Source organism: Lygodium microphyllum, chromosome 7 (genome assembly GCF_053477565.2).
Source record: "Lygodium microphyllum isolate KBCC chromosome 7, Lygodium_microphyllum_v1.1.10, whole genome shotgun sequence".
NCBI lineage: Eukaryota > Viridiplantae > Streptophyta > Polypodiopsida > Schizaeales > Lygodiaceae > Lygodium > Lygodium microphyllum.
Window position 1 is genome coordinate 95,922,118 of NC_141141.1, and position 144,179 is coordinate 96,066,296.

General features: G+C 39.9%; 1 protein-coding gene across 1 annotated transcript; it reads right to left on the bottom strand.

The window, feature by feature from the left end:
• Positions 1–62,173: 62,173 nt before the first annotated feature.
• On the bottom strand, positions 62,174–112,171 carry LOC148033724 (beta-adaptin-like protein C). The gene is made up of 16 exons (XM_087681703.1): positions 111,925–112,171; positions 101,957–102,075; positions 100,814–101,011; positions 95,223–95,336; positions 94,867–95,117; positions 94,477–94,612; positions 94,204–94,383; positions 93,993–94,085; positions 65,228–65,439; positions 65,082–65,145; positions 64,821–65,000; positions 64,545–64,637; positions 64,005–64,411; positions 63,473–63,662; positions 63,187–63,390; positions 62,174–63,101 (listed from the first exon to the last, which is right to left on the bottom strand). The coding sequence occupies exons 2-16, from the start codon at positions 102,041–102,043 to the stop codon at positions 62,787–62,789; spliced, it is 2,724 nt and encodes a 907-aa protein (XP_087537829.1). The 5' UTR covers positions 102,044–102,075; positions 111,925–112,171; the 3' UTR covers positions 62,174–62,786.
• Positions 112,172–144,179: the final 32,008 nt, after the last annotated feature.

Here is a 144,179-nt window from a genome sequence, read left to right on the forward strand (position 1 = left end):
GAAGAGAAGCAAAGATCAGTGAAGGAGAAGATCTTTGCTAAAAACTCCATGGAAGCTTGTAATAGCTTGAGGAAAGGGCAAAGAGAAGCCTTTCTTGAAAAGTAGCCATAGTTTGTTCCCCTTCCAAGTCCGGTTAACTCCTATTTGACCATATTACCTTAAAAATTGAATAAAAATTTGATGATGACCTGCTATTCTGTCCTTCCACCACCATATCTGTCCCAAAGATCTCCAAATATAGTATTCTTCCAACTATAGATGTCCTGTAAGCCATTGCTAGACACTCGCCATGTCTTATACCTATAGTACTTGTTTGAAATTGGTTTTTATGATGAAAAATTGGATTGAATATGAATAAAAGAGGAGAAAAATGAATCAAAGACCAAAGCTCTGATACCACTTGTCAAGAAGTGGACTAGAGAGAGAGAAAGAGGAGAGAGAAGATTGCTAAAGAGAGAGAAGAAGGAATGCAGAGAGAGAAGGAGAGTGACAATGAAAGAGAAAGACTAGGAATGGTGAGAGAAAGACAGAAAGAGGTAAGAAGCCATAGAAGCAGTGAGCAAGGTGTGAGGAAAGAGACAGTAATATATTATGTTTCAAAAGATGTGAAACTTTACATGTCTCTCCCTTTTATACCTATGTTAGTGTGACATGGTATTACTATTATTTCTACACTAGACATCTCTTCTTCCTAGCTTCTTATAGAGACACAAAATCCGTCATGTACTCCACCCCACCTTTTCTCCAAAAGTTGCCAACACCCTTCATATTTTTCTTTTTCCTTTAAATTTTTTATGCATCTAAAATTTTTAAGGCTTTGGCCTTTATGTTGTTATCTTTTCTAACTCTTTGTAAATGCAAACATGTATAATTTTGTGCATACCATTTATTAATAAATGTGGGCCTCTCATGTGGGATTTCTTTTAAATGAATTTGCAACAATGTGAGTATTATTTACTTTGAAAAATATGGAAATGTGATGTATATATAGGTATTTGTGTCTTTTCAGGTATCATTCATATACATGCATCGACTTTGTTTCTAAGGCACTCTCAAGGCTATTGAGTATTGGTATCCATACCAGGGTAGTTGGCTTGCTATGTTGTGCTTGTTCTCAAGGGTCATTTTTTTAGCTTTCTACTGATTTGATATATCTTAGAGAAGAGGGTGGCTTGTTTCTTGATAGTTCCTAACCATCTTGCTCCAGCATAGAATCTCTTATGTGGCCTTGGGACTCTTCCACCTAGCCTCTCACCTTCTTGAATATTTTCAATTGATGTTTGGAGTCGGCATACTCTCCTACCCTAGCGGTCCCCTTTACCTCAATTTTTTGTACTAAGATTTTAGGTTTTGCATCATGCACTTTTTTCCCTAAGGTTAATGTGTAGCACTCTTGCTCTTTAAATTGATCATTTCCTCTATTCTTTTATTTTTCTTCTTTCTATTCTTCTTCCCTACTATTGAGAACACACACATTTATGGGTCCTAATATTGATATTCTAGCTTGTTTGGCATGTGCCCTAGTTATCACATTGACTGGAATGGGTTTGGATTTGTTATCCAGAGATTCAACTCCAAAGAGCATTGAGGGCACTAATGGGATGCCCTTGTTACTAGTAGATGCCTTTCTTATTGGATAGTTTGGATATAGATGTGTGACACCACACTTAGGACATTTGAGTTTGACTTTGTCCTTATTTTCCTATTTCTTTTTAGGGCATTAGGGGGAGATGCCTCTAGGGTGGGCACAATTCCAATAGGTCATAGGTTCTTGAGGTAGCAATCTTTTTGACCCCTGGCCCCTTCCTCTACTTGATCTCATAATTGGAATTGGTCTATAGTACATAAGAATTGGGTTGCCTTCTTCATCATATGAGATGTAAGGGTTTAGATATGGCTCCTCCTATAATGGCTCTTTTTTGTGATGTATTGGAGCATCCCTTTATGGAAGAATTATGATCAATGCATGGGTTCTATGTAAACCAATCAGATTGATGTGTGCTCTAAGTGCAGTTGATCTCTAGTCATTGGGTGCTAGAAAGGCTAATTGAGCTTCTTGTCCATAATGAAACTTTTTTTTTATTGGATAGTGATTTTGGTGAGGATATGATAAGGAAACCTTTGAGGCAATCAATAGTGGGTAGCTTCATGCTCAAATCTCCCAGAATTAGTGCAAGATCTCGATCGTGGTTCAAGGCACTTTGTTGGAAGGTGATTTCCCTTGCAGTGTACATATTGAACATTTGGTCTTATGTGCCATCTCAAGGCTTCTTGAACTTGTCAGACATATCTTGTCACTGCAAATAGTCGACCATTCGCTGTCAATTGTGATAATGGTTTGTTGGTTGGATTGTCTTGTCATTCCTTTCATGTAGCAAGTCATAAACTCGTATGGCTTCATAAAAAATATTAGCCATACACATCTCTATAAGTTTGAATTTCTCAATAAGGCTTTATATGACTCTTCATTTTTTATACCATTAATGAAGATTATGGAGATAACTTTTTTCGTGGCTCTTTCAGCAAGCATGGATTCTTTTGTAGAAACCTCACATGTGCATCACATAGTCCCAGATTCCTTCCTTGTCCTTTTGGCTCACATTCATGATCTTGACAATGAGATTCTTAACATATGCTTCTTCCAAAAACTGCTTGATAAATAAGCTCTGGAGCACATTGAAATTATTATTCTTGGTGTTGTCAAGAATAGTAAATCAAGTTTGACCTTTTTCACCCAAACATAACCCAAAAGCTTGTGCTCTCTTGCTAGTATCCATGTTATTCACCTCATTGACATGTTCAAACTAATTGAAAAAGCTATATGGGTCATCACACATCCTATTTGTCCACTCGCTTTGTTAGACGATTGGTATCTTTGCTTATCTTCTAGTTGAGGTGCCATTCCTAACCCTATCAAAAGCAAGGTGTCTAAGGTAGTATTGCCCTTCTCTATTGAAGTTTTGTCTAGCAGTTGCTTGAGAAGAAGTTTAGAAGGGGTAAGGTTTGCATTGGATAGTTTGGCCTCTTCTTCTTCCATGGATGCTACACCCCCAATCAAATCTAAGATTCATTTGACTTGTGTCAAGAATCGCATGGTGGGGGAATTTGCTTGGGTTGCTATGCCAAACACACACTATATATACAAGAGGAAGCTCACTTAAGAACAAAAGAAGAGAGATGGACTAAAACATTTTTTTTCTAGTTTCTTCTTCTTCTTTTTCACACAATACAATATATACAAATTATAGATAAGATACAACATAAAGAAGAGTGGCCTACTAAGTCAAATAGTGCATAACTGAATATACTAATATACCGATGCTATAACTATGCCATCTATAGGTAGGTGCAACAAACTAAATATAATAAGTGATAAGTTAGTGGACATGTGAGGATCATAATGACTACCAACCTGCTAAGTGTAGATGTGCCGACATATCTAACCACATGGTCCATCATCAATGTCCGCATGTGTTGAGCTTGCCATCTCAACACTCCCCCTCAAGCTCAATTGTATCGCTACAACTCCAAGTAAGCTTTGAAAATTTCAAAGATTCTCTGCATGCAATGCCCTCATGAAAGTGTTATCTATTTGATCATGTAACTCCAAGTAAGCTTTAAAATTTTCAAAGTTTCTTTGTATCTAATGCCCTTGTGAAAATGTTAACTATTTGATCAAGTATGCTGACATATACCAATTCAACCTTTCCTCTGTAAGTACCTTTTCTCTCATAAAGTGGTAATGCACCTCAATGTGTTTTGTCCTAGTATGTAACAATGAGTTCCTAGCTAAGTGTATGTTGCTCATGTTGTCACAGTGAATGACAATTGGACCATCTCTTGTATATCATAATCACACTAACTTTTATAGCCATACCACCTCACATACTACTATAGAAGCACCTTTGTATTCAGCCTTTGTAATCGATAAAGAAACGTAGGTTTCTTTTTGCTATTCCTCATAACTACTACACTACCAAGGAAAAACATGAATCTTCTATTAGATTTTTTGCCTCCGAGCCCAATTTGCATTTGTGTATCCAAATAGCTGTATATCCTTACTTGCATCATAAAAAGGTCCATAATGTAAAGTGGACTTCACTTATCTCAATATGCATCTAATTGCATCCAAATGAGGCATTTGGATAGATTAATTGAAAAGGCCAATATCATAACTTAATTCTGGCCTTGTGATAGCATGTAAATCAGACTCCCTACTATCCTTCTAAACATTTTTCTCCAATGGCACTGAAAGACGCTTACATGATGTCATATCATACTTGGACAACATATCCAAGCCATATTGCCTTTGGGATAGCCATATACCATCATCACATTTGATCATCTCAATACCAAGAAAGTACCTTAGCTCACTCAAAATTCTTCATCTCAAACTTTTTCTTCAAATGGTTCTTGACTTTTGCGATCCCACTGTCACTGTCACCTATAATTATCAAGTCATCCACATAGATGACTATGATAACCAAAGCTACATCTCCCTTTCTCACATAAAGTGAGTGATCAACATTAGAAACATAAAATCCAATGTTGATAAGATACTCTCTAATCTTATCAGACCATGCTCTAGGTGCATGCTTCATTCCATAGAGCACCTTCTTTAACCTTCACACATATATGGGATACTCTAAATCCTCATAACCTATTGGTTGCTCCATATACAACTCTTCTTGCAATTCACAATGCAAGAATTATTATTTATACTCCAAACTCCAACCTTTGGCTATTGTCAAAGCAATCATACATCTAATAGTTGCCATCCTAGCAACTGGACTAAATGTCTCTTCATAATCTATGCCACATGTTTGAGCATAGTCTTTTGCAACAAAAACCAGCCTAGCCTTATACATGCTAATAGAATTATCTGTATTATATTTAATTTTGTAGATTCACTTATGGCCAATAACTTTCTTGCCCTTAGACAATGGTACTAGATCCCAAGTGTTATTGGCTTCTATTGCAGCCACCTCCTTATCCATTGTTGCATCCCAATGAGCATGATCAACAATATCCTCAAAACAAGTGGTCTTAAGATCCTCAACCACATTTACCATATAGGCATAATGGTGAGATGCATAATCTTCAAAACCAAATCTTCTAATAGGATATATGAAACTAATAGACATGTGTACCATTGGATCACTTAGTGGAGCCTTTACATTACCATGTGCTCTGTGCACAACCAGTGTCCTGACTGAAGGAATACCAAGCTCATCATCCAAAATCTCTAAACCATTGGAATCTCCATAAAACCCCAAATGACTAGCAGATGCATCATTACCATTTGACACTTTCTTTTTTCCTTTATCTTTACTTGCAACACTAGTAAATGCACCAGAAGATGTGGGACTACTCCTTAGTCTCCTAGATCAATGTCTAACTATAGATATAGAATCAAATGATGTTTTTGGTCCACTAAGGCTTCATGATTCTTGCTTTTCTTTCTACACATAACTATCATGATCATGGTCCTGATCATTTACCAACTTCTCATCTCATTAAAAATAGCATCCTTGCCTACTCTAAACTCACTTATGATAGGATTATAACAATGATACACTTTCTATAAAGAGCATCCAATAAAAATACATTTTTTAGCCTTTGGATCAAGCTTATTTTGCAACTCATTTGGTGCATGAACATATACAATACAATTAAACACTTTTAAATGTGACACATCAGGCTTCTTGCTTGTAAAGAATTCTTTGGGGGACATCCCATTAACTATAGCTATGGGAGTTCTATTCATAATATAGACAACAATATGAATAGCTTTAGACCAAAAATATTTTGGCACATTCTTTTCAACCAGCATCTATGCCTGTTCTACATTTACAATATATCTATTTTTTCTTTTTGCAGCCCCATTTTGCTATGGGGTATACAAGCAAAATATATATTTATCCCATGAGGCCTCAAGAAGTCATTGAACTTATTAGAGAGGTTCTCTCTCTCTCTCTCTCTCTCTCTCTCTCTCTCTCTCTCTCTCTCTCTCTCTCTCTCTCTCTCTCTCTCTCTATTTGACCTCAAACACTTAATTTTCAAGCCTATTTTTGTTTCAACTGTAGCCTCGAAGGTTTTTAAGTGCTCAAATGCATCATTCTTTTTCTTCATGAAATATACCCACAACTTTCTTGAATAGTAATCAATAAGCATGACAAAATATCTATTATCACCAAGAGATATGTTTTGTATAGGCCCACAAACATCTATATGCATAACATCACGTACATTCTTTGTGATATCCCAACTTTATTTTCAATCTTTTTGACTTCTCAAACATTGGACTTGAAGAATTCTAAACCATTAAATAGAGGAAGTCTTGAGCAAAATAGTATGAGGATCGTAACCCAACATTTTTCCAGATTGATAGGGATTGTAGCCATCCGTCATGGAAGTTATCACACGAACGCGAGTCAAGGGCCATAAGTCAAAATTGATCAAACACATTTAAAACTTGGGAAAGCAAGACAAATCACAAAGCTTTAAGCATTAAAGCTTAAAAATGCTCATGAAGAAAAAAAAAAGAGGAGGATAACGACGATGACAGGCCGTTGCCCCCCACCCCTCCTTTTTTTATTTAAAAAAAAGACACCTTAAACTCATAAATTTGGAGTTCCTATTTACTGATGAAAAAGCCTAAATTCTCCTTCTGTATTCCAGTAGTTAGCTCTAACAATCTCCCTCTCTTCTCAACTCAACGAGAGGCTTAGATTGAAGCCAGATCATTTGAGAGCGGTGGATTAGTCATGGCATCTCTGGCAGCCTCTTTGGACCTCAAAGATTAAATCACCCTGGATCAGATTGCATCTTGAAAGCTTCTAGATTACTGATTTGCCAAGATACCCTTCGTAAAGAGCTCTTCTTCTTGGCCACAACCCTTCTTCTTCAATTGACATATAAATATAAGGCATGCGGAGCCATTGGGGAGGAGTCCAAGCAAGATAGGAGAGGCTCTTCTTAGAAGTATAGAGCAAGAGGGAGTGGGGCAAGGGAAGCGCAAGGATGGGAATTCTCATCACGAACACAAGGAGGATACTCCGCGAGCTCTTGGAATTGAATCCTCCATCCCTTCTACCCTACTTCCCTATGGAATCAAGAATCTTCTCGATTTTCCTAAAATCCTAGTGATCGCCAACCCCCATCAATCCAATTGTGACAACCTCAAGCTCTCTTGCCAAAACTCTCCTCTACGATCTCACGATTAAAGATCATGGCCCAAAGAAGAAAGTTATGAAGGTCGTGGAGGCAGGAGCTGCCAATAATGATGCAGACACAATTACTACAAATGGAATAGCGAGTACTAGGATTACAAATGAAGCTACAAATACCATCAACCAAGCACCTGTCATGGATCCCCATGTACTATATTTTTATAATAAAGGCGCTGGCATGCCATCATCCAATGAATTGGCAACAAAAGCTGCATGTGTAAAATAGGATTTCTTTTCATCTTTGAAAGGAATTCTTAATTGCAAATTCCAAGGGGTAACTTGGGTTTGTACAAGATGAACCTAAGCGAGGACAAGGAAGATACTATGTCCCTAAGAGACTTAATATTTTTAATTTGTATTGATCTAATGAAACTTCTGATGGATAATCACAGACACTAATTCTCCATATATAAAAGACATTGAGATGGAATTGTCGAAGAATATTATTCGTAATTAAACTAACAAAGTTTTTCTTTTATTGCGGTGTCGAAGGGGTTTTAGTCGAAAGGTCGTATCCACTGGGGATCAGAGATGGAAGGAAGTAGAGGATTGGAGATGGAAAAGAAGAAAAATAATAGACAAGATGTAAACATGATAAAACAAAAGCATAATGAATCAAATCACTATGTATTGATAGAACTTGAAGTTCCTTGTCTGGCACTACTTAGAAACAATCTCCAAGCATTAGATCTCCTAGAGCTCCCTCATAGACCCAAAAATGTATCCAACATTAACTTCTACTCTGCTGCTCGGAACCCAAATCTGATGGTTTCGTTGGCTCCAAAAGGGGGTTTAAACCCCAAGATGCTTGATCAGAAACCTCCATGATCACTCCTTCTTCTTCTCTTAGTTCAAAGTGTTATTTGCTACCTATTAACTACAATCGCAACGTACGCGATTTTGCCCGTCTTTCATTTTTCATGAAAAATCTAAAACTGGCCGAAAAAACAACTTGCTTTTTGCATGCCACCATAATTTAGAAGTTTTCCTAGATTTTTAGGATATTTACTATAAATAATATCCAAAATATAAAAAATATGCTAAAATTATCTAAAAATCTAGTATTTTTGGACCATCCATGCCACGGACACTAGCACTAATGAGTCAGATGACATTGACTCTCTAGATTAATAAGAAAGTTGGATAATGATGCACTCTAGAGTTTTTCACATTGTGTTTATGCAGTGGCACAACATCCACCCCCTCTGAACCTACACAACCTCTGGTATGTGCAAAAATCCTAGTTGTCACCAGATTTTGAGTCCTCCTCATCCTCTATAACCATATCCTTTGCTTCTTCATCTTCCTAGCTAGCCCTTGTATCATGGCCACTATTTTCTTCCAATTCTGGTAACTCATAGGTAATAGATTCATGCCTCTTGAATAATTTGATTCTTTTCCATGCTACTGAAAGTTCTATGGCTGTCCCATCCAACTCATTTAATGCATAAGTAGCATGATCAAACACCTATCTTACCACATAGGGTCCAAACCATCTTTTGGAAACTTTACGCATGGCACTATACTGGTTGTCTAAATTGCTATCATAAACCAATACCCAATCCCCATCTTGTATGATTCTTGGCCTCAATTTATGTCTTTGTCAAACCATTTCTTGTTTTGTACCCTTGTTACCCTTAACTTTGCAACTGCTGCCTCTATGTCTTCTGACTTTCTTTCCAACTATCTAATGCGTAAGGCCAACAACTCCTCTCAATTCAACTCCTATTCTCAAGGTAGCACACTCCATGTGGGTGTCATCCCTTCTATTGACATGATAGGTTTTTGACCATACATTAATTTAGCAGGCATATATCCTGTAACGGCACTATGAGCTGTTCTATCATCCCACAAAGCATAAGGGAGTAATCGTGACCACTCTTTTACCTTCTCTCCACATGCTTTTGCCAATGCCTTCACAATAGGTGGATGACCTCTTTCACTTTTTCCATTTCCTTCAAGGTTATAAGCTGAATTTAAAGTAAGCTTTATCCCCAACCGTGCAAAGAAATCATGAGCTTCATCTGCATCCAGCTGACCCTTATCTGCCATAATTTTTCCCACACAGCCATACCAACAAAAGATATCTTCTAAGAGAAAAGTACACACTACATTTGTTGTCTTAGTACGTAGAGCTCTCCCTTCCACTTGATTAGTCATGTCTTTATGGGCAAGTACAAGTTATCCCATTTGCCAAAGACCTATAAGCATCGTGACTAAATCCACCACTCACTTAAAATGAAGAGACAAGGGATATGTGGGCTGCAATCCATTGATGACCAATAAATATGTGCAAATAAAAGCACCAAAATGTGCTCACATGGAAACAATTTTTTGTAAAATGGCTAATTGCAAATGTACCTCTTGTTAAAAAAATCAAATATGAAGCAATGTAAAATGTGTAGTCCAAAAGGCTCACATCTTAAAATATGGAAAGGAAAAGGGAAGGTCAAACACCTTTTGTCTCATTTCAAAAATTGAAGGGTCTTTAGACCTTAACCAAAATGTATGCAACCCAATTTTTATAATATCAAGAAAAGGAAAATGAAGAGGCTTGTTGGGTGATTTGAGGAGGTGGGAGGTTGAGGTGGTTACACCCTCTCTCTTCCTTTATCTTCTCCTCTCACTCTTCATTTTTCCTCTCTCCCATTTTGGCACAACTCTCATCTTTCTTGTTCTTGCTCCTTTCTCTTGTGCTTCATTGCCAAATCTAATGGAGAGTGAGGAAGAGGAAGAGGGTGAGGATGGAAGAATTTTCTAATTTCTTGTGTGCCTCTCTCTTGTGTGTTTGGAGAGCATGGTTCTTGATGAGAAGAATGAGAGTTTTCTTGCAGGTTTTTCATGGCCAGCAAGTGTGCTTGTACCCTCTCTTGGCCGGTTTGTGGTTCTCATGGTGCCATGGCAGGGTGCTCTTCATTTGGTGCACTGGCCGAGAAAGGGGTGGCTATGGAGCTTGCAAGGAAGAGGGGTTTCGAAGCCATGGCCATGACAAGGTTTGAGGGTTTCAAGCTCATGCTTCATCATTTTCATGATAGAGAATCAATGACTATCTCAAGAGTACAAGGCAAAGAAGGTCTGATGAGAAGATAAAGTAGACAGAGTTTTAGAGATCTTGTGGTTTTTTTGAAGGAGCTATTTGTTCAATGAAGGCCATCTGTACCTATGCTCCATGACATTCTCACCATCTTACTTCACGACATACACAGTAGATTTTCCTCCAGTCATCTTTTCCCTCAATAAGTGGTGGTGGGCAGACTAGCAACGCACATGTATATCCCTTTCCACTTCTGTCTCTCTTATCATAGCACTCATTCAAGCCCCCCAATCTCCACTCATCAATAGCCCTGCTTAACGTCTGTTTCCCTCCCTTCTCTCATCCCCGTCTACCCAATCCTCGCTAGTCACTCTACTTCGCCTCCTCATTTCTCCATTGCCCTGTTCCTTTCCCTCGATTACCATCAATTTTGACTCTGTTCGTGAGCTTGCAGTATGCCTACACTTTTTGCCTCTTGCCCAATGATGGCCATGCCCTACTAACTTTTTATTATCCTTCCTCTACACAACCCTCGTCCCACACAACAACTGCGCCCCTTCACCACATGGCTCTAGCTCTGCCAATCCTCCACGAGACTGCAAAATTTGCGGACGAATGTCAATGCTTTCTCACGACACACATGGCCTTCTTATCCTCAACTATAACAGAAAAAGAAAAACATCATATTTCAAAAAATAATTTAATAGAATACTCCATCCTTATAAAACCTTATTCATATGCTTGACTTCAACCCTCCTTGTACCCCCTTTCCTCATTATCAAGAATTCCCATGCTTCTCAAGTTTTTTTTTGTTGTTTTTTAAATTTTCATTTAATTTTTCTTTTTAATAAAACCTACCTCTTTTCCCTTTTCAAAACTATCGGGTGGGAGAACTCCAATTTAATATCCTTCGTAAGGGTGTGCTTAAAGTTTATATTTTTCTTGGATCTTATTTATGTGCTTCATAGTGCAGTTTTCTTTCCCCTATTAAGTGTGATGATGTTCTTGTGTTCAATTTGTTGAAGAGCCCTATCTTTCGGGTTTTGTTTGTGGTTTCATTTGGTGTGCTTATAACCTAGGCTATACGACCTAGTTGTGCAATTTCTCTCTATGTGATGTATGTCCCATTTCTTTTCCCTTCAAGGAAAGCAAAAGGCAATTAGGAAAACAAAGATTGAAGACCAATGATGAAGATGAAGATTTGTTCAAGTGCTGATCATGGTTCTTCTTCAAGTTTCTTCACAGGGATGTTCACACTTAAGCGAGGGAGGAATAATGACCAAGAAATATGTGCAAATAGAGGCAACAAAATGTGCTCACATGGAAACATTTTTTTGTAAAATGACTAATTGAAAATGTACCTCTTGTTAAAAAAATCAAATATGAAGCAATGTAAAATGTGTAGTCCAAAAGGCTCACATCTTAAAATATGGAACGGAAAAGGGAAGGTCAAACACCTTTTGTCACATTTCAAAAATTGAAGGTTCTTTAGACCTTAACCGAAATGTATGCAACCCAATTCTTATAATATCAAGAAAAGGAAAAGGAAGAGGCTTGTTGGGTGATTTGAGGAGGTGGGAGGTTGAGGTGGTTACACCCTCTCTCTTCCTTTATCTTCTCCTCTCATGCTTCATTTTTCCTCTCTCCCATTTTGGCACAACTCTCATCTTTCTTGTTCTTGCTCCTTTCTCTTGTGCTTCATTACCAAATATAATGGAGAGTGAGAAAGATGAAGAGGGTGAGGATGGAAGAATTTTCTAATTTCTTGTGTGCCTCTCTCTTGTGTGTTTGGAGAGCATGGTTCTTGGTGAGAAGAAGGAGAGTTTTCTTGCAGGTTTTTCATGGCCAGTAAGTATGCTTGTAACCTCTCTTGGCCGGTTCGTGGTTCTCATGGTGCCGTGGCAGGGTGCTTGTCTCACAAATGAATATGTTTGACATGTCATACATGTTTCCACAAAGTGAGCAACATCCTTATACATACCCTTCCACCAATATCTTTCTTTGATCTTTGCAAAAGTACCCCAAACACCTCTATCGCCAGCCCATAAGCTTTCATGAAATTCTTGGATAACATTTACTTGTGAAGCTCTGTCACCCAAAATTCACAATGGCATACCTTGTTTCTTTTTAGCATGTTTCCATAAGTATCCATATTTTAAGAAAAATCCATAGGCTTTCCTCTTGATCTGATTAAACACCTCATCTGACCATTCATCTCTCTTTGTTAATGTACTGAGGTGTTGACCAATTCTCAACCACTCTCTTGCATATTTGTCTTCCATAAACACTTCTACACAAGATAGATAACATCTAAAGTGTCTTCTCTTTTCTGTCCAAGCTTCTGTTAATGTTGTAGCAACTCCTTGCATTGCTAAATTCACTCTTATAACATCATTTTCAGCATCAAGAAAGTCATCTTCTTCCTCCTCATCCATCATCCCATCTTCATTCTCATAGAGTGCTTGAGATAACATGTCTGCCAACTGGGTTATCTCTTCCTACAATATGTTGAAATTAAGGGTTCAAAGATTTGATGTATGCAATCCACCGAAGCATAGCAATGTCCGAGGTAGCACAACTAGCAATCATACCCAATACCGATCTCAATGACTACACGAGCACCCATAAAATACTTCTTATCACATTTAAGGGCTCTCACAATTCCCCATAATTCTCTTTTTACCTATAGATACCTTCTTTGTCGTTCAGTCAATACTTTAGCACCAAAGCAAATTGCATATCTTTTTCCTTCCTCATCATCTTGCCCAATCATCCATCCAATCCCAATTGGGCTTGTATCAACAGTAATAATGATAGGATTTCCATGTGAATAATTGGTCTTTCCAATGTAGGAGCTAATTTCAAGAGCTGTTTCAATTTCTTCATTGCTTTCTAATGCTTCCTTTCACTATGAAATCTCTGACCTTTCCTTAGGAGCTGATATAGAGCATCAACTACATGTGCAAAGTGAGGAATCCATATCAAATAGAACACACATGCACCCAAGAATCTATGCACCTCTGAGACATTCATGCATACATCTTGCATTCTATCAATCCCATCTATTTTTGCTGGTGATGGTCTTCGCCCATATGGCCCACACATATGCCCAACAATCAAAACCTCTTCAACTCCAAAGATAGAATTTTGTCTAGAAAGAGTTAAATGCATCTCTTCAAGGACGTGTTAAAATCCTTTCACAATCCACAATATGGTCTGCAACAAAGTGTCTGCACCCATGAGCATCCATCTCTTCATTCTTATCATCCATTGCATACCCTTTTATTGGAGCATCATCTAAGAAGGGCATTTTCAATTGTGGTATAAAATCCTTGAGTACTCTATTCATAGCATTTGTCATGTGTACCATTGAGTTTGTTGCACCCTGTGGGAGAGTACACATACGTACTAATCCCAAGGGAGTTTTAATAGTTGTGATATCCCTATTTTCAAGTGCAAGCTGAAACTGATCATACCCCAAGTAAAGATCACCCAAAGAAGAGATTCCTTTGCTTGCAAAAGCCTCCGCAAATTCATCAACCACAAAACCTACATCCACATTTCTTATGGTCACTTTATTGACCATAAGCCTAGTTGCATGTCTTGAATAAATCTCAAAGCCTCATTCTTTTTGGGCACATTAAACCAAAAATTTGAGTACGAGGCTAAAGAGGGCTCCAAGATCTTCATGTGAATCTTTTCATTTAGAAAATCCATTAGTTTTGGCAAGTAAGCTTTAAGCACTGGAATAGGCCTCAAGTTCCATGGTACATGTGGCACAGTAAATATTACCATAGGAGAGACAACATTGGGATCCACACAACCTATTTCAATTGGTTGATGGCTACTTGCCCTTCTTTTTTCCCTCTTGTTTGCTATCCTGTTTTTGCTCCTGACTGACCTCTTTCATAACATGATCAGGAGGTGGCTAATTTGTAGCTTTAGGTTGATCCACACTTCTTCTTGTCACTCTTTTAGATGTCCCTGCATTATCTTCATCTCTCTTTTGTTTCTCTTCCATAAGTACATCCGTGTTTTGCACCTTTGCTAAATATGCATACACTGAATATACATCTACTAGTGATTCCCAACCAATTATGTCACGAATGCCTTGCCCTGCATGAGACATTTCACTATTAGTAACTTTTCTCTTTTTCGTTACATGCAAAGCATGTGTCCATATTGTAGCCTTTGGACTTGGTCATGCATTCTATCCAACTGTAGACCAAAAGTAAAAGCATGTATAGCCGCATAAGCATTTTGGATAGCCAAGTCTTCCAACAACTTCTGCATAGTACCTCCCTTTTCAAAATTCAAAGCAAGATGCAATCCCATTTCTTGTACATGAATCTTGCTATCTTTCCAAAAGATGAGATGTCATGCCAAGGCCTCTTGATAAGTAGCACAATCTTTTCTCTTATGCTGCAAACTATCACATCACATACATCTTTTCCTTAGTTTAGGGGTTGCTGCTTGTCCTCTTTCCTCTTGTCCTTTCTCATCCAATTTTGCAACCTTTAACTGAAGATCTTGCATGCCTTTGACCAATTCATCTAATACATCTTCCATAATAGTAGGAACAATAGTAGGTACAACCACAAGGTTAGACACAGAAGTGGGTGGCTTACGGGATACATCAATTGTTTTGCCTGTAATAATGATCAAGCTAGACACATGCAATCTTTCTCTTCTTCTATGCTTTTTCGCAAGCGTAGTAACAAATTTCTTGACATGCCTCCACTCTATTTTAAGACCTATCTCTGTCATATCTGATCCTCTAGCAAATCATCAAACTTCTCTTGAAGCTCAAGATCTTCTGCTTATAGAAACAATTCAAATTTCTAACTTGCAAGAGCTTGTTGCTATACAAGATTTAACTGCTCAAACTGACTTTTGAATTTTCTTAATAATTATCTAGCCACACGACCCTTACTCGATTGTAAAACCCACTCATGAAAAGTCTTGCGCATAATCAAACTGGTGTCTTCAATGTAAAATTCTTCCCTGAGTGTCTTCTTGAAAGCTAGCTAGTCAGCATCCTACATGTACAATTCAGTAATTCAAGCTTTTAATTCATGTACAATAATCCATATAAAATACTGGCTCCATGCAAGTTGGGACACTCCAAAGAATTCCATCTTTTGAGCATAGGTATGTACATATGCAGATACATTCTTGCCATTAAATAACTTCATCTCACGCTCAGCTACTTGTAGACCATTCATCACAACAGTTTCTGTTTGAGCAAAAGCCTGCATCACCTATTGTTATTGTACCTTCATAAGCACACTCATATTATATACTAACTACTGCAAAACATCACTGGAAATTGTGCTCGAATGTTCTCCCATCTTGTCTTTCCTTTTGATAACCTTTCACGTTGTGTTCACCAATGTCGGAGGGGTTTTAGTCGAAAGGTTATACCCATCGAGGATCAAAGATGGAAGAGAAGAAAAAGAATAGACAAGATTTAAACACGATAAACCACAAAGCACAATGAATCAAATCACTATGTATTAATAGAACTTGAAGTTCCATGTCTGGCACTACTCAAAAATAATCTCCAAGCATTAGATCTCCTATAGCTTCCTCGTAGACCCAAAAACGTGCATCCAACACTAACTTCCTCTCTGTTACTCGAAACCCAAATCTGATGGTTCCGTTGGCTTCGAAAGGGGAGTAAAACTTGAAGACACTAAATCAAAAACCTCCTTGATCACTCCTTCTTCTCTTAGTTCAAAGTGTTGTTTGGTGCCTGTTAACTGCGATTGCGATGAGCGTGATTTCGCCCATCTTTCCTTTTTCATGAAAAATAACAACTTGCTTTTTGCATGCCACCCTAATCTAGAAGTTTCCCTAGATTTTTAGGATATCTACAATAAATAATATCCAAAATATCAAAAATAGAATAAAATTATCAAAAAATCTAGTTTTTTGGACCATCCATGCCACAGACACTAGCATTAATGACTCAGATGACATTGACTCTCTAGATCAATAAGAAAGTTGGATGATGATGCACTCCAGAGTTTTTCGCATTGGGTCTGTGTAGTGGACGATAACGGGTAAGGATCCACAAAAATCTAGGGAGTTATTCTCAAGAATAGAATTGTTGTTAAGTCCAAACTAGATCTTGAGGAAGGGGAAATCCAAAAAGACTATTGTAAGGTATCCCCACTTACGCTAAGTTTTGTCTTGATGCTATTATTTTTGGAATGAAAAGATTTATCTTGGAAATAAATTTGTTAAAAGTTTATGTATAATGTATTTGAAATAAGATGTTTGTGATTGTAAGTTAGGTTCTGATCTTTCCTAAAATCATCAAACTAAAAGATGGATAATCGAGTACAGATCGCCGAGGACTAAAGCAGTATTTCGGTTAGCAAAGAATGCTGATTGAGGCAATGTTCTTGATGGCGCTAGACCTCCCCAAGGCTAGCATGAATAAAACCTACTCTAAGGGGTTTTCGTTTTTTGTTTCACATTAGTGAGTATAGATCAATCATGATGCAAAAGGTCTTGTCGTATAGGGAAATCTAGTTGGCAGGAGGAGATGAGGATACCAGGGGTTTGTGGTCATAAACTGCTTAGGCCCTTATGAACTGCCAACTACCCTCCAATTTCTAGACAATATTCTGGAAGTTCCAATACTAGTTAAGGAATTGAACTTGGAAAGAATAATACCTTTGGGTTGACATCACTCTAGTCAGAACAGAAAACATTGTAAACAGTTATTTTTCTTAAAGAAACCTATTGAGAAAGGGTTGCTTTACTTTGTTTTTGTGTCATGAATTAAAGGCATGTAACGAATTTGTATCAGGAGATAATTCAAAGCAGCTGTTTTTATATGTTGAACCTAAGGTGGTAGGTAATTAGGTAATTAAAAATACTCTCTTGAGGGAAGTGGGAGGATGGACCCCCAATGGATCCAGACCTATGGTTGGGTGGTCTTGGTAAGCTGAGAGCTTTCATAAGAAGGAATAAAAACTGCATCTTTGATGGACCATTAGAGATCAGAAAGCCTGACTCGCATCACTTTAGAACCTTGGGTAGAAGGGATTAAAGTTTCATACTTCCCTTCATTTTATATTCTCTTTGAACCCAGCACAATGTAAGCCCAATTCAATCAGCAATTTCTATAAGGGATGAAATCTCAAACTGTTAATACTAGTCAATTGTTAGTAGTAGATTTGACCAAAAAGACTCAGGTCAATCCTCATGGGAATGGCCGAAACTTCCACTGTGGGGTAGACTCAAGTGAGCCTAGTTAGCAAACTCCGAGGGTTTTCATCAAAATCTCAGACGGTGCTTTTTAGGACATCTCTTGATGGGCTACTAAGAATGTACCACCAAGGAAAGGACGGGCACGTTACATTCTTGCTCACATCTCTTCATGTGAAAAAGGTTGTCTTGCATGTTTACCAAACTAACATGCTTCACATGCTTTATGAAATTCTATAACTCTAAAAACAAGAAACCTTGCAACCAACCCTTTGGATTGCATTCATTTTACTCCTTGCACATTTGCATGTCTAATACATTTGTGTCATATTTCAATGTCTGTAAACTACTCCTTTGCCTTTAGTATACATAGTAGTATTCATAGTAAAAATTTCACAATCTAAAGTAAACATGCGAGAAAATCTACTTCCTTTTGTGACCAACTTATACTTATCATTAAAATCTTTCACAAGGTGGTCTTTTGCATTAAATCAAACATGCAACCCTTGCTCTACCACCTAACCAATAAACACTAAACTCTTTGTGATGGATGGCACATGTAATACATCTAATAAATTCATTGTCTAACCATCATCCAAGGACAAGGGAATCTTTCCAAGGTGTGAAATTGGATGAGTCATCACCCGTCGTTTGCACATAACTTAGATTTTGTATGTCTTACACCTCTCTAAATCATTTGCCATACTTGATTATATGATTAGATGCACTTGAATCAACATACCATACATTATCTCAATCCCCCTTTTTATAACAACATTCATCACATGTTTTATAAAAAACATATGCTTTTCTTTATTCTGTCATGAAGACGATGCATAGTTTTCTTGCTATAATTTACCACTATACATATCATTCTTCTTAGCATACCAATGGATTGTAATATAACCTGTTTTGCGACAATAATGATAAACAATACTAGAATTATTAGAACCACTATTTTTCCATCCATCTCTTCCTCTAGAGCTCCCTTACCTCAAAAGTTTCCATGATCTCTTGAAACTTGCATTTTACCGAATTGCTAATTTCAATTGTTTTGTTGGTTATCACCAGCACATCCCATAGCATAGCCTCTTAAAGAGGATATGCCAAGTCCTCTTTCTAAACTTGAGTAAAATTCTTGGACCTGTTCACCACTTCTTTTAGATGATTCACCCTACATGTTGATCTCTTTAGCGATCATGAGAGAGATTAACTCATCAAAAATTGAAAATGGGCTCTATACATGTATAAAAGTGACAAATGATTTCCAAGCCTTTTCATTATTGAGGCCACCCAAAGTAGATGAAACCAAATCATCATCATCAATTATTATATCAATAATTGCTAAGGCATTTGCAATGCTTCTCACTTTCAAAACATACTCATTTATAGACGTATTCCTTTTCTTCAAAGTATTCAACTCTTGCTTAAGTTGAATATTTTGTGTCTTTGTATTTACTAAAAATATATTCTCAAAGATTGTCCAAGCTGCATGTGAAGTTTTTATATTTATGATATGCCACAACATAGTGTTTTCAATGACTATAGATAGCCAATACATCACTTTTTTGTCTTTTGCATTCCATACTTTCTATGTCTTTAATTCTTTTGCAGTCATAGGATTGCTTAGCTCTGGCTTCTTTTTTTCAATTGAAACAAACTCATAAAGGCATTTTCCAATAAGGAAGTTTGTCACATAAAGCTTCCATGATGGATAATTATTCTTGTTTAGCTTCTTAATGATGGAGTTTCCATTGTTCTCTACCATCTACCATTTCCACAAAATTGATATAAAACAACAAAGCAAGTCTTATGCAATCTTAATTACAAGTATATAGTAACACACCAAAGAGCCTCTTTCATTGACTGCTCAATAACACATGTAATCTGCAACCTATTTATAGATAAAAATTGTATTTACTTCCTATTAAACATATCAGAACTTACAGATTTGAAATCTATAACCTATGTATCCACTTCTAGTTGATATAACTAAAATTGCACTATATCATAAAACTGTTGTTCATAACCTTATGGGTCTAAAATGGGGCCGAAAATGGTCTCAGATGGTCAAAAAAGCAGCGAGAGATCCGTAAAGGGCATATTTGTAGAATATACCATGCTCTCCTCGCACACCAAATCTCACAATAATTTGAGATTTTTACTCTACCTTCTTGCTTTCGGTGCCTCCATAGGCTCTATCTAAGAGAAAGAGTGGAAGAATTGGAGAGCTTTATATCTTTTGTTTGCTTGCTCGAATCTTTTTTTCTTCTCCTTCACTTCAGCCTTTAAAACGAGGCTCTCTCACTGGTGCCGCTCTGATATCATGTTAAGAATCGTGTGGTGGACAGACTTGCTTGAACTTCTATGCCAAACACACACCATACATATAAAAGGAATCTCACACAAGAACATAAGAAGAGAGATGGAGGCCAAAATGTTTTTTTGTTGGTTTCTTCTTCTTCCTTTCCACACAATACAATGTACACAAAGAATAGATAAGTTACAACATAAAGAAAAATGGCCTACTAAGTCAAACAATATATACCTAGCTATACTAATCAACTAGCACTAAAAGTATGCTAGTTGTACTACGTAGGTGCAACAAACTAAATATAATAAGTGATAAGTCAATGGCTATATGAGGATCATAATGACCACTAACCTGCTAAGTATAGATGTGTAGACCCATCTAACCAAGCGGTCCATCATCAATGACTACATGTGTTGAGCTTGCCATCTCAACAACTTGATCCAATTTTGCTTTCTTCTTATGGCTTTCCATCCTTTGAGCTTGAGTAAACCTAGCCGCTTGCCTTATAAGATCCTTTCCCAGTCTTTTTTTGGCTACCAATTCCACCGACATGTTCTCTACTAGTCTCCTTGTATGATCTATCCTAGTGTATCGGTTGTAGTGTGAAATCGATTGTTGGATGTCTGATGAAAATTCACTTGGCTTAAGCTCCTAACCCATCGAGGTTTGAGCTTGATCCTAACATGGTTTTGGGATCTTCTTGATTGTCTAATGCTTCAATAAAACTGACGAGTTTTGATAAAGAAGTGGAAATTTTTGTTTATCCCTCCTTGGAAAGCATGTTTTAGTGAGTGGTTGCCTTAGAAGTTCATGGGTATGTAGCACTTACAATGCTAAGATTTGGTTGCCTTAATAGCCCTCCTTGGCTAGTTGGGCACATAAAACTCCATTTCTTTGTTTGCACGTGTTTGTTGTGTTCTCCCTTAGCCCAACATTTTGTTGTGGTTTTATGTGTCCTTTTTGGTTTCTTTCTCCCTTCCCCTTGTCCTTTTTTGTCAATGTATTGGCTACTATCTTTATGGAGTGGTTGTGCTAGATGTTTCATACTTGGTAAAGTCTCAAGGCTGTGGTTCTTAGTTAAGGTTGACTCTTCATCTGTGTTCCTTTGCTTGTTTCACCCTTTCTCAATTCTTCTAATTATTTACTTTCCTTATGTGTATTATGATTGATTATTTGATCCAACTTGTCAATACAAGGGCCTCTCTTACAAATCTTAATAAACTTTTCTTTGCAACTCTTCTTTGAGACAATAGCTCGAACTCTTATCTCAACCCAAAAGGAGCTTACGCTAGCAATAGAAAGTACAATGCTCAAAATAATGCTTTTGGCTCACTCTAAACAGCCTAAATGATGCATATGGCCACCCAGATACTATTCAGCCTGAAAACTCTTGCATTCCTTGATAAAAACCTTGCTTTTCACTATCAAGGCTCTCCTACAATAGTAGGTATTCAGAAATACAAATCTATCTTGGATTTCTGTTTGCACGAGAAAGCCTTTTAGGAAAAAAGATACCCGAATCCAAGCCAAATCACTTGATCAATGGGAAGAATTTAATTCAACCCAATTTAAGCTATTATAGTAGTAATATCTTTGTTTTGAACCCTTTTCTCAGCCTTGTGAATGCTCTCCTAATAGAGAAAAGGACAATCAAATGTATGGCTTGCTTTCTCTCCTTCAAAACACTAAGTTTTCCCTTTCAAGATTGAAGTAGAATTTGCTCTCCCTTATAGTTCTTGATTTTCCTTAAGATTTGATGCAATAAAAACACAACAATATGGCACCCTCCACAACCATAAAGAGCCCATGTTTTCAACATAGCCTATCCTTATCTTCTCACGACTTCCCCCAATCTTAATATTGGGCACTGTCTCTTTTCAATTGGTCCCTTGGTCACTTCTTTGGACTTCTAAAATTTAATGAACCCCTTTCCCACTTGGTTCTCATCATTTTAGGCGGCATGAGAACTAACTTAAGAATCTCATGAAATACACTAAATTACTCTTACTTAAGTCTTGACATACCTTGTCATACTCCTCTCAAGTCACATAAATACTCATATGGGCTCTTGGGACAATGATTCTCCATTATTTTGGTCTTCTTGAATTCGATATACACTTGCATTCTTGCTTGGACATGTAAAGTGACTCTAATTTACCCAACATATAATGGATAGGATATTGAAAGATCTCATTATCACTAACACACACATCTCATGATATACATATGAAATATCGGCATTTGATTGAAACCTGTAAGTTTTTTTTTGAATGGACATGTTGCAACACTATACCACAATTTTTATCTCATCCCAAGTGCTTGATCCTTTTGATAGTATATTATCAACAGAACCATTGTTCCACCACCATTTGACCTCACCAATTAGATGTAAATGTGCTATCATAGATCTATTTGGCTTCACCAATTAGATGTAAATGTGTATTAATTCACTAGCTGTGGTAGCTGAGAAATAATCATCCATACTATCAATCCAAACTTTTACATCTACCTCGACTTTACCCTCACCATTGAAGTCTAGTGCTTTTATTTGCTTAAGAAGAAATTTCTTCTCATGGTGTTTTGTTATGGTTATATCCATACATTCTTAAGGTTATAAAAATAATTTATCTTAGATTCTCAAGTCACCAGGTCATCAACTTAATAAACTAATTTAGTTACCCACAACCCTCTCAATCCAAATACTTGGATTTACTCTACCAACTCATTTTGAATCAATGCATCACTTTTTTCCCCTTAGTCATCACAGAAATCCCTTTCTCATAGGAAGTCATATCAATATCACTTTCTCAATTAAACCCCCATGGAAATAACTTGGACTAAGTTTCCCCAAGAAATTTGAATGCATATTATATTACGTTAAGAAAAAGACAATTATCTCTCATGTTCTCACAATTTTATTTTTGTAAAATCTTACAATTCGATAAACTTTTTCTCTGATACCATGTGTAATGTATCGGTCCCTACCTAGGGTAGGGGAGGCATTGTTTAGTAGTCATTGGGACACCTCTCCATGAACAACACCATCCACACCCAATTTGGATATACGAACTTAGTTGCTCATGTAGTCTCTGAGTCTATCTCACAATGAAGACTTGAGAATTTCTAAACTACAAAGGTCTCCTAAATAACAATCTAATGCCCCCCTAAGAAGGGTTACTTCATAACCGATTAAACATGGCACTGGGCTAATACCGTACTTATTTAAAAAAGAGTGGAGTTGCCTTTGGACTTCATAACCATTAGGACCTATTCTCAACTAGATTTCGATGTCCTAAGATGATATTAAGTTGATTAACTATCCTATCAAATTGGGGGTCATGTTTAGCACATCTCTATCTAGTGTTTAGGATAGTTACCCAATTGATTGGGTCCTCCCAACCATAGGCTCTTAGTCTTCAAGTCTGAGGCTTCTCGCTTTCCTCGATGGGTTTGTTTTAGTTATCTAATTACCAAACCATGCTACCACATTGTGAGAATATAGAAAAACATCATCCTTTCATTATTCCATTACACATAGTTTAGGCACAAGAATAAACAATCAATCATCAAAGTTATTTCTTTTATTTATCATTCCATTCATTCATTACAATCCCACAAAAGGATCTTGACTTTTGTGAAGTTGTATCAATCTCCCATGAGGACTCCTGACCCCTCAAGATCATTCCACCTCTTAACTAGTATTTGAGGTCATCCACCCCTGACTTGTGATAGGGTTCACAAAGCTCTACATCCCAATCATAGGCTATCAAGGGATTTATTGGCTCAAAGTCCCTTTAAGCTCCTCCACCTAAGGTGATCTAGCAAAAAAAAATTACCACTTAAATCTTAGTTTATCTCAATCATTTTGGCCTTTCCATTGGACCTTGGGGTAAGCCCAACTGCTAATGGGTTTGTCATTCCCATGGATCCAACATCTACATATCCTATTATTGTTGATGCCATAGATCCAACAACCACATATCTTCTTATTAATTCACAAGAAAATTCATAAAATAGACATATCAAAGCTCCAAATCAATACAAGTAAGAAAATATAAAATAAACAACTCAAATTTGATTATGGCAACATGATATAATATGGTTTATATCCTCGATGCCATCTTTCTACCTTATTCACTAGGGTGTCTTCCTTAAGTTCTTAAGAAACACCTTCTTAAACAATCTCCTTTCCCTCACAATATCTCTTAGAGGCCATCATTTAAAGTAACTTTGATAGAGCTTTCACATAGTTGTAGAAAATGAGAAAAAAGCTAGATAAATTTTAGTAGAGCTTCAATCCACATGTGGAGAAGAGGAGAGAAGCTCAGTGGGTTTCGATAGAGCTTCTGCACATGTGTGGAGAAGAGGGAATAAGCTCAGTGGATTTCAACAAAGGTTCCATGTATGTGTGGAAAATATTAGAGTGATGGCAAAGCTTCTACATACATGTAGAGAAGAGGGGAGAAGTTACCTATTTTTCAATAGAGCTCATTAGATTTTGGTGGAGAAGCGGGGAGAAGCTCATTAGATTTTGGTGGAGCTCGCGCACAATTGTAGAAGAGAGAGAGAAAAGGCCAAGAGAGAGATCTTCCCTCTAACTTCCCTTGCACTCAAAGTGGTGTATCCTCCAAGAGAGTTGTATCTCTATGTGGTACTCTCCCCCCCTTTATATACTAGTTGGGGAAAGGGGGCTGTGGGGAGGGGGTTTTTCTTTTAGAGTTTGCAACTTATATAATCGATGACCAATGAAAAAGCTATGTAATTTGAGTGTTTTTTACTTAAATTTGAAAGTATCAACAATTTTACAAAATTTAGGAGTCCATAAAAATTCCAAAACATATCCCTTTTGTCTCTCGTGCAACTGCATGCAACTCGCATATAAAAATTAGTACACATTGGACAAAACTTAAAACTGCTATAGCTTTTGACTCAAAACTTGAAATTTGGATATGCTTAAACTCTTGCAATTGTGACAATAAGATCAACAACTGTATCACTTCATTTAATATTTTTGAGAAATCATTTTAAAATATCAAAATTCAAATTTCATAATTTTCCATTATAAACATCTACCAATGTCTCAAAAAAATCAATAGAGGCAAGGACTTTGATACTCCCAAATGTTATTACTCTTGAAGTTATCGATATGCAACAAATATTAATATCATTGATTACTTTTATTACTAAATATTGCAAAATACCTTAAGGTAACAAGGTGCCTACCTTACAAAATAAAACAATCAAAGGTGCCAAGAACCACTTAAATATTGAAAGATAAGATTCAATGCTTGCTATTACTTGGTTCTTGGGCTATCCATAAACTTGCTCATCTATAAGGCTATAAATTAAATGCCTTGCCTCATCATGCATACATAAATCAAGTATCTAGCAATCTATTCATAGAGAAAGACCTCAAAGCAATCTCTAGCATCATGAAAGCTCAACTTCAAACTGATCTCCATAGGAGTAGAAATCAGCTTATAGTCCTCAATACCAAATTTTTGCAATAATGTCTCAATATACTTTGTTTGACACAAAGTGACTCCTCCATCAAATAGCTTGGATTGAATGCCCAAATAATGATGCAATATTCCTAAATCTAACATGTATAAACCTAAATTCAAATTATCCTTAAAACTAGGAATTTGTGTCTCATTAGGAACAATGAGAAGCAAGATGTCATTGATATAAGCCACAATGATTAGAGACACATTACCCTCATATTTGGCATATAGGGTGCTCTTAGTTGGACTATTTTGAAATCCATATATAGTCACATATACATATATCTTCTCATACAAAGCCCAAGGTAACTACTTTAGACCATACAATACACTTTTCATTTTTTACTTTGTTTTCTTGCCCCTTCTAAACAAAACCACAAGACTAAAAAATACATGTATCCACACTTTGTTTTCTTGCCCCTTTTGAACAAAACCATGAGACTAAAAAACATATACTTATTTATGTAAATCACCATTTAGAAATGTATTTTTATCACCCAAGTAATGTACATTCCAACCATTGTGAGCTATAATGCAAAAATGATATGAAATTTTCTATACAATAAGAGGGAGAAAATGTCTCACTCAAAGTCAATGCTTTTCTAGTAAGCATAAATCTTTGCCACAAGTCTAGCCTTATAGCAATCAAGTCTACAATTTGACTTATGCTTCAGCTTGATTGGCTTGTAGCAATCAAGAATTCCATGTGGCTTATACTTCAACTTGTTATCCCACTTAGTACTAACACCTTTTTTCCTTGAGGTAAGTCACATAAGAACCAAGTATCATTTTAAACAATAGCATCATATTTAATTGCATAGAAGCCATTCAATTTGTAAATTTTGTGCCTCTTTAATAGAAAGAGGCTAATCCTTATGACATAGACTAGAACCAATGCATAACAATCTAATGTATAAGATGTACTATAGGAGCTAGAATGATTGTGACTAGATAAAGATGCATCAATTTACTATCATGCAATGTTTGCACTAGTGATTTTAGTAGAGACCTATACTTCTCAATCTCTACTCTCTCATAAATGAGTGCATCATTCATATTTTCATTAAAAATATGCTAATCTATGGAATTATGAGAAACCTACATGGGCTTAAAAACTACCTTATTTGGTGCTATATTGGACTACCCACCACTAAAAAGTGGAAATACATTGTCATAAATGTCATGTGACATACATTTGTCTCTTTGGTACATGAAAATAAAGGCATTTACATAGTTATTGAGCTTGTATATCCCATGATACAATAAACCAAATATGATAATCATATCACCACAAGAGAGATTTTGAACCATACCTCTATCATCCAAAAAAGTTTACAACCAAGCCAATCTTGGCAAATGCAGCAACTAATAGCAAAATCTTCTTGACCTCTGGTATATACAAGATATCTATAAGTATAAAAGCACTATAGCTAATAGCAATCAACACAACTTTTCTAACTCTTTTAACAAGATAAGAGGAGTTATTAGCACATGTGACAATGCTACCTTTAGGGGGAAACTCAAGAGAAGTGTACAAACTGCATTGACAAGTAATATGCTTATTGGCACTATTATCGAAGTACCATACACCTAAATCCATAATGAACATGTAAGAATCATATAAAGAAGGGTCATAATTATGTTAGCACTAAATTTTCACTCTATATCTTGTATAACATTTGCAAATGTTGATTTAGAAGAAGAGGCATTTGCAATAGCCACACTAGCCTATTTCATAGCTAGTTTAGGGTAGTCCTTAATGACATGATCTTTAGTCTTACAATAATTGCAAAGATTTTAGTCACATTATTCTTCTCTTCCTTAGTATCCTTCTTTGTCTAAATAGAATTTGTAGATTTCTAGCTATCAACAAAAAAGCTAGTTGTTCCTTTACTTTTTTGACTAGCCACAAAAGCTTGATCTATAATATACATAATATACTTGTTCTATTAAGATTGTTGTCCTTACAATGAGACAAAAACCACCTCATCAAATGGCAAAAGATTTAGATTTCCTTATATCATCAAACCAAGAGTAGATGCTAAGAATCAAGGATTTTATTGAGAACAATCTCTCCATAACTAAACTATCTAGTAAAATCTCATATGTAGTAATCAATTGATCCTTGAGATCTTTGATCTTTGTCAAAAATATATCCATGGAGTCATCTTCATTTATATGTTCACTCTCTGCTTGCTTACATAACCAAGCAAGATAGACCTTGTTCCTTCCTTAGTGCAAATATGCAAGTATATCTTAAGCATATTTACTTGTCTTACATGAGTGAATGTGTGGGTTAACACATGATGTAATCGAGGCATGAGCCTCTCCATCTCTACCATCCCAACAAATTTGTTCAAGAGTAGGTAGTGCTGGTGCTACTCTAGCATTCACTAGAGTAAATCTAGTACCTACACTAGTAGAATGGGCCAAGTAGACATTATTTCAAAGTTATTATTCACATCTCACTCTTAATTAGTGCTCCACACATACTGGATGTATATGGTAACCTTGAATATAATCCAAAATTCTATGAGTGACCAATTCCTTAACTATATATACAAAACCCATTCTTTTTAGACACATAAAAACCATTCTTTTAGCTTGAATATAAATAAATTCATAACTAAAAATCCATCACACACAATAAAATTTACATAACATTCATGGTGCCTTGTAGGACAAGGAAACATTATAGCTTTGTTGGTCAGAGGAGTTGCAATAGAGGATACACTAAACTAGAGCCACAATCTTTGTAAAATTCTTTATAGGCTAAATCATTAATAGTACAAGAAAATACCTTACGAACATAATTGTGCATTTTGCAATAATCACAAGCCAATATGAAATCACCAATGAGACAAAAGGAACTGTCTAGTCTCCCATTATTCATGAGGAGTAAGCAACATTCATACTCAATCCCTTGATCTTCAAATATAAGAAACTTAAGTTTAGATAGTTTGAGAAATCTAGAGCAAGGGATGATCATCGACAATAACCTAGCAATTAGACAACTCATTGCAATGTGCAAACTATACCAATATGTATGCCTCTTGGGGGAAACATTGACCATTAAATGTGTATAGAGTCCATCAAACCTTATAAGATAGCTACTAATATTGTGATTGTAAATGTAGAGAACTATAGGGACTAATAGAGCACCTAGTTACCTTAAAAAGATGTACTTTAGATGAGACACTTAGCATAAAGCACAATAATAGACCCTATGAAACAAATTACAATGCATAGAAGCTACCTTGAGGTAGGGATGTGCACGTATGCTTAATCAAGATGGCGAATGAAGTTAAAATCCTAGTTGTCCCATACCATGTTCTCTAGAATGCAATGGAATAGTCACATCACTAGGATTTCTAAAAGCCTCATGGAGGAAATACTAACTAGAATGCTAATGGATGAAAACCTAAAAAACTATTGGCTAGACATATTATATGAGGTGATTGCACAGGCTACAATGATAGTTACATAGAGTGCATCCCATAGAAAGAGGTGTACACCAGAGTTACCATGATAGGCTTTGGTAGCATTTTAATGTAAACAATTTATGAGGCTCTTAACAATCCTCACAATATGTCCCTTATACAAAAAAGACATTACCCTAGAGAGGAACAAATGACAATCCCTTCGAGAAAACACAAAATAAAGAGAAGGGACAAGTTACATAGGAATCAAATGGAGGATGAACAATGGGAGAAAGCAATTGAGGCCATAAGAAATTAGGAATAACTAAGAAAAAGGAACAAGACAAGACAAAGACCATAATAAAGAAGCAAGACAACACAAATAATTAAAACAAAGAGGAACTAATGGTAACACTAGAGTAGTCAAAGAATAAGAAGCTAACAAAGCTCAAAAATAAAAAGAATATGAGGACTATGAGAGGGGTATTACACTATCCTTTAAAAACAGATGAAAAGAGGAAATCTTCCTTGGAGCGACAATATGAAGAATGGCTACAAAAGGTCCAAGAAAAGTGACAACTAGCAAAGGAATAGGAAAAGAAAATATTCCTAATATAATTTCATCCACTACACATAATCTACCTCAAGATATCTGGCTGTCAAGAAGCTAACTAAAAATGTTGAAAGATTAAGAAATAAATTCTCTTAAAGATACCTTAAAGGAGAAAGATCACACAATCAAAAGCTAGCAAGAAGAAATTAATTATCTAAAGGAAGAATTAGAAAAGTAGTTATAACTCTTGGTAGACAAGGGACAATGAGCTTAGGAGAAAGTCAAGACTATTAGAGTTCCACAAGGCAAAAGATTTTGAAGTTCTAATTGAGGAATTTAAATATGCACAAGCTAAGGATGATATTTATATCACCTTTGACTTTATGATGCCACAAAACACCAAAAGAGTGATTTCTCATTTCCATAATTGACAGGATCAATAATACAACTTTTTTTATAGCTACGAGGTTGTTCAATCGAATTGATAAAGAAGCATTTGTCAAAGAAACCAAGCATAAAAAAGCTTAGAGAATCAAATATATGCTTAGGCCAAAGGAATCCTATAGAGTTCAATTACCATAGAGAATGAATATTATTGACACTAATTGCTTTGCATTTTTTAGCTTTTGCAAGACCACCACAGCAAAGGAGAGAGGATCTAATGTATTGTCCTTACCCAAGGTGCAATGGCACTTCATTCAATCTTCAAAGGCACAGGTTCAACCTCTCAAAAATTCCAAATATCAATACTAAGGACCCTAACTCAAATCACTTATTCCAATGAAGGGACCTGGTACCATAAATTTTTGCATTTGTCAAAACTTTCACAAACTACCAAGATCTATCTTTCTTGGCGACTTGCAAGTACCTTTCCCTACTCATAATTCTATGCTGACAAAAGAAAACTATGTATGAGGATCAGCTCACCATTGTTCTTTGATGCAAATGCTAGACTTGACCAAAATGTTGTGGTTAGACTCATTCTCTGTGTAATATTTTTACCAACATACTACTTCAAGCTACTAGAGGACATGCTCTTACCCCTTCCTTCCATAATCTCCTAACTGAATGTAATCAGCCGCCAACAATTTACTTAATGACCATGACTTGCCTTGCTCGAATCTTATAACCACTTCCTAAGGAGTAAACCATGTCAAAATAAAAAATAGAAGAAATAAGAAAGAAACAAGGAAGACAAAAGAGAGCACAAGATTGGCCCTTAACTAAATGCATGTAATTAGCACTACACTTATAGGGCTCCTCAAGTTATGGGTGTCTTATGGCCTTGGTTGATTGGTTCCATCTCTCACCAATTAGCCTATCTTCCCCATGTCACAAATTTATGCAATTTTAAGGGTAGGACATAAGCTTGATCAAAATACATGTCACCTTGAATTTCATGGCATGAACCATCATTGCACTAACAGGGTCCTCAAGTGTAGGACACACACACCTTGGAGGAGGTCACGGCCTACCTAGTGTTAGACCCAAGTCCCAATCCCACACTGTGCACATGTACCACTAGCATTTTTATGGTATATACTAGCCTCAAGAAGACAGCACAAGGATTTTCTTTTAGGTACACCTTAAAGACACCTCAACACCATCAACATTCACCTCTATGCTTAGCAATTCTCATCCCAACCCATTACTTCTTGATCTTTTGCATCCCTAGTGTTAAAATTACTTAATGTTCTACCATTGGCTACTTAAATTTGATGTGCCAAGGGACCAATACTGATCTAGAGAGTAGGATGTATTAATCCCAAATAGAAGAGAAGATTGCAAAAATGGCACGAATTTTCATAAAAGTTATTCAAAGAGGCCAAAATGGAAGATTGGATAAAGAGATCAAAGATTGATCATAAGAGTCAAAGAAGACTAGTCAATGGATCAGAAGAAGAAACCCAAGGTTGATTGCATACAAATGGAGTGTCAGATATACAAACTAAATATAATGTGTGCTTGAGAGAGAGGCTCTCTCTCTCTCTCTCTCTCTCTCTCTCTCTCTCTCTCTCTCTCTCTCTCTCTCTCTCTCTCTCTCTCTCTCTCTCTCTCTCTCTCTCTCTCTCTCTCTCTCTCTCTCTCTCTCTCTCTCTCTCTCTCTCTCTCTCTCTCTCTCTCTTTGTGTGACTATAGTGGTGAGGGAGATTTTTTATCCATTCTTTGCAATTAACAAAGGAGCTTTCCCATAGTTTTGCTTGAGGTGGGAGCTTTTGCTATATTGCAAAAGGCCCCTTGAGATAATGCATGATGTCAAACATTACTATGGCAAGTGTTGCATGAGGTGAGTCCTTTACCATGCTTCCATTTACCCTCAATGTGTCCATGATAGGGATAGAGTGGCTATTTTTCGATACTGCATGGGTTATTTTTTACCTACCCATTAAGAGTAGAGAACAAGAGAGTGAGGGGAATGTGAAGAAGAAGCCTTCTCCTCGTCTATTGTTTTGTTGTCTTTTCTTGGTGGCATGGAGTAGAGTGAATCGAATCAAGGACCTGGGGCACATGAGGAATTCACTTGGATTGTGTGGCCATCTACTCCTTCAAGCTATAGACTACTACAATGAAGAAGGTGATATAGATAAATCAACTAAAAACTTTGAGTTTTCTATGTTTTTGGCTGTTTTGGGGATATATATATATATACATATTGGGGACACACACACACACACACATATATATATAGAGAGAGAGAGAGAAGCTTGGCAACTTGAAGCTAGAGTATGAGTTGACTAAGTTGTTCGGGGTAAAGGTGCCTTCGCCTAGCCACTCATGTATTACTACTGACAATACCCGCGCCTACACACTGCGGGTGATGGGCGCCCATCACCTCACTTTATTCTTTATTCTTTTAGTGACAGATGAATACAGGGAAGGCCGGTCACACATTATGATTGTTGGAGTTCCCACATTGTGAGTCTCTCTCTCTCTTGCTCTTGCTCTCCCACCATAGCTCTCTTGTGCAAGCTTCGAGCCCTCTCACCTTTCATAAATGAGAGTTAGTATTGTCTCACACATAGAGGACACTCTTGAAAGAATAAGAATCCCAACCATTGGAGATTCACCAGGTAGGGCTTTATATTGAACAACATTAATAAATTTTTAGTCAAGGAAAGAATGTTCCTTTTTTAACAGTATGAAACACATGTACTATGAAACACAATGTAAAAGGGATATAGCTAAATTTACAAAGCACAACAGTATGCAAATAATTCAAAATCATATATAGTACTTAGTGTAATCAACATTATGTTCTAGTACTTATGTAGCTCAAGGTTATATGTACATTGATGTTGGTCACTAATGTTAAGCCACTTCATAGGTCCAAAAACATGAAAAATCTAATCCTCTAATTGAGAATTCAATATCCTTATATGGTATATGATATCATTCATATAGGTTTGCCATCTATATATAGTCAAACTTCAATACCACTTCTCTATCTTACCTTATTACAAAGACTTCTAGGGATCCAAGATTTGTATAGTTTTCTTTATTTACTTTTTTTTTTTTCTCATACTAAGTTCGCAAAGCATGACATAGAGAGGCCAAGAGCAAAAAAGTATATCCTCTATCAAAAGGTGCCTTGTGGGGGGAAGGCTTGAAACTTGATGATGGTTTTTGGTTGCCAATATTTGGAGCTAAAACGCATGTGCTTTTCTTGTTAGGTAGAATCTTTATTATTCAATAAAGGAAAAAAAAATATTTCAGCCCATATTATCATTTTTAGTTTATAGAATTTGTTCTTAGAATGGTGGGCCTCAAATCCTAGTGGTTGAGCCATGTAAACCTCCTTCTTGAGGTCACCATTCAACAATGCCAATTTAACATCCATTTTGGTAAACTAGTCACTTCTTATAAGTGGCCATTGCAAGTAATGTGCAAATAATGGTTATTCTAGTCATTAAAACAAATTATTCTTTGAAAATCGAACCCTTCAATCTATGAAAATCTTTTGCAACTAGTCTCGCTTTGTACTTATAAGTTGCCACATCAGTCTTATAATTTACCTTGTAGACCCACTTGGTGCCTATAATCTCCCTCTTTTGTGGCCAATCCACTACCTCCCAAGTCTTATTCTTCATTATGTTATCATACTCAACTTGCATAGCTACTCTCCCCGTTAGATCAACAAGTGTTTCTACCAAGTTGATTGGCTCATTTACTTCTCTCATAATCTTAGCCATCAAGACTATATTGACTATGTGACCAAAAGCCTTTCTTTACTCCTCTACTCTAAGACCTCCTTGGTCCATCTACCTTTTCCTCAACAATTATAGGCATAGGATTATGGAAATCATAAAGCTGCTTCACCCATCATGGCATTAGATTTTCTAATGGTGTGATTATAGGTTGCTAAACTTCCTCATCATCTGAAGATGATGCTTCCTTCTCCTTAAGATAGGGTCTTGCGATTGGTTCATAGTGGACTACATTTTTTCTTGATGATAAAGTGGAAGAATTGGCCTTTTTCATCATTTGTGTCTTCTCCTTGAACACCACATTACAACTTGCTATGTAAGCCTTTTGCTCTCATCACTATAACCCAAGAAGATACATTTAGTGCTTTATGGTTTTGTATTGTTTTAATTATCCTTTGGAACATATAGCATTCACATCCAAAAATTCTAAAGTGTGAGATAGATGGTTTCTTACCACTATAGGCATCATGATGATTTTTCTGCTTGAAAGCCTTTATAAAGCTCCTGATGAGAATGTAGATTGTAGTATTAATAGCTTCTGCCTAAAACTAGTTTAGGTTATCTCTTGTACTTAAGCATGAACCTTGTCATTTCCACAAGGATGTGATTTCAATGTTCATCAATGGCATTCTATTGAGATAAATGAGGTGTTGTTAATTGATGCTTAATCCCCTTGCTCTTGCAAAAGCCTTCAAAATCAGTTGAGTTGAACTCATCACCACCATTTGTTCTAAACTTTTTTACAATTTTCCATGTTTCATTCTCAACAAGTTTCAGTCATTCTTTGAACTTACCAAAAGATTGATTCTTATCACAAAGAATGTAGTAATAGTCATAGGAACTTAGGTGACATCGGTTGTTCATGCTTTCTCCCTTGCCAATAACTTTGCCAACCTTGTTGATCATTTTTGTCCCTATCTTGGTGAACCTCACTTCATGGCCAAGTTTAGTTATGGAAACAACTAATAATAGATTTCTCCTAATCTTTGTAGCATAGAACACACTTGAAAGATTTTTTACTTCACCATTTTCAACAATAAAGAAAATAGTACATGTATCCTCAATAGGGCATTTTGCATCATTCCCAATCGTCATAGTAATGGATTCTTGTGGAGGTTGCATAGAACTATATAGATCTTTATTGCTGGTCGCATGATGGGAGACGCTGCTATCCAATACCCATGAGTAAGTGATAGACACTTCTTGCACCAAGGAATACAATTCCTCAATGGTCACTATAAACAACTCTAGCTCTACTCCAATCATATTGATTGCCTCCTTTCCTTTACTTTTCAGGGTGCCATTCTTCTCATTTGCCGTCTTCACATGATAGTCTACAATTTGACATCCTTTTTTCTTGTAGTAAAATCTATCCTCGTGAATTTTTTTATTACTACACTTTTACTTTTTGTCACCATTGGTGGAGACACCACCTTTGCCTTTCGCATTGTTAGAGACAAGAGCATCTCCACTACCGTTGCCTTCTCAAGCTTTAAGCTACAACTCCTCGTCTATTAATAGTGTACAAAATTTCTCAAATATCAAAGCTTGGAATCTCACCTAAGTGTTTAGGGAAATTACCAATCCACCAAATGTTGGTGGATAAATTTGAAGACATCTCCAAGTTAGCTTATCAATAGTCTTTTGTATCCCATTTGTAGACCAATACCAGCTATTCGGTCATATAGATTCTTGATTTCTATGATGAATGGTTTAATCATCTCTTCTTCAACAAACTTCTCCATCGTTGGTTGTTCATTCTCTAGATTTTGAATCCTTATTTTATATTTGTTTTGTATTGAGTTCTCAATACATTCCAAGCCTCTAATGCCTTGCTTATATACTGAATCATGGTCAAAATACTATTAGAACAACTTGTAATTAAGGTATAGAATGCATCTACATTCATTTATATCTAAGCCCATAGAAGATCTCCATTTGGAGGAATGATAATACTCAAATTTTATGGATTAGAGATAGATTATGATTCTTTCTTAGTCCCCATTACTGTCTCTAGGAGCTACAAGAATAAATGATAGTTGTAATTTAAAATTCCACAAATTGTATGTAGTTTGTACCATCTAACTTGCTAGTTGGTGGCCAAATCCTTAGTGGTTGAATTATTGGTATAGCAACACCACTTTCTGATGCACCAAGACTCCTTCCACATGATGGCATTGGTCCTCTTCATTGTTGAAGCCCTTGCCTCTCACATACTCTTCACTCCTTAGAGCCCCTTGGGCTCTAATATCATGTAAAAATTAGATGTTGCAGCATAACAAAACTAAGCAAGAACTAGAGAGTATAAAGCAAATAAAAGAAGAAAAGCAACTTCTTGATTCTAAAAAAACTAGTATAAAGATGGCTTTGTCCACTCATGCACTTCCATTGTGAAGCTTAGATGGCGATCTAGATAAATGATAGATAAAGAGCTTGAAGCTAGTTGGAAGATCTTGTCAAGAAACGCGTGATGGGGGGATGTGCTTGAGCTGCTACGCCAAATACACATTGTATACACAAGAGGAAGCTCACTCAAGAACACAAGAAGAGAGATGGAGGCCAAAACGTTTTCTTGCTGATTTTTCTTCTTCTTCCACACACTATACAATGTACATAGAGTATAGATAAGATACAACATAAAGGAAAGTGGCCTTCTAAGTCAAACAATGCATAACCGACTACATTAATCGACTGGCGTTATATCTTTGACAGCTGTAGGTAGGTGTAACAAACTAAATATAATAAGTGATAAGTCAGTGGCCATGTGAGTATCATAATGACCACCAACGTGCTAAGTGTAGACATGCGGACTCATCTAGCCAAGCGGTCCATCATCAATGTCCGCACGTGTTGAGCTTGCCATCTCAACAGAACTTTGACTAGCTAAAAGATAGATTGATGATGGCTTTGGAGGATTTTTCCGTTTAAATCTTGGGAAGGTTGTCAAGTTAGTTGATCCATCCTACCATATTATGAACCTTTCCTAGTCAAAAAATAAATATTTTGAGAAATATTTCATTTACCATGGGAAAAAGGGTGCTCCCCTCAAAAGACTCATCAAGGGGGTTGCTGGCTTGCTTGAGAATAACCCCCCCCCCCCCCCCCCCCCCAAAACCAACAACCACTTCCACAACCCTCGAACTCTAAAATAGGGGTCCATGATAAGTCCCACACCTTGCAACTCCAAATGGCGTGTATCAAATTGCTACCAACTCAACAACTCTATCTAACCCAAAGGCTTGATCCATAAAGATTACATTTTTTCCATCCAATTATATAGACCTTATTTGACATATAAGTCTGGATCCACTAGTCTCACACATGGCTTCTACTCATAACGGAGGCCTTATAACATTGAGTATTATGGATCATTGGTGGTATCTTACGAGGGTGGGGGTATTGAGCATATCTAACAAGGAGTAATCATAGTAGTCATGGTCTCAAAGGCCTTCATTTAGTATCCTCATATTTATACCTAAAGAATTTGCATTTGCAAACATCAAGGGATCCACAACATAGACCTTTTTCAACTTTTCTAGTGGTAATGAAAGCAAATTACACCTACTAAAAAATTGACATAAGGATTATCATCAAATAGTGCTCAAAAATACCAAACAAGGATCAGGATCCTATAGTATGCAAATAGGCCTTCGGACACTATCAAAATGCTTATTTGCATGCCATTGGTTCTTATACTAACAAAAGAAAAATCATACATTTATAGGCTTTGGGTTTACATAAGGTAAACTTTACTTTATATCGCTAAATACTCTCTTAGAGCTCAATACTATCGGAAAACCAAAATAGTTGTGTCATTGATCTCCTTGTTCTTCTTATGGAAAATGATGTCATTTAGAGAACTGGTGATGTATTGTGACTAGCCATTAGCAAACATCCACCACCACCTGCCAAGAGTCCGATTAAGCATCACTTTATTGTCCTTATCTAGGTCTTTAAGCTTTGTGATAAATCTTCCTTCTTAGGCTTTTTCCCGTGCATGATTTGAGGTCCCTTCCTTTGCACATCCCTTTATCATTCCTTGTCTCCTTTCTCTCTACATCGTCTTCTTTTCCTTTTCCCTTCTTTTTTTTCCGTTTTAGATTTTTTTGCTCTCCTTGAGATGTACATTGCATCTAATATATTTAATGTGTATACATGTGTCTTGACTCTTGGAATAACTACTCTACTTGGAATATTGAGAATCTAATAGGCCTTCACATCATCAACTAAGTGACTTGGGAGTAGTAGCTTGGCAAATCTATACCTAAAAAGTTTAGTAGTGTAAATTTCCTTATCCATCTTAGTTACTTGTCGAGCATGTGCATCACTCACATTGTTATCTTGTACAAAATCTCTCAAGAAGTCCTCTATAGCACACATATAGCAAGGGTACTTGTTTGTCTTCTTACATTCATATCATACATGTGATTTATACACCTCAAAATTGAAACTTTGGAAATTAGAAGATGGAACTCTTTCTATGCTTTTTTGATCTCTTTGAGAGTATTATACTACTAAACTCACTCTCTTCTCTATAGAATCTTGAGCCTTGGATTCTCAACCAAACATGGCATGTGTAAATGCCCCTTGCTTACCCTTTTCAAAATTTCCAATGTCAATTTCTCTCCTTTAGTAGCCTTGTCCTCTATCTTTTGTTAGGTCTCTCTATTTTCCTTAGCATTCATGTGTTCGTCAACACCTCCTTTAGAGTGTTATTCTTGCTGAGTCTCCTTTTCTATTAGTTGCTAAGTCATAAGCACTATAACACAAGAAGTATTTACTCCTTGAACCTTTGTATCCTAGAGCATAGCTAAAAAATTTGATTGCAACATGTTTTTCAATGAATATGACTTTGTCTCTATTTAAGTGTATGTGGAAATACCCTAAATATCTGGACAAAGTATTGGGAGTTGGCATGGCTAGCTTCCCAAAATACTTTGTATGATAGATATTTACAATCTCTAGATTAAGTTGGGGGATGATAATGGACACACAAAAACTTGGTTCATGTCCCACTAGTACGAGCTAGAAATCCACCATTATCATCAAGTAATATATAAAGAATAAGTGAAATGTCAAGAAAACTAAGTTATACTAATTAAAAAAGTTGAACAAAATAGTATAAAACAAGTTAAAACTCAACATTTTATTTTTATCCACAAGTCAATTGAACCTTGCTACGAACTCGATACCCAATCTTCATTGTATCTCTAGAAAGTCCTTTGCAACATGAGGTTTTGTTTGAGTGCTCTACTAATTTTTGCAATCATAGCCTAAGAGTTTTGTTGGTCTTCCCAAGAGTTTTGCAAGCATAGCCTAAGAGTTTTGTTGTCATCCACAAAAGTAGTGGTGTTGGTTTCAAGGATGGAGAATTCCTCATTGGTGTCATTCACTATATCTCTCTCATCCTGACAATGCTTTGTAATGAGTCCAATGCAAAAGTCCTCCTCAAGCCTTGTGAACTTCTAGGTATCATAAAGTATAAGGAATTCCTTCAGTAGAATGGGAATGAAGGGGAGATTTGTGAAAGTGAGGGACTCAATAGCCATTGTGATTTATTGCTATTTCTCTTGTTCTTGTAGATGATCCATTTTCAAGCTTTCGAAGTCAAGCTTCCTTAATAACATCCCCTCCTTCTTCTAAATACCCAAGACCTCCAACATGTCCATGTTAGCTTCCTCAACATCTCTCAATATTTTGTGAGTGGAAGCATTTTGTTGAAGTTTTATTGGATTTTAAGGCTTTTTTAATAAGTCACAAGGCTGACAAATGCAGAGTAAAATTCAAAAAGCTCACACATCTTTTTGTGGTATGGACAATGTAATTCTTTCTTACAATCACCAGGAAGTTGTTGTAGTTTGATTATCCTATCTGGACCCTACAATACACAAAATGGCATTCCAAAGGTATGCAAATGTCCTTTTGTGCACGATAGGGATCGTGGACCTCACAAAGAGGAGTGTTTTTGGCCACCTTTTACTTCAAATATATGCCAATCATTTGAAAGGAATGAAGAAGACGAAGTAGTAAGAACTTAAGCGTGAGGGCCAATACCTTAGATGAAATTGCTTTAGAAAATGTCAATAATATTGTTACATGCCTTGAGTCATGCGATAGCCTCCTTTCGAGAGAGACTAACAGATGAGCATGATGAAACCCCAATCAAGCTCTTGAAGGGCGGGGCTTCTAGTTCTATCAGTTTGCATAAGGTGAAAGGCCACATCAAGAGAATTTGGTGCAAGAATATGAAGCAGCGCAGAGGAAAGTGCATCGTAGGTGGAGGCGATGAGTGCCATGATACGACAAGACGAAAGAAGTTTAGCAAAGGACTGCAGTGCAGTCATGTAGGCATGCAGTGCAGGCAGGAAAGAGCGCATCGTGATGCAGTCCAAACCCCCCACGTAAAGAGCTGGACAGTCGCCTTCACGTAAAGGCCATGGCCATGCAGTGGGAAGACGTCGGCGCACGAGACTGCTCAAAACCACCCCCCCCCCCCCCCCCCAATCATGTGGATTTAGATGGGCCGCTTGTTGGCTGCGGGTGACGGATGAGGATATCTTGCATGCAAGGCGGCGGACTTGAGCCGTCAGACGTTGGCAGATACGCCTCGTGTGTGTATGGGTCCATCGTCCATGTGAGGATTACTCACGGACTGCACCTTCCAACACTCTATTAGGGAATTCCGGAGTTTTCATATACTTTGGGAATTGTCAACAAGTAGGTAACATATCTAACCACATGGAGTTTACCTTAGTATTATATAGATATTAGGTTGCCTTCCCAAGTCTTCCTTTTTCACACGTAAGTTTCTTTACCTTTTATTTGAAAGTGAGACTTGGAAAATTTCCAAATTCCCTGATATGGTAAATTTCCATTCTCACGACTTACATTTCTCTCATTTTGGATTCTTTCATCTACAGTTCTGCACATGCATTTCCTATATTTACCTGCATCACACTTGTGTTCACTATGTTGTACATATTTTTGGATAGGTATAGAACTGTGTACTTCTTATGGCTTGTGTTGATGGATGGTTTTGTATCGTTTCCTAGTGATTTCGGATCGATAAATGATGCATGTAGGAGTATTCCAGCCATGCCCGAATTCCCCTATGTACGACATGCAATCTGGCTTCACATACAATTGTCAGTTGTAATTTCTTTTCATTGGAAGTCATTTCTTGGAGATAAGTGTACCAATCCGAATATCCTAAGGCTATTTTTGTGACAATAAGTGTGCCATTTCTAATGATAGGACAATTTTTTAAATCTTAGACCCCATCCCACACTAAGGGGCATTCTAGCATCATCTGAGGTCTCAAATGCACTCTGTGGGGTCTAGACTGTCAACTTTCATGATACTTCCCGATCATTTTTTATGTAGATCCCATTGCATGTGAAGGGTCCTTTCAACACTATCCAAGGTCTCAAATGCGCTTTGTGGGGTTTGGCCTCTCAACTTTCTTGATACTTCCCAATTATTTTTACCCAGACCCCATTGCATACTAAGTGGCCATTTGGCACTAACCAAGTACTCAAATGTGCTCCATAAGTTCTCAATTCTCATATTTTCCCAATACATTATGTTTGCTTAGATATCAATTGGGAAGGTTTGTTAAAATACATTGCCACACCTTTGCAAACATGTTGTCATATTTAATCAATGTGTCTTGTTGTAGATCCAAAGCCTTGCTTCATCCGATGTGGCAAGGGTAAAGAACACAACAAAGAAGGTTTAATACCTCTTCCGTAACAAAAGGAGTGCACTCTTACTTAGGAGAAGAGAAGGATGAGGAAGTAGAAAGTCACAAAAGAAAGAGGCTTTTTTAATTAACCTCTGAAAAATAATAAAAGTTATTGCTTGTAATAGTTAACCTTAAGGTTTTGTATAGAGGGTTACATGAGTGACTTCTACGTGAAACAAGGTGATGAAAATCACATCTTGTATATACACTCTCATTATACTAATGATACTCTCTATTTTGAGTTGAATTTGCAGATTCCTGCACATTTTCTTTGATTGGTTATCTATTGTTCGATTCTTTTAAACATTAGAGCTATTTTTCATAAAAAGCCTTGAACATTTTGTAGAGGAATTTTGCCTTTACTTTTCCCACCACCACCTCTTGTGGTTTTAAAGGATAATATTCTTGCTTGGCGATGGGATTTCTCCAAGCCTTATGTGCTCCATACTGACAATGGTCTATAATTCTCAATAAACTATGTTCCTTGCCTTAACAAAATGTGTTGCACGAGGAAAAACTCATCAAAGCCATAAAGAAGTGAGGTTATGAATGAAAGTGAAAAACATTATACTTACTAAATGAAATATAATGTCATTTTCTTTGCCCAATCTTTTACCATTTCTTTCACTCATCTTTTTATTGCTATCTTGCATTGTTCGTATTCTACTTCAATAGTCATATGGGATTATCTTGCTCTATCCATACCTTCATACGATCATTGCTTTCCTTGCATACTAGCCACAATTGTTAAGCATCCACATAATTCTTTCCAATATTTCTATATTGCAATTACCTAGATTTTATCAAAATTGGAGAGAGATATTTTAGCCTTTTCCCCTCCCATTGATATAACACCCACTACAACACCTAATTTTCCAAATTGCTAAATAAGTATTATATTGAAGTTGCACATGACCCTTCAAAAGCCCATTCTTGAAAGAATTTCTTCACATACTTTAATACAAGTGTCCGAAAAGAATACAAGCTTAGTAGACAGGCATAACCCAAATGCAAACTTAATAGCTTATCAAGAATCTGAATCTCTGCATGTAATGTACAGATATGTACTATTTTCAATGGAATTTATAGAATGGCATCCCAATATGGATCTTGCAATTTTAGTACTACACCTCTCTATGTTTGGCTTCATCCATTATTCAGTGTCATAACTCAACTATTCACTTTGTCTTATAATGGTGCAGCTCCTAGGTTCCTTGTGTCAGACCGACCTTGTAGTCACCCAAAACCTTCGTGATTTCCAAATACTACTTGTAACGATATACTAGCTACATGTTAACTAGCTTGTTAGATGCCAACAAACTACCTAGCTAGTTTTCAACTACCCATAGTACTCTCTTTCTCTCTAACACCTAGACTAATCATGAACTACCATATTAGCTTGTAATCACTAACTAAATACCTAGCTATATAGTTAATGACCATAATATTTGTGTATGTATGTTTAATCACTAGTTACCTAGTCATTAACTAACAACATATCTATCTTGTCAGTAACTAGCTATGTAGTAAGAGGTTCTCTTATTGGCTACATGGTATGGTTAGCCTCATGCTAGTTGTTTTCCTTGTTCACCACATTCTAACTACCTATAGCTAGAAGTCATTTTCCTACTAGCTAGTTCCCTAACTAGTAAAGCCAATGAATTGCATACTTCCTACTCAAAATTTTTGCTACAATCTAGCTACGAAGCTAATTTGTTGCATATGGGCTATGTAACTAGTTAACTTCATTCTAGCTATACAACTACTTTGTTGGATATGGATAATTAGTTAGTTAGCTACATATTGCTATCACTCTTGTTAATTGCATTTTGACTATGTACTTATGTAGCTAGTTTGTTATATGATACTAGCCATTTAACTAGTTTGTGGTATAATGGATATCTAGCTTATTAGCTATAAATATTAGCTACCAACCTTGTTTATTACATTCTAGCTATGTAGTTGTGTAGGCACTTAGTTGCATACTAGCTTCCAACTAGTTTGTTGCATGGTAATTATCTAGCTACTGCACAATAGGAACTAGCATAAAACTCCATCTTCCTTCTTGCCTCATGCTTTCAAAAATGGATGCACTTTGCTATAGCACTGGAGAGGTGTAATATACCCACCCCTAGCTAAGCCAAGGGAGTCACTCATATGCCCTTCCCAAGCAGTACCTCTAAATCCCACAGGATTCACGGCCTTAGGTAGATAGGTGACTTTTGTGTCTACCTTACAATAGGACATCAATGTCTCAATCCACTAGGGTTCACATGAGGTTCCTATACTACTACATTCACCTGACAACAATCTAGCATCCACCAAGAAGGGTCACTTCACAACCAATCAAGGATGAGAGTAGACTAACACCACACTTGGTTCAAAGAGAGTGTAAAATGAGGGGGAGTTGTAAGCATCGGCCCCTCTACCGCCATAGCATAGTCAAACATCTAGCCCTCTAAAATGGTGTTAACTAGGGTTCTAAGACTCAAGCCTAGGCACTCATAGAAGGGTCACTTCATAACCAATCAAGGATGAGAGTAGACTAACACCACACTTGGTTCAAAGAGAGTGTAAAATGAGGGGGAGTTGTAAGCATCGGCCCCTCTACCGCCATAGCATAGTCAAACATCTGGCCCTCTAAAATGGTGTTAACTAGGGTTCTAAGACTCAACCCTAGGCACTCATAGTATTTTAGCCTTAACCCTATTTTCCCTTTCAATAAGCGCTTGACTAATTGAGTCTAATCATCTATAGGATAGCATTTTTGGGACCATATCCACATGCTTTTCACCCAATGTACCCCTCATCCTTAGTTTGTTAATTCTCTTTCACATGGTTCATTAAACGTCCTTTAAGCACATACATAAAAACAACTGAAAACAATATTTTCCAAGTAATAACTTGAGCATGATACTATATAATTTGTATAATTATCTTCTTTAAAATCAAGATCCCATTGTTGGATATTACAACCTTGTTCTAGGTTCCCACCTTCCCTTGTCTAAAATAAGGGTCTATATGGTGCCCATACACCATGCTCATTGTGGCAATCTCTTCTCCATCTTAGGATTGTACATGGGTTTATCGTAGCACGACCAAAGCGCCTTTGGCCCCATACTACTAAGGAGGGAACCCTCCTCTGACAATCAATCTTATCATCCTAAGTGCCAATCCCCACACTCTAGGTGGTTATACTTCTTGCTCGAGTGATATAGCAAACCTTGGTAAAGACTCAAGGGAGATACAGTACCTAAAATTGAGTGCTATTATTTAGCAAGCTCTTCATTTGTAGCTTTTTAAGTGCTTCTTGAAGCTTTTTGGTCATCACTTGGATTTTTTTGGTTATTTTATGGAGCTTTTTGTTTGATTATGTTATCGCTTTGAATTTAATTATTTTGCTGTTGCAAACTAATTAGATCAATTATATTAGGATGTTGAATTGCAAACTAATCGCAAACTATTGAATGCTTTGATCTCTAACAAAAAATAGGTATGCAACTACTTCTAAAGCATGAAGTTTTAGCATAATTTTATAAGTTTATGAAGTAATCCCAATTTAAGTGAGATCCAAAATCCATAGAGTCATACATAATTCCCAAGCATCATCAAGCCCCATGGCATGCACTACCAATACAAGGCATCATATTAAAAATAATGCAACTACAAATCATGTGAAATCATCATCGTCACTAGGATGAACAAATGGCGGTCCGCATGCCACATCAACCAAGCACTGGTTGTAGAGGCTAAAATCACCCTCAAGGCACATACAAAAACGATGCATCTCTGTGCATGCTCTACCAAGGCCGCCACAACCTGAAAAAATATCCAGCACATAGTTGAGATCCTCTGTGAACGTAGCAAGGAGCCACCTACAAAAGAAACCATTTAGTAACATCCATAACAAAAGCATGACATATCTCAATGCAAAGTATAAACCAGTCTAAGAGTGTATAACGCACCTATAAAAAGCTAGTGATCTTTTTGCACCCCCTCGAACCTCTACACCCTCCACATAAGTGTGCTCAAATGATGTGCTTGGAGGTCTGTCTCGAAGAGGAAGCTACGAGAGGCAGGAAACCTGTATGGGCTAACCCTCTCGCTAGCCTCTCTATCATATGAAGGGACATGCATCCCTCGATAAAACAAGCCAATAGTAAGGTCCATGACCTAGCAATGCAGAATCATCTTGTTAGCTACTTAAACTTTTATTTTAAAAAGTTACAAGTTTGTCTTCAACAACTTACCTCCTCTCGAGTATCAGGGTGTCTATATCCACCCTCACACACGAGAGTCCATTTGCAATGGAGCTTCAATCCAATGGCATGAGCTCCTCTAAGCACTTTTCCAAAGTGTTGTGCAAGTCCCAAAGTCACCAAGAACCCCTCATCTGCCAAGAATCTATGGGCTAGGTCCATGACACCTTTGACAAGTGCACTAGAAAATGTATTCCATTCGGGAATCCCTTTCAAATGTAAAGATGTATAAGACCATGCAATATCACATGAGTTCATAAACTAAACTAATGCAAGCACATATACCTTCTGCCTCAAGGCCAACAACAAGCAAAGATGTAGGAAAATCTGCAAACAACAACATAGCAACCTCATATGATGGGACACCATTACACTAGTAAGAGTTGATGGTATTTCCCTCCATGAAGCGCTTAATGCTAAAATTGAAAACACAATAACAAAGCATAAGTAACCATTACAATAGATGTGTATATAGAGAATGGTGATAAAATATACCCATCCAATGCAAAATCGTGATCGATGTCACGTCTACCAACAGAGCATCTACGATAGTTTGGTATTGAAATTCTATCATCAAAATAAAGTTTACTTACAAATTTTGATGTTGGCTAAATGTTAAGACTCAGAATGTAAAGCTAGAAATCTACATACCTGTCTTGCGTATAGCGGGAGGTCTACAAGACTCTTGTATAGGCTCTGATGACTAAGTCATGAACGACATAGCCCGAGAAGGTGTAGTATGTTGCAAAGATCCCTCAAAGTGACCCTTACTTTTTTCCTTTTCTTTCCAAATGCTATGCATGTCAAAACCATCTTTTTTGCCTAAAGTTGTAAAGAAAAATAGAAAGGAAAGCAAATTATTTAGTGTTTAATGTTTAGATTTTATATTATCTTCAAAAAAATATAAAAATGTACTTTTAACATGACTCCAATAATCCAAAAAATGATACTTGATTCACCTTCTAATTCTTCATCCAATGAAACAACTTTCTCTTTGTGTTTAGACCTTTGCTTTGTTGTACCAACCTCATTTGATTCACTTATATTACCTACACAATATAAAGACAACAAAATAATACTTTAATAAATTGACTCATCAAATGAAAATCTTCAACTCTATCATTCATGCAAATTGGCTTACCCTTGCTATGCTTCAACGCATCATCTATCGTGGGGATATTCTTTCGTTTTCCCATGGACTTTTTCTTCATTGTAGTATCAACAGTTGCATCACTAATGGCACCTAAGTAGTGTGAAGTCAACACGATATAATATCATATTCATGAAAATTAGAAACAAGGCTACTTGGATCAAACTAAAAATGTGCATTCCATCCAATATACCCTTTGCCATGCTACCACCACAAGTCGCCTTTATCCCCACAACATGAGGGACCATGTCTATTGTATTGGACATTTCTAATTTGCAAAAACAACAAAGTTAAGAAAACACAAAAGTCTAAAAAGTTATGATAAGTTTCATGTTAAACAAATACATTTTTAGAAAGTACCATTTCCTTCATCCTCTTCTTTGTGCATAGAAATTACTCTATTTTGTTCCAAAAATCCTGCATATAAGGCAAGTATTAGTAAAACAAATAGCTAAGAGCAAGAGTTACCACATATTTACTATGTTTGGCTCTCAAAGTACTTACTCTCTCTTAATTCAATCTCTTGCCGTAGAATGTCATCCAATGGATAGTCTATCCACCATGGACAAATATGCATTTCCCATTCAGACAGACCCCTCTCAAGCAGTGCTTTTGAGAACATACAATTTTCACATCCCAAGTCCATCCACTCCTCCACTAGAGGAGGAAGGCTTTCTAGCACTCCACTTTCATGTAGACTACGCAACCATCTTTTCCAAAAACATAAGAACAAACAACAAAAGCACTCTTAAGTTAGAATACATTTGTACATATGGTATTTAGAAAATATGGTTTCTTTATACTAGAAATACCTATATACCACCCTCTTGCTTGATTGTGTGAGCTCTGGAACCTTCTCAGAGTCTCCAACATTCTTCATTTCACCAAAAATATTTGCAAATGCCTTTAAAATATGTAAACGTCTTTGGCCTTTAAAAAAAACATCAAAGCCTCCTGGAATCTCAGTGCCATCAACTTGTAAGCTCCTAATCAATAAGGAGCATTCTCCAATCATATGAAACCGATACACCTCTTGCTTCATGTAGCTACAAAATCTCCTTACGTCCGCAAAGTGTGACATAGTGGAGTCCTTTGCCTTTGTGACAGTCATGAGAAGTAAAATCTCCCTTTTTCTAATATATTGGTTATTGAACAAAACATAACTTCAATATTGTTGAACCAAATTATGTTCAATTCCAAAAAATAAGAGAACATTAGTCCATGAGGAAAACATACCTCTCCGAAGCAATATTAGCACTACAAATGGCATACAATTTGTCCTTGGTAATAGCCATCATGTTCTTTTCATCCCAATTCAATGCAAACAAAACAGAAAAGAAATCCTTTCCATGTGCAGTATTAGCTATTCCAAGGTACTTGTATCCTTTGTCCCTCAATTTATCTTGCTCTTTGTTTATGAATTGTTTTCTTTTTGCATTATAATTTGCCTCTGGCAATGCCTCCTCTTTGAGTATGGCAGAGTTATAGTCATTCTAAATAGAAAAACCAATACACTATTCATAGTTATGGTTAAATTCAAGGTACAACAATTTGTTATGCTGAAAACTAAAATACTATACCAAACTTTTTACCTTCCACACCAAAAGTGATATTAGCAAACATGGGTTCTTGTACCATGGATCATTGCCATGGTTACTTTTTCCCTCAATTTCATACTCTATTTCAGCCCACCGTCTTTGAGAAGGGCTCATCCTTTCCAAAATGCTTTGTTTATCAGCGATGCCAAACTTTTGGAACATGAAAATTTCATGACCTAGGTTGGGTTTGACATGTGCTCTTGTTACACTACAACATTGAAAATTGTCTTTAAATTTTAAGATTCACACATAAATAAAACTTATTCACATTCACATAACTAATAAATGAAACCTATTGGCATTCACACGTAAATGAAACCTATTGGTATAAATAAAATATCTTGACATTCACACATAAATTATCTTTATATTTTGAGATTCACACATAAATAAAAACTATTGGCAATATTCACACACAATTGATGATCTATTAACCCATTTGAAAAAGTTAATAGTGATAAGTATACTTACGCATTTGATGTATCCAATGCTAACAATAGTTCTCCTTCTTTCTTCTTCTCCACTTGAATGAATTGAAATAGAACTCTAACATGTCACGAAATATCTTCATTATAAACTACATACATCAAATAATAAAATAAATAATTAGTCAAAGAAGGAAGTATCATCACAATAAACAAGAAAAAGCAAGACAATGCATAGTTACCTTCCTTTATCATCTTCATCCATGTCTTCAACCTATGATTACCATCCCATACTAAAAACTTGCGCCCTCTTAAATCAGCCCATTCATCAGTCAATTCATCTTCAAACCTTTGGTTAACTTCTCTCTAAAGAGGGCCCCACTCTTCCAAATTTTGGGGAGATACATCCATTAGCTCACCAGTGGGCCTTCTCAAAGAAACCAAAAATTTCCCCATTGTTTCCATATACGAAGCATTATCGAAAGATGAAATCAACCATGTAGCATAACTAGATGCAAGCCTTATAGCCTCATAGGGCACAAGTCTACACAAAGGGATAGGAGGAGGAGAAGTAGACCTCGTTACAAAAAATGAGGCCAACACATCTGACATAAGCCGAAACTTGACATTCTCTCCAATGTGTCTATCATGTTCACTGACCTCTTTCTTTTCTTCATTAGCAACATCCTCATTCACCTCTTCATTTTCCTCATGTACAGTTTGCAAATCTAAAGACCTCCCCTGTGTTGTTTCACCACACTCCGTGGTGGTAGTGTGGGTGCTCATAGGATCAGCATGAATGTCATTGCTTGCTTCATCCATGCTATCCTCAAGCACTTCATCATCAATGAAAGGAAATTTTTTCCTTGGTTTTCCACCCTTGTTATTTGGAGATTTAGAGAATGCACGGGAGGATGCTTCTTGATCGATACTTACTAGTCTATTGCATAGACTAGATCTTAACCTTGTAATTGGAGTATCTACAAAAATAATTTGAAAATAGAATATAACATTTATATGGAACTTTAAAAGAGTTGCTTAACCATTAAGAATAGAATATGTAAATTTAAAAGAGTGATTGAATGACTTACTTGGATGGCCCCTTTTGCTTTGACCTCTCCTATCACCACCATGCTGACCTCTAGCCATGCTCAGAAGCACTAAAACAAACCACAAATCATTTTAAAAATGAAGACAACTCAACTAAATCACATGTTCTATTAATTAATCTCCACCAAAATATGACCATTTGACGCAAACAACACACTTTAATATCATTTGTTATTTGGTTTTAATAAATGTATTAAATTTTCTTAATCATTTGAACCTCCTGACCACATTTTCACCCCCGCACCCCCAAAGGGGGGATACTTCCAACCCCTTGTTCCTGTCTGCGTTGACGCAGACAATGCTGAGTGTTTGACAATTCCCAATCCAAAAAAATCAAATCATGTCACACTTATTTCTTTAGGATGATTTGCATACGATTTAAAAATGGTTTAATTTTTCATGCCTTGGACTCGCGCGGTTTACACCCACTCTATATGGAGGGGGTGTAGGGGGGCCATCAGCCCCCCCTACTACTATCGTTGGGGGGTTCCAAGGGGGGCCGGCGACAACCATGATACCCCCCTTGGCGGGGTTCGGGGGCAGCACCCCCGAAGCCAAAATTTTGTAGGTAACTTGGCTATAGAAGAGGTTTAAGGGGCGGTTTAGGGAGGAGCAGTGGTTTAAGGATGAGGGGATGAGAGGGGAGTGGTTTAGGGAGTAGGGACTGAGAGGGGAGTGGTTTAAGGAGGGACTAAGAGGGGGGCGGCTGTGCACTACCCGCCCCATTTCATAAAGTACCCCGCCCCCCCACCAGGTCGTCTGCGTTGACGCAGACAGCGGGCGGGTACTGAGGGTTCCCCCTCCTCGCCTTCTCCCTCTCCTCCTCCTCCCTTCAGAGGGGGCTGCGCCCAACCCCCAAGAGTTGTCTGCGTTGACGCAGTCAGCCCCGAGTATCCCAAAGGTCTCCTCCTCTCCCATTTTTTCAGTTTACTGTCTCCTTCTCTACCTCCCCTTTCCTTCTCTCCCCTCCCATTGTTATTCTCTCATTGTCTACCTGCTCTTCCATTTCTTTTAGCCATAGAGGAAAAATGAAACTTGAAATATAGATTTTCAGCCATAAGGATGGAGTGTAGAGCTTACCCTGTGAGTTTGATGGAGAATGTTGATCTTGTTTGAGCTTGTTGCGGGGGCTACTCTCCTTCTTGCTTCTTCTTTATGCCTTCCGACTTGCAATGGGAGAGAAGAAGAGGGAAACAAAGGAGAAAAGGAAGAAGAAGAAAAAGAAGAAGAAGAAGAAGAAAAAGAAGAAGGACAAATAAGAAGATATGTCTAAACCATTATACACAACTTTCAATGGCAAGCGGTACGTGCATATTGAACATCCATCATGAGAGAATGTTTCTCTCGAACACTGAAATTTTATTTACTAAAAAATGTAAATACTGACGACGCCTGACATCTAACAATATAAAACGTGCTTATAAAAATATGTGCTACAACACGACATGATTTTCGAAAAGACATGATTTATTTTCGAAAAGACATGTTTTTTTAAAAAAATTATTTAACTAAATCTTGTGATTTTTCAATATGTAGACTTTTTTTAATGATTTGGTTCATTAATGGATTGATTCGCAACTTCAACCGTCACTAAGAACTTGCCCATGGAGTAAGAGCTCATTTAATCCATATTTGGTGAGGGTAACGGACTATTATTTCTATGTTCAAAGAAATTGATAAACAATAGGTATGCTATTAGATATAATATTTCGCCTTCATAGCTCCATTGTTTGCTGAGTTTCAAACCCGCTTTTGTGAGAGACGATGGCAGACGTTACTCTTCAATGGTCAATCGACTCCGAATCACTGGAACGTATTGTGTCCCTGAGGGATGGAAAGATTCTTGTGAGCTCTTATTTTCTTCAATCACTTCTACCCCCTGACCGGAAGCTGGTAGGTTTGTATGCTATTTTCCAACTTGATGCTTACAGTGAAGAGATCGCGGTTCATGGCCAACCGGATATCAATGGTGCGGAGCAATTTTTGCTAGATTCTTCTCTTTCATGTCAGTATAAAATAGTACATTGTGATACCACTTTCACCATGGACCAAGATGAAGGACTACACACTGTAGAAAATAGCAAACAAGCTCATTTACTTTCAGGACCTGTTGTAGACATTACATCTGATTCCTTCGCAGAGACGTCATCTCAAACTTCTTCGCCACTTATAACAAATTCTTTTTGTGCACCCGTCTCAACTCCGACTATTGACTTAGAGTCAGATGATGAACTTGATAGTCCTCATTCATTTCCACAAATAAAGAAAGAGATTTTACCTTGGATTGCTAATAGTCCCAGAGGAAAGAAGTTGAAGGCTTTATTGCAGATGAGTGAATGCCCTTTTTATGTTAGTGAGATTCCAAGAGAGTACAATGGTTCTGTTGCTTTCGTTCTTTTGCCAACATATGGCACATCTTCAAACATGGATGGGATGCAGCAACAATATGATGGTCATGTCTGGACAAGATCCCATCCAACTAATATCTTCCCTGATGCTACTTTGAGAATTAGCCATTGCCTTGGAGACTTACAATGGCATCGAGTCAATTGTCCTTACTATGAGAGCAACAATCAACATAATAAAATGTATTTTCATGGTTACCTCAATAGCACAGTGAGCAAGGGGCTACTTGCAAGTGAAGAAAAGCATTCAATCACGTGTCACTATTGTAGTAAAGTTGTCACTTGTTATGCAACTTGTGATTGCAAAGTTTATTACATTTTGCTAAAGGACACAAGCATGGAGAGATTGATGCTTCATGTAGGTACTCACACACACAATGTGCAACCAAGGACTTCAATGGCTGCAATTAAAAATTTTAGATCTCTAGTTCACTCAGTTTTGCAAATGAATCGACATTGTGGTGCTAGGAAGATTCAAATGATTGTAGCAAAACAAATTATCACTGAATCTTTGACAAGTAATGGTTCAATGGTGGAGGGAGAACAAGAGATTACAAACTTTTTGGAGGAGTTAATGCCATTGGTTCAAAATCAGAGGTTAGTTTCGATTATTCAAGTCTGCAAACTATGGCTTGTAGCATTGTTATTAGTTTAACAAACTTTCGTTTGTTGAGGTTGCAGGTTCAATAGTATCATGACATGCCAGAAAAAAAAAAACATGTGTTATTGGAGATGGCTTTGATAACATTTTGGAGTTGAAAAAGAGATGCATGTTTCCTTTTTCTCATGGCAGTAGATTTCCAGGGCAAGGAGGGGTGGGTGAAAAAAGTTACATTTTCAAGATGTCTACTAAAGGACCCGGCTCTGGAGTGGAATTGGTTAATCAAATGCGACGCTTAGGAAATGGAGACCTTTGCAAGTCTTGGGTTCACTTTGACTTTACACACAGAATAGATGACTGGGCAACAATGTCTTGTTCTATGTACGATCCATGGTTTGTTCGGGGACCTTACTTGTTATCAATTTTCGTTAACATATTCTAGTTGCTAATCACTGTATTTCTTATTGCAGCTTGAAGGGGATCTGGTGATTGCTATTTATGATACAAAGGAAGAGGATAGAGAAACACAAATTCTTTTTTGGAGATGCCTTAATAATGTGATGCTCGAGTGTGGACACCCTCTTGCAGACTTTGCAGGTTTTATGGCGGATGAAGCCGGTGCAAATTGGATGGCGATCCGCACTGTTTTCAATGCGGGACCTAACAATGTTTTGGAAGGAAGAGAGCGATCGTGTTTGTTTCACTGGGAACAAAGCTTACAAAAGCACACAACAAAATACGTGCCTTCAAACCTTCAGAAGCATCACTTGAATTTATGTGAGAGGTAGCGCCTTTCAAAATCCATTGAAGAAGGCAAGAGGAATGCCACAGCTATACAAAATTGGTGGCAGCAAGTAGGACTACCTCGCAATAGTACCGTACCATTGAAGAGATGGATCAAATGGTGGGAGAATAGGATAGACCATTGGGGTAGTACTACACGTGTAAATGTTTTTTTTTTGTTTCTATTTGTTACATACACATGTACTAATATCATTGGGGTGGGAATACCCAAGTATGAGAACAAAATAGACATGTAAGAGGAATTGCTGAGTTTTTTATTGGGTTGCAGGCTTCCTTGAGTCCTTGGGAGAGGGCTTGTATTCCCAACACAAATCTTTCTGAGAGCATGCATGCAAGTTGGTTGGCAGGGGAAGATGGAAAGAAGAAAATTGGTTTGTATGATGCATGCGTCACTAACTTGATCAACTCATATATTCAATGTTCAAGGCAACTGCCCTTCACAACTGGAAGATACTCTGGAAGTGGTCCCGACATGGATGCTCTTATTAATAGGGTGGTTGCAAGAAATACCCCTTCACCTGCATTCATAGCTCGAACAGTTCAAGGACCAGTTCTTGGCACCCCCATGTATGGAGAGCCTTTCATTTCTGGAAACAAAGAAACAGTTCAAAGGAAAAGAAGAACTCTAGATGGTTGTAGCTCTCATAAACATGGCTATGTAATGGAGTCAAGGGATAGAAAACAAAAAGGACGACCACACAAGATAAATTTTCAAAATAGAAATGACCAACCTACAGAAGTGGGCTTGGACCATGAGGTGCATGCAGTGCTGATTGAAATGGATCTCCCAACTAATATTGTCTCAGAGGAGGAAATGCATAGAAGTTTGTGGGCCATCCGGAGAATGCATGTTCATTGCAAACGAAAATGTTTTGGTATTATAAATAGAAAGAAGTGCTGCAACGTGATAGAAAGTAGATCACCTGGGTTACTATGCCCTTCATTTTGGTCAGAGAGGGAATTTCAAGGTAAGCCTATTGCACAATGGTTCTGGTTTTGCAGTCATGATGTGGAGCATACATGGGATGTTGATAAACAAGTTAAGCATGTGCCCTTGCGACCAAGGATTTGGACTATTGACAAGGGCACCAATGCTTCTGTAGAGGAGATTTCAATTCTTATAAAAGGAGGTTTTGTATTCAAGCATGATGGCATTCCACCTACCCCCAAAAATACTACGACCCATGGGACAGAACCACTTACCTCTTCAAGTGGCAAGCAAAGAAAAAAATGGAGACATGGTATTTCTAAGGATGCAGAAAGAAAAATTGCATTGGCTGAGGCATTGGATGTAGTTTTCATGGTAGAGAAAGTAGTGGTGGCAAATGAGAAAGTCATATTTTATGTTATGTCAGAGCATTTGTATGAGGTGCATGTCAATCCCGAGCCCTTCTACACGTGTCCTGACTTTCAAAAGAGAGAGTTGGAAAGTAAACCCTTCCTGGCTTGCAAGCACATGTATTATGTCTACATTCGTGTGCTTGGGATGGACAAAAATCAACATATGATGATGCATCAACCTTCCCTAAGCAAACTGATTTAAATTTTATGCTTGCCCTTCCGCAACACATAAAATGCAAATCAAAGACTTGAGAGTTTTATGTTGGCTATTGTTCAATGAGATGGGGACCATGCAGTATTGAATGAAAGATTTAAAGGGCATATGAAGAAGTGGAGGTGGACGTTTATTTTGGATACATGATGTGAAGGGACCACATATTTGGTATTTTTCTTTTTGAGCATAATGAAAACTCTAGTAAAAGTAGACATTATTAATCATGGACCAGTTATCCATTTGTGGACATGATTAGACGAGGATCTAAAAGTGGAATTATTGATCATGCTTTTTTGATTCATTGAGGGGACCATCTATTTATAGGTTAGGGATCTCTTTATAAACTATGCTTATTTAGTATGCCAAGTAATTTCATTTTTCCTGATTTGATGCTCCAACTTCATTTTTGTTGAGCCAATTTTTTTTCAAGGTAATCTAGATCTTGCTCCTCTTCTCCTATTATGAAAAGTATGCAAGTTTATTGTTTGCCTTTTGCTATGATGAATACATCCATAAACCTTGGTATTCACTGAGGGGGGTACCTATTTGTAGGTGATGGATCTCATTATAAATCATGCTTATTTTGTGTGCAAAGAAATTTCATTTTCTTAATTTTAATGCTCCAAGTTCATTTTTGCTAGTTGTGACATATTTTTTCTCAATGTAATCTCGATTTTGTTTCATAAAGCTTGTTGATCACTTCATTTTAATTCCTCTCAGAGGATTGTCTATTTATATGTGAAATATCTCTTTATAAATCATTCTTGTTTTGTGTGCAAAGCATTTTCATTTTTCCTAGTATTGATGTTCCAAGTTCGTTTTTGTTGATTGTGATACTTTTTTCTTAAGGTAATCTTGATCTTTGTCCTTTATTCCTATTACGGAAAGCATGGTTACATAGAATCTAATCATGTATCATCTACTCTAGTCACATTTCTAATATATATTATGGTTGCTTCTCCTTCCCATGTTACACCTTCTCAATTGTTTGCTTCCCCTTATCACGTTATCAAGGTGTTTTTTTATCTAAACCATGTTCTAATTTCTAATTTTCATTTGTTAATTGGGTATTTTTTATCTAAACCATGTTTCATCAAACCTTTGATTGGCAAGTTTGCTATTGATATAAACCATGGCCAAGTTTGATGTTAAACCAAACCATGATATGGTTGCTTCCCGTCCTTATGCAACAACTCTACTCTTTGCTTCTCTTTTGCATATTGCTCTTCCTTCCACTTTCCATAGTCAATTCTACTAATTTTTATTTTTAGCACAAGGTTTTCTTTAAATTCTACATGAGTCAAATCATGCCTGAACCTACACAAGAGGAGCTAGACATGAGAAAGACCTTCAGAACCGCAAATGGTAAACTAGATTCGTTGTCAAAAGCTACAAACTATGATGAGAAGTGGTCAATAAATGATGCAACCTTTGCCATTGGAAAGGTTGAACAAATAATTGGCCAAATTTTTCAACAAGAGAATGAAAATGATATATCCCTTGTAGATATGTTAGAGTTAAAGCTCCCTACAACCATTGCATATATGAGACGCTTTGGAGTGATTAGTAAAAAAGATGAGGAGGATATTGACATTTGTTGCTATCAAGTCCACATATCGATACTATATAATAGCTATATATAAGTGGCTTTCATAATTTTCCTAAATAGTTGCAAGAGAAATAATTATATTTTCCTATATTGAGTTCTTTTTGTGTTTTGTTTAGATTGACTCATAATTTTAGAGATTAGTCTGATTGATAAGGGTACTTTTTGAGATGTGTGGTAGAAACCCAATTTTGTTCATTTTTCTCTCTTCGGTATATTTTGAGAGTTTGAAAAAAATGGTCCCTTGAATAGCTTGTTTAATACAAATTTTCAATATGGGTAACAAGATTATCCCTCATAAAGTTACAAATTTTGTGAAAAAACTCCAAGTTTTGGCAAATACATTGAAAGACTCTAAGTTTTGGAAAATTTTGCGAAAAAACTTCAAATTGGGGGCTTGCTTTTTTAAATCCCCCCCTAAAATTCTTGTTTGATTCACATATGCAAAATGCATGGTAGCTCTTTTTTTTCACAACAAAAAGCAACCATACCAAGACACAAAGATTTCTTCTAAGCATTAAATTCACTTCAAGCAATCCACTTGCATGATCTCAAACATTTTTAAGCTGATACCACCACATAATGTTGCTAGCATCAGTATTTCTAATAATAACACTTAGGCCTCTATTACAACTAGCAGTTACTACTAAATATATTTCCAAACTACTAACATTATATGCCTAAGTTCTAACATTGGGCTACCATTCTAACATGTGGTAATAGGAAGAAGATTCACAATTGCAAGGTCATCTTGCTTTAATATGATAAGACATTTTTCTATTTTTATGTGAGCAGGGACTTGGTTACATCACAATAGATATTTGGAAGCCAAAGCGATTGTACATTTGCTAACATTTTCATGTTCCATCTTCAAGTGGCTCCATTATAATGTAATCTCATCCATAGTTGTGATTGGAATTAGGTGTGTAGTCTTCACACCCTAGCTCATACATATACTTGTTCTTCTTACACTTGTGATTTCCAATAGCTAGTACAAACTCGAGAGAGTTTGTGCAAATGAGAGAGGGGTAGAGATGGAGTTGAATCAATGCCCTTTTAGACGCCTCAAACATAGTTATCAACCCACATTTAGCAAGATTAAAGTGGGGCTAATCTAATCACCTTAGTATCATTACAAAATAAAGTTCAAACTATCTTTTCCAAGTAGCATTAGCTATATCTTAGACATACGAGTTTTTGTGCACCATGTATCTTTTAATCATCCTACCATGTCAAACCTCATCAAGGCTGTCTCATTATCCTCCATTTTCATACATTAGCCATATCAATCTTCCTCAAATCCCTTCTTTACAACCTTCAAGTAACTATCAAGCAATCAAACCTCAAAATGAACAACTTACGTACCCTGCTCTATCATGTCCCCATCTATTCTCCATGGAATACCTATATTATTAACATGCATAACATATATTTCATGTATAAACTTTGTCCTTGACAACCTTCCTAAAACCCCAAGTCCAAAACGACCATGATCAACTGGTAACCTAATTCACCTTGTGAATTAGATGAATCAACTCCTTCACCTTATCTAATTATTTTGGCCTCATTGGTGCGCGAATCGGATACTAGATGCATACGTAGAGAGCGCAGGAAGGTCCCCAAGGATAAAAGAGCTCTACTTAAGCTCAAAAAGTAAGAAAATAGATTTGCACAACATGAAGAAAAGAGACCAATTGGATACAATCTCCCCCCATGCCTTGTGTGAGCGCTTCACAAAGCATGTATTTATAAATTTATTCATCTCAAAGCTCAAAAATAACCCAATTTTACAATTAGCATGATTTGGCTGTTGTGTTTGCTTTTGTTCAAATAAATAATAAAGTGGTTGGGCAGCCCAAAAGTCGAACTATGCCCAAATACAATGTCCAATAATGAAATATTTAAACCGTGCGTCCATGCGCATACAAAATAATAAATATTTGTCAAGCGCTTCAATAAATAAGCGCACCTAAATAAATATTAACGCCACGCTTTAATGATAAGGCGTACGCCCATCAAAAGTGATAATTTCTTCTAGGTAATTTGAATACACACTATTGCCCAGTGCTTCCCAACTCCACTCCTGCCTGCTCTACTCATTAAATAAATAGATAGGTTGGAACTCTGTCCTAACCTTAATTTAATACAAGTGCACTCTAAACTCAAAAACATCCATTAATTTAAATATGTATTTTGTGGAATCGCCCGCTATGAAATCACCCATGTGCACATTAAATTAATATGATGCCCAAAAAGGACAGGTGTCCCCGTCAGCTTCTCGCACAAGGAATCCACCTTGTATACGAGCCCCGGTAAATAAATATAGTTTTATAGAATCCACTGTGGAATAAAAAACTCACGGAATCCACAGTGGTCTCACAGAATCCACCGTGGAATATGCCTCCTTGCACCACTAATTGCCTAACTAACATCTCGAGGAGATTATGTGACTAATACATCACAAACTTCCACAAGGGAATCCAATAATGACCCAAAGAATTATAGCAAAGTCCTCCAACCAATGAGTTTGTTGCATTCATACTAATGATAGGATGGGTAATGTAATTAATGAGATGAGTTGTTCATGGGAAAAATCTAATTACTTTTGGTGCCCATTAACCCTAATGTGATGGGAAATATTTACATTGATAGCGAGCATTTAAAGTGTTTCGCAATACCCTAGAGTTTGCAAGTTTTATCATGAAGATATTTAAACATAAAAGTTTTAGACCGATGATTAAGTCAAAAGGATGACATCTATATTAAGGCCCTTAAGAAATTGTTCCATTAGGCTAATGTTTAGTTTAACCAATTTCTCTGTGCACATGAGATTGGCAAAGCCTGTTTGCACTTGAGCATATATGAATATCCTGAAAAATAGTAGCATTTCTAGTGAAGAGATATTAGCATTCACTATTTATCACTACACTCTCTCTACTTTTTTACTAGTAGCCTCACTCCATAAAGGTCTAGAGGTTTTATATTACAAACTTATTTGAACATTTTGACATCTAGTTTCAATTGCCATGCTTTACCTCTCATCTTTATGGTCACTCCCCCCACTCTCTCCTTGAATATGCTTTTATATATACTCGTGATCTTCTTTGTTTTAGGCATTTACATTTTGTGTTCAAATAGTTATTGCTTTCATGTATAGGTTTAACATATGATCTAAGGAGATTAGTGCAAAGTTTGAGCACAAATCTTTTGCAAGGATATGGTTTGTAGTGAAAAGCTTTTAGCCCTCATTGATTTAACATTGTTGAGTGCTCAGAATGTTTCTAGTAGTTGCCCCATTGTAAAAGCATCTAAAGCTCATATCATGTCATATTTTGACCTTTTTGGCATCTAATTCCTACTTGCTCTATTTTGTCATTCTTGTTTCTCTCCTTGTATTTGAATTTGTGTATCAAAATTGGTGTTTATATATATTTATATACATACATTCTAAAACTACATTTCATAAATGGGTAGTCCATTATGTGCATACATTCTAAGATTGATGTAGTGAATGGGCAATCCCTTCTATGTTAAAGATAGCACGTATCTAGATATTAATCAAATCTCTTCCTATGTATACTCATGCAAGTTGCATAGATAGTACATACGAGGATATTAAAAGAATATCTTCCTACATATATTCATGCAAGTAGCTTCTCATTCCCCTCTCATGGCCCCCCTCCAATTGAGCTCATCCTCCTCTATCATTTCATCATCAATGTGCATGCATTTACACACATGCATGCATTCATGTGTGCACACTATATATATCTACTAGTATAAATGCACATCATCTTATAGGCATGAATACAGAGGTAGAGATTTTAAAAATGTGTATGCACATTGCTTAGCCAATATGTTAGTGCTTCTAAATATGAGCTTAAAAAGGGTTCACTATCCAAAGTTAATAAAGCCATCTTTGAAGCCCTTTAGAAAACGTATTTAACCCCTACAAGTACAACACCCTTACAAATACTTGAGCAATCCTTTCACTAGCAATGACTCAAATGACTTCTCATAGAAATGGGCAATTGAGTTGCAAAAATTGACTTTAACAATTGCAAACAATTCTCTAAATTTTCTCTAAAAAGATTAAACTAACCCTTACAAATACTTGAGTAATCCTTTCACTAGCAATTACTCAAATGATTTCTCATAAAAATGGGCAATTGGGTTGCAAAGATTAACTTTCACAATTACAAACAATTCTCTAAATCTTCTCTAAAAATATTAAAATAGCCTAGTAAGCAAGATTAATTTGAGGGAAACATGTAAAAGAGTGATGCAAAAAGAAGGCTCTGAGTAGAATTTAATCCCACACTAGCACACTAGCTTAATAGCCACTGTAATTTGAATGCTACAAACACGAAGCCTCCATGTGATAAGAAGAGGCATCATTAGCATTTACAATAGAGAGGGCCTTTATTTGTCCAAGTTGTGGTAATAAAATGGGATGCACCTTTTGATTGTAAATGAGGTGGTGGTAGTTCAAGCATTAAAAGCTCATGAGCAAGTGTATGACAATGTGAGAGAGAGAGAGAGAGAGAGAGAGAGAGAACCAAAAAACATGGAGTGAATTCTGCTTTTTAAAGTGTCAATCAAGCTAGTCACTCTAGAGTTCATTTGGCATACTAGAAACAACTAGATCTTTCAAGGTACAAGCATCCCAACTAGATGGAGACAATGTCCAAAGCTAGCCATATTTGGGCAATGGCTGGCAAGTGAGGAGCCTTGAGTTGCCCCGGACCTGGCCACAAAATTGTCTTTTGTAAGGTCATGAGCTTCATGAAACCCAAGGTCTTCCTTATTAAAACATCTTATCTTTACGCATGTTTTAAAAAAAGTCAAGTGAGCTGAAAGTTATTGAGCTAGTTGCCATAATATGCAATTTAAATTTATAAAATGTTATTACTTTATGCAGAGCCAAAACTCATCGCCCAAACTCTACACACTGACTTGCTACAGGCAGGCCATGGAAAGAAACAATATGATGGTGATGGAATATAAGTCTACTATCCAAATGGAAGCAAAGTTGGCATAAGCTTCCCCATACACCACAAATACCACACCTCATGTAAATCGCATCAAAGCCATTCTTCAGCTGGATACTTCCAAGCAACACAAACCACCAGGACGGCCCCTTCAACAGGCATATTCCAGCGTCCACATGGTTCCATCTCACATATCATAATAAGACCTTCATTAACGATTGCATTATGTAAGATTCCTCTATGTATCTCTCTCTTTCATTACCCATCTTGCATGATGATTTTAGTGCTTTTAAATTTGCATGTCAGAAAGATAACTTTGGTGAAAATAAGTGCAAGTAGGGTAAGTTTAGACGCAGCATCTCATATTTGTAAGTTTAGAAGGTTCAAATACAGTGAAATGTGAGAAACAACCAGAGCAATGGACAAATTAGAGCTGTAGACTATTGAAATCAAAACAGGAGTTTACTCCATCCAATCTTATCCAAACCTTCTAAAACATCAAATAAGCATTAATCAGATTACAAATGCCCTATCTGCAATGCCGAAATACAGTAAATACAGAACAGCAATTTCCAAATTATTACACAATCGCAAGTCTGATTGTCATCCTCTCAGACTCCGTGGATCTCCCTGGAAGACAGCAATACAACCCTTTCCCTCGTTCTACCTTACAGTCGGTCTTCTACAAGTGTGTGCCGTTGTGCAGTTGCTCCAGACAGAAGAACGATTATTAACCTCAAAATTAACAGATGAACAACATGTCTATCCCTGCAACATCCTGAGTAGCTCTTGGTTACCACAGCACCATCCTGAAGCCCAAAGCATCATAGCCATACATATCCAGGAAAAAAAAACCCTTCCCTCAGTAGTGGCCTAAATTTAGCAAAATCAAGTGCCACCATCAGAAAAACTGCCCTAGTATACAAAATTCTCCTGAGCATCTTCAGAGCCCCACTCCATATGTGAGTATCCCTCCAGCCAAGTCGTAGATGTCTTCAGAGCATCAGAAGTGACAATACAGGTATTACATGCAGTACCTTCTTGACAGCTTCCAACTCACTGCAGTAAGCTCTCAATAGCTTCAAAAAACAATGATGCCAATTCTGGGCTGGGCGTCTTTACTGCACACTTGACACCCAGAGAACCTGCTTGAAAGGTGAGCTCAACCAAGAGAGGAATCACCTTCCCTGAAGTATATGGAACTTTCCCAGATAAGTACAAGACTTCTTGATTTGTATCCTTGAGAGAACGCCTGGCAATGTAAAACAGATTAGAGGCTGACAGCTTCTCTAATGCCACATCAAGGTTGCTAATCATGGCATTTGGCAAATCCCGTGAAACTTCATGTGAATCAGGGAGAGCTTTCCATGTCTGCACATGCCATCATAAAGGTTACAAGTCAATAACTCGTAGTATTAGGAATGCAAGTAGAAAAGGCTGAAGGGTTCAATCTAACCTCCAGAAATGTGTTGCGCTCCAATTTGCCTTCCTCTAAAAATAGTGCTTGAAGAGGAATTTTGTCTGTGAAATACCAGACTGGCTGTTGGTTATTTTTTACAGCCACCTGTAGCACAGAATTAGGTGGCCCTACAGACATGTTCTGGAAGAGCACCATGGGAAGGAGAGTGTTTGCTGAGGCACCTGGAACCAATGGAGGAACCTGCATGATAATATGCATAGGTTCAGCTCATCACATTACAAAACTTTCCAGTAGCAACTTAACAAACACGTCAATTAACTACCTGGAGAGGTCCAGCAGCAGCAAGCCCAAAGGTATTCTTGTTGAATTGTATCATGAAACCATCAAGCAAGGCCGGTGAGTTATTCTCAAATGTAAGATTGTAGAAGACCTGTCCATCACGTCGAATTATTTTCCCATTTATTTGCAGCCCTTGTCCAGCCGATGCAGGGAAGATAACAGGCAAGGGAGGACTGCAGGCAAAAAACAAAAGGATTCGCCTGGTCATGTACTGCATGCAAGATAAACATTATGCTTTGCATGTATAATATAGATGAGATCTATTGAATGATGCCTTATATAAATCATCCATAGCACACTCACATAATGGGCACACAAAGTAACTCCAGGTTTCACCAGAAACTGCAATATTTACAGGTCTACAATCTACTCAATAAACTACACAAGTACACACTTTGAAAGCACAGATACCTGCACGACAGGGAACTGCCCCATCACAAGTGACTTTGAGAAATGCTGGTCAGATCTACCACATTGAAGCTTAATTTTTCGAGCAATATGGAATGCCAACTCACCCCGAAGGAGCTGTTGCAGTAGGCTGACTAACAGGTACAAGGGCATTATCTAAACCAATTAGATCACCCAGCAAGTCAGGCATAGGAGCTGCTGATGGTGGAGCAGCACCTTGAACAGGTGCTGCAGTGGGGCGAGAACCACCTGGGGCAGCTGAAGTTGAAGCCATCTCAGGAACAGGAGCAGAAGATTCATTCTGACCGGAGTCTTGTCCTTCCAGATATTCTTCATCCTCTTCAGGCCGCTGAATGGCTGTCTTGACACGACTAACAAATGACTCTGGGGGCTTATGATAAACTGAAGCCAGCGTAGCAATATTTGCAAGCAACTCATCAAGCAAAGAAGGATCTAACAGGTTTGAGTCATCACTTATAGTTGGCTTCTCTGCAAGTACAACGTCTTTGGCTGCCTGCAACACCCATGTATGGGAAGACAACTGAAATGTTTAATCACAGAAAACTACTTATGGATGTGAGATTTCCTTGCAAAGTGTCAAATTAGGCTTGAAGAAATATAAATCTTTTAATCCATATATATCAAACCTCAGGATCTGTCGACAACAGACGCCAGTATATATACGCTCGATCTCGAAGGTCTGGGTTGTCTGTCTCTTGTGTGGCATTGTTGAGAACAATCTGTATGTCATAGTGTTGAATTGGTGAGTAAGATTGTCAGTTGAAACTCGCATCATGTAAAGTTAAGTATATCCTTATCCAAGCACCTTAATTCTCAGAGTCAAACATTTCCTCAAAGCACCCTGCTGGTGAAGAGAGGTAGAACTTAGGTTCAAAGAGAATGAAGATATAACAATGCTGTACCTGTATCATCTCTTGAGGGCGCTCGGTTGGCTTCTTAAGAAAGAGCTTTACAGCAGCAGTGAGTAATTGCAGCTGTACTTGAGCTGGCTCTTCTGGAAAAGTTTCCAAAAAACTTTCAAGTAGCTCATCAGCATTATCTATACGCTCGGCATACTCCCCTATGATCCAGATCATCGAAGCCTGTATTTATTGGGAGTAATCATGGTGATTTTCTCCTCCTATATATATGTGACTTACGCAGGGAAAGACATATGAACATACCTTTGCCTCTGGTTCATCTAATGTATCCAAATTCTCGCACAAAGTCGCAATGATGGACTCATACCTGACTGACAATATTTTGGTGAGGTGAAGCAAAAGACCATGAAACAAAATAGTACCAGAGTTTTGGAGATACTACACCCTACATGTTTGGGTAGCGTCTGAAAATGTCTTTGATAACAATAATGGCTTCCTGCACAACATAATTGACCTTAATTTTTATAAGGTCCAGAAGCACCCCTATACACTTTTCAGCTGCTCGATCCAACTTGATGGCACAACGTCCAATAGCCCGGACAGCCTTTCTAACAAAATCCACATCTACTTCTGTGGCATATTCTTTGAACTCCAACAGAACCTGGACAACATATGACCAACTACGATTGAAAAGGTATAATGTTTGCAAAAGTTCATAAGTCGGTACCCAGATAAAGAACAGAAATCAAGTTTTTCACACAAACGCAAAAACAAGACCACCAGGTAAGCCCACCAGTATCATTACTTATTCAGAGAAGCATTTTGCAATTTGAACCACCCTATGATGCATTGTGCTGTTGCAGTTGAAACAAGCTAGTGCACACACAACTGAAATGATCACCATAACAATTATTTAAGTTTAAAATCACCAATCAACAACTCACTCAGGTCACAACATCTCTCGTGTTAACTTGTCAAACTGTTGAAAGCAATAAGTGTCTCCATACATAGGTCATCTTGCATGCTTCTCTAGAAGGCCCTTGATACACTGATTGTTGTGCTTGCTGATCTCATTGCATAATTAGGGTTAGCACAGAGAGTAAGACAAAACGTGGAGCTGAGTTGTAAATTTTCCTCCCAAGTTTGGCATAACCTATTGTATGACTTAAGTTAATGATCCATTAGCAAGTTTTATGCACGCTTGCCACATCATCAACTTACTTGGCTTAGACCCCTATTAATATGCATTGAATGGCCTGAGCCTACTATTTTAAGTGGCCTTAGGCCATGTTCATATGCGTGTCTCATACGCACATAACAATCTTACTAAAACGTCCTTCTAGGATCCAACCGACAAACAAGACACAAAGCAAGTCATACCCCCATAAAGAGACCATAAGGAAGTGGACATCAGGCTCACCCCTATTGAGCTAAAATAGGCATTAGATGCCGAATTAGCCTCTTAAACAGCCCCAAAAATGCTTAATTAATTAAATCCCTAAAATAATGCAAGTCCAAGAGAGTTTTAAAACGACGTGCGGTACGGGGTCCTAAAACTTTCTATAAATAGGCCAGTTGCCCTCCATCCAACCTCTATCTCGTTTTTCAAGTTTCAGAAGTCGTATCTCTCTTGTTCACACCCCGTTTGACGAGGACATCACGGTCAAAGCTTCCCCTTTCTATATGCTACCATCTGGCACCTGATTCCAGCCTCCATCTCTGCCTATTGGCTAACGCCATCACTCTCCAGCTGTCACCTAGTCCTCTAGAGCTGCATTTACTGTTGTCGCCATCTATTGAAGCAGTCGCCATCACTCTCCTACTATTGCCTAGGCATCTAGCATCAATGTTTGGTGTTTTCTCTCTCTTTTGTCTATCGTCAAGCTCCTGGTGGCTGTGTTTGCGCTCATCTATTGTCGCCCAGTTTTTCTCTCCTTGGGTACCTACCTTTTTTGTCTCTCTCTCCTCACAGTCTATCTACATCAAATCCAGCCTTCTATGGCTGTGTTTGCTGGTGTACGACTCTCAAAGGCTGCCTTTGCTACATTTTGGAATCCATCAAGAGTACAACACATGCTCCTGCTCAACAACTCTATTGAAACATGAGAGTTTAGGGTTCAGTTATCATTCCTGCACAGTCAATTTGTTGCATGAAAATTGTACATTCAAATTTCCTTCATTCATTCAGATTCACTGTGCTCATTAACTTTGTGTTACCTTAACCCTAACTATGTTCTTTTGAGTTTATGACTTGTTGTATGCTTTAGTTAATGTTTCTATGTTAGGGTATTTCTTCACATGGTATCAAAGCAAGGTTCTCTTCCATGAAACCTTGCGTTTGATTGGGAAGCCCTTCACAAGAAGCAAGAACAATGTGAGAGCAAGATGACTTCGAACACAAATTTACCACATCATCATGATGCTCCTGAGCCTAGCACATTGAGACATGCAATAAACTGGGCTTTGCAGCTTGCTCCTCCATTCCACATCGTTGGAGAGTCTTCAGACTACCCTAGAGTCCACAAACCATACAAGACTTCACGAGCCAAATATGACCTCATTCTCATGTATCAAGCTCAATAGCACATTGAAAGTAAATTGAGTTTCCCCCTTTAGATTTAGTGCACTAGTCTAATGATTTTGTAGAAAGGATAGAAGTTGCACAAAAAATTAATCACGCTTATATGGAAATTGGCATGGAGTATAAGCCATTTTCTACTCTGCCTTCATTCACTCCCATGTCAAGTACGCATGATACTTCTCAATCTACAAGATATCGGAGATGCTAATGATGAAGGAACTACCTAGACCAAGTATTGGTACATTAGCCCTAAAGAGGATAGGTATTTCAAATTGCACTCAAGAAAAGGTAAACAAAATTTGCAAGAATCTATGTTGAGTGCTCCTTCATCTTTTCCTTCAACTTTTACATCTCATGGTCAATATGATTTTGGTGATTTATTTACTTCTTCATTTGCACTTAATGGACAAAAGGATCCTAACACATTTCCCACAGCAACTCAAATGACAAATCCATTTAATCTCCCACCCATCCCACCCATTAGTTTCGTTGCACCTTCCTTTCAACTTCCATTAAGTACACCACACATCTTCTCACATCATATCAGGAGGTTCTTAACCCACAGACACCTTTCAAAACCTCGACTTTTCCCTAGCCAGGTGGTGTTCCCATGATGGAGGTTCATCTCCTTCCATCCCTACACTTTCACATTGTTCATGGCTTGGAAATCCCATCCAACCACCACTGAGTATGGATCAATTGATACTACAATTCATCTCCATGGCATTATCTAGTGAGCCTTCTAGTCACTTTGCGATGCCCCAACCATCTACTAGACAAGGCTTATGTGTTCCGATGTCCCCACCTTCACTGACACTTTATGTAAACATTCATGTTTCAGTGCCTTCACATCAATTGGCACCCATTGAACACTATCAACCTATTTCTATCTACCCACCTCCCCCTCCTACTTATCCCCCTCCAAAACCTCCTTTCTATTCCACTTATCCAACATGTTATGGTTCTTCCTCTTCATTAGCCAAACATGCCTTTAATGATAAAACTTGTTTCAACAAGTCCAACTTAACTACTTGGTCAAACCTAATGAGATATGTCCTTGACTCCCAAAACCTATGGGATCTTATACAAGGTTTGGAAGCCCAATGTGACTCCGCACTTATTTCATTCACAGCTTCAACATTTCAACTTAGAATTTCCGCATTAGGCAAACTTGGCTGATTGCTATGCGGCTCTAGGATATCACCTGTTGCATCAATTTGAATCATCAACTCCAAAACTTTAAAATCATTGACCAAGATGACTTGAAAGTAGAGTTGACTTAGTATTAGCGTCTTTCACGAAAATGTGAAATTTTGAGATGCTTTAATCTTGTTGATAACATTTGATTAAGTTATTAATCAAATGTGCAAGGTTGTTTAGCACATGTGATGCACATGGTTGTTATTTCATGGTAACAGGCTAAGGACCCCGAGGATAGAGTGGGTGTCAAACACAAAATTTGTGATAAGTTATGCTAGCTAGACTTAGGGGGTCAATTGGTGTCAATTTAGCCAATTTAATTATGGCTAGGTACATTTAATTTTGGGCAAGGTCGAAAAGGCTAAATTTAATTTTTAGAATTATTAAATTCTAATGTTATTTAAATGGCTACATAATGGTGAAAAATGGGTTTAGAAGACTGCCACTTGGCAAAAATGCCCATGCAAACTAAGAAAACATTTCTAGGGGCTAGATCTCAGCCATTCAATCAATTTACAGCTTGGGAGAGGGAGACAGATAGAGCTACTGGTCCATTTTCTGATCAAAAAACAGCAATTTGCTGTAGAAGATAGCCATCTAGGAGCCTTAGTAAGCAAGGGTGGGACAGCAACAAGGAGTCACCTTCCAAGGGCTGATAACAGCATTGCTGATTAACTAACAGCATTTTAGAGGTGTCCTAGCAGTAGGTGACTGCATTAAATGCAAGCTGGAGCAAGTAGCAAGCATAATTTAGGGTTTTCTTGTGAAGAAAATCAGATTTCTCTCTCATCTTGGCTTTCTCTCACCTTCTTCAACTCATTCTTAGGAGATCTGAGCATTTTCTTGGCCATTTTGAGCACATCTCAGTCAAATTTGGTGGACAGCAAAGAGATCTCTGCTGTAAACTAAATTCTTGCAAAAATTAGGGTTTGACAACCACCTTGGGACACGTGCCAGTTGGTAAGGGCATCATACACTAAATTCAGCACGGTTGTATGAGTGCGTAGGTCATGTTGAATTTTTTACATAGGATGTGAATTGCCTGGGAAAGTCTGGTCCGATCTTGTTTGTTTTTCTATTTCTTTTTCTTGATATTTTTCTTAGTGGTGGTTTGTTTGGGTTTTGCAAGAATTTTCCTATTTTTCTTGGTTGTGTATATGGATATCCTGTGTAGTCTGAATGGCATCAACCTCTACTCCCCCGATTGTGATCTAGCATGTGCCATTGCCCGTGCATGACTATTCCCTTCTCTTGGAGGCGGATTGTATTCACCATGCTAATCTCCGTTCATCTGTAGTGCTTAAGTTTCCGCCAATGGTGGACAACAAGCTCTGCTACTCTTTCTTGGCGTCATACAACAAACAATTGTCAAGGAATTCAAATGCCAACCCATTCATTGTAATTTGCGACAACATTTGATCAATTGGTGGTTCCATTTGTGCAAGGCTTGGGTCGAAAATCAAGGGGTAATTGACCTTAATTGATTGTTGATTGCTGCTATAGCAAAGAGGCTTTTTGAAGCAGCAAAGGAGATTGTGAATCTCTTCTTGTACTCATTCCATTAGCAATCAAGGTAAAAATTACAGAAAGGGGCGCCAGTTTCAAGGCCAATAGGATGTCCAATGTCCGAGATTATTAACGTAATTCATGCATTTCAAGTTATATTCATTTCCTGATTGCTGTAGTTCAATGCTTAATCAAAGAATTACCGCCCTTTCCAAGAAGAAAGATTGGTTTCATGGTTCCACTGTCGTCTAGTTCGGTTAGGATACTTTTTACCCACGCAACCATGAGTCCCAAACACAATGGGCTGCATATATACATTGCCAAACTTGCCGCTTTGTGCCCCAGCATCATACCAACATTTCTCTACATGGGGTTATGCAAATGCTTTGTATAGTGGTTGTCATGAAGCAAAATGCAACTAGTAATGCATGCAACATATGGAAAAATGTATCTTGGTATGGATAGTATACTGTATGCAAATTTCCATGCACACTCACATTGCAATGGTTCAAAGTATGCAAACAAGAATGTTTACTTATGCATCTGGTACTCCTAGCCTATCAGGTTTACATGAGGGGCTAATCAATTGGATGCAATGCTGCATATTAGTTAAGTTGGAATTGCAACAATGTGAAAGTATAAAGTATCGTAATGCTTAAGGGAAAGAAAGGCTCACAACCTAGTGGAGGTTTCGAGGCAAGTAAAGGTAGAGATAAAGTTTCCATATACTTCTTGGTGAAGCTTCACCATTGTTTCACCAATAAATGCAAAGTGGATGACTTGGCAGATCATCCTCAGTTGTTGCAAATTTACCTAGATGCTTTTAAGTTAGAGCCGACTTTAGTTCAGGCTCAATCAAATTCAAAAAAGCAAGGGTCCATAGTATTGCCTAACGCTCAAGGGGGAGATAGTACTTCCACTCCTCCATTTATGGACAGCTCTCATATGTAGTGGATCTCAGATGTATTCAACATGCATCCAAGGTACTGTGCTAACAGTATGTTTGCCTCCAACACTTGAACTATACTTTTGCATCAACTTATGATCAATTTGGCATGAATTTTGCCTCAATTTTGAGACAAATTTTTAATCAGTTTCAGCTCAATTTTTTATTAGTTTAAGAATTGTTTATGGTCACTTTTGGGATCAGTTATGCATCAGTTTCAGCTCAATTTTTTATTAGTATGAGAATTGTTTATGGTCACTGTTCGGATCAATTTTGCATCAGTTTTTGCATTGATTGTGCTGGTCACTTTAGCCAATGAGTTTTTTATCAATTTGGGATCCATTTGCAGCAATTTGTGATCAGTTCTCGATCAGCAAGTGATCAATTTATGATCAAACAATGCTCACTTTTCAATGATTTATAGCTATTTCCCTGGACGACAGCATGTTAGTAAATGCCATTGATAGGTTCAGCCATGCTTTATGCTGAATCGATGCTTTTCTATGGTTGATAGTCAAATAGTTAAGAAACATGAACTATGGAGGCATCCAATGGGTTTCTAGGAACAATTATGGATTGTTTATACTGGCTGGAAATTTTCAGCAAGGTTTGGGGACATGTAGCATGGTTGGACAACAATATGCAATGTTGTGACTATGATGCCTTACAAAAATTCCAATGTAGTATGCTTTTCCTTTGGAACAATGCAATGCAATCAAGGATAATTGCAGAGATTTCAAGAGGGAGGCTTGCCACGAGGACATGAAATTTTGAGGTACTTTAATCTTGATGATAATATTTGATTAAGTTATTAATCAAATGTGCAAGGTTGTTTAGCGCATGTGATGCACATGGCAATTATTTCATGGTAAGAGACTAAGGACACCAAGGATACAATGCATGTCAAAGACTAATTTTGGCACGATCAAAAGGGTTGAAATAAAATTTTAGCATTATTTAATTATGAAAATTAACTAAATGGCTGGATAATGCTGAAAAATGGGTTTAGAAGGCTACAAACTGAGAAAACGTTTCTGGGAGCTGGGTCTCAGCCATTCAATCAATTTATAGCTTGGGAGAGGGAGAAAGAGAGCTACTAGTCCATTTTCTAATCAGAGAATAACAATTTGCTGCAAAAGACAGCCATCTGGGAGCCTCAGCAAGCAAGGGATAGCAAGGAGTCACCTTCCAAGGGCTGCAATAGCATTGATAATCAGATGACAGCATTTTGGAGTGTCCTAGCAATAGACGGCTGCATTAAATGCAGACTGGAGCAAGCAGCAAGTAGAATTTAGGGTTTTCTTGCAAAGAAAATCAGATCTCTCTCTCATCTTGGCTTTCTCTCGCCTTCCCCAACCCATTCTCAGGAGATCTCAGCATTTCTCGAGCATTTTGAGTAAATCTCGACCAAATTTAGTGGACAACAAAGAGATCTCTGCTGAAACCCTAAATTTCTGCAGAAATTAGTATTTGACAGCCACCTTGGGACCCATGCCAATTGGTGAGGGCATCATACACGGAATTCAGCACTTAAAATTTGTATAATTGCCAAGGAATTCAAATGCCAGCCCATCCATTGTAATTTGGAGCAGCATTTGGCCTGTTGGTGGTTCCATTTGTACAAGTTTTGGGTGAAAAATCAAGGGGCAATTGACCCAACTTGATTGCTCCTTTTTGGAACAACAAAGGAGATTGTGAATCTCTGCTTGTACTCATTCCATTACCAATCAAGGTAAAGAAGTACCAAAAGGGACACCAATTTTGGGGCCAACAAGGTGTCCAATGTCCGAAAGTATTGAGGTAATTTGTCCATTTCAAGTTATATTCATTTGTTGATTGCTGTAGTTAAGTGTTTAATAAGGGAATTACTACCCTTTCCAAGAATGAAGGCTGGTTTCAACATCTCCTTGCTAAGTTCTCTACCACGGGGACAAAGTCCTCAGACGATCAAGCCATATTGTTTCTAAACAAGTTGTTGGGAAATACCTCCATTTTGTGTAGTAGATGATCTCACAAACCACCATGTGCACATTCTAATTTGGGTGTTCACTACTACGTTACGCTCGGCTGTTCAATCGGTTTCATAGTTTACCCTCTACAGAGGGGCCTCTCATTGCTTCTTCTCACAAGGGGCAACAAGGGAAGGGTAGGTACAACAAAATCAAATTTCCAATCAAAATCAAATCAAACTAGTGAGACCCAAGGAAACTCCCAGTCATCTCTAAAACCCGGGTGGCAAAATGTACTGGAGAAAATCGGTATTGTCAACATCGTCAAAAGGCTGGCCATTTTGAGGAGTGTCAATCAAAGGCAAGAGGCACAACACGAAAAGCTAAGAATTAGACCCTCGACGCTTAGTCAGGCAACCCCCAACAAGGAAGGTAGGGTGGTCACAACCCTCATCAAGGACAACAGCAAGGCCAAACCCACACTGCCACTGATCAACCATCACAACGAACAACATTCTCAATGCTAGCTTGTCTAACTCGTCTACTGAGGCCCACATCGTCTCTGTAGAGATATTTGAGAATGCAAGCTTCGTCCACATCTACAAGTTGCATGTTAACGAGTTGACTGCAGAGGCTCACTCGTCACAGTCAAGTTCTTTAGCTACTTCTTGGATTGTGGACAATGGAGCTACTACTCATTGCATGACTCCCATTGCCAACATTTTCATCTCCCAAGACACTACAACCAAGCACATCCAAGTTGGGAACAACTCCTCGGTCACAATTCAAGCTCACAATCACGTCAGTGACCACGAACCGAATCGAGCTACACTAGATAAAGCATACTATCACCCCCAGCTTGGGGTAAACTTATTATCCATTCAACAGCTTTGCCAATTGGGTCGACCAATCTTCTTTACATCGACCGCGGTTGAGTCATTAACTCTCGGACTAGTTCAGTGATTGCTCACAATGAGGCATAGCCTAATGGCATGTACCACATGACAACTTTCTGAGCCAATAGCTGAGGACTCTTCCCACCACTTCCAACCTTTAGCCGCTACACAAGAGTCTACGAGCACGGAGCATCTTTGGCATTTTCACTTGGGCATCTCACGTACGACTCTCTTTATGAGGTGTCGTGTCAACAGATAGTTGATAGCCTTTCTCGCATGAAATCGTCATGGAATATCTCAAAAAACAACACTATACTCCATTTTCTTAGTAGTCTACACATAGAGCTCAAGCACCTCTCAGATTCATTCATATTGATCTTTGTGGACCAACATCCACCGCTGCCTCAAACGATGCATTGTACTTCTTTTTTATTGTGGATGATCATTCTTGTTACATGTGCGTATACTTTCTCAAGAATATCACAAAAAACAACACCGTACTCCATTTCCTTAGAAGTCTACACATAGAGCTCAAGCACCTCTCAGATTGATTCATATTGATCTTTGTGGACCAACATCCACCACCGCATCAAACGATGCATTGTACTTATTTTTTATTGTGGATGATCATTCTTGTTACATGTGGGTATACTTTCTCAAGCATAAGTTTGATGCGCTCACATATTTTTCTACTTGGGTGCTGCCGAAGCATAATCATTCTGGTGATCATGTAGGATACATGAGTGAGTGGGGGCAAGTTCACCTCCCATGAGTTTTCCGAGTTTCTACAGGAGCATGGTATTTTCAAGCAGCTCACCTCTACCAACTTCCTTTCTCATGATGGAGTCATAGAGCATAGGAACCGGACCATCATGAACATGCCACGCTCTATGTTGTTCGCAACAAATCTACCTAAATGCCTTTGGATCGAGGCTATTAACACTTCAATGTATATCCTCAGTCGATGCCAAACTATGGCTATTCCTCTTAGAGGACTCCATATGAGGCATTCTTTGGCTCTCGACCTGTAGTTTTTCATTTTAGAGTCCTTGGGAGTTCTGCTTACACGCACACCCCTAATGACAAAATAGGTAAGCTCACTCCTCGAGTTGATCTCTTGATTTCTGTAAGATACTCCTCCGAAGTGAAAGCCTAACATCTATTCGATCCTTGGAAAAACAAGGAGATCATTAAAAGAGATGTAGTGTTTGATGAAAGGGACATTGTGCAGTCTTCTATATTAGATAATGTGCCTTTTCCTCATATTGTTACTACTGAGATAGTGCCTTCTGAGCCAAATCTTTTGCCCACTCTTGACCCATCCGAAGATTCTTCACCCCCCACGCCCCGCCCCCCCACAAGACCCATTACCTCACTGGTACCAACAAACCATGCGGAATTTGGTGATCCTTCCACCGGATTACACTCTAGAAGGCCCTAGAGGATCTGTCCAACTTGCACCTCAAGCTTCATTTACATCCCTGTTTGCAACTGATTATATAGCACACACTCAACCGAATGATTGACAAGAGGCTCAAAGGCCATGGAAAGAATCTTGAGAGTATTGAGACCAAAATAAGACTTGGACCATGGTGGATCATCCGAGGCACAAGAAGGTCATTGTAACAAAGTGGATTTTTAGGCCTATGCTAAAAGCTTATGGGACTTTAAACAAATGCAAGGCTCGCATTGTGATGCAATAGTTTTGACAGATACAAGGTATTGACAGATACAAGGTATTGACTATGAAGAGACCTTTGCTCCTACAACACAGTTGACTTCATTTCATCTGTTGGTTGCACTAGCCACTTACCACAATTGGCCAATCTATCAGATACACATCAAAAGTGTCTTTTTGAATGATTATTTGAAGGAGAAAGTCAATATGGAGCTGCGTCCCAGATCTTGTTTTGCTGATCAGAAAGATAAAAGGCCTAGCTTTGCTCTACTTTTGATACCACAAACCTTGGTATATTGTCTTTTTTTGGAGATGAAGGTAGTTCAATCTGAGGGTAATCGACCAACATTGCATGAATCAAACAAGGCCTATGGCCAAACCTCTTAATCCCACTATCCATTTGTCTAAGGATACCCTATGTCAGCCCTTCGATGAGCACACCTATAGGTCTGTTACAGGGAAGCTTCTTTGGTTGATTCACATTAGGCCAGATTTAGCTTATTCAATTAGTTTGCTTAGTCAATATTTCCATGCACCTAGGATGTCACATTGAATTGCCTATTTGCATGTTTTAAGATATTTGCGGTGTATCTATTCTTATGGCCTAACTTTGGATCCGATTTATATTGCCAAATGTACACTAACTCTAATTGGGCAAGAGATCCTGACACTCAACGTTCCCACGGCGACTACCTCTTTACCTTGGGCACAACACCCATCTCTTGGACCAACTATGAGTAGAAGACAATGGCAACTTCCATGGCGGAGACTAAGTATCGGGCATCTACTTGAGGAGCTTACTTGCGATGCTCCATTTTCCATGCCACTCTCCCACTTTTGTCTACTGCAACAACTGTTGTGCCATTGCCCTCGTGGACAATCTGATCATTACACCACGAATACAGCATAAGGGGATCCACTTCCACTTTACTAGAGAGCAAGTTGACCTAGACACTATCCGCCTAGAGTTTATATCTTCTTCCAACAATTTTGTAGACATTGACCAAGTCGATATTACAGTATCTATTACCTAGGATCGGGTTGGCTACTATTTCTTCAAATTGACAAGGAGAGGATGCTTCCCTCTAGCTTTCCCTTGCAGTTTGAAGGAGGCAACTTTCTTCTCTTGATAGTGACAGCGATGATGCTTACATATTTTGATTCACTCATTGTATTTATTGAACATTTTGAACATTGTATCTTCATCCACACTGTCAGGATGACATGACTGTAAAAGGATACTTGGGTGAGTGAACAATTCCTTTGCAAGGACATTGTCCAAGTGGCACCATTGCGTAGCATTTTGCATGAGCATGATCGCACTTGCGTTACCTCTTGCAGCACTCCAATGCCTTGGCATTTTGTTCTATAAACATGCATCTATGTGCATTTATCCCTTTTCAGTCTTTCTAAGTGTTGGGTGTAAAGTCCCTTCGTCTCCGTGTAAATAGTCTTACGGGTGTGAACACACCCTTATTGTATCCTAAAATATAAATACACTCTTTTATTCTTTGTGTACCGTCACGATCCGGTACACCTATCTGTGTATACTCTCTCTAACTCTCAACTCTGCAGCTCACGCCTTGATCTCAGACTCCATTGCGTACTCTCTCCCCTTCAAACTAGTATTAAAGCACAGAGTGCACACTTCCCGGGGTCAAAGGCAGCTCGCAAACAACTCGAGGCAGAAGGTCAATTGAACACCAATCAAGGTGACTAGCAGCTGTTGAGTGTGTGACCATCGGCAGACAGGAGATGAGTAGCAAGCAGCTGAACAGATGCATGTGACAACCAGGCGCCAGAGAAATCAGCTAACAAGACAAGTCAACATTAAAACCAAACTAGCATGACCTGCGTGACCGGCCAGCACACAAGCACAATCTACGTGAGTGACGGGCTGGCAGACGGGCGCAACCTATGTGACGGGCCAAAGGACAAGCGTGAGACAAAACCTGACTGGCAAGTCAACGGACCTGGTCACTTCCCTTTTTTTTTTTGTCACAAATCCATTTTTTTTTAAATCCTCTTTGGATTTCCCCTTGGCTTGACGAGGGTTCGCACGTGCAAGCACTGAGTTTAAATTTGTGCATATTTATACCCAAAAATTTGGGCCTTTTCAGATTGAGTGCTGTTCATGCAAAATTGAGGCATCTGCGTCGGAAATTGCATACATTGTGCGCGTTTGAATTGGGAATTTCACCAAATTTACTAAAATTTTGCTCATTTGAGTGAAATTTCTTAACATTGGACCCATAAAATTTAAGGCTTTTGCTGTATTGGTGAATTTTTGTTCAACTAAGTCAAATTGGTTGACATTGGTGCACATTTGGGGCTTTTGCAAAACTTTGTGAAATTTTGCTAAGTTTGCATGTTTTATCTTTCTAAAACATGTAATAATGCAATCGCGGTAGATCGGTCTGTGAAATTTTGGGGCTTTTGCTGAAATCTATGGATTTTGGTAAAGTTGATGCGTGAAATACACTTTGGGAATATTGCTGAAGCAATTTTGTTGCCATAAGCAAAGTGATTTGAGAATTTTTTATCTCCCGCTTGTGCGATTTTGGAGAAATTGCAGAGATTTCCTAGTGTTTTTTGTATCAGAAGTTGATACAAGCACATATGTATGCAGTACACATGTTGGACAGTTCCCATTGAGTTGATGTATTGCTGATTATTCATGTTGCAGCAATCTTAGTGATCATTTGCAAACCTGGAATTGTTGCAGAAGTATTTTTGGTGATATTGTTGAAGTGGGAGTTACCTGGCAGTGATGTATGCATTTAATGTATGCTGAAATTGCAGTCATACTACTCAAAGTCATTCGTTCTACAGTTATACATATACTTAGACTGAATCTTGCTATTATTTGCTGAAAAATTGGGCTGAAATCAGCTGAATATTCAGCTCATTTTTGCTATCATAAATTGCAGCATTGAATTTCTGGTCTATTGCTGAAAAATGGCTACAAGTGCTTCTAGCAACAGTGACACTAAATCCTTGTTTGAAATCAAGAGGTTTCATGGCATTGGCTTTGACTTGTGGAAGGATAGGATGCAAGGCATTTTGTTTCTCAAGGACTGTGAAGATGCTCTCTTGGAGACTAAGCCTACAGCTATGACAGATGTGGATTGGGCTAGACTTAACAAGAAGGCCATTGCATACATTAAGATGGCAGTGTCTGATGATGTACTTACAGACATCAAGCGTCTTGATACAAATTATGCTATATGGAAAAAGCTTACGGACACTTATGAAAATACAAAACCTGTGAATCAAGTGCATCTTATGCGTAAACTTGTGAACATGGAGTTGGATGAGTCTAAGCCAGCATCTGAGCATTTGAGTGCTTTCACACGGGTTTTGAGTCAGCTGCAGGACTCTAGTTTGGCAGCTTTCTATGATAAACTGAAAGTTATTTTCTTATTGATGACTTTGCCTGACAGCTAGGAATCTTTGGTTGTGTCACTTAGCAACAACCCCGCTTTGACTTTTGATGGTGTTAGAGGTTCAATCCTTAATGAAGAAATCAAAAGAAAGTCTAGTGGTGAAAGCAGTGGCTCAGCTTACCATGTAAGAGGCAGGTCTAAAAAGAGGGGTAATGCACCCAGTAAAGGAAAAAGCAAAAGCAAAAGCAAGGGCAAACAGTAGGATGTCACATGCTATCAGTGTGGGCGTAAAGGGCATAAAAAGCCCGATTGCTGATACTTCGAGAAAGAGCAAGAAAGAAAGGAACGTCAGGGTAAGAAGAAGAAGGATAATAAGAAAGATGATAACAGCTCTTCCTCAAAAGCAGTTGCAAAGGCAAATGTTGCATCTAGTGTGGTGATTGAAGAGCTTCCTGACACTGAAGAGATACTTGTTGTAGCCTCATGTAATGATGCAGATATTATGGCAGTAGCAGGTGATATGCACATTACCAAAAAGGAGGTAATTGATGCCTTACTTTCAGCTCATGATGGGCTGTCACAATCATGGATAGTGGACAACGGTGCCTCTTTTCATGTTACCTCCTCCTTGGAGTCATTTTTTGAATACACTGCAGGTTGCCAAGGCAAGGTTTACTTGGGTAATAACTATGCATGTGAGATAGAGGGTGTTGGCTCCATTCACTTGGCTCTTGAAAATGGCCAAGAGCTGATTTTGCAAGATGTCATATTTATACTTCGCATAAAGAAAAGTTTACTATCAGTTGGGCAGCTTGATGCTAAAGGATATTTTACTACCTTCGGTGGTGGATCTTGAAAGGTCCGTAAGGGCTCTATGCTAATTGTTAAAGACAGCAAAAGAGGGACTTTATATTACTTGCATTGTAAAGCATTACCTCGGCTGTGGCTGAAGTCCATTCACAGATGGAGCTTTGGCACAAAAGACTCGATCACATGAGCCAGAAAGGCCTTCAAATTCTATCCTCTTTAGGGAGATTTGATCTAAAAGACTCTTGTCTCGAATTTTGTAATGATTGCTTATATGGAAAACAAGTGAAGTCTCCTTATTACTCTAGTGTCATTAAGAAGTCTAATGCTCTTGACTGAGTGCATTCTGATATGTGCACTATGCCTTTAATTCATATGGGGATGCGCGGTACTTTGTTACTTTCATTGATGATTTCAGTAGAAAGTCATGGGTGTATGTACTTAAGAGCAAAAAGGAAGTGTTGGATGCTTTTAAAAAGTTTCATGCTTTTGTTACCACACAGAAAGGGCTTAAGTTGAAAGCCATAAGAACAAATAATGCTGAATCAGCCCACTGTCTAATAATACAGATCATTGGGTGAGACGGTCTACACATGTCAAAAGGCAGCCACAAAAGTTTCAGCCATCTTTGGATTGCATTTTGTTGACTGCTGAGGGTGAGCCTCTAACATTTAAAGAGGCACAGTCATGTGAAAACAAGAGAAAGTGGGAGCTTGCTATGCAAGAGGAGATGAAGTCTCTATATGCAAATAACACATGGGAGATTGTACCTTTACCCAAGGATAGGAGAGCTATTCCTAATAAATGGGTTTACAAAGTGAAATGTATTGATGAGAAGCCCAAGTACAAGGCACAACTGGTTGCTAAGGGCTATACACAGGATGAAGGCATAGACTTCCAGGAGGTCTTTTCACCACTGGTGAAAATGACTACGCTCCGTGTTTTGTTTGCTTTCATTGCATCCTTGGATTTAAAGTTGGATCAAATGGATGTGAAGACTGCTTTTATTCATGGTGACTTGGACAAAGAGCTATACATGAAGCAACCAAAAGGATTTGTTATTCCAGGAAAAGAGCATTTGGTTTGAAAGTTCAAACGCAACTTATATGGACTGAAACAAGCCCCCATACAATTTTACAAAAAAATTTATACCTTTATGCTCAACCATGGATTTAAACGCAATCATGCATATCACTGCTTATACACTAAAAAGGCTAATGATGGAAGCCTTGTTGTGCTGGTTTTATATGTGGATAACATGCTAATTGAAGGACAATATAAGAGTACTTTGAATGCTCTTAAAAGGCAATTGAGTTCAACCTTCTCCATGAAAGATTTGGGGGCAGCCGAACACATTTTGGGCATGCCCATTAAAGGAGACAGAGGGCAACATTTATTGTTTCTCTCACAGGACAAGTACATCAGCAAAGTACTTGACAGATTTAATATGGTTGATGCTAAGCCACTTGGTGTGCCTTTACCGCCACATACAAAGCTTAGCAAAGCTGATTGCCCTAAGGATGATACAGCTGCTAGTGCCATGAAGGGTATACCTTATGCATCAACTTGTGGGTCTTTAATGTATGCCATGGTTGCAACTCGCCCTAACATTGCTCATCCAACGGGAGTTGTTAGTAGATTATGTCTAAACTTAGCAAGCCACATTGGGAAGCAATGAAATGTATCTTCAAATACTTCAAAGGTACACAAGAAAAGTGTATATGCTATAGAAAGGGTACACTAGAGTTGCAGGGATTTTGTGATTCGGACATGGCAAGAGATCTTGATACTAGAAAATCTACTAGTGGGTATGTTTTTAACTTTGGCTGGTGGGAAATCTCTCGGCGTTCAAGATTGCAGAAAATTGTAGCACTAAGTACTACAGAAGCTGAATATATTTCAGCCACAAAAGCTTCAAAGGGAACCTATTTGGCTTGGCAGTCTGGTCAAGGATTTTGGTCTTTCTTCACGTACTCCAGTGCTTGGTTGTGATAGCCAGAGTGCCGTATGTCTGGCTAAGAATGCCATGTTCCATGCACGTACCAAACACATAGATGTTTGGTGTCACTTTATTCGACATGTCTCGAATGATGGTCTTGTCACATTGACTAAAGTCAAAACCCAAGATAACCTTGCAGATGTTCTCACTAAGTGTCTTGCAAAGGCTAAGCAAGAGCATTACACTCGTTTAGTGGGAGTTGGTTAGCTTAAAGGTACCACTTCGGGCGAGGTTGTTGGATGTAAAGCATAGAAACATGAAACGGGGAACACGGAACGGGGAACGGGGACGGTGACAGGAACGCCAAACCTAGGGAATGGGTACGTGGGAACGAAAACGGCATTTAAAAAATTAAAATTCATGAAAAAAAATTAATATTTCACTCATAATCCATATGGACTTTGGAGTGTTAAAACTTAAAACCAAGGTATATAATCCACAAGGACAAATCATTTTTAACTTTAAGATATCATGCATCATTCTAAAACTACTCATTAGAAATTGAATTGCAACTTACAAGGCTCAAGAGGTAAGCTATTCAATTATAAATAATAAAATGCATAATACATATGCCATAAATGATAAAACAATGAACAATGAACTAAACTTTAAAGTCTAAGTTGAAAGAACATGCCTATGGTCCCATTGCTAAAAAACTTAAAAGATTACAAATATAAAATTGAAGTCTAATCTTTGAAAGAACATTCTCATTGCCCCAAAAAAAACTACAAATATAAAGTCTAATCTCTAGACTAAAGCAAAATGCGGCATGCCAAAATAGCCCAAAGGACAACTGCAAGACTCAAGTACAAATACAATATCGGCATGGCACAACTGTCAACAGCCCAAGTGTCACACTGTCATCAATGATCATAATATTATATACAATGTACATGTGTCATGTATCATGAGACTCATGATAAGTAAACTAAATCAAAGATCATGATCATGATCTAAGGCTGCTCTAGCTACTCTTGAAATGCCAGCCTCATCATCATGTATACCATGAATTATTGCATCTCCCTCAACATCAACATGTGTCTCCTCTTCTTGTTGCATCTCCCACTCTGTGAATGGATCGGGCTTTGTTGTAATACTGTTACATAACATCCTCAAATTAGCATTAACAAATACTAGATCGTTTGCCCTCTCCACACCAAGACAGTTCCTCTTCTTTCAAGCAATGTGAGCGTATGTACTCCACAATTGCTCCAAACAAGAGGAGATAACTGACTGACTCAAAATATAGATTGGCTAGTTGCTCCAACTCAGGACCATCCGAACCATAGTCCTCCCACCACAAAGCTGCCCCAATCTTATAGCGATCCTCCTATGCATCCCCACAACTAAAAGAACCCCGAAAGGTCCTCTAACATGAAAGCTGATCTCTAATATTTCGTCTAGTGCCATGATCAGGCACTAGACGAGACAATATAAGTCTCCATGCATCCATAACCTCAATGTCATTCTCATGACCCTTGCCTTGAAACTCAGGATCCACAACAAATGCAGTTGCATGCATGGGTGAGCTATAGGAGTTCCACCTTGTCACAACTAAATGGCGTATCTCCTCATACGCCTCATCATTTGGTGCCAACTCCTGCAACTCTTCATTCAGCCTATCCATAGCCTCATATACCTTGCCAATGCAAGGTTGCATAGCATCCATAACCCTCAATAAATGTACAATAGGTGATACCATAGCATCTATCCACTTTACATCATCCCAAAAAGTGGAGTTATTTGCTTTCTCCAAGCATAAGATACATGTAGGAGTATTTGCCAATGTTGATGAGGTAAACTTATCACTAAGAAATAATTGCCTCAAGGCACCACTGCATTCTCTTAACCTACCTAGCATCAAGAAGTTAAAGGCAAATCAAGTATCAGAGTATTTCAAAAGTGTCTTCTTCAACCGGAAAGAGAAGTGATGGCGAAGAAACTAGTGATTCAAAACAAAGCTAACCATTTGAGCTCCTTGCTCTATGACAGGTGCAATCCATGACAAGTTACCAATATCCTTTAGTAGGTTCTTTAAGCAATGAAACTATGATATGCGGATAATATCCCTGGATAATAGCACCTGCTCTCCTATTTACGGACACTCCATCTGCAACAAGTCTCACAACATGCTCTGGGGGGCCAATAAGCTCAACACATGTAACCCACTCTGCTACAAGTACATCTGCTAACTTTCCCGTCCCCGATGCATCATGTGAAAATATGAAATACATTTCCCCACGAGAATAAGCAACCATACCATGAATGAATCGCTTACATGTATCACTCCAACCATCAGCAATCAAGGAAACTCCATTTTTAGCCCACATCCTCTTTCTAGTCACTGGTGATTGCTCAACAAGGCGCATTTTCTTATCAAGCAAAGAGGTGCGTAAGGTCTCTAATGATGGAGGTACATACGAAGGGCCATACTCACCAATCTTCTTGCACATCAATTTAAAATACTCTGACCTGGCTGCAGGAAATTGAATGCGGTCATGATAAAAAAAGCGTGCTACTGATGTGTCCACCTCTTCCTTCTTCTTGGGATTCCAACTAGCATCAAGTGTGCTTTGTCTACATGCAACATGTGGCACTGTTGATGCCATGGCCGATGCAATGCCTACAGTAGGTGTGGAGGTAGCACTTCCTGATACTGACCCTACTCTAGATACATCTAATGGGGATGATGTCACAAAAGTTGCAGGCTGCCAAGAGCAGATAGACCGCTAGCCGGTGATCTGGAATCCCCATGTCAGAGATCAAGAGAAGATACAAATTGGCAAGTGCACCCACATCCAGTGGGCTAGTTGGGAGGCTGGCCCGGCTCACACCATCATGACCTGGAGGAAGGTGTACAGGATGGCCGACGAGGAGGCGTTCAACGGGCATCAAGTTGCCAAAGAGGAGTTGAGTTGAGGAGATGGAAGATTGATGCAACAATACCTCAGGAGTGGCTTTGTCCCCCCGATATGAGAGCCGGTAGAGAGCTCAAGGAAGTATAGGCCACTAAGTTCTCAGCGACAGATATCTCCCTATAGGTGGCAAGTAGAGTAGGCGGCGCTCCACATGGAATCTTCACTGTGCAGGAGGGGGGACGTCCGAGCCTTGACAGAGGGCAACAAATGAGGGGATAGCAGGGGACTGGTTGCTGGCGGCTAGGACTGGCGCAGCGCAATAGGGAAAGGGGGGCGCTACGGACTGGTCATGGGAGTAAGAACAATGGGCAGACGATCTCAAGCGGGAGCAGCACGCAAGAGCCGGGCGAAACACACAATCGCAGATGATCCGAACAGGAGCAGCAGCCGACTGAAGGTAAGTGATGCCACGTGGCGTTCCCTATTTGAAACGGGACAGTGAACGTTCTACCGATTCGGAACGTGTCCCACGACAGCTTCATGCCGAGGACGGCGATTCCACGTGTTGGGGGGCCATTCCGGCTATTTCCTGTCACTATGGTGTAAAGCCCCTTCATCTCCATGTAAATAGTCTTACGGGTGTGAACACACCCTCCATCCACCTTTGCAGGACTTGGTAGACCACTAAGCAACCAACTACACCCTTTGTCCAATGCTCTAGCCTCTCTAGGGTGACTGTCACAAGACTGTGACAACTATTACCTTTTTGTTGATTTCTTTATTACATACTTTATTTGGTTTTTCTTTTTGGAAAGATCCCTCTTGAAATCTAAACGCCTGAGTTACATGGCCAGTATGTGAAACAGACAAGAATGTCTAGTGAGTCAAGACTGGACAGTTAAGGTCCAGTATACCTCTGGAAAAAACTGATGGCACTGTAGATTGACAAGCCTGGAAGAGACTTGTGAAAGTGTATATGGACAAGTGTGTTGAAGAACTAGCCTGGAAGAGACTAGTTCAAAGTGAAGATAGACAAATCTTCAAGAGATTAGTCCATGTGGGGTCATCAGTGGAAATTCACTTTCAGTTGAGCTACGTTACAAATTTGGATGTAGCCATAGTCTGTAAAGATGGTCAGAAGACTAGTGGGATGCAATGGAAGCAACTCCTAAAATTTATGGAGTTACTATTTTTGGACCCCAAAATCTGTTCGCGTCATTATCTTTGTTTTTGTACGAGGATTAATCCTCTGGTCTGTGCCGAGGTCAAATTTTGAACCGAGAATGGAGAATTTTAGACTGAAAGGTTTAAACAGGAAAATTGTTACATGTATGCCATGTGTCACAATTTGGGCATAAATTCCCAAAAGAGAGAGAGAGGGCAGCACAAAAACGAGTTTCAATGCATGGGGGGCTCATTTTTGTGAAAGAGAGATGGATTGTTGCAGATGGAGAGCTCTTGAGAGCTGGTCTACCTTGTCTATGGTGCACAAGGGGCTGGGCTTGCTTTCTACTCTCTCTTTCTCTCCCTGACAGTAGGGTTATTCTGCAGAATCAAGGGCCTTTCTTCTAATTCAGGTACAGCTGTGTGGAATATGCTGTTTTTGCATGAGGCAAGAGCCTCCTTTCTCCACGAACAAGAGCAGTTGTTTGCAGTTCCCAGCAGGGACAGGTGAGGGTGGTAACCTCACCAAGCAAGTGTCTGAAACAGCACTAAATCAGAACTGATTCTGGACTGTTCAGAGGTTATTTCAAAGCCCAATTGATGTCAGAATCAAGGGGCACTTGGCCCAGATGATGCAGGACAGTGCAGGCATCAATATAAGCTGAAAACAGGTTTCAAAACAGGTCTGAACCAGTAATTACAGTGGGCTGAACAGTATAGGGAACAGTAAGAGTTGTAAACAGGTTTCAGAGCAGGTCTCAACCAGTAATTACAGCAGGCTGAAATGGTCAATTCTGCACTCCAACCAGAAGATTCAGACTTGGGCAGAGTTTCCCCTCCCGGTCAACTTGATTTGGGTCAGTAATTGTCCATTGTACTTTCTCTTTTTCAAAATAAAGAAATACCACAAGGGGCGCCTAACTTAGGGGCCAACAGGGTGTATGTGTTGCAACAGGAGCATTCTAGCTTCCTGTATGTCTTCTTGATTCTGTGTCTTTAAGTTCAGGTAAAGTGGGCGACTGTTAAATTGGGTGAAAGCATTTATATATTTTGGTTGTACACTACCGCCCTTCCCAGTGAACAGGCCAGTTTCAGTGACCACTTGGACTCCCTTGGTAAGATAGCCATCGCCTTTGTAGTCTTGGTAAGCCATTGTGTAACCGTTGTGCACCCTTTGTCCGATGCCCTATTTGCTTTGGGGTGGAACGTCTTAAGGTAAAATATATATAAAACCAAAAACACTCACAATTCAGATTGGGCTTGTTGTCTTGCTCAATTTTTGGGCCTGAGAGAAGGTGTTCAACTAAAATAAGCATAACATACTGAACTTCTTAAGCAATCCCAAAAATGCTTAATTAATTAAATCCCTGAAATGGTGTGCAGTTCAAGAGAGTTTTAAAACGATGCATGTTATGAGGTCTCAAAACTTTCTTTAAATAGGCCGGCTATCCTCCATTCAACCTCAATCTCGTTTTTGTAAGTTTCAAGAGTTGTATCTCTATTGCCACACTCCATACACGAAGAACATCGCGGTCAGAGCATTTCAAGATCCATTAGGAGTACAACACGCTCTCTCGCTCTCCAACTCTACCTGAATCCTCAAGACACAGAGTTCAAGGTACAGTTTTCATTCTTGCACGGTATATTTGCCGCATGAGCATTGTATATTCAGCATTCATTCATTCATTCAAATCCACTATGTTCATTGTCTCCGTGCTACCCTAACCCTAATTGTATTCTTCTAAGTCTATACTTTATCCTACTCTCAATTGCCCTAACCCCAACATGCCCCTACTATGTTCAATCGAAGTCACTCAATCTCCCTAGGATGTAACAAATGTTGTAGACACCTAACACCAACATGCCCCTACTATGTTCAATCGAAGTCACTCAATCTCCCTAGGCTGTGACCAATGTTGCAGGCACCTATCCTTGATGTCCAAGTGTTAAGCTTAAAAAGGAGCATTTCACATTAAGTCTTAATTAGCTTGTCTAAATAGGCCCAAAACTCAAACTCTAATGCTAAAAGGAGTTTCTATGACCCATAACCATGTTAGATATGCTCAATGCCCCACCCTCATAAGGTGGGGCCAATGATCCATGGTGCTCAAAGCTGTAAGGCCCCCATTATGGGGAGAAGCCAAATGTGAGCCCGGATATTGGTTGAGTCCTGACTTGTATATCACATGAGGTCTATGTGACCGGATGGCAAAAAGGTGACCATTGTGAGTCTAATCTTTGGGTTAGACTAAGTAGTTGAGCTCCTAACAACTCGTGGCACATTGCATCGAGTTGCGGGGTAAGGGAGTTAAAAGGGGCCCCTATTTTGGGGTCCGGGGGATGCGGAAGCGGCCCTTGGCTGGGAGGCCCCAAGGGGGCCTGTTGGTCGATGAGGTGGCACCATTTTAGATGGAAAGACTTGCGAGTTCTAATGGGTGGTGTGTTACATGGAGCTAGTCATTGTGAAACAAGGGCCCTCATGTTCTTCGTGATGCAATCTAGGATACTGGTGTAGAAATTCAACAAAATAGAGAGAGAGAGAGAGAGAGAGAGAGAGAGAGAGAGTGTGTGTGTGTGTGTGTGTGGTGTTGTTCAGCGTATGCAAAGAACAAAGAGGAAATAATCATCGTATTAATCTTGAGCTAGAAGAAGCTTAGGTGTTCTTAATTATTGGCAGCAATCTTGATGATCATGTTGTGGCTATGAAGAAGCTAGTGAGCTAGTGAGTAGTAATCAGAGCAGTCCAGCCACAGCAATCAAATAGATACTAGTGATGGTCTAATCTAAGAAGGTGGCTTGCTTTTTGGAAAAACATAAAAAGAATGAAAGATTTTTAAACTTTCAAATGCATAAACATAGTGCAAAAGCTTTAAGCTTTTTGAGAACACATAAACGTATGAAGTTAAGGAAAAACTATTTAAGGAGGAAGAGTTAAGAACTAGGGGCCCCCATACCTCAGAGCGGTCTGCTGTGGGCTCCAGTACCTGATGGATAGGTAGCGCCTCCAAGCCGACCACTGCGCAGGACCTTGCCTCGATGATGAAAATCGTGTCCTACATCCCAGCCTCATACAGCAGGTGCCGTTCTTGGCTGACCGCCTGCCAACAAAAAGCTCCCCATGAAATATATCCAAGGCTGGGTGCTATACGGCAAAGGATGCGGCATGCTCCTCTCCACACGAGCTGTGCCTCCTCACATGACCAAAGGCAGTGCTTGGGGGTTTCCAGAGGTTGCTGTGTGCAGCGCTTACAACCTCCCTCATGCATCTGGGGAAGCCAACTTCCCACCGCCAAGCCTCCATGTGCCACTAGCCATAAGAAGTACGATACCCTCCTCGACCTCCAGCTATCCCATAGGCGGCGCCGAAAGGTCTGTTGGAACGGCTCCGTGATGCTATGCTCCGCCTAGTGCCTGCTACGTGACGACGCCCAATCCATGTCCTCCCGCATCAGTACATGTCTGCCAATCCTGGCAGTGTATTCCAAGAACCTCGGTGGCTTCTTGGCAACTGCCGTGGCCGGCCATAGCTACTCTCTTGGATCCCACTCCAGCTCATCGAGTGGTCTGCCCTCCCAGATCCAAAGGTGCCACTCCTTGAGCTCCTTCCAGAGAACATAGGGGTCCAGTCGCCATGTCTTCCCCTGAAGGCCCACCACCCGAATCCTCCTCCACGAAAGGGCAACTAATCCCTCATCTTGCTGCCCTCTGTCAAGGGCCAGACACCCCCCTCCTGAACAGTGAAGAAAAGTCCCTTGCGGGGCGCCGCCCACTCTACGTACCACCTGTAGGGGAATGCCTGTTGGTGAGAGCCTAGCTGCCCATACCTCCTCCGGCTCTATCGGCACTCGTCTCGAGGGAGCAAGCCACTCCAGAGGTATTGCTACGTCTATCTCCCTTCGCCTCAACTCCACTTCTCTCTGGTAGCCTGATACTCGCTACAACACCTCCTCGTTCGCCATCCTGTGCACCTCCTGCCATGTCTTGATGGTACGAGCCGTGCCGGCCTTCCAACCAACCCACTGGATGCGGGGGCACTCGCCAATCTGTGCCCCTTCCCGATCCTTGACCTGGGGGTTCCAGATCACCGGCTAATGATCTATCTCCTCTTGGCAACATGGGAGGCTCTGGATTAGGGCCTTACGGAGGCCCTGCCATACGCGGAATAAGCTGTGTAGAAAGGGTGACCTGGGGGGGAGGGGATCTGGGCTGATGTGAAGATCCATCTCAGGGACGGCCTCCACTCACCGCCAAACCTCGATCTACAATCTTGAAGACCCTCCTGTAGTAGGACCTTCCAGGTCCGCCCTCCCGAGGCGAGGCCGCGTACAACTAGCTTGCCCAAGAGGGCCATACTCTCAAACTCTAAGTCTATGATCCCAAGCTCTCCCTCTGACCGATGCCATATAATGGTCACCCATGCCACCTTGGCCCGCGAATCCCTGGAGCCGTCGAACCCGGACCAAAGGAAGTTCCGCACAAGGCGGTGAAGCTGCACTACGCAGGACGAGGAGAAACGCCTACACGAGGCGATGTATCAGGCCATTGCTAGGAGGACCTGGTTAACCACCAAGGCTTGGCCGGCTAGTGAGAGACGAGTCGTGCTCCAATAGATCAGCTTCCTCCAAATAGAATCAAGGACTGGAAGAAACTGCTAGGCGGAAGTGATGTCAAGTCCCACCTGGAATCCTAAGTACCGGACGGTCTGCCCTCTGCTCACCCATTTAAATCCAAGGTGGACGCCCCACTCTGTGCTACAGTCAAGGTCTGTGAGAAAACCAACCAACTTTCACCAGTTGATTTTCGCTCCTACTACTTAACAGAACACCTCAAGGGCTAGCCTCACTCTCTCCAACATCAGCTCATTGTCCTCTATGTAGAGTGATGTATTGTCTGCATACTCCGAGTCTAGCAACTCTGTCTCCTCTCTCACTGGAAGTCGAAGGCCGCGTAAACCGCTCACACGGGACCTGATAAAGTGAGGCATCGCCTCTACAAAGAGTAGGAACAAGTAAGGGGCTAGGGGGCAGCCCTACCGGACCGATCTCTCTAGCCAAAACTCCTCCCTATACCTACCACCTATGAGAACCCTGCTCGTGGCCGATCTGTAAAGTACAGAGACCTCGTAAATTCAAGCCTGTTAGAAACCCAACCTCGCCATGGTGCCCTCTAGGAAATCCCAATCCACCCTGTCATAAGCTTTCTCAAAATCCAAGAGAAGTATGGCTAGTCTCTACCCATTGTGCTGAGCCCACTGTGTCGCCTCAAAGAATATAAATACATTGTCCAGGATGCTCCTATCCTGGACAAAGCATGTCTGTGTGTCATGGATGATGTCTAGCAACACGAGGCATAGTCGCCTACCAATCATCTTTGCCAATGCCTTATAGGCCACTGACAACAAGGTGATCAGTCTCCACTGGAAAAGCTTCAATCGATCTCCCGCCCGGGAGTACCTTTCCTACCCGCTGGGCCTGGGTGGGCGTAAGCTTATGCTCCTGTAGAAGTAGGATGTCAATCCGTCCGGCAAGGCCAGGCTACAGCTCTTGCCGAACAATCAACTTCCTAGAACCACGTGCCCCACTGTAGTGGAGACTGTTCACATTCCATGAAGCAAGGTGTAAACTCATGGGAAAACCTGTGACTGACCGAATAGGCATTTATTCGGTGTGGAGCCTGCTAATGTGGAGGAGAAACTATGAGGCATGCAAGTGCGTTTTGCTGCAGGTCTGGATGGAGAACTCCAATCCCCCATTGTAACCCTCAGCCAAACCATAGGGGTGATAGATACTCTAAGTGGTACTATCAATGCGTCAATCAACCATGCTGAGAGTCGAGACTCTGTGCACTGGTAAAGACGGGCGCTGTGCCAAGGGCCACTCGATCACATCCCGCGGAGCTTTGCACTATGGAAGGGCTCGAAAAATTATGCTCAAGTGTGGAACCTCAGCACCAGCCCACCAGTTAATATCCATCATGCAGCCGGGCCACTGATGCGCGAACAGTGCTAGTCCTTCATCTCCCATCCACTAGGAGATGTGGTCCTCCACATGACTCTTTAACTCCTCTATCTGTGTCGTTGTCCAAACCCCTTAGTGGGAGGACAGAAAGAAGAAGGCGTAGTTTGGTCCATCCAGTGGTGCTAGTAGATGGACCTTGCCTCTCCTTGACTTGCGAACCACGAAGATCCCCACCTCTAGAGGTAGTGGAAACTCTCTGCGCTCTACAACTCTCAGGTAGAACCATGGGCCACAGCGGAAGAACTCCTATGGCAACAACTGTGCCTGTCTCGAAAAAATGTGAATGGCAGTAGGGACAGATGAGCTAGCGGCTGTATGGGAGAGGGAGAACTGCTGGTGCGAGGAGGATGTAGACGTGTGGGGCTCATCATCTCCTATGAGAGAGGGGAGTTGGTTCTGGGGGAGGATCACCAGAATCGGGGGTGGATCGAGAGGGGAGAGTGCTCGACCAGGGAGGTAGTTGGAGGGGGAAAAGATCGAGGGATGGGTGGAGGTGCATGGCGGGTTTTGGGGGGGGGGGGGGGGCATGGGAGGGTGGGTACGGGGGGTGTGGGCTCTCCGGTGAGGTAGTCTGTGGCGTGGGTGGTGGACTTGGGAGGCTGCGGCCTTGCCGAGTGGAGTGGGCAGGGGAGGACTGCGGAGTCGCTCGCCCTCCTGCTCCCTACTGACAAGGCTGTGTCAATGGAGCCGCCTTAGCTCCGAAGCGTGTACAGTCAACTGCTTGATGCCCAAAGTCATGGCAACGCAAGCACTACCCTGGTTGCCCGGTCACAATGCCATACTGCCTAAAACAGTAACCTCCAGCCTCTTATCTCCAGGAACTTGGGTATACTCTGTCTTTCACGGCCACCCGTACCTTGGGGACTCCTACAACTGTCATAGCATCCGCAAAGGAGGCAAGGAGAACTGTGCCAAAGAGCCGACCAAGGTCCTCCACTAAGTGGCAGTACTCTACCGCGAGTTTGAGAAAAAGTAAAGTGACAAGGTGTCGGAGAAAAATGTTGTGGAGCCCAAATGACTCCACTGTAAAGCCGTTGTACCAGGGGACCATGTGAATGACCCCCTTCGTGAAGGCATAGGGCGATCTCTCCACTAACTCCCGAGCTGCGGTTGCCGAGGTGAGAGGAATCATGAAGATCCCATGGCCCATGAGGACAGCCTCCACAATCTGCGCTGTGCCAATGCACAGCGTGGAGTGGAGCCAGTCCCGAAGCTAGGCCCTAGCTGGAAAGTGACCTACTACCTGGCCGAAAATCGTTGTTTCTTTAAGCTCCAGCTCAGTGGCACAGAAGGCCAAGAGCTATTTCTCAGAGAGCAAGGTGTTTGACTGGGGGGGGACTCGCAGAGTGCACCAGCGTCTGACCAGAGGTTTCCATTGTGCTTTCCTATTGAGAACCTACCAAACACACTGCTGTATTGCCGGAGGGGCAGGAGTTGTTACAAATGGAGCAACCAGGGGGAGGGTTTGGGGGGTTGGATTCTGTTTTTTATTAATGCCGGTAGAGGTGCCGGGCACCACGGATGACGGCATGTAGGCAGGGTGGCCGCAAGGTGGTGGGGGGGGGGGGGGGGGGGGGGGGGTGGGCGCAGCGGCACGTTGGTTGGTAACCGTCGACGGATCTTATGCATAATGCAGGTAGTCCATGTCTAATAGAATATTGGCTAAAAACAGTGTCAATCTTAGACAAGCATGAAGTGAAGTACACATCGAGGCCGAGAAAGGAGATAGTGATGATGGTGCCAGCTGCACATATGGGTGACATAGGATGTACTAGTAAGAGTTTTGGCTTAATTCTAACACCTAGGGCATGTGAAATAGTTCATGTTTAGGGTTGACTGGACATGTGTATCCCAACAGGAGGTAATATTAATGAATTGGTAGCCTTTGCTTTCAATATGTCCAGCTCTAGTTTATTATACTTATTTGGTAGGCAACTCAAAATGGCCTATTTTTATATATCAAAATACAACTAGTCTGCAAGCCTCAACTCTAGAGGCTAGCCTCTAGCCTGCTTTCCACAGATTGTACTTGCATGCTCAACCAAGTACTGCACCTTCAAGGCAGGAATGCCTCCCCCCTCCCTCAAGATGTATGATCTCAAAAAGCCTGCAGCCAGTTCACATTCATTGACATCCACACCTTCAACTTTATCCACAGTTGCATGAAAAAACTTCTCATTCGCATTACCTTTGAAGAACAGGAAAAGAATAGAAGGGAAAAATATACCTGATCAATATTGCGGTCTGAGGCAAGCTTTATCATTATCTCTAGCTTCTCCATTTTCACATAAATGGGATCATTGTATTTGCAAAAGAACACCTTCAAAAAATCTTAAACTTAGGCCCAGCCAAATACAGATCAACAAATAACAAAACTCAAGCCACCTGCAGCAAAGCAGTTTTATGTGGAAATACATGTTTGAGTATATGACATTTACCTTAATCTCATGGGCAAGAATATTGGGGCGTCGCTGGACGATAAGATTAATGTTGCGCAAAGCTACATATTGAATTTCAGGTTCTGCAGAAATAAGAGTAACTAACGGGGGAGCCATCTTCTTGCAAAGGTTTCGTGTGACATCAGCACTGGTGATCAGCTCCATTTGTTGCAGAATCACCTAAAATTGAGTAGGCACTATTATAACTCAAATGGTTACTGAGTAGGTAGCAGCACTGAAAGATTCCCTGATCAAAGGACACATAATGCTTACTTTGACTGCCGAAAGCACCACCGCACAGTTTGCATGCTGCAATCGAGGCGTAACCCGCTCCACAATATTTTCTGCATCACGAGCATCCTTTGCTTTGTATCTTGATAAAGCATCCAGAATAAAGACTTGCCCCCACCTAAAAAATGGAACATAATAAGTTTATTATAAGCCACTGCATAAACTTTGTTGCTTTGTGAGCAGCTGGAATGTTCCTAACTATGTGGGACTTTTTTGCATGTGTATGGCTGGGCTGTTTGAGGTCTTGCAATGTCATGTTGTCAAGTGTATACAAAAGATCTATGAGCAAGCCAGTGGGTTGCCAGACAGACAGGTATCTAAATAGTCAAGACTAAAAACTTTGAAGGCACATAAAAAGTACAGCACACATACTCAGTGCACTCATTAAGTGCTGCTAGAAGCTTGAAAAGAGTGTGACTTGTAATCTCAAATATAAGTTTACTGCTGCTCTCTTGTATTTCTGCTAAGGCTGCAACAGCATTTGCAACGACCATTGGGTTGCTATCTGAAATTAGATCCTTTAATGTCTCCAAAAATCCTCGATCCTCCACAAGCTCTGCATTGATGTCATAAAGTTTTGCAACACAAATTGCAGCCGTTTTCCGGACATAGGGATCATCATCCTGAATCCAGAAAATACCTGTTAGGCAAGACAAAAGTGACTGCAGATGTCCATCGCTCACTAGAATATCCATTCAAAATCAATGAGAAAAAAAGTTGTGCACCACCTTCAAGCACCTTTGAAGTGGATCACAAAGGTATTCTGTAATTTTATCCACTCTGATACAACCCATTGTTCGAACAGCCAATGCACGAATCAAGGGATTTGGATCTTGAGAATCCTGTAAGATGATAGAGGACATGATCAACTAATAAGAATGCAAATTTTAAAGAGAGTAAAGAATTTTAATTTGAACCACTACCCACCAATGCATCCGACATTTACTACAAAAGCTACCATCAAAAAAAAATTCTTTGGGTAAGGCTCAATTTAGAGGAAGAATTAGTCATAGTCCATATGTTAGAAATCAGTGAAAACCACATATCTATACAGGTACCTTCAGGCCATTTACAAGATCCACCATGTGAAACGGTGTATAGTCCTTAGAACTGGGTATCTTACTGAACTGTAAATTGCTTGCCAGGTAACAGCTATACAGATAACTTTGTAAAGAGGTGATGTTTGACACCACCCTGCATGTCAACAACAGGTCCAACCATAATATGGGGACTCAGACAACTGAAGTCCCACCCCACCCCAATGGTAGTATTTACCTTCTATTTTCTGAAAAATAAACTATATTCTCAGATAAACATTTTGTTCTCTTCTAACTGCACACTCCAATGTTGCAATAGGTGGACCTATGTACAATGTTGGGCCTGTCTTTATATGCCTTCACATGACAGTCTATAATGACAATGCTACTCATATAACTGACAAATCAATGACATTTTAATGAAGTGTCTTCATGTACAACTTACATGAGGAAGCTCCCTCGGCTTGTACAGAATGATGCCCCACCTTGTGAGCATAGTCTCAGTGAAAGGATCACCACCCAGAACCATCTAGTAAAGGTACCAAACTACCGTCCATTCTGAACAATTAAATATTTCCACATAATTATCTGTATTTACCTATATAATTCTCCAACATGCTAGCTGCTTTTTGTAGCCAGCAGGAGAGGTTTGGTTCTTTTTGTGTCCTTTAACTTGTTTGCTTGATCAAGTTCCCATAAGTAAGCAGAACATTTAACTCTAACCTGATATCATTGTCTTTTAAGAAACTCTTAGTACATCAAGCAGAAGTTCTTATACATGCCCGATTCCTTCTTGATTGCAATATTACTGCATTTCTTCTCAGCCCTACCTCTTTCTTTCATTTCATTTTTCTGGCATGCTGCATTAATCCGTTGATCTCTCAAACACTTGTAAAGCTCAAAGATCCAACATGGCTGGTGGCGTCAGAAATAGAATCAAGGAATATTTTAAATAGACGCATAAACAATACCTTGTCCTGCACCAGAACCTCATACATACTCATAACTGTAAATGAGTGAGCACACAGAGCTCTTCTAAAGTTCAGTGCAATACACAGCTCAATATGAAAAATGCTTTGCGTGTGCCTTCTCATACATTCTGATATCTACAAATGTAGTTAGCATATCGATCTTCCAAAATGCAATGAGAAATGCTTTGATGCTCCTGTTGTGCATCCTCCATCGTTTTAGACTGAATAGTTGCACTAATGCTCCTCTCTTAAGAATGCACCTATAGGTGATAGTGGACTCCTGCAACGAAGCTAGAACAGCCTCATGTTCAGGTGAAACTATTGGAGGCAGAACTAAGTGACCCAGAGGATTTAAAGTGGGCACGAAAGTGATAGATGTTTGGGGCCCATGGAAACACATGAACTGCCCGAATAACCTGCCACATGGCACTGTCGTTTGTAAATTGTAATGGCCTTGTACTGAACAGCAGTCATCTCATTTATATTTAGCTATTATGTGACTTGCTAGACATGCATTTTGCTGACAAGATCAACCCCAGTTCAGCGATATTTTTCTTTTGACTATTTGATCTACAATGCCAGTGAAACCCTAAGCCTGCATCCATACATGTGCTTGATGAAACCGGTCTATGGCTCACATAAAGCGATAGTCCCTTCAATTAATACCTGGTCTTTTCAAATACACACACAAACAGAGACTTCACTCCCTTGCTTAACACCGAGTTGGCAAGGGACAATACAGCATATCCAAAACAACATCCCAAGTAGGAAAACACTTTCTGTGACCATAACTCAATAATTCAAGTGCCGAGTTGCAATCTGCAGAACTCTTTATTTACTATTTTTCACCTATTTCTTGACTTGTTCTCAGCCTTATTCCATTCCAGATCTGTTCCATACCAGTTGGACTACAAACCGTTTAACCTTGGCATCATTCCAACATTAAAACAGACCAACAAACAGCACTAAATCAGAGCTGAAAACCCTGTTCTTGTGTGGCGTGGTCAACACTTTCTTTAGTTCTTGCATTGGAGGAGCGATCAGCTGCTCCTGAACCTGAACAGTGAGGCTCTTGCCTCAACAGAAGAGAAAAAAACACAGAACTGTACATTCGATTGAATTAGCCCATCATGCAGAGCATTTCCAATGAGAATAGAGAGAGGGTTGACCAAAGGGAGCAAGCTCTACCTCCATACATGAGTCAGAGATGAAGAAATACCCTCCACAACTGATTTACTTGCAACAATCTGCCCTCAGCCCACGCTCAGATCTGCCCCTCCTGCCTTCAACGTTTTTTTTTTTAATGTTGCTCTCTTTTTTTTCGTAAATTTAATGCTGCTCTCTCTCTCTCTCTCTTTTTTCGTAAATCTCTCTCTCTCTCTCTCTCTCTCTCTCTCTCTCTCTCTCTCTCTCTCTCTCTCGGGAATTTGTGCCCAAATTGTGACACATGGCATACATATAACAATTTTTCCTATTTAAACCTTCCAGTCTAAATTTCTCCATGATCAATGCAAAATTTGACCTCGGCATACACTAGAGAATAAATCCTCTTGCAAAAACGAAGATAATAACACGAACAGATTCAAAGGTCCAAAAATAGTAACTCCCTAAATTTTAGGGATGATGACCCCTGCATTCCTCAAGTTGTTCTAAGCAACTTTAATCGTTGCAACCACATCAAAAAGTGTAATTTGGCTCAGTTACAGTGACTTTTATTCCGTGGGCATTCTCACATATGCATCTTTTATCTTGGCCAAGCTCATTGTCCTGCACAATCTCCAGTGGCTAAGCACACAAACCCAACCCACTAGCATTCTATTCTTTAGTGCCCATTCAATCCAGTCCCAAGACTCAAACAAACCATTAGTCCAATTTGTCCCAATGATTGCCTCTTCTGGCCATGCAAAGATCCCAGCTTAATCCAAAAGAACTCTAGGAAAAAAAAGCAACAGCAACTAAAGAGAAGAAAATAAAATATTTTTATAAATAAATAAGGAAAGCAACTACAAAAAGTATCACCACCTGGTGACACTTGAACTATAAGGTCTGTGTTTAAACAGCCTTTAGACTGTTTCATGCACATTTTGCATTCACTTGGTTTTAGGATATTGACAATATGCATTCATTCATCAACACATGGTCCATGCATTTTGTAGGTCTCAAAGAAAGTTGAGGGTTTCAATGAACCATGTACTTTACCTCACCCATTGTATGTTTCATTCAATGATGGGCATGACAATGCTCCATTAAGCTTCTTTCATTAGTCCATACAGGATAGCTATGCAGCCTTGGGAGAGCCATCTGATATGTTTTGGTAGTGTTTGGACCACATCTCCAATTGCTTATCCAAAAGAAGGGCACATGTTAGAGATTGAAAAAGGGAATGTATACACAATAATAGCAAGCAGGTTGATGGTCCACACATAGTGTTGTTGTACTAGGATTGTGGACTTCATAATGGTTAAGTTTCATTGTTTCCATTGGGCTAGTGTGATGGACTTCAACTCCAATGTCCAAGATGGGTCAATGGTAGCCTTGGATTATACGTAGTCTCCAAGATCGCATTTGTTTGTATCTTATGTTTCTTATACATGTTTTACACAAGGGGACACTTGCAACTCAAGCTCTACTACCATAATAGTAAAGTGGAGGTAACATAAACAAAGAAATGGAGGCAAAACTATTTTTCTCTCATTCTTCTTCTAAGTAGATGGCCAAAGACTACATGAAAATAAAGTTTTTCAACTCCAAGTGAATGCAAACAGAAGTAGATAGGGCCAGCTGTATAGTGATGTTGGTATGCCACAACTTGCTTATTGTCTTCCTCTCTTTGGCACATAGGTGGAGCATTACTTTGTCGACATCTAAATCTATGGTCCGACTTACCAAGGCGCATCCAACTAAGCACATACTACTAGCGTGTCCATGGTGCATCTTGTTTTTATCTTCTTCATTGGTGATATTGTGGTCACTAGTGCATTTACTTACCTGAGTTTTAGGCTCCCCCAAGTTAAACACTCCAACACTTGTACTTGGCCCATCTCATCATGGATACCTTGAGAATGACAATTATTGCTCTTGTTCATCAATAAGAGGCTACCATGGTTGCTTCCCTTTTCACTATGTCATGCTTGACACTAGTGGATTCCAATCCATATATATTGTATTATTGCATTTATGCTTTCATGGTGATATTTGCCTCTATGCTCATTGATATCGTTCCTTCGCTTACACGATGCAGCATTCAACAAGAGGGGAGAATGATATATGAGAATTAAAATGCAGGTACTACAGCCCTACATAGCTGCCCCATTTGGTATCTGTAACTAGGTCACAATTGTTGTGCTAAGAAATGCACTTAGCAACTGCTGTTCAGGTGCCTCTCATGTATTGCTATAAATGGCTTTCTTTCTACCACACTTTTGCAGAAAGCATTCTGGAGGAGCAGATGAAAACAACCATGCCAAGTCTGTTAGTAAGGATAGCACCTTCTTGCAAAATGTATCCTGTAGGTGCTACACATTTAAGTAAGCACACTTTAAAATGCAAGTTTCCCACAGTAAACCGTCCTCAAAATGTGGATTTGCTATCACCTCATATCATCAAGTCAGCATCATGTTCTTCTCCTTCACTTGGATGAGACACAATTTACAAAACTGATTTGCCATGGAGTTGAGGTGACACTGAAAGATGAGCAAGCAGCTACAACAAATCTCCTGTCAATGTGAAGCGCCAGAGTCCAAACCAGCTTCTTTTGATGTTGCAAACACTGCTGCAGCTATCATCATATTAAGAAAAAGCAGACCTGCAGCTGACCTAACCTTCTGAATCCTTCCACACAGAAAATGTATAATCCACAGTTTCAATTTGATGTTGCAAACATGTTGCAGCTAGCATCTTATTAACAAAAAGGCAGAGGTGCAGGCTTCAGCTGATCTAGCCTGCAAATCCAATCATAAAGAGTATGCTATGCTGAAAATCTGCTTGCTATATCTGCAGTCAGATACCAAATGTGCACTCACTAAATTTTCCAATACAGAAAATGCATGATCAGCAAATGATTACACGGAAGAAGAAAAGTACAAGAGAGAGAGAAATCATGGAATGATAAAAGTAGGGATTTTCAGACATAAAACCCCACAATGGCAATTTGCTACAAGAAACTCATTGACAGTGCTACAGGCATAGATGGGTTCATGTCGTGCCTGTTCAAAGAAATGTCTCTTTCATTGAAAAAAATGAAGTTGACACTACTTGAGTGCTACAACCAACAGCATAACTTTGAGTGGCCAGATTTATGAATATTCTAACCTTTACAAATGTGTTCACTGCAAGAATGGCCAGATCTGGCTGACTCTTTGCATAATTAATAAGATAAAGATACACCAATTTCTTCAGCTCTAGATTCTCTGTTTGCATGCAGTTAACCACATCCGTAAACAGCATAGACACATCTTTGCCAACAGTCATTGCAGCTATCACCTTCTTGACTGCATCTTTCTTTTTATCCTGCAACCACCAGACAATTTAGTGATTGCTACTAAAGCGATTAGAAAATTAACTGGTTTTAGCTCACTTTCTCAATGCATGAATAACACTGTTAGTAGATGGATCCAAGCACAAAAAGAAAAGACAACCAAGAAAAAAGCAATATCAGAAAACATAAATTAACAACATAGATAAGACCTACAACATACAACTTCTTCCAGACGTTTCTTAGTTTATCATATTAGCTATACCTATCTGCATACACTGACCAGTTTCACAATGGCTTCACTTATTCAAAATGTCAGATTGTACAATTTCAATCTAGTAATGGCTTGCAGTATTTATTGAAGGTAGGAACTATTTAGCAAACTTCAACCAGCCTTGACATTCAAGGTTTTATATCACATAATACATCTGCTACACAGATAATTTGATCCATTTCTCTTGAACAGCTGACTATAGACCTCAGCATTGCTATGAGCCAAAGAATAATAGTGCAATATACAATCATAAGACATACTCTGCAGTCGAGGTGGGATATGAATTTTCACATTTCAAATAAAGCTATCCTCAAGTAAGTCACATGCATCCTTATCAGTAAAATCTTCAAAACCTATCTCACAGTAGCCTTCCAAGACTGCTAACACACAGGTATCCATGGCAATGAGCTTCTCCTTCCTGTCATACACTGTTCTATTGGCTCACTCCTAAAATCATAAAAATCTTGCACTTAACAGGAATAGTGTAGGACGGTGATTTTCCAAAAAGTGTACAAGGCTTATGCTGTCAAAGCATTTACACAACTTCTAACTAGCCTGAAAGCCACAAACCACACAAATGCAAGACTATTCAGACTAAGAAAGCATGAGATACATATCATAAAACATTTACAGAACTTGCACAGTCAAGTACATCTACAGAGTCAAGGAATTCTCATTAAACCATTTTACCACAATAATTGTTTACCTTATATTGCGAGTTAAGCTCCTCCTTAAGCTCTGGAATCTCCCCCTTCTTAGTTGTGGAGAAATATTTTGAATCATGGCCACTCATGATGTCTCACTTTAATTGCAACTATGAAATCCCTGTCAAATTTTTAAAAAAGATCTTAGCAAACAGACGACTGTATGTAATACCTGCATTATATTAAAGCACTACATCACTTAACACACAGCATATGTTTTCAAAGCACCCAAAACTTTTCACTTGTAAACAACATGTTCTGTTAGTCTAAAAATCAACAAACATAGAGAGCTGGTTTTGTCAAACCAAGATAGATATTAGATAGACTAAGAGTGCAAACTAAAACTTACATAACGTTAGTGATGGGAAACTGAACATATGAAATATTCTCACTCAAATGATAGGAAACAAATCAAAAAAACCATCCCCCTTTAGATCACATGTTTTGATGGTCTAAAAATCAAGAAACATAGAGAGCTCATTTTGTCAAAACCAAGATAGATATTGGATAGAATAAGAGTGCAAAAAGAAACTTATATAAAGATAGCGGTGGAGAAGTGAACATGTGAAATATTCTTAACCACCAGTTAAACGATAGCAAACAAATCAAAAAGACTATCCCCTTTAGACCACATGATTTCCTTAAATATACATATTTAGGTACAAGGCACCAGGCTTTTCAGCCTGCATGAATGATGACAAGCATTTCTAGACTGCAGATTTCAGAGTTTCCTCACTGGGATATCAGCTCTGGCTTGAAATTACTCCCAAGAATTTTTTTTGCTAAAGCACCACAAACCTCTCACAAACTAGTGGGACATGTAACCAAAGCACTGCCAGTATCCAGGTATGCAACACTCAGTTCCCCAAGCTCTGATGATGCACACCACCTACCAGCGGGAAAAACCATGCATCAATGGTCAACCTATTCTGAGTTATTGTATAAAATACAGCAGGAATCTCTTTAAGCATTGTTCAGCCTTGCACAAAAATATTTGACTAGGTTGTGTGAACATATGCTAGGGTTTGCATAGAGGAAACATAAAGTACAACCACAACTAAAACACACAGACTCAAACAATGGCGTGCAAAACTCAAACCAAGATGCTCAAGGGCAGAGCTGTCCAACAGCAAGTGGCTCTCATGGGAGCGGGCTGAGGGAGATGTTGATGTGTATCGTCCACCGGAGACAGATCTAAAGTGCAATAACCACCAATCGGAGCAAAGGCTGATGAAGAAAAGTGCTGAAAACACAAAAACGACCTGCTGTAATGGATGGAAGCTAAGCACCGGCAGCAATGGGAGGCTAGGCGACAGCTATAAACCACATAGCAGCAATCGCTTGTGGCTGGACAGCTAGTGGAAGAGGGCTGATAGTTGAAACCTACAAGACAAGAATGGGCTGAATGGTGGGCAGCCTATCTATAGACGTGGAACAATCCTCCCAAATAGGGTTTTGCATGTGGAACACATAAACTCTCTGGAACCGCTCCCCGTTTGATGAAACTTTTGGTAATTTACTATTTTGGGGTTGTTTTTGGAGAGCCAATCAGTGGATAATGAATTTTTAGCTCAACACCCCCTCTCAGGATAAAAACCGGAACCAATAAGAGACTAGAAGAAAAGCTCAAGCCCATTTTTACCCCCAAGACATCCTGCCCCAATGCAACCACGCCATTAAACAAAGAGTGCATGTCAACTACCCAATGGCCTACCAAGACTACAAAGGTGACAGTTATCTTACCAAGGGAGTCCAAGTAGTCATCCCAAAGAGGTCAAGGCATCAGACCAAGGGTGCTAGTCAACTGCCCAATGGCCTACCAAGTCTTGCAATGGTGGATGGAACCACAATGAACTTTTCATTTTTTTCCCCCTTTTTTTTATAAAAATAGATATGGTTTGCAGCCTTTCAAGTAATTGTGCCTCATGGGGAGAACGAAAAGGGACAGTTAGAACCAACATATCACAAAACAAACAAGCTAACTCAACCACTGGAGGATGTTGATAGCGAGGGAAAGGCTAATGAGGAGTAAGATGGCGGTAAGGTAGTAAAGAACTACCAATGGAGGTAGCTCATGATCCAAGTGTGCTTTGCACAATGAGATGCATAGAGTAGTGTACTACATGATGAGAATGCTCATGCAAGAGGTGCCACTTAGGGAGTGTGCCTCTCTCGTGGAAAATCAATTCACTTACCCAAGCGCTTTTTACAAAGATTATGAAACCATACAATGCAAAGGAGAAGATACAACAAGGGGAAAAGCCGATGTCGAAGACAAGCGCCAAAACTTGTGGAATACCATGAAGGACAAGAATCCCCTCTCAACCCTGAAGGTCCATGCCAAAGAAGAAAGAGGAGCTTGATGTCAATTTTCGTGCGGTGCTAGAACCATGAAGATGAAGAGTGGAATGAAGCACCTCAATTTGAAAACCAAGGTAGAAGTCACCGCCATGATGGCATCAAGAGAGATGTTGTACAATCCACCTCGAGAGGTGGAGCCTCCATCCTAGTCATAGAGCAAATCTCCCAGGAAAATGCAACCACGAAAGGAACAATGCACAACCCATGTCTCTAGGCCGAGAAGAACCGATGCAAACCTGCATGTTAACCCTACACTAACACTACACTCAATTGAGATGAAGAAGATGAGTTGCAAGTCTTCCCGAATAACGTATGTCCTCCATGATCAGAGAAGTGGCCAACCTCACCAATCAATCTGGATGGAGTAGTAAAGTTGGTAGGAGGGGTGTCATACACTAGTACTCTTCAAACTCCTCCTCTATCAAGAGACTGAAATCTGGAATAGGAGAGGAAAAAGAGGGTGAAGGTGAAGGTGGAGTGTTGTCTTCCTCACCGAGAGTGAGGGTGAAAGTGAAGTTGAAGTCAGCAATGCAAGTGGGTGTATCGAAGGTGAAAGAGGCACTTGATGACAAGCAAGATGCTATCCAGCTCATAGAGGTGCTCCTAGGTACAAACACAACAAGAATAGATGTCTATCTACCTGTATTTCTGGTTGTCCAGCCTGTCTGGTGCCACCCAAATCAAAAATCCTGCCGTCTAATTAAAGATAATGGCCTGTCCACCCAAAATGCAGATCCGAAAAGGCTGCCTACACTAAAATGAGGCAGCAAATGGACCCATTTTCAAGAAAAGTGATGAGATGGTATAGGCTCATACCATAACAAAGAGACAATAGGGTTTGCAAGGAGAAACACGGAGTGTACAGCAAACATTGAGCGAAGAAAACTTACAAGAAGAGAGGAGAATGATGAATGTGGGTGAATGTATGTGTGTAGAATGAAGGGATCGATGCCCTATTTATGGGCACAAACGGTCTCAAGTGGCACCGGAAAATGTGGGCACCCAATCCTTTTGGGTTCGTAAGAGTGAAACCACAATGAATTAATGCAAAGAAATGCAATTAATAAATGGATTTCTCAACACCCCCTCTTAGATCCTAAAAGCAGCCATAGGGGAGAGAGAGAGAGAGAGAGAGAGAGAGAGAGAGAGAGATCCACCTTGTAATCCCAAATTTCCACCTATAAGGTGACTTGTAGTGAAGAACAATAGACATGATGAGCTAATAGTACCCAAAACTCAACCTTGAGAGAGAAGCCACAAGCTCCATGACTCCATGTTGGAAGAAATACAAAGGCCTAGCCACCAAGTCATGGCTATTTAAATAGGACTCGGCTACCCTAACCCCGTATTGCCCTTAGTGCATTCGCACAAAGTCACTTCATGACCACTATAACCAATGCTATTAACCGCCGTCCAGATGTCCAAGAATGTACCAAAACCTGTAGATCCTGGGTATCAATGGGTGAGATGGCATGGAGATATCAACCACTCGAAGAAGATAAAGGGTATATCAAGAACCGCACAATGAGTAGGGACTCTTCTGAAGCTGAACAAATGGAATCCCCCTCTAAAGGCAAAGAAAGATGATCCCCCTTTGAATCCCCCTCGAAGAGAGAGAGAGAGAGAACCGAGAAACTCTTGGATCATGGCCTCCAGAGTGTCTAATGATGAAGGAAATGCTACCAATGGTACCAAAGAAGGTATCCACCACACCAATGGAACAAAAGCTACACATCTCCCAAGGTGGCCTCTTGAACCTGAGTAGAAGAGGAAGTAGAGAGGTGTCACACAAAAACTCCTCAATACCCGCATCAAAGTTGGTGTCCGTGGAGCCATACAAGGGAGGAGGGGAAATAGCTAGCTCCTGTGGAGCCACAAGTGGGCAATCTCTCAATGGAGCAAATTGCTAAGCTAAAGGAGTAGAAGAAGTCAAACAACCATTGTCTATCAAAGGTACAAACTGTTGAGGAGATAGTACCAAACAACCACTATCTCTCATTGGAGTGGATTGTAGAACCGCAGGCCGTGAAAGCCACTAGACCAAAAAATGGGTGGAGAAAACCTCCATAACAAATTGCACTGGTCTCCAAGAGGACTTGTCACCTCGTGGTGTTGCAAGATTATTTAGCACATGTGATGCACATGGCAATTATTCCACAGTGTGGAACCTAGAACCCCGAGATAGCAGTTGGTGCGAAAGGTAAAAATTCTAAGAAGTTATAACCGACAAGTACTAGGTGGTACCCGTTGTCAGATTTTAGCCTAGACCAATTTATTGGCCACTAATGTCAGTGGTGACATTAGAGAAGTAGATGCCCCCACTGAAGTCGAAGAAGAAGTAGATGCCCCCACTGGGGGCAAAGAAATAACATCCTCCTCTGAATCCCCCTCTAAAGCAGAGAGGAAATCCAAAAACTCATGGATCACAGACTCCGAAATGTCTGATGACAAAGAAAGTGCCATCGATTGTGCCGAAGAAGGTATCTGGGGTGCCAAAGAGCTCCTAGAGGTAGCCTCTCAACCCTGAGTAGGCGAGGGTGAAAGGTGGTGCTCAAACTGAGCAATGAGAGGGCAATACTCGTCTCTCAATGGAGCGGACTGGGTAGGCGAAGAAGAGGAAGGAGTCGAGCAGCCACTGTCTCTTTAAGGAGCGGACTGACGAGGAGACGGTATCAAACAATCACTATCTCTTGATGGAGTGGACTGCAGAATCGCAAGTCGTGGAAGCCACTGTATCCGAAAATAGGTAGGAGAAGACTACTGCTAGCATTGCAATGATCTCTAGAAGGTCGTAAAGCCAATCGATCCTCCATGTGCTAGAAGGGACTTAGTGCGCGTCGAATGCGTCTTATTGCCATGAGCATAGTACTCTGATAGCCGATGCAGAACGATATTTGTAACCCACAAAGAAGAGGTGGCACAAGGAGTGCCTGGTGGAAGACGCATATACTCCGAGGGGGTAGGGAGCAAGGGTCAATGTTGACAATCTTCGGTGGGATGTCCGATGATGCCACAATAGGAGCACCCAATAGTCTGGACATCTGTTGGTAAAAGAAGCCATGGATACCAGTATGCCTTGCTGAAGAAGGAAGAGGTCAATCACCATGAACCACGACCAATGTCCGCCTCAAGGGGTGTGAGGGCAGTGTGAAGCATGAACCACAATGTCCGCCTCAAGGGATGTGAGGGCAGTGTGAAGCACGAACCGCAATGTCTGCCTCAAGGGGTGGAAGGGTAGTGGAAGGGCTGGAAGTGAGCTGCCAGTGGGAGAAGGATGTGACTAACAGTAAGCGACTGCAACCAGTAGAAAAACGCAAGTAAGGAGAGAAAATGACTAAAAACGCAGGCACGATAGCTTGCAAGAGAGAGAAAGACTAAAAACGTAGACAGCAAGTGAGAAAGACAAAACGCAGGCAGGACAGCTAGCAAGAGAGAGAAATACTAAAAAAGCAAGCATGACAACCTGCAGGAGGGAGAAAGACTAAAAGCGTAGGCAACAAGACTGTGATGATGTGGCAGGCTGTACGACAGCAAGTCTGCACAGGAACAGCAGTCGCCTGACTAAAAACAGCTCCAAACTGCGTAAAGAGGGCTGAAAATGAGACACCAACTGATGGAAACAGCAATGGACAGCTTCAGCTGAGATGTCCTCCGCGAACAAGGTGTGGGCAGCAAGCTGAAACGCCTGAAATCTACAAAAACGAGGTGTTGATGCAACAAAAGAAGAAGGGAAATGGATGCCGAATCCGCCACCGGTCTTTGTCTTCATTGGAGTGGAGGATCTTCGCTGCTAGGCGAGCAGATCTAGCTCTGATACCATGTCAAAAGATGACGTACTAGCGAGACAGTAGGGTTGGCGAGAGGAACACGGAGTGAACTCCGCAAACATGGAGAAAAGAAGAGAAGAAAGAAAAAACTCTAATGAATGGAATGATGAAGTTCTGAATCATGGAGTGAATGTGATACAAGGGAATAAGAGTACCATAGCACAAGGAAGATGAAGACAGCCACAAACCACGAACCGCAATGTCCTCCTGAAGGGATGTGAGGGTAGTGGAGAGGCTAGAGAGAAGAGGTGACGAACTGAATGAATGAGAGTGGCCTATAAATAGGCACAGTCAGTCTAGGATGGCACTCCTTTTTGGGGCTACAAACCCTAAACGCAAAAACACAAACTGCGGGTGAAGGGTGAAGGGTTTCTCTACATGCTCCTCTTTATAAACTTCAACATTCACACAACTCTAATACCGTGTGAGAGTGAATAGCAAAAACGAAAGGAAAAATAAACACGAAGGAGAATGAGACTAATCAGAAGACAAGGAACAAACTGACTGCAATGGCTAGAAGATACAAGACTGCAATAGTCAGCCCCAACACATAGCACTGAGCATCAATGTGGGTGCCAAATGATAGCAAGGGGATGAAAGAGAATGAGGAGTGCTAGATGAATAATAACACTGATGCGATTAATGGATGAGAGACAAGCAGCCTATAAATAGACAAATTGGAGCCGCTAGTGGTAATCAAGTGGCCAAACACACAATGTGGGCACCTAGGACAGCCTCCAAAGCCCAAAAAGAAATGCACTAATATACCCTCCAAGCTCCATCTAAAGTGCCTAAGGCACATAAAATGATAGAAAAGATAATGCCAGAGCTCCTAATGTCCTTGACTAACTCAAATTGAGACTCACAAGCAAGAGATGATGATACAAGACACACACTTGCTAATAGAATCATGTATATTTGAGTTTTACAATGACAAGAGGTCGCACCAAGAGCTACTCCAATTTCTGGATACCTTGGATACTAGTTTTTGCACACAGAGAGCTAGGTGCACCAAGAGTTCACTTACAACTCCAATTTCTATATACCCTAGATACCATTTTCTGTAGAAGACGGCTCATGTATATAGAACTACAATATAGGATGAATTGTTTAGTATGGACCCATATAGTTCCTTGAATGAGATCATGACAAGATTGGGAGAAGTTTTTCATGCATCATCAACACACGCCTTCCCTCATACTATGGCTTCTTTTATCCCGCCACAAAGTATTGTCCCACAAATCAAGTTGGTATGATGATGAATGTTGTGAGACATCGACAAAATCAAAGCGTGATATAGCTATTGGAGATACTACACATAGGCACGCTCCATTGATCCTTCAATGCCTAGTGCGAAGAAAGAAATGAGATTCAACTAAATTGGAGACAAAGATATGCCAACTGTTTTTGCAGTAAGACAACAAGAGGCCATGGGAGATGTTTTCAAGACAAGTAGCCAAGCACCACAATCACAGCACTATAGGCATTGTATAACTATGCAAGGAACCTATATGATATAGAAGGCCAACCCCCTATATCTCCCCTGAAGGGGCCCTGTCCATTTTGCAATTCGTACTTTACTATGGGGATGGTAATAGAGGTGATTTGTAGATTACAGCATGGAAAGACACAAGATCAACCTAGCTGAAAAACATTTTATACACGCATGTGAAACTCTTGCTCCTTTGTCCAAGCATATTTTTAATCAAGCCATGTGTGAGGGCTTTCCAACAAGTTGGACGAAGCATCCCATTATGTCACTCCTTAAGAGTGAGGACCCTATGGTATTAGAGAACTATAGGAATTGGCTAGCTGTGAGACATGCTGTGGATACAAATGTAAGGATATGCACAGTATGCCAAAAGATCAAGTTTGACCAACAAAAGGTTCAAGGTTTGACACATCCTTTACCTAGTCCCAATAGAGCATGGGAGCACAAAGCAATAGATTTTAACTTTGAACTTTCTAGGATAACAACCAACAAGGAATGATGACATTCAAACTATAATTTGCTAGTTCGCTAAGAAAGCCCATTTCGTTCCCATGCCTAAGAAGATTGAAGCGGATCACATAGCAAAGTTCTTCATGCAAAACATCTTTAAGTATCATGGCAGCCTCACTCTATCATCAATGACAAAGTTCCAAGCATGATTAGCTAAGAGATTTAAGCATCCAGATGATCAAGCGTAGCACAAGATAAACATCCACATGGTGTCACGTGCTATAAGGAGGTGTATCTTAAACTATATATATCATGTGGTCTATGTCACAAACCATCTCATTCCCTCAAGTCCCTCACCACTTGGGATGTAAAAAAGTCAAAGCCTCACCTACATAGGAACTAATGCACCTTAAGGCCCCTCATTTGCAAACTACAAATGAAGAACATGGATCTCCTTCTTGTATTTGTGTCCTTTGTCTTTTCAATCTTTAAAATATTGTGAACATTTTTCTTTGGCTTTGCTTGTTTAACTACAAAAAGCTCAAATAAGGTAGCAATTTTGCATCACTAATGTCTAATCTACTACAAAAGTCGTGAAACCTACTTTGGATTCTTGCAATTTGCTTATAGAGAATAAGCTATATGTGTGTGATAGAGTCAATACGTGGTAGCTTGTACCTCTAGCCTCAATAATGTAAAAATTTACAAACTCATTTTCACCAAATGCAATTCATTCCTAGTTGATTACTAAAAGACTTTTTGTCAATGTATTTTTTCTGAGATCCCCAAACCTTAGCAAAAGACAATCTTGTTTAGAGAAGTAGATTTAGAATGTTGTAAGCCATTGCAAAAGCTTTTGGTTGTGCATGTGTTGGTAGCTCTCCAAAGTTTGATAATAAGCCTTTGACTATTCCAAATGCTCAAATTCAGTCCCATCTTAAAGGTGACATTCCAACTACTCTTTCAACCTTTATATGGACTAAACACTGCTGAAAACTGCACCATGGTGGCAATTAATGCTAGAAACTGCTGCATTGGGGCCTAAAATGGTTGCATTTTTGCTCTACATAGCAATGCCAAAAACAACTCTACTGTTACTCTAAGGCATGGTCTATTGCCCTAAGATGTACTACACCACCTCTCTGTTAGTTAAGAACAGTGTCAAGGGGTGAACTGTTGCTTTCAATACACTCGCGGATGCCACACTATAGTACTCCTTGCCAGCCACGTAAGGAAGGTAAATACGCATGCCTTGGACAGTACTGCATAGACCTGGATGTTGAAGACCACCAGTGATGGAAATTTCTTTATGTTTAGCTGGTCCATCCATTGGAATCCAACTGGAAAGCCCAGATAATCATATGGCTACAGATGTCATAATGCACCTGCCAGATTGGTGTGGATGAATCCGAGTTTCGCAGCACCAAGTGGGGAAGACTGGATAAATCATCGGTTAGAACTCACGCAGTAACCTTGCACCGTGCTTGTCATGACCTTGGAAAAAATGTTGCGGAACGCGCGATATGATTGAAATACGCCTTCATTGACGATTTTCCACGCTTGTCCAGATTGTCGGATACAACTCAACGCGTCCTTGTGCCACAGATGCGTCTTGGATCGAATCAATGTGCCATTCCTCGTTAGGTAACACGAGTTCCATTTCTTGGAAGCTTCTTTTTGATTTACATGTCTGAATGCAGAGCGCTATACTGTGACCAGAGGGAAATATTACGCGGATCTGACGTAGCAGAATGGAGGCATGTCCAAGCGTACCGAGAGACACCGGCGCCACTGGCATCGTTATAGAACAGGAGGAAGAAAGAGAGATCCCGTAAAATACCTGAAGCTTCGAAGGATGCGCAAGGCACAGGGCAGGCGCAATGACGCAGATCGGCTGGCAGAGGGCGAAGACAGCCCGGTACAACGCTCGAGTCGGCCCCGTCGTCAAACGCCAGAGACAGACAGTCGGAAGAGAGGGGAGGAGAGGAGAAGCAGCGCTGCGTCTTTTGTATATCTGCCTTCAGACCACGATGCACTTGGGAGGCCTCTTAAGTCATACGGTGAGACCGATGCACACCCAAAGTTCCGGACAGTTTCCCCGCATATGAACGCTCCCCATCATCGCCCCCGCCCCCCCCGGTCACACCAGGAGCGAGTCTCCGTCCCCTTTGGTCACACGCTCACAGCTCAAGAAACGGAGCATGGGTTGGCATGGCAATAACATGGCAACCATTCATTGGATTCCACCTTTGAAGTTTGAAGGTCGAGGAGAAAAGGGGCATGAGTTGGCATGGCAATGATATGGCAACCATTCGTTGGATTCCTCTTTCGAAGGTCGATGAATTTTTTTCCTAGCTTCACCTCCCCCCAACCCAAAAGAAGGGTAGAAGCTTGAAAAGTTCTTTGTCTTTAGCCAAAAACGTAGTCATTGTCATCTTTCGTGACTCGTCTATCTTTGCCCTTTGTGAACGAAAGGGCGGTAGAAGAAAGAAAAACTCATTTTTTTAAACCACCCGTTGTAAACCCACCCTAAGTCATTCGGGGAGACCAATGCTTGCTCAAAAGTCCTAAGCATTCTTCCACATATGAAACCCCCCCCCCCCCCCCCCATCCCACCCCGCCCCTTTCAACCTACCATGCACTTCTATAAAAAGAACCAGCACATACATAGCATGTTGTTCCTACTATGCGGTGGGTGACAAGGATCAAAAGCATCGAGAACACCATTGATATCATGAGCTCTTATACAAGAAGCCACCATATAGAGTAAGGGGCCCACTAAAGTGACACTCCCAATAACAACATATATTATCCCCAAAGAGTCGTAGTTTTGTGACCTTTCTAAAAATCTCATTGATGAAATGTTTCCATCGAAGCTTTTATGATGTGGTTATTCTTCATCCCCTTCCTTGAGTACAACTTAAAACTTTTATAAAGCATCCCCTCTCAAACCATCATCATCCGTGGTCAAACATTTTTCCAACTTTATTATGTATGGATAATTTGCATGTTCTTCAAAAAGTGCACTTGAGAACCCTATTGCATTGCTAATAAACTGACAGTTTACTATCACTCTACTAGCTCTCATGTCCTATCTAGCCTACTTTGTAATGGTGATAGAGCCTACATTAAGCTCCTACAAGGGAGGAGCTAGCACATACCTAGCCAATTTGTTGTAGTGGGAAGACCATCCTAGCTAGGTATGTGGTAGCTTCCTTACAAGATCGCATATATGTTGACACTTGCATAAAGGTTCTCACAAGAGAAAATGGCTACAAATGCTTATGAAGTAGTTAGTCCTTATCAAATGTTGGGCCACACATTGATAATGGGTAAGTAGACAATTTATGTTATATATGTTGAATATGTATAAACAAATCGAATTAAATTGAAAACATATTACATGGGCTATAGGCATTGTGGCATTGCTTGCAATTTTGCAAGAGTGAGCTCAAATATTTGTTTATTTCGGCTAAATATATTATTTTCTCAACGTCACCCCAAGTACTTATCTATAATTGACCATAATTGTACCATCATTATCAAACGCAACAAATGGCAAGCAAGGAATGAATGAGAGAATAAATTTAAAGACCCAACAAAGCAATGGAATAATAATAGTGGTGCACAGTTGTTGGAAAATGTATTAAGCTCTTTGGAAATGCTAGTCAAAAGTGAGACTTGCAAAATCTAGAGCCCACAGAAGGTGAATATGAAAACTTTGAGATTAAATATCTATTTTTTACATTTAGGTGTCATTTCTTTTGTTGGATCTGTTGACCCTCAACATAGGCTGCTTATATCTCAAGTACTTATGGCATAGTCAACCACCTAGAACTATAACTGAACATAGTTTCACCTTCAAGGGGATCCAAAATTGTACCCAAGGGTGAGTAGATGTGGACACCTTACATTCCATACACCTTTCATCATCCAAACTTGGGAATTCTATCCAAAACTCAAAATTTTAGGCATACTAAAGTTGACCAGGATCATAAAGAGCACAACCTAGCAATTCTTAGCACACTAAGCTTTTACCTATTCTTGAGTTGAAAGATAAGCCATCGAGCTTCAAGTTGATCCAAATTCCTTAGACTCAAAAGTAGTACATGCAATCAAAGGTGCAAACATCCTAAGCCACGAGTGAAGGAAGACCCTATTGGAGAACTTGTAAGTCAAAAAGATACACTCCAACATGGACCTTAAAGCAAGATGATTGCTAGACTTTGATCTCCTTGATGAATCTTATGGCTCCATTGAGGTACTTCGTGATATAGGATTTGCAAACCTAATAATATTGACAAAAGAGTAGTTGAGACCTCATATAAAATTTGTGAGGAACTAGAGCTTCATAGAATAGCCAAAGGGATAATAAATCACCTAGTGCTAAGCAAGTGTGTTTAAAAGGGCTTGCAAAGGAGAAAGCTTAGGCAATGGGCATCACAAAATTGATAAGCATTGTAGGCATCCCTAGCTCCTTAATACATACTTTCTCTAATGTCCTTCATAAACAAATCATTGTTGAGAACAACTCAATCATAAATGCAAGAGTAGCATCTAATTAATCGAGTAGACTTAAAGTAGGGGTCACCAAAGAGGAGCAAAAAAAAGCAATTGAATAAATACCAAGCTAAAGATTACCAATTTGAGCAAGTCTGTGAAGCCTATGAAATCACGACCTCTAACAAGATAGCTCAAGCATTTGGTATTTATTTAAATGAGAAAATGAAAAATTGGTTTGCCAACTAAGATTTTGCCAAGAAAGCTAACTTCTTGAACCTTAAGGATTTTTTCATGGAGAGATCCATGAAAGTTGGCTATAGGACCAACCTCGTAGTTAGCTCATGAACATGAAGTCAGGAGAAGAAGAGGCCATCTAAGGCTCTATCTCAAGAATTGGGAGAGGATTTAAATGGATACCTACTTTTGAGCAACCGCCTAAGCAAGTTGTCTCTAGGTCATAGATGAAAGGCTCTATGAGATTATTGCTAGCAATCCAAGCATAGATTGTGATAACCTAATGGGATCCTTTGAGAAAGTACTTGAAGTCAACTATTTGCATAAAGAAATAACCGAGGATAAGCTTAGCACAAGCTAAACTAGTACTAGCCAAGCAAAATGAAAAAAAAGGAAGTAAGAGAGAGCTTCATGTCTCACAAGAAATGGCCATACTCAAGAAACAAAGCTAGTGAACTGATGAGACTAATACATAGTCTAACTCCTAGACCTCCATGTAGAGCTAATGTTCAATGAGTGCATTGTGGTGGAAATTATTTTTCATGCAAGTGCCTTGACCCTAGGCAAGATAGCTTTTGGTAGATTTAGACATGGTGCAACAATGTGTCAAACCCTTAGATGGTCACCCTATCCAACTCCTTGACACCAAATGAATAGACACTTATGGTAGAGAAGTCCATCTAGCATTAATAATCCCACCCAAATAAAGACTTGATGTGCCAAGGATTCAATGATGGTGCATGGAAGAAGACAAGGGAGTGGCACAGGACAACCTCACGAGGAGATCACTTGCTAGAGTTATGGTTGATGTGGCCACACACCTTCAAGTTGCCCCAAAAAACAATAAATGAAAAAGGATAATGATGTTCATTAGAGATGCCTTGAGTGTGGCATCTCAAAATTTCCAAATGGATGGAAACTAACAATCTGTAGTGCCTTTAAGCTCCATTAAATTTGCTCAACGTAGAGATGATAATAGAATTTCCTAGGGTCTAATAAGCTTTAATGGCGTCACTATAGCTCCAAGCAAAAAAGGTAGGAATAGGCATGCTAAGACTGCCAACTATGGATTCCTTAATCACAAAAAATGAGAGTGCTAAGAATATATTTGAAAGAAGAGTTGTAGATAAGGTGCGCATGAAGATTGAGAGTGACACCACTCTAGCCTTGAAGCTCAATAAACCTAGTGCAAGAAGTGGAACTATACATCCTCAAGAAGCCTTGGATAAAAGAAAGCATCCTGATCCTAACCATTTATAGGTTGTAGACAAAGTCAATAAATGGGTGAGGGAAGCTTAGCCATGGGGATGATAAGACTTGCTCAATGGCTTGTGAGCATAAGGACCCTAATGAGTTCCAAGAGAGCAAGGTCTCTCGATGAATCAATGATCCTTTCTTCCAAAGCATGAATAGTTGTTCATCAATTCAAACCATGAAACTTGTTTCCATAAGAAACTTGGGCATAATAGGCTCAAGGATATAGATATGAGTCTAATCTTAGAAATTAGCAAATTTTGATGTGACCTTAAAGGAAACCCATCCATACACCAAAGTTTTAAAGCTTGTGTAGAAGAAAAGAGCAAAGAATCATAGAAAGATGGACACCTAAGTCTACAAATGCCTTTAATAGAACCAAGCTAAGCCCTATGAGCTTTAGGAGCTAATTAACACCTAAGAGAGGTGCTGAGCATTGTGTTGTACTTTCAATGTTAGCCCTCGGAGTTTCGATGTGGCATGGTATGCTAAACACCTCAACATGGCAAAGTATACTCCACCTTGATATGCTTAAGGTATAAGAAAATCCCCCCTTTGAGAACAAACTTCACAATTTCTATTAGCTTCAATTTCAAATCTAAAGGTGTTCTAAACATCTCCCTATCAAGACTGTGGGTATGCAATAAGGTAAGATACCTAACCCTGAATTAGACTAAGCACAATGACCTTTGGAGTCGATTGCCTACCAATCCTCCATGCCACCACCCAGTGTTCTTAAATTTTACAGGCTTAGCTAGTATGGGGCCATTGATTTCTACCCAAATCACACATGGCCTTCCTATACAGTCCTACCCATGGATATAACCTATTGTTTGGCTTCGATTTATCATGTTGTTGACTAGTCTTGGGGGCCTTGTACCTTGCAACTAGTGGGTGCTCATGCACGACAACCAACTTCACACTTGGTTCATTGTGCAGGATAGTTGCTTCCATGCACTTTTTGACTAATATTACACTACCTCTTTTCCCTGAGTGAAGTCAGCTACTACATCTCTCACAGTGTCATGCTTTGTTATCTCTAACAATACTCTCAACAACTAAAAAGCCACTCCACCAAAAATTGAGCCCACTTGGCCATGGAATGCAATCATTGGGGTTTCATCCATCCACATTTTGCCCAATGCACTCATCCACTTTTGAATCAAGCATCCATTTTCGACAACTTCAATTTATTTATATTAATTCCCTTTATATTCAAAAGTCCATTGAGCTTATGGACCCATTTTGAAAGAGATCCTTTCTAAATCAATACTCCAAGTGTTTGGACTCATTCCAAGTCTTTGGACCCTTTTGAGTCTTTAAGTTTTCTTTATAATGGATCTTCTAGCACTCATAACTGTCGAGTACATCACAGTTATCCATCTTAAGCTCACCCATAGGGATATGATTGGCTTAAAAACCAATCAAGCTCGTGTGCACAATAGGAGATAGATGTAATGTTCTTGCTGGTCATCTCTCCTACTTGACCTTTACCTTTGTATTAAGCAATGCCCTTCTAGATAATCACATGACCTTTACAACTATGGAATGGTTGGTGACCTAAAGGAGGTTCACCAATAATGAATAGCTTTATTCTTGTCCAACTTTACTCCATAATGTGAGCTATTTAAAACTTTCTCTATAATGCACCTAGAATACCACACAAAGGCATTCCAAAGCAAAAAAAAAAAAAAAGTATTTTCAAGGTAAAGTACACATTCAATCAAAATTTATGGTATCTATGTAATTTAAACACTGAGACAATTCTATTTAACTTCAATTTTGAGTATACTTTTTCATATTAGTCATTGCCTTATTTTGTTAAATGGTATAGTTTACCTAGAGCATGGGTTGTCTATATAGTTTGGCTTGATGGCCTTCATTTGATTTTCCTTTCCTTCTTTTCAAACTATGTTGTTTTTCTTACTTTCCCCACCTTATGTGAGAGAAACTCACACTTATCAAGTCCTATTTATATTTCTTCTTTCCTTCCTTGGTGTGCAACCTACCTAGAGCTATCTCTTTATCTCTATTGAGGGTTTGGTAGAATCCCTTTTGAACTTCCTTATTTTCATGAATCTAATCTCGCCCATACCTAAAGGATATTGCTTATAACTCATCTTACCAATCCTACATGGCCTAGTTACCATTGAGCTATATGCTTATATCTTAGTGTTCAATAGTTGTCAATTTTTTCGCTTACATTGCTCATTCTCATAGGTTTAACTTGTTTATGAAAATATATTTTTCAACTTAACCATCATTAATCTTCAAGGGTGGCTTCCCATGGGTAAGAAGACACAATGATAAATGGCGAAAATGTGGCAACATATAACAAGAGACATTGATACCTTGATACATGAAACATACATGAGTGTTGCGATGTCTAGTAGGTGATAGCTCTCATTCCATTTCAATATGCAAATTTCTTAAAATCATGAGCTTATCCTCAAACAGGGTCAGTGATTTTATCTTGCATCAGATGTGGCCTTTCTATAAAACCCTACCATGGATCTAACATGCCATTTAGCATTGGTCTATCGATGGTTGACTAGCCTTGTGGGCGTTGTATCCATAGGGCCACTATGCACATACACAAGACAACAAACTTTGCAATTTGGTTTGTAGAACGTGGGTGATGATGGAATATTAAAGTAGATCTCAAGGCAAACTAGGGCACACACGAATGACATGTAGGGTCACAAGCAATATCCTAAGCCAGGAACAAGACTAGACTAATAGGAATAAGGAAGTGCAAAGTAGGATTTTCTAAAGCTTAACTATAGGTAAGTCGCTTGCCAAGGAAGGAATGAATAAGTAGAATTAGGATATGATAAGTTTATGCTTCTCTCAAACAACATGGAAAAGAGAAAGAATTGAGTGTAAAAGTAAGGAAAGGGTTAATCATTGTGAAGCTTCCACACTCACAAGATTGCCATGGCTTTAACAACATTCCAAAGTTTCATGGCTCTTCGTCTTTAATCCCTCTCTCTCGAAAAGAGCTAGTTTACAATAAGACTTCTTAGCAAAATTGCCATGCCTAATCCATTCCTATACCTATCTCTAGAGTTTCTTAACCTCTCTATAATCCCAAAATAGGTGTAGAAAGATGGTATTTGTATAGCCTTTCCTACTCTCTCCTTAGTTGGCAATTTATTTATCACTACCCTCCATAACATAAAGTTTAAGCTTCTTTGATGGCATGTGTTATGTATAATCTTGCGTGGTTACATGTTCAATGAAGGAAAAACAAGGAAAAAACATCTATATAAGTACTCTAGATATATGCTTATGGGATACTTACTCATGATCCCTTTCTAGGATTAAAATTGGTCCATTAAAATATTCTAAGTTTCCATTATTAAGTTCTATTAACTCAATGAGAATTTTGGGTGGATCAAAATGCATGCAAGGAGTTATCTTGAGCGCTACAAAGTTTCTAAGCCTAGAAATACAAAAAAACAATGCATTTTCCAAAAAGTGGCATTTTTGGCTATTTTGAGAGGATATTTTCAATCCTTCATGCACTGGGCACTAGATCATGTTTATTTTATTTGATTTGAGTACCTAGATATCCATATTCTAAGTTCAAATGAGAAAGTTAGGGGAAAAAATAGATTGCAACAAATAGGACTATTGTTCTTATGGTTTTGATCATATTCCATTGCTTATAAGGTTTTTTACTTAAGACATCTATTTGCCTATTGTTGGTGGATGCTTTGGGCTATCAAAGGGACATTGTTTCTTATCGTACTAGTATAGTAGAATTCTTTTGGGTTGCATAGAGTGTCCAAGCTATCATATTGGAAGAGTTTAGTTTGAGCAATTGACTTAGACACAATGTTTGTAACTTGAGGCTATAGCTACAATTGTAAGTATTCTTTCAAGGGTAATACATAGAGTCTATTGAAATATTTCTATCTTCCATTTGTCTTTATTCTTTTATTGAACCCTATGGTTCATGGCTTGATACATATCCCCTTGACGTTTGGTGAATCTAATGTAAAAAGCTGCATCCATATTTGACAAGATGGAAGACAATATGTATGTAAATGATGATGTTTGTCAGACCAAGAGACTTCATAAACTTCATGAAGACATATGATATGTTCAAACAAGAAGAAGCTGCGACTAATGCTTTTGAGAAGGTCATAGGAGAAGTCACAAAAATTGCCTAAGTGTTGTATCCTTATGCCAAGAAGAGCAAATGTATATTCTTCATTGACAAACTTGAATACCTAGGATACATTGTCTATATTGATGGAATCTTAGTAGATCCTACAAAGGTGATAGGCCTCCTAGATTGGCCAAATACCTAAGTCTGTCAAGGAAATTTAAGGATTCTTTTGATTGACAAGATGGTATTGAATATTCATCAAGGATTATTCCTTCATTATAGCATGTTGGGGATTAAAGGCTGCCTATGCCTAGCTACCTGTATTTATTTATACGTACTACACGTACACCTATACACTATAGGTGGCAGTCACCCATTACTTTCACTTTATTCTTTATTCTCTATATGACGATAGAATAAGGTAAGGGAGGTCACACATTATTGTGGTTATTGGAGTTTCCACATGCCGGCCTTGCTCTCTCTTGCTTGAACCTCCATAGCTCTTGTATCCTCTTGCTTCTACTCGTGCTCTTACTCCAACCCCGCTTTCAATTAGTATGAGAGTGGGAATTTGAGGAGCTTCACTGACATCCACTTTAGGTTGGGAAGAGAGCTTCATTCACAGTTTTCATGGTAGTTACTCATTGAGGTATGCATCAGTTGCTTTCTTGATCGCTTCCACTCTTTCCTTACTACACGCACACCTATACACTATAGGTAGCATTTGCCCATTACTTTCACTTTATTCTTTATTCTCTCTATGACAATAGAATAAGAGAAGGGAGGTCACACATTATTGTGGCTATTGGAGTTTCCACATACCAGCCTTGCTCTCTCTTGCTTGAACCTCCATATCTCTTCCAACTCCACCTTTCAATTAGTACGAGAGTGGGCATTCAAGGAGCTTCACTGACAATCCACTTTAGCTTGGGAAGAGAGCTTCATTCACAATTTTCATGGTGGCCATTTATTGAGATATGCATCAGCCTTGTTGCTTCCTTGATCACTTCCACTCTTTCTAGCGTTTATCATGACCTTTCTCTAGACCTTTTGAGTCTCACCAATTGGTCATTGAGCTCAACCATTATAGTAGACAACCAATAACCATCAACGTAATCTGCACTTGATTTGCTACCCCTATTCTTCACATTTTTCAGTCCTTCCAACTCTTTCTATTTAGCCTACTATTCACTCTATGCAGGGAATAGCCCTGTTGTTCACTTTGTGTGGGACAGACATGCTATTCACTCTATGTTTGGAGAAACGTACTATTCATTATGTTGAGGACAGACCTACTATTCACTATTGTTCAGGATAGACTAGTTGTATACTATCTTGATAGCAATAATTTAAGTGGTTTAGTGCTCTATGCTTAGGGGCAAGTTTGTTATGCATGGATGATGTATTAGTACTCGAAAAAGGATTTTTGATAATTTAAATCATGTTTAGTTCAATATTTGGAAGATTCTTTGCTGCTATACCTTGTGGATAACAAGCTTATAGGGTGAAGGCATATGTATTGTATGTCTACATGCACTTTTGAGATGCTACATGGATGCATTGATGCTTCACATTTGTTTACTAAATATAGCAAGGCTTGATGATCCACAAAGAAGGTGAAAGGAGTGGCCAACAAATAATGTTGAAATTTCTTCACAGCAAACACCATGGCCATACCTTCTCTTTCTATTGTTGAATAATTCATCTCAGTCTTGGTGAGTTGTTTGTTGGCAAAGCCTACCAGATAGTCAAGATTATGTTCGCCCAGTTGGCACAACATTGCCCCCAAAGCGAATTTAGAAGCATCAATATGCACGTGGGAAGTAATGGTCCAATCCGGGGCTCGCAGAATCGGTGTTGTGGTCAAGGCTTTTTTTAGCTCCTCATACACGTGTTGGCACTCTTCACTCCATTCGAATACAATCAATAGCTTGTACAAAGGTCTAGCAATCAATGCATAATTTAGCACAAATTGTCAATAATACCCCGTATGACCTAAGAAGCATTGCACTCCCTTATAGTTGGTCGGGGGTGGAAGATCAATAATGACCCCCTGACTTTTGAAAAGTCTATGGCAATGCCGTTCTTTGACACCACGTGCCCTAGGATACATCCATGCTTTACCTAGAACTGGCACTTTAAAGGGTTCAGGGAGAGGCGATATAGGTGACACCATTCAAAGACCACTTGGAGGCTATCTAAATGTTCTCTCTAGGTCAAGTGAACACACAAGTCGTCGATGAAGACCTCTAACCCTTTCCTGAGCATGTCTTTAAATATAGTGCACATAAGGCGTTGAAAGGTGGCTGGAGCGTTTGTCAACCCACAGGGCATGACTATGTAGGTGAAGACCCCCCACTCAGTAGAGAATGTAGTCTTATGCCTATCGTCGGGATGCACTTGCACTTGATTGTATCTAGAGAAGCCGTCCAAAAAACTGTAGGCCTCCTTGCCCGCCACTCTCTCGAGCATGTGCTCGGTGTACGGCAATGGATAGTTGTCCCTCTTCATTGCAACATTCACCTTCTTGTAATTGATGCATACCCTAATCTTACCATTCTTCTTCATTACAATGACTATAGGTGATACCTAGTCTGTGTGCTCAATTTCTAGATGAACCCCGCTCTCATTAGCTTGTCGATCTCTTTTTTGACCGCATGAGCGTGCTTTGGATTCATGGGGTATGGTCACTACTTGGTCGGCATTGCATGTGGCGTCAGGGGTATGTTGTGAGTTATTACACTTGGATCTACCCCCTTGAGTTCTTCTAAGGACTAGGCAAATACGTCTACATACTCTCGTAAGAGGAAAATGAGACGTGTCTCCTCCTTATCCGTCAGGTCATCGGCAATGAAGACTAGTCACGGTGTCTCCCCATCTAGGGCTAAGTCACCTCCTTGACCTTGGCGGGCCCTTCAATGGGTTCATTTATTTGCCCTTGACATTTAGTGCCAGCAGGATCACTACCCTATCGCCCTTTTTGAATCTTGTAAACCTTTTGGGGAGTTCATGTGGTTTTCACTGTTCGTCCGCTCTTGCGTTCTTACATTGGTCTGCCCTTTCTTCTTTCAAGCATTTGCACCTCAGGTGGACGGGTAGGTCCCCCTTGGTACGCCTAGTCTTGGGATGCCTCGGTATTTTCGGGTCGCTGTTTGAGCTTACCTCTGACTCGGAAAATTGAATTCTCCATCTTCGCTAGATGAGGTTGTCTCCCCTGGTGGTCGTCGCAACTCGGAGGATGACTCTATTTTAAGCACTGGTGTGTTACCTGGTTGGGTTAGGCCTGCTTGTTCCAGATCTATGGCTCTTACACATTTCAACCACGCATAGTCACAATCCACGTGCATGATTCCTTGCTCTATCCCGAAGGTGTTCTTTCTCTTTGGCTTGGAGTCTGCCCATATATGTTCTATCACTTGTCCTTCAGTGTCGTATTAGATGGTATCTACCTCATCCTCACCTTTGTTACTTAAGCATCAACGGTCCTTGCATTCGTCATTGGAAGTATCTTCATTTGACTGCTCGTCGTCTCCTAGGTCTTGGTCTGTTTCGTGCGGCTGTCTGGGAATCAGGGCCCAATTGTACTTGAGGTTTAGGTCATGCACCCTAGCCCATCGCCACCTTGGTTCATTCAAGAGATCTTGGAGTGGCTTGCATTTTGCTGCTGGATTTCATGCTAGCTTGCTGGTCAAATACTCTACAATCCCCTGGAGCTCCCTCTAGTTGGTCGGCACTTGAAAGATGACAGGGTTGGGCCTTTCGCAAAGGTTTCCTACCATCATGCAGATTGGCACTGAGGGTGCACTCTTGGGTTCACCAATCATCTTAAGGGCCTTTTCATACTCCTCGTCATCTAAGAACGACAGGTCGATGGTAATAAGGACATGCACCCAGTCTCGCTCATCGTCAGGACATGGGATATACTAAATTAGGGGCCCATAGGATTTCTAATCTGGGTACCACCCTTGAGCACCATGGAGATGGCGTCGAGGTCAACTAGTATAGTTTCCTAGGAGTTCATTTCTACCCTCACGGCCGCTGTTCTATTGCCTAGGAAGATGAGACCATTTCCCCAATCTTCTATCACTCTGGCATTGCGCATCCAAGGTCGACCCAATAGGACATTGTAGTCCACTCCCTTCATGACTATAAAGTCAACCGAGAATTGGATTCCAGCAATTCTTATCGGCCAGTTTTTTAGAACCCCAAATGGCTTCACTTTCATTTCGTTAGCTAATGTGACATTGAACTTAGCAGTCTCGACAAGTGGGTTGCCCCGAGTCAGGAGCATTGCATAACTCAGTATATTGACTCCTGCCCATGTGTCTACAATCCCCTTCCTTGTTATGTCACCTAGGGCTGAGATCGAAAAGACTATGTGTTTCTTGGTGCCTTCCCAGAAAGCGTTAATGTGCAAGGATTTGGGCACGGAGTGTAATGTCAAACTCGGTATTTGCGTCTCTGCATCATGTTCTTGTAGGTCTGCAGCAGCAGCTTGCTCTTATGACCCTTCAACCCATTGCCTCAAGTCCTGTCATAGACTTGGTTGTTGCCTAAGCAGATCTCCTAGGTTTATCGTCACCGGGGTGGTCACTGGAGTGGTAAGGAGGTCATTGGCTGCCCATCCTTCTCCTATTCCGGATCGTCATGGCCAGTGCCCCTAACTGGATTGCTGGCCTGTAGGGTCAAGGACTTGCTTAAGCGGTACTACTTACTTGTGGCAACACCGCATTCCTCGGTTTTGGTGGAGGGGGTGAGAGTGGCGTGCTGATGCTAGAGAGATCCTTGATCTCGTCCTCCAAGATGGGTTCTGCATCTTTCAGGTGTTCCTGAGCCTCCTTTACCCACTCCTTCACCTTCTCAATGGTCTCTAGTTGGCGCTTTGGGTCAGGGTACTCCCCTACCTTAGCGCTTCCCTTTTCAGCAGTCTTCGGGGTTGATGTCTCTACTTCAGCATAAGGGACTCTCTTTCTAGCAAGTAGCGTTGTGGCGCTCTTAGTTTTCAGCGTGATCTTAGCTTCGGGTCTCTTCTTCCTCCACCTATGGCTCTTCTTTCCTATTGAGGCTGCGTCAAGATTGTTAGGGCCCGGTAGTGTCATGTCGACCTGCTTCGTTTGTGCACGGGTCATGACATGCAATGGTATAGGTGTAGCTTCACCGTCCAAATTCTCAACACCAAACAGTCCCAATGGGACGGATGGCACATTAGCTAAGTTTGAGGGTGTTTTTCGCTTTGGACAGTCGAAGAGATGAGTGATTCTGCACTCAGGACACTTGAGGTTAGCCTTGTCTCTATTTTGTTGCTCTCTTTTGGGACAACGTGATGAGATGTATCTCGGGTGGTTGCAAGTCCAACACATGATTGGTTCTTGGGTTTTTCCTCCTAGGCCTCTACCTCATCCCCTACCTAGCACCATCACCGGTACTGGTCGATAGTCCATAAGGACTGCATTTCCCTCATCCTCGTGCGAGACGTAAGGGTATAGGTAAGGCTCTTCCTCGTTTGGCACTTCCACATAGTGGATTAGAGCATTGCTTGGCGGATGTGTCACATAGGGGCCTGGTGGTCTGGCTATGCCAGTAGGATTTATATCCATTCTAGGGATAGCCGACTTAGCATCGTTTGGCACGGGAAGGGCCAATGGCACTCCCCTTCCAAAGAATTGTTGCGACCTACTTGCTAGGTATGGCTGACTGTACAAAAAAATGTGAGTGCGGATGTCTTCTAGGCAATCTACAATGCGCACTATCATGACCATACCTACCACAATTAGCACAAGGCCGTGACCTGGGGTCTTGACACTTGGTTGAAAAGTGGTTCCTGCCACAGTACATGCATTGGACATGTGGTCATGTTGGTTATCTTAGCATTTCTTGCATCTTGGCTATTTCCATTTTCATGTCATAGCCAGTTCTTGGTTGGTGTCTACAACCTTTCCCTTATCTTGGGTGCTTGTGCCTGATCACTCGCCGAATGCTGAAGCTCTCTCCGAACTTCTCGAGTGGTTCTCGTCTTGGTTCAAGTTTCTAGAGCTCCTCTCCTTCAATCGGTTGTCGACCCAAATGGCCTCTTCAAACACCCTTGTTAGCATGTCTCGCTGCAAGCTTGAGTTGCCTGCCAGAGCTTTATACAGCTCTTCATTTTGTATTCCGCTGATAAATACCATCGACACTACTCTTTCGGTCCGCCATTCGCCCATCGGGATTCTCTTAAAGAGACTCCTTACATGGGTCACATAGTCACGGATGTCCTCTTTTTCCTTTTGCTTGACGTTCATAAGGCGTACTAGCAGGTTATTCGAGTATTCGGGCTCGAAAAATCTCTTAATGAAGAGGGTTTTCAATCCATTGAAGTTTACTTGCTCCTCGGCATCTAGACTCGTGTACCAAGTCCGACCCTTGTCTCCCAAGCAAAGCCCGAATGCTTGAGAGCATTGAGTCAAGTCGGTGAGACCATTGGCCTCGCAGACCTACTCGAACTGCTCTATAAAGCCGTACAGATCATCCTGGGGCTGATACTTATTGAGCTGCTTTGCGGCCACTGGTATCTTAAGCTGGCTCTTGGAGCCTTGGTTCACCCCCAACCCCACTAGTAGTGAGGTGGCCAATGCTGCAGTGCTCTACTCTACTGCTGTGTTGTCTAGCAATCACTTGTGAGAAGCTCACTTACCATTAAATCTCCTTCTAGCGCTCTCTCATGGTCAGTTCGATTTCTACCCGCTAGGTTTAGCACTCGTTGTATCTCTCTCATCTCCGCGTTATGCCTCAAGCTCCTAGTCTGCTAGTCCCGGTTGTATTCCATTATGTCTCGCACTGCTTTGTGGGCTAGTTTTCTTTCCTCCTCTAGGTGGTCTATAATGGCTTCTGCCGCTCTACCACGGTGCTCACACACTGAGAGTGAGAGTCATAGTTAAGTCGAATTCCTCGTTCTCCCATGCGGTCTGAGCTTTCCTCTGACATGGTTAGGTTCTCTTGCTCCACTAAGCTATTGATAAGCCCAAGGAGGTTAGGTAGAGCCAAGTATTCTATTGCTATTCGCTTAGTCCTACACTGGGCTCCAATTGTCTATCTACGTCTCCACGAGTTGTCGTTAAGGTGTTGACCCTCTTGATAACCTACTCTATATGCTAAGCACCTGCGTCTTACGAAATTGCCTATCCCTTGAGCCAGAATCGAGTTCTGGCCATCGGGGTGGCTCACAAAATTTAGCGTCGTTAAGATCTAGATGGGTCTAGTGTAAACTTTCACATGACGTGCAACAGTCTCACTCTGCCCAAATCGTCCGAGTTACAAGGGGCTGAGTGGTGACCTTGGACGGTCGAATAGATATGTCCGAGGGCCGAGCGGGCCGAGGGCTGACTGACAAAAGTGGGCCGAGGGCCAAGTGACAAAAGGGGGCCGAGGGTCGAGTGACAAAAGTGGGCCGAATGACAAAAGTGATCCGAATGACAAAAGTGGGCCGAGTGCTGAATATAGGATATTGGGTCAAGGGTTGAATGACAAGTTTGGTCCGAATGCTTGATTCGGATGGGCCAAGCGAAGGGCGTCCGAGTACAATGGGCCGAGTGGTTGATTCGGTCGAGGGTTGAATGGTAGCTTGTTTGACTGGGTTGGCCGAGAGCTTAGTGTTTGAGTGGGCCGAGGGCCAAATGGTCCGATTTTAGGACTCGGCCCAAACCCAATCCACTCGGACGCGCCGAGCCGCGCACGACGACGGCCGCACCGGGGATGATCTCGTTGAATCTAATAATCCACACAAACACCAAGCACCCTGCCTTCCAGATCACAACAAATACATAGCAAGAAGGTTCTGATATACATGAATCGTGCGAAGAACTTCCCAATGGCAAGGTCGAATCGAATCAATGCTGGAAACACACACACACACACACACACTCTCTCTCTCTCTCTCTCTCTCTCTCTCTCTCTCTGCTATGGTGCAAAATGAGCTCCTCTATAGTCCGCTGGCCCTTAAACCCCTTCCTGAGTAGGGTTTTGCCATCCGCAATCACTCCCTTGCCGGTATTAATCGTTCCAACCACTCTTTTTTCCCATTCACCCCGATCTGCCTGTTTTGCTCTGTTTTACAGCACTAACCCTATGCTTCTCCAAACTGATTTCGTAATCCTATCCTATGCTAAATGCAACCAGAATCAAAAGTAAACGACTGAAAGGATCTCCCCTTCTTTCCCAATCATTAAACAACCAAAATAACTAGAATACTTACTTGTATCAAAGATCAAAAGCCCCAACTTTCTACCTATCTCAAGCTCCAATTCGGGGATGAATCCCTTACTTCAATGCTCGATATAAGGTGCACAAGTGCTCAAGCTTGAATCTGTGGTCTCGGTAATGGAACCAAAATGTGGGAGGTTTCGCTCAACCACTAAGACCCACGGACTGCTTATTGCTTCAAGCGTTCCAAGTGAGCTCTAATGGCTACCTCTCACATAGCCAACGTGCCTTCAAACCTAGGAATGTAGTGAGCTTACCTCAATGCCAAAATGAGTTGCCTCCTCCTTCATGCACACCAGTAGCTCCACGATCCTTGATGCTAGCTCAAACTCCCTCAAGCCTCCTCCATCAAGCTTCATCCACCATGGTCGTGCTTGCACAAGCAAGGAGAAGAGAGGAGAAGAAGAGAAGTGGAGATGGTGAAGAGCTTCACCCTCTTGATCCTTCACTCCCACACACTCACTCCCTCACACTCACACTCCCTCCCTCAAGAGCACACACACAAGCCAAGAGAAAGGAAGAAGAAAGGTCTCTTGTTAGCCACACACCAAAGAATGAGCTTCCATTCACTTTTTTAACTTTATATATACAAGCCCTAAAATTCTATGGGTGCCCATCCTTTTTACATGGCCGGCTGTGGCCTAGGCCCTTTTTCTTATTGTCCTCCTATCTTCATAGCTTTCTTCCTACCACCCATCTACCTTTACAAATTGCACAAGTGAGAGCCCGTCATTCTTAAAATGAAGATTGGTGCTCTTTTAGAAGAGTTTTTAGAGCTTTTTGAGACGCCTTCTCTTTAAAATTGCGCTTTCGTCTCTGCTTAGTCTTTTAAGGACCGCCTTTGCGCCCTTGCTACTTTTTTGTTCTTTTTCTACTTTTTGCTTCATTTTTCTGTCATCTTGAACTGAGGTTAACAGTGTGTACCTTGGTCACTAATAAGTTCGATGGAGGAGCTGAACTGTGAGATCACTTGCTCCCACAAGAACTTGGCAGTGGTCCTAGCGTCATTTTTTCTTGTAGCTCGTGCTTTTTCCCATTTTGTTAGATAATTAGTGTAGTGACAATGATGTACTTAGCTTGTGAATATTGTGTCGTAGGACTAATGGGTCCGATGAAGTCAATCCCCCCATTTCTCAAAGGGTTGTTGTGCAATGATTGGGGCTAGCTTCATGTGATTCTTACGAATAGGAATCTTAGTCCGTTGTCACTCATCATAGTGCTTTCCAAATTGTGTTGCATCTCAAAAGAGAGTGGGCCACCACAGCTAGGATTGCAGCACTTTGTGGGTTATCGTGTCTGTGTTGAAGTATCCTCACACGATTCCGTTATGTGCCTCTACAAGTTGTCATGCATTTCATGCTCACACACGCATCTGCATAACAACCCATCTTGCCCCAACCTATAGAGTTGGCCTGCTATCAGTTGTTGGTAGGGTTGAATCTTCAGGATGAGTCACCTAAGTCAGGCCTTTTCTATTAGTCATTCAGGTAGTCTGTGCTCAAGCACTTGGACTATGTCATCTGCCCAATACGACATCATGTCAGTTCTAAACAAATGTCTTTCATTGGATAAGCTGAATAGATATGCGTTTGGCAGTTCATTTATAATGCCTTGTCCAATAGCTTCTCCTATGGGGATGCAAGACATATGGTCGGCCATGTAGTGCTGCTTCCCTTTACGTACCACCATAGAGAAGTCAAATTCTAAAAGCAGAAGTAGCCATTGAGCGATGCATCCTGTAGCACAAGGTTTATTAACAAGATATAACAAGGCTTGATGGTCAACAAAGAAGGTAAAAGGCATAGCCAAAAGATAATGCCAAATTTTTTTCACAGCAAATACCATGGCCAAACCCTCTCTCTCCATTGTTGAGTAATTCATTTCAGTCTCAGTGAGTTATCTGTTAGAAGCAAAACTTAGCGGAAATTCTAGATTGTGTTCACCATGCTGGCACAACACAGCTTCTACAGTAAATTTCAAAGAGACAATGTGCACATGGAATGTTACTGTCCAATCTAGGGCTCATAGAATTGGTGCAGTGGTTAGAGCTTTTTTCAGTTCCTCATATGTGCATTGGTATTCCTTGGTCCATTCGAACATAATCAACAGCTTGTGTAGAGGTCTAGCAATCAACACAAACCACCAATAATACCATGTATGGACTAAGAAGCACTAAATGCCCTTGTAATCGGTTTTGGGGGTGGAAGATCAACAATGTCTCTGACTTTCAAGAAGTTCATGTTGCAATGCCATTCTTAAACACTGTGCCTTAGGACGCATCTGTGCTTTACCCAAAACTGGCACTTCAAGGGGTTTAATGAGAGACGATATAGTCGACATCATTCAAAGACCTTGTTTAAGTGTTCCCTCCAAGTAGAGTGAATACACAAGTCATCTACGAAGAACTCTAACTCTTTCCTTAAGAATATCTTTGAATATAGTGCACGTAAGTCGTTGGAAGATAGCTGGTGCATTAGTCAACCCGAAAGGCATGACTACGTAGGCAAAGACGCCCCACTCAGTGTGCAAATGTGGTCTTATGCGCATCATTAGGGTGTACTTGCACCTGATTGTATCTAGAGAAGCCGTCTAGAAAACTGTAGGCCTCTTTGCCAGCCACCCTCTTGAGCATGTGCTCGGTTTACGGCAATGGATACTTTTCTCTCTTCATAGTAGAGTTTACCTTCTTGTAGTTGATGCACACTCTAATATTTCCATTCTTCTTTAATACGATGACTATGGGTGAATTCTAGTTCGTGTGCTCAACTTTGTAGATGAATCCTACTCTCATTATCTTGTCAATTTCTTCCTTGATGGCGTGGGCATGCTTTGGCTTCATGGGATACGATTGCTGCTTGATCGATGTTGCATCAAGTGCCATGGGTACGTTGTGATTCACCACACTCGGGTCTACCCCTTTGAGCTTGTGGGAGCTTTCACTCAACCGCCAAGACCCACGGACCGCTTATTGTTTCAAGCGTTCCAAGCCGAGCACTAATGGCTACCTCTCACATAGCTGACGCACCATCCATATCTACGGGTGTAGTGAGCTTACCTCCATGCCGTTCGAGTTACCTCCTCTCCCGTGCACTCCGGTAGCTCCACGATCCAAGTGCAAGCTTCAAGCAAGCTCGATCCTCCCGCTCCAAGCTCCAAGCTCCATCACCACCGCGAGCAAGACAAGAGAAGAGAAGAGAAGAGAAGAAGAGAGGAGAAGATGGAGAGGTTCTCCTCCCCGGTCCCTCACCCTCACACTCTCACACCCCCTCTCTCAAGCACAAGCTCAAGCAACCAAGAACAACAAGAAGAAGAATAAGAATAGGAGAGCCACTTTTGGCCACACACAAGAATGAGCTTCTCATTCACTTTTCAACTTTATATACAAAACCCTAAATTCCTTTTGGGCGGTCATCCCCTTTTTCCCTTTTTTACATGGCCGGTCGTAGCCTAGGCCCTTTTTCCATTGTCCCTCCATCTTCCTAGCTTTCTTTCCACCGCCCGCCTATATTTACAAATTGCACGGGTGAGAGCCCGGTACTCCTTGAATTAAACCATGATGCGCTTGTGCTCTTTTACAAAAATTTTGACTTGCGCTTTTCCTTATCACCTTTGTCTTCCGTTTCTCTTTGTCTTGGCCTTTGTCTTTGTCTTTTGTTTTAGCTTTCCGGATTTTCCACCACCTAGCGCTCTTTTACAAGATTTCAAGGTGCGCCTTTGTATTTTAAAATGCACATTTCTCCTTTTGCATTTGCCTTGGGCTTTTTAAGGTTGCCCCTACGCTTTTGGCCTTTTCTTTTCTTCTTTCTTCTGTCGGGCTACCTTTTTTCTACCTTTCCCCTACGTCTTTTTTTATTTCCTTTTGCTTTCTTTATGTTGGGGTTAACATTACCCCCCTCCTAGACAAGTGCCAGTCCCATGGTACTCTTCGTCGAAGGTAGCATGCGGAGCTTGCATCTAAGACATGGGTGGAAGGGACTGTTGTGGTTTGCCTTGGGGGAGTTCTGATGTTGGTGTGGATGAAGGTCGTTGGTGGCACTATGTTGTTCCGCTTGGCTGGTGATATGATTGTTGTAGATGGCGATAGGGCTACTCGTTGTTGGGAATGGCCACTCATAGCTAGCACGGGGGTTGGTGTTCGTGGGATGCTCATGGTGGATTCTGCTTGTGATGATTCTTTGGTGGTTTGCATGATGAAGTAAAGGACAAGAGGTCAGAGTGGAGTGTTGATGTAGAGCTGACGGCGCATTCATTGGAGTCTTTAACTTGAAAAACCTCTCAGATGGACTCTTCCTAAGGGGTAGTGCTAGTCATCTTTATCGTGCACAAGACATAGTTGAACTAGTTTGGGAGACAGGTCGAACTCTAAGCAAGCTGAGAGTATTGTCCTACAATTGAGGACCCAAACTGTTTATATCCTTCGGTGAAAATATTATGTGAGTGCTCATGCATACTTAGATATTACATAGGTAGAAGACTGCGGGTTGGTTTCTCGTAACGAGGGGTGGATGAAGCAAAGCCGTCCATGGTGGGAAGAAGTACACATGAAGGTGTATGCGACATCCTGTGCATAGTGATTGCATGACAAAACATAATAGAACACAGGGATACCGCACTAGCGGTAGCTGGTAGACATTGGGCTTGTGCGTTGAGGACGATGTACTTTTCATGGCTATTCGTGCAGTGCTTACCACAATTGATTGCAATTGTATTAATGTAGAATGCAAGAGGGAATTGTGTGAATGGGTCAGGGTGACAAGTCTAACCATTGGCGAGACAAGCTCTTAGGTCTGGCCTGCCCTCGATGTGCCCTGAACTATTTTGGGTGATGCTAGGGGGTTAGGGGACTAGGGACAGAGCCAGCTGACCAAGGTCACTGGTTGGACGCACCTAATTTGCGGACCCCTAGGTGTGTACTGTTGTGATCGTGGGTGCTTTTTATGTTTTCGTTCGTTTGTTTTCTTTTCTCTCTTTTTTTTTTTTGACTTGCCTGAGTACAACCATTGCAATATGTTAAGGTTATCAGCTTTTCAATGGGCTGGAAAATGTCCAGCTTCGAAGACTCATGAATTGGATATGATAGTGATGATTGTGCTCTAGCCTCGTTGTTAGAGAAGCCGTTGTTGTGAGGTTGGTACGATTGAGGTAACAATGGTCGTGAGCTCACTGTAGAGCTTGACCCAAGAAGAGAGTGTAGCCCATGACTATGCTTTGGTTCACGCGGTGTGGGCACCTGTGGGGGTGGTTTTTCGCATTCAGTAGTGTGGCTTTGTTGCAGTTCTTTATGCAATTGGTGGTCTTGCGGTGACTTGGCATTGAACACATTTGCACGAAGACCTGTGTCATCCTGCATCCACTTATCACTTCATGAGAGTATATGCAAGTCACATGCGTCAAGTATAACGAACAAATGCAATCATGCCAAGATACAACTTTTCAAAATGCTATGATGCTGATTGCAATGCCTATTCTAGTGCTTTGTTAATGACGTGGCATATATTAACGATAGGTAAAGGAAGTGTGTACAAGTGGGGAGGTTGCCCCTTTACTCATCAAAAGACAAAAAGTTATGGCATAATGACTTGTCAAGCTACTTGTACATCATAGGGGCTCAGTTGATTTGCACTAGGCAGGGTGAGTCCGGGTGGTTAGACGACAGGGGCTCTGCTGGTACGGGGCTCCCGTGGGGTTTGGGCAGGGAACATGTCGACCAGGACATGAATGGTGTAGTCTCGGGCCGCTACTGTTTCCAAAATGCCTTTGAACAATTCATTAAATTCTTCCCTATCACGAGCTACCTTTTCTGCCCTCGAGCACCTGGTGCCCGAGCATACGTTGGGGGTTTGTGCAACTGGTGTTGCCACATTTTGTGTGCTTCTTTGAGCTTTGAATTTCTTGGCTCAGGGATTCTTCGGCCTTCGTCCAAGGTGGTGTCGCTTAGGACCTCGTTTCTTTGCATACCTTTTGAGAGTGGGCACGTAGCGCACCGGTGGAGGGGCGTGTGCCGCATGTTCCCGTCGTCCGCGGAGAGCATCTCTGCAAGCTAGTTGCCTGAGGTTCTCCATGTTTTTCTTGTAGGGGGACCTGTAAGATGCGAACCTAGGATTAGGCCTTGATACATGATAAAACCGTTCACCTATAAGGGGTTATAGTGTGGGTTGTCAAGAGCATATGACGAGAAGGGGAGGGGTGAGGCATGTAGTGCTTGTTGTAGAGGGATGGCCCCCATGATGATGTTCATTTAGCCTCTAGCCATTAGTAGATATTGGCTCACGCTGAGTTATGCGGACTGGTGGTTATGGATTGGGGCAGGACTCATCCTTGGAAGGATAGACCGAAAAGGAAAGCAGGTGTATAGAAAGGGACTGCACCCTGTCTACACCATCAGAGTTGTTGGTTAAGGCTTCTTATGGCGGTAATGAGGGTTGCATGCCCTTCACTTGGAGGTGGGGATGGTCACACGACTTTTAAATGTATGATGAGAGGAGGACTTGAGGGGCTTAGCCTGTCAGACCCAACTCTTCTCCCTGCACTTGACTATCATGGCTTGTGTGTGTTGATATTGTCTATACAAGGTCACACAAAAATCATTGTTTATATATATACATATTTACGAATCCATGTCACTTCACAAGGATAGAAACCAATTGTAGAACTCGGGATTGTACTGGAGCGTGGCACACACATCTAGCACTTGTGGCAGCTTACTCAATACCGATAGATATTTTGCCACATCGAGTAGCATGGAACCTTGTTCAAGTCTACTGGCAACATGTAACTACTCCTCAGTGAGAACCTTATCAAACAGAGAGTTTTATTGGCTAGGTTCAGCCAACTCCGTACCCCGAATGGCAGTCAGCACACACTCGAAGGGAAGTTGGTGCCACATAGGTTGGGTCTCTTTGAGACCACCATTTGGCCAATCGCTCCTCAGAGACTGTCATGATCTAAGCTCCTAGTTCGGCAATTGCAATGCGGTTTTCACACCAACGTTGTTAAAATTGACTTCGGCCCTCTGACACAGTCGCTTTAGTTGCTCTATCTCTAAGAGATTTGGTTGGCAGAGCACATCATTGAATGTGACAGTTAAGCGCAGTTCGTCGGCTTCCTCGCTCGAGATGAGTAGCATTCGTTCATGCAGGAGCCTGTTATAGTGCTCGTCAAGATGTTCTTGCTCTTCCCAAGATAAGGGAAATGGCAAGTATTCTCCGAGTAGCTCTTTAGGGAATTACTCTCTCTTCTTCCCTGTGCTGTTTATTCTCAGAACTATGGTTTGTTTTTTCGTCGTAAAGGGGTCGTTGGGCAGCCCCTTTACTGGGCGAAAAAAATCCACAAATCCACTTGGGCAAAAGTTTACTATCGCCAAAATGGGTCGCTAGAAAAAAAATTCGTCTGATAAGGGGTTGTTGACGACCTCTTTCTAGAGAGAAAATTTTACACATGTCGCATGTTCTCTCTCTTCCCCCTTCTCTCTCATCACACACACACACACACACACACACTCTCTCTCTCTCTCTCTCTCTCCCTCGTTTTTTCAATTAATTAACTAATAATTACTTAATTAACTTTACTTTGTATGTGTGTGTATGTGTGTGTGAATAATAAATTAATTAAGTTATCAAATAATTAACTACTTAAATAGATATTAGTTACTAATTAAATTTTAATTAATACTTAATAGTTAGTAATGGTTAATTATTAGTTACTAGTTACACTATAATTACTACTTACTAATTATCGGTTACTAATTTTAATTATGAACTAAGTATTAGTTATTATTAGTTATCAACTACTTTTTAACTAACTATGAACAAATAAATTAATTAATAACGACTAATTATTGACTATTTTAAAACTAATTATAAATTATTTTTAACAAATGATTAACAAAAATTAGAACTAACTATTAAACAATTAATTCAATCAATTAACTAGCTAATTGAATTTTCTCAACTCAAAAAAATATTAATAATTAACAAAATTAGCTATCTAGTTAAATTAATTAATTAATAAAAGTATTACTTATTAATATAATTTTGACTAATTAAATTATTAGTAAGCTAACTATATTTCTAATTACTAACTAATAAATAAAAATTGATTACCTGATATAGCAATGAGTGGTTTTTTTTTTTTGGCGGGGGAGGGGGGAAGAAGCAGTGGTTATTTTAGCCACGAAAGTAGGTGCAAGCATCCCCTTGTTGGGGCAAGCATACATGAGCTCCCACCCACTTCGTCCCACACTCGTTCGGCCTACCTACTTGCACTACATCTACCCACTGTCTACCCACTTGCCCCGTGCTCCTCTCTCTCTCTCTTTCTCTCTCTCTCTCTCTCTCTCTCTCTCTCTCTCTCCACATATATATCCATATATACATCTATATCTATATCTATATATAAAAATCAAAAAACACTTTTGCTTTTCTTAACTTACTAATCAACTTATTATTTAATTAAGTAACCTAAAAATTAAGTAATAACTTTTTTAAATTAACTAATTAAGTAATTAGTTTACAAATTATTTAATAATAGATTTATAATTAATTAACTTATTAATAATAAAATCACTTATTAATTGATTAATTAACCATTTAATTAAATAACTAATTAAAAATAAATAAATTAAAGACCAATTAACTAATTAATCGTGAATAAAATTATTTATTAGTTAATTAGTTAAGAAGTTATTTATTTATTAGATATAAGTTACCTAAATCAAAATCAATTGAAATAACTATTAACAACCAATAAATATCTTTAATTCAAGTAATAATTGTTAATTTTAATTTTATATATTTATTTAATTGAATTATTATTAAATATTTTGATCACATAATTATTTAGTAATTAGCACTATTTATACTCAATTGATTAATATTAATCTATTAATTTAATTATTAATAATTTTTTAGTTTAAAATTTAATTAAAACATATATAAATCAATTAATATAATTACTAAGATGGTGTCGATTAGTTTATTGATTAGTTAATTAGTGTGTCACTCAAATTATATCAATTAGATTATTAATTAATTTATTAATTGATATTAGTTAGCTTGTTTATTAGTTCATGCATATCAACTAGTTAATTAATTAATTAGTTATTATAGTAATCAGTTAGTATGAAGTAAACCATTTGTATATTAATATTACTTAACTTGTCTATTAATTGATATGTTAGTATTAATCATTTTATATAAATCAATGTGTTAGTATAGTAATACTAATTAATTAATTTATATTATAGTACATTAATATATTAGTTGTATGGGATTTTTTTTAAAGGGAATAAAGAGAGAGTGCAAATGCATGTGGATTAGGATTGTTCTGCCTGACTGAGAAAGGAGTCACTAGCCCCTGCATCTATGTTAGTTATTTGGATTTTAGGTTCTAAGGTATGTGAGATAGTGTGTGTGTGGGCCAAGATGATTGGAGAGAGAGAGAGAGAGAGAGAGAGAGAGAGAGAGCATGTGAATTGGGATCATTCTGTCGCCAAAGAAGGGGTTGCCGACGCCCCAATATTTGGTATAGAAAAATATGACAAGTACCCCTCCCTCCCCCCTCTCGCATCTCTCTCTTCGTACATCACATGTTTTCTAGTCTCCCTTTCTCCAAATGCATGTGGATTAGGATTGTTCTGTCTGACTGAGAAAGGAGTCACTAGCGCCTGTATCTATGTTAGTTATTTGGATTTTAGGTTCTAAGGTATGTGAGAGAGTGTGTGTGTGGGCCAGGATGGTTGGAGAGAGAGAGAGAGAGAGAGAGAGAGAGAGAGAGAGAGAGCATGTGGATTGGGATCATTCTATCGCCAAAGAAGGGGTTGCCAACGCCCCAATATTTTGTATAGAAAAATATGACAAGTACCCTCCCTCCCCCCTCTCGCATCTCTCTCTTTGTACATCACATGTTTTCTAGTCTCCCTCCCTCTCTCTCTCTCTCTCTCTCTCTCTCTCTCTCTCTCTCTCTCTCTCATGCATTTAATGCCCCACTATCTCAAAGTGGTTAACCCCCTATGACACAATGCCTCCCCCTCCCTCAAGTTGTGGAATATTTTATTGATCTCGTAGATACATACACCTCTCTCTCTCTCTCTCTCTCTCTCTCTCTCTCTCTCTCTCTCTCTCGTGCATTTAATGCCCCACTATCTCAAAGTGGTTAACCCCCTATGACACAATGCCTCCCCCTCCCTCAAGTTGTGGAATATTTTATTGATCTCGTAGATACATACACCTCTCTCTCTCTCTCTCTCTCATGCATTTAATGCCCCACTATCTCAAAGTGGTTAACCCCCTATGACACAATGCCTCCCCCTCCCTCAAGTTGTGGAATATTTTATTGATCTCGTAGATACATACACCTCTCTCTCTCTCTCTCTCTCTCTCTCTCTCTCTCTCTCTCTCTCCCTCTCTCTCTCTCTCTCTCTCTCTCTCTCTCTCCCTCTCTCTCTCTCTCTCTCTCTCTCTCTCTCATATATGACATACACCACCACACTAAGTCTTTCAATGACACCCATATGTGACATGCGTATTTGTACACGTGTAGATAGATTTGGAAATGGATCCAGCATCAAACAAGTGCTACCCAAACACCAAGGTCCGCATATATGTATCCTCCCTCTCTACTAAACCTATTATGCATTACACACGTAGTCAATTCTTGATGTTGAAGAAGGAAAACATTTGCAATGGCAATGGCTACCATGTTCTTGCTATCACCCATGCGAATGGTCGAATACAAAGCATGTCGATTCATTGTAACAATGACCATGAGCCTAGCCAGGTATATGTTTTGGATACCTTGGTCTCACGAGACTATCTTGTTGAACAAGGAAATGGGCCTACATTACAGCCTTCCCCCACCATAGACCTTACCCAGAGCCCTTTGCAGCATTGAGAAAACAACAATCATTGTGGAAGCCTCACCACCCCCCTTGGACATTGAGAAAAACAAAACCATCCTTATCATGCTTGATATGGAAGATGAGGGGATGTGACAATCCTCTTATGTTGTAAGTGCAGTTGAGTACATAATGTCCTTAGGGGGACTGACACTGAGTGTTACATCATTTTCTTCAAAATACAAGCGCTATATAGAGAGTGGAGGATATCCCAATTTTGTATGATGGCAATGTGGCGTACGAGCTTTCACCAGTAGTAGACAATATGAGTCCAATGGAGGGTATGGAGCAAAGGTACGATGGCCATTGCTAGACAAAGCCTGTGTCAACATCGATGGCATTCCCTGGTACTATTCACCAAAGCAAATGTGTTAGAGAACTAGAGTTTCCCAATAGAAATTGTGCTTGCAGGTCGATTTTTGGCTCCCCAAACAAGGTGGCATGGATAGGTGCAAGATTCTTCATTCTCTCCACTATCATTAGAATGATCGCAGGGTCGCATGACATAGTTCTAGTACCATATTGCAAGCAAATCATACTAATCAAGTCCCAATACATGCCATGCAGGTAAACTCAATACCAACATACAACCATCAGAATGTCATCTTGATGTTCTCAAAAGCCTTGGATGCTTCTATTGTAAGAACCCCCTATCCTGCTCTCCAAGTGCGCATGTGCAATAGTGTATTATGTGATGTTAGCGAGGCCAATGTCAAGACTATTTATCCATCAAGGCACACATAACCATGAGGTGCAAAGAGGCACGTGCAGAGCTAATGCCAAAGAGGTGAGAAATACCATAGAGGAAATGGTAAGAGACCATAGAGGATATGCTTCGACCACGTGCATTGCATTAATGATTAGACCACCATGGCAGCACATGTGTATGACCTAAGGTAGTTTCTCTTACACGATTCTACCATCACAACACAAACTTAACTAACATAGTTCTCCTTACCCTTCCATTCCTATCTTGTGTTTTTGTAGTGTACAAGAGTTGATGACTTGAAAATATGTGAGATGAAGGAACAGGCTACAGATGCACAACCTTCTTTTTGGACAAAGATGAATGAAGTGATGGAGAAGTGTGGAGACCCAAGTGATGATTTTTGAGGATTCATGGAAAATGAGGCAGCCGCCAACTAGAGGGCCATTCACACAATATTCAATGGTGGTTTGGATAATGTAATGCAAGGAAGGGAGAGATCTTGCTTGTTTTGTTGGAAACAAAGTCTCCAGATACACACATCATAGTATGTGCACAAGAGTTTCCAAGATGAGCATAAGCACTTCTGCTGCATGTGGAGGTGTACAGCCGCAAAAGATAATACAACAATGTAATATCGATTCATTCAGGCTTGGTGGGCCTTAGGGAAAGTTGCAGGTTGTAATATACCAGCAATGGATTGTTGGCTTAGTTGGTGGCATATCAGATATCCACATTAGAGGCAGCACTTTATTGGGGTAAGACTAGTTCATAATAGTAGGATGTGATGTGTGGTGCATTTGTTTTCTCATGCTCCATACCTTCTCGTGCTTTATTTTTGTCCAGGTGGTGGAGGACATTGCTCATATGCCAACCACGAATCTAGCAGAGCCAATGCATGCAAGTTGGTTGATAGGGGAGGGATTCAAGGGATCTATCAACTTTTATGATACATGTGTCAGTGATTTGGCCAATGCTCTACTACAGAGCACAAAATGACATGCATTCATTGGTGGAAAGTTCCATCATGCAAGACCCAGTGTAGAGAAGCTTTTGAGTCGACTACAACAAGGAATTAGCCCCAGACCTCAAGCAAACGGCAAGGATGGTTAAGGAGGTAATAGGAGGAACTAAATTGCATAAACATCCTGATTTTCAAGGGGACAATGTGACTATAGCAAGAAAACACAAAGTTGATGGAAAAGTGAGGTCTGAGGAAGCCAACTCCCCTCACAGGCTTGAGTATATGACCGAAAACATACCTATAAGAAAGGGCATAAGAAAACTAAACTTTGAGGACCCTTTACCTTCCGACCAATCAAGGGTAGTATCACCAAATTATTCAGAGGAAATGGTGGTGGAGACAATCTTTCATGACACCATTTGGGCTAGGGAAATGATAGTTGTGTACAATGTCAAGGATGGTTGGGAGCTAGGGAGGAAATGATAGTTGTGTACAATGTCAAGGATGGTTGGGAGCTAGGGAGGAAATGATAGTTGTGTACAATGTCAAGGATGGTTGGGAGCTAGGGAGGGAAAATGCAAAAAACCTATTAAAAATATGACACTTGGGTTGCCTGCATCTTCATTTTAGAGCATCATGCAGTGGTCAAACAGCTCAAGAGGAGAAGCTAGCAATCAACATGGAATGCAGTGCTAGTTCATGTGGTTTTGTAATGATAGTGTGGACTATACATGGAACATTTGTTCTTCCATTCATCATGCACCGCCCAAGGTTCTACAAGTATGGCCAATGGCACAAGGCACAAATTTGACCACAGAAGAAATCCACATGTTGGAGAGTGGTGGGTTTGTTTTACAAAAGGCAGCATATGAGGTGGATGCTAATGAGGGCTCATGTAGATATCGAAGAGGTGTTTCACAGGCTGCAAGGAAAACGATAGACTCAGCATTAGCTCTAGATGCAACAGTGAAGGGCAATAGAGTGGTGAAGCCCTTGAAGCATGAGGTTTTCAAACTAGAGACACCTAACTCAAGTGTTATGCAAGAGTGTTATGATATGCACATTGCAAAGAATTCAACGTGTAATTGCGGGGATTTCATGGACCCTGTCAAAGAAGGAAAAGTATATTTGGCATGCAAGCACCTATAGTATGTGTACCTCTGAGTGTTTGGAATGGATGCAAATGCCAATGTGTTTATACACCAACCCACACTCACTGAAGAAAACTTGCACATTGTATTTGGAAGCAAAAGAACTTTTCCAACACCACCTATACTGTGACCAGCAATGCAATACCAATGCTACCTTTTAGCACAATCACATTTTATTTAGTCGAGAAAGTACTACTATACAATCCAATTGGATGGCTTGTGTCAAAAAATTGACAAGCCTTTGGTGACCTTGTCTCTCTTAATTTGTCAAGCAAAAGCACTTTTTCAAGAGTTAACACAAATATAAATGTACATTTGGATTGCTTGTATGGATTATCGTGTATCAAATTTGTTGGGGGGAGGGGGGGAGGAAGGGAGAGAGGGGGGAGGGGAGGGAGCTATCAATCCATTGCAATTAAAGTTCTAAAAACACAGTGGCCACCCAAGCATTCACATTATGAGAGAGAGAGAGAGAGAGAGAGAGAGAGAGAGAGAGAGAGAGAGAGAGATAAACATGGAGAGTGTGAGTGAGTGATGTGTGTGTGTGTGTAAAGTGAGAGGGAGAAATTGCATGTACAACCCTAAATTGAATTGTCTTGTATCAAATTTTTTAGGGGGAAGGGGAGGGAGGGAGGAGAGGGAGCTATCAATCCATTGCAATTAAAGCTCTAAAAGCACAGAGTGGATGCCCACGCATCTGCATTATTATGAGAGAGAGAGAGAGAGAGAGAGAGAGAGAGAGAGAGAGAGAGAGAGAGAGAGAGAGAGAGAGAGAGAGAGAGAGAGAGAGGATTTAAGAGAAGTATTTGTTACAACATGTGCCATAATTTGATGTGAGGCATTATTATACAATGTGGACTGATCGCATGCATGAGAGAGAAAGTGAGAGAGAGAGAGGGAGATAAACATAGAGTGAGTGACTCATATATATATATATATATATATATATATATATATATATATATATATATATATATATATGAGAGAGGTGTGGGCCATGGTGTTCTATTTCAGGGTGATCGCATGAATGAATCCATGTTACGTGCTAGAGAGAGAGAAATCATTTACACGAGATGGAGCGCTATTTGATTGAGCATGCTAGAAAGAGAAAAAGAGAATACACATGTAGAGAGAGAAACAGAGAGAGAGAGAGAGAGAGAGAGAGAGAGAGAGAGAGAGAGAGAGAGAGAGAGAGAGAGAGAAAGAGAGAGAGAGAGCGAGAGAGGTACACATAGTGAAGGTAGTGGTGGCAATTGTGGAGGTGGTGGGGTAAATGGTAGTGGTGGTAGAGGTGGTGATAGTGGTGGTGGCAGAGATGGTGGTAGTGGTGGTGGAGGTAGCCATGGTGGCAATGGCAACAGTGGTGGCAGTGGCGGCGGCGGTGGTGGAGATAAAAAAAATCTAGGGGTGGAATAAGTGGACTATATGGAACCAGAAATGGAGGTTGCCCAGAAAAGGTCGCTCAAAAAACTCGCTTCTTGCCCTTCCCCATAATTATATAATCATTTGAGTTGTACTCCAAGGCATTTATATCTTCCATGTTAACACTAAACTTAGAAACAATGCTACAATAATCAAAAGATTTATCATTATCTTGTGCTTTCACTTTGCCTTTTTTGCACTTATCATTACACATCTTATGGCACGTGGCCTTATGTGACCCTATTATTCGCAATAATGACAAGCGAGAGAGGACTTAGGACCATGGGACTTATTATGTAATTGCGTAAGAGCTTAGACTTGCCTCTATTGGGTTGTGAGTTTCTACTACCATAGTTATTATTTCATTTACCATTGTGTTTGCCTCTAATTGTAAGTGTATGAAAGTACAAGCTGCATCAATGTTTTTTCTATTCACTTCTTCTATAAGTAGACATTGAAGCATTTAAACCCATTTTCAAGGGGATTGGCACTCATAGTAATACAGAATGTATCCCAAGACTCATGTAGTATAATAAGCAAGAATAAAGACTTTATGGTATCCTCAAACTTAATGCCCTATGAGATAACCTAATTGATAATGGAGTGGCACTCATT

Bases quoted from the DNA above. Each gene is read 5' to 3' on its own strand.
- LOC148033724 (XM_087681703.1), bottom strand. From the start codon at position 102,043: ATGAGTGGCCATGATTCAAAATATTTCTCCACAACTAAGAAGGGGGAG. The intron at 101,012-101,956 runs GTAAACAATTAT...TGGTGGTTGCAG, and splicing joins AGCTTAACTCGCAATATAAG to GATAAAAAGAAAGATGCAGT. The intron at 95,337-100,813 runs GTTAGAATATTC...ATCATCTTACAG, and splicing joins CAGTGAACACATTTGTAAAG to GATTCTCAAGATCCAAATCC.